This window comes from Mytilus edulis, chromosome 1, assembly GCF_963676685.1.
Source record: "Mytilus edulis chromosome 1, xbMytEdul2.2, whole genome shotgun sequence".
Classification (NCBI taxonomy): domain Eukaryota; kingdom Metazoa; phylum Mollusca; class Bivalvia; order Mytilida; family Mytilidae; genus Mytilus; species Mytilus edulis.
This window is the reverse complement of record NC_092344.1, coordinates 106932231-107076409: the sequence shown is the minus strand read 5'-3', so window position 1 is coordinate 107076409 and position 144179 is coordinate 106932231. Positions and strand designations below refer to the sequence as shown.

The window sequence follows — 144179 nt, the reverse complement described above, 5'->3', positions numbered from 1 at the left end:
TTGGTGTACTGTGAAGTGGTCCTGATAATAAATAACCAATTTTGGGATTAATTGCAGTTTTGAGCAAATCATTCGTGGTTGCCTGTGAATGCGAAATTGTGTCCGTTTCCTTCGCGTTGTGTTGAATGGTACTTACGTTTACACTATCTTCTTTATCTATTTGTGCATTATCCTTACATAAACTCGTGTGATGACGCTTATGACATTTTCTGCATGTTTTATTTGACTTACAATCAACCAAGTTATGATGTCCTAAACAGTTGAAGCATAGGCGGTCTCTTTTTACTATTGACATGCGGTCTTTATATTCAGTTACTTTGGTACATTTTACCGAGGCGTGTGATTCGTGACAATAATTGCACTGTTTAGATTTGAAGTTAGTGTTTTGGTGATTCTTATTTTGGTGGCTGTGACTTGATTGTCGATTTAGCGGTTTTGTGTTCGTCAAAAATGCTGCAGTAGCGGTAGGATTTTCATGACTGTCTGTTGAGTTACCGGCTTTCATGATATTTATTTCATTAAATATGCCTTTTCATAAGTCTGCTAAACGTATGTTTGTGGACCCAAATTCTCTTGCTAGGTTTTTTCGAATTTCCCCTGGTAGTTTTTTCAATATTATTGGCACTAACATCGCTCCGTATGAATCATCAGTTTGTCCTAGTGATTCTAAACCTCTTATTTAAATTTCAATGTTGTCATAAAAATGTGTACCTAGGCGACGTAATATCAATAAGTTCCTGCATATACCTCTGTGTAATTTTATGTTGCTGACCATATCTTTCTTGTAATAGGGAAATTGCCTTTTCATAGTTTGCATTAGTGAGTGCAAAACCTGTCCCTGATTTTAGAGCTTCATCGTGAAGTAACGACTTCAAATAATTGAATTTTTGGACGTTACTTAAGGTTGGGTTCGTATGCACGGCTGTCTCAAATGAGTCCCAAAATGACTGCCATTGAAGTATATCTCTATCGAAAGTAGGGAGATTCATCAACTTGGGTAGTTTGTTGTATTCACTAGTTGAGCTAAAGGATGGGCGAAAATCTGACAAACGGTAATTTGAGTTGTTCTGGTGTTCTGTATATGAAGAGTTTATAGTATGAACGGGTTGAGTAGTTTCTATGCGTGGAGTAAAAATTTCTGCGTGTGTATTCAACGATGTAGTTTTGACTAAGATAAATTTGTTGACTTGACGAATTTTACCTTATAAGTTAAATGCATACTCATCTGCTTCAACGATCTCTGTTTCAATATCTCCGTCGTCCAGTTCCTGTACTATGTCCTCATCTAACTTGCGTAATATTTCTTGCTTCCGTTTCAGACTATCCAATATGTTTGACAAATCCTCCGTGTCCACGGTGACATCTTCTTCTTGTTGAACGTCTTCAAATTTCTTTATCAGTCTGGAAACTGCACTTCTATGTCCTGCTCGTATCGAACGTAGCTTCAGATTCATCCTGGTCTCGGTACCAATATCGTAGAGTGGTTGTTTCGGACACAAATTAAGGCTTAGTAAATAAGAATCCAAAAGTTATGCACGAATTTAATGATGGCTGTGCTACGCAATACAAGAGCCGTCATTGTTTTGGTCTGTTAGCAACGACATTTTCTGATTTAGGATATGATTCAATCATACGAAATTTTTTTTGAAACTGCGCATGCAAAAGGTGCCCAAGACGCGGCTGGTGGTCATATAAAGAGAGAGGCCGATTTTTCCGTAATCCGTGGTCGGTCATCCATTCAGAATGGAAAAGATTTATTTAACTTTTGTAATGATAATTTACAGAAACCAAAATCAACCGGCTGCAAGCGCAGAATTTTTTAGATACGTAGAAACCATCCCCGAAATACAACACAACATTTTAAAAGCATTGCCGAAATCAGAAAAATTCATTGCGTTAGAACGACTAATAACTCCGAATTGATGGTGACTGATTTGTCTTGTCATTCTTCTGATCAATGTGTGTCAGCAAATTATGAATTATGCCGTAACTTTCGATTCCGCGGAAATTCTGGGCCAGTTAAAATTGTTCGCGAACAATCAACAAAAAAATCATGCAGTTGAAGAAAACAACAGTGGGGATTCTTTATTGGATTTGATAAGTAATGGCACAATCATAGCCGTTGTCGCGGATGATGATGATTCCGATTATTATTTAATGAAAACTTTAGGTGAGCCAGAAATATTACCATCAGCCGTCACAGATGACTGGGGTATTTCCTTTCCCAGAGGCGCTAATATTGTGAAAGGATATTACTATGATATTGTCAGTAAGCGGAATTTTTCATGCAAACTTTTACCAAAAAGACTTGCAATTAACTATTCCGTATCTGCCAGGTATATTTTAACTGAATCCGAAATAACAAAATCTGGAAATTGCATCAAGCTGAACGAAGAATTAATAACATATGAATGTTTTAGCAGCACTTGACGATATTTAATTATATATTATTTATCAAATCGCTAAATTTCTAAACGATATATTATTGGTGATATTAAACACATATGTATACGGTTTGTCCTTGTATGATTAAAAATAAATATAGTGGTGTATACCGATAGTGAAAATATTAAACCGTAGTCTTTCTTACTTTGTATGCAGTACCTCTGAAATATTTTAAAAGATTAAAAGTATCAAAATTAAAGCTTGTTATCTCTATTCTAAAAAAAATAAAGCCTGTTCAATTAGGAGTTAGAATGAAAAATTATATTGCCGGATTGGTCTCGCACGGCATTTATACTTTTTTGTAATACTATGCAACTACCCGACAAGAAAAACATGAAAATGGTGCGCGTTTTCAAAAAGACGTTCAAAAACGTCATTTTTCTGTTACACTTGATGGTAGCAATATCTAACGTTGCGTCATATGTTAATGAGTTATTTAATGGCATGAAGCCAACAGGTAACACTTGCAGTAGTATGATATAGTTTCTTGTGTACAATTTGGAAATTAGTATGGCGTTCATTATCACTGAACTAGTATATATTTGTTTAGGGGCCAGCTGAAGGACGCCTCCGGGTGATATATTTTTTTTTCTCTGGTTTTGATAAACTTTCAATACCTTTGGATGAAAACATTTGAGTTATTTTTCTTTGCACTTATCTGAAAATATTATGGTTTTTCAAGACTGTGAGGTTAAATAACATTTTGTGCAAATGTTTAATCAAAGGTTATATTTAGCAATTGTAGTACTTTTCCTATTATATCCTGTGAAATGTGGCAGACTCAATTTAAAAAAAAAGAAGAAAAAACAAGTGAAACTGCGAGCTACTGCTCAATGATGATACATCCTCCCAAAAACTTAACGGTGAACAGAAAGTTGTTGAGTGATGAATCTGAAAACGCACCACACGATATAGCTGAATAATATAGACTCGAAAACCGAATTTTAAAAATACTTTTAAAAAGTGAAATCACAAAAAAAATACTGAACTCCGAGGAATATTCAATGTAATATAGTTCCTGAGAAAAATAGTGACGAAAATGTTCAACTTGGATGTCATGTGTAAAATAATGCAAGTGTTCGGTAAACAGGAAGTTGTTGAGTGATGAATCTGAAAACGCATCACACGGTATAGCTGACTTATAGGTAACCGTAGCTTATATGATTCCGGAAACCAAATTTCTGAAATCCTTTTAAAATAGTTATCAAAGGTACCAGGATTATAATTTAATACGCCAGACGCGCGTTTCGTCTACATAAGACTCATCAGTGACGCTCAGATCAAAATAGTTGTAAAGCCAAACAAGTACAAAGTTGAAGAGCGTTGAGGACACAACATTCCAAAATGTTGTGCCAAATACGGCTAAGGACATCTATTCCTGGAATAAGAAAATCCTTAGTTCTTCGAAAAATTCAAAGTTTTGTAACAGGAAATTTATAAAAATGACCATATAATTGATATTCATGACAACACCGAAGTGCTGACTAATGAGCTGGTGATATCCTCGGGGCCGAAACGTCATATATTGTTATTTTAAAAATTAAGATCTATATTTGTGTATACTCAAAACAGATTGGAATGCTTTATTCCTGTGTAAAATATTATGTGATACTTGTTAAGTTTAGTTAATTTTACTCTTCCAGACACGCACTTGTTTTCTATCTATGACAATATCTACTATCCCTATATATTACGAGAAGTATGGCTAACATTATAATGACGTTACGCACGGTATTGAGTCGCAAGACGTAACATGCATAATTGACAAATGTGACGCCATATACTTACTTTGACATATTGTAAAGCGAAGAATCTACTCAATCGACTTTTATCAAATAAATACAATAAGCTGAAGAATTGTTTCAAAATTTATCATGTATAAGGCAATTAAGTAAGGATCGTTTTTATTTTCTGATCTATAATGAGATGAAAACAAATGCAAATTTTTCCAATTTTATTTTGGATAGGATACATAGCAACCTTTAAAAAAACACATGAAAACAAAAATATAGCTGAACATTTTTTTGACAAATTGAACAAACACTTATGGTATTTATTTCATAAAAATCGGTCATATAATAATTGAGCAATGTTTCTTTTTACTAGTAAGGATTTTAGTTGAAATGTTTTTTTTTAGATTGAACTCGACTTTTGTCCAATATTTATATGTGTCTGTGCGAGTTTTCATACTATTTCTCTATCTTTTTAGCACTGATGGTTTTATTTAACAAATACGTATTTATTTAATTCTTTAAAAATTATAAGACTATTGTACCTCGGATTCTAATCGGTTTCTAATCTATATTAAAGGTGTTTTAGATTTGCGTGAAAACTTTTTTCCATAAAAAAATTATCCCTCGGCCCATCCCCCCTTTTCCCCTATGTCTATAAAGGGTTTATTCCTTATGTTTGTGCGTTTTTCTAATCTGAGTGTTATGTTGATTCAGCAGACCAGTTTGGAATGAACATTTTCCGGTATCATTTTAACTGCCTAAACAGTTCGTAAATAGTGCATATTTGTATAAAAAGACGCCACTGTGCAGAAACGTCAAAATGACGCCCTTGGATATAATGGCTAAACATAGGGAATGCTTTCCGAAAAAAATTGTAAGGTCATCATGTTTGTGAAAACACCTGACTCATTTAGCCATTTGTATGAACTTATAGTTTGTATCTTATAAATATGTTAGTTTTATATTATAAATGCACATTTAGTATTTATACAAGTTTCACCTAAGGAATGGACAAAAATTACGTTTGGACATAGTGGCTAGACATTCGATTTTTTAAAATTCTGCTTCAAGAAAAAGTTTTTTTTTTACATTTGAAACTTTGGAAATATTTATCTTTTTCAGAACTTTCTATTAAGTATAGTTTTAATATGATTTTATTACTTTATAGGGATAATAATAAAACTGAAATGCTGATAAACTTTCCTCATAACACATTAAGACAGGTTCCTCTGCTGACTATTTCGTTGATGGCTTGCTTCAAATTTCAGCCAATACCAAAAAACGAGTATGATGTTATAATATAAATCTAGTAGGAAGCTTATATACTAAATTTCGCAGATTTTATGTGCAAAAGTACAACGGAACATAGAAAAATGCATTTTATTTAATTTGAAATGTTACGCCGGACATGCAATTTTTAACGTAAAAGTAAGATTTATGAGTTCAATAAAATAAATGTATGGTGCAAAAATTTATAGAATTAACTTAAAATAAGAAAAACATGTCCGGGCCTTTCTGTAGATATATGGATGTTGGTGATTTTATTTTGTATAGGCAAATGGTTGCTGTTCTTAAATCATATAATAACGTAATTTTAATCCGAACGCATTTCCGTGCGTAACGTCAATAGCTACTTCCACTTCAAACTTTATTACATAGTTACTCGTCTTTGTTTTGTCCTACCTTGCTCTGTTCACTTCATAATATGTTTATTTTTCGCACTGTACAAGTTAAAAAAAAAAACCGTTGTGACCCTCGTCACAGAAATTATGAATAATAGTTTTCCTCGACCTAGTAACACCGTGTATCATCAGTACACCGGATATAGGTACTAAGCAAGCGGAACATCATCATTTTTTACCTGACACGGTAAGAAAATCTTTGTTTTGTTTACATAATGTCAATGTGTACCTCACTCTTTATATAATTGTTGTTTTAAGAAATGATTTTGTCGTAAATTCGTGATAAGGAAAGTCTTATTATTTTCTCAAAACAAGAAAGCTTACTAAAACATGTGCAAATACTTGTCAAAGAAGTTAGTAAACCCTCACTATATCAACTTCTGGTTTTATCAGCAACACATTTAAGGTACTTTCTGATTGGCCATGAACTTTGGTCCGGATACCTGTTAATATATTTGTATACAAGTTACCAGTTAAACGAAAGATGTCAACATTGCTGCGTTTGACTCCACAAAATATGGTTTTGAGCAATCAACACTAAGATATATTGTCAAAGGCGTTAGAGGGCCATTCTTTGGTTAATTGTGTTAGGTCAAAGTGGGACTGGTAAAAGTTATTCAATCAAAGAAATAGCTAAAAGTTTGAAGAAAAACAATGAAAAATCTAGTGGGGTGCAAGTTACGGCCACGACTGGCATATACTCGGTTAATGTTGGTGGTAAAACAATCCTTCATGGTCTGGGAATGGTGACGGTCGGTATTCAAATGAGAAATTGCTCCATAAATAAGAAAACAGCGACCATTATGTAGTGTACAAACACAATATCAAGAGCACCCAATGTCTCATTATTGATGAGATATCAATGCTATCTAGCAAGTTGTTTGAACAATTAGAATGAATTTGTAGGCATATTTTAGATAAACCCCTCATAGTTGGTGGCATACAAGTAATTGTTGAAAGAGATTTTTTCCAATTACCCCCCGTCCCAGCTCAACTCTGTAGAGCATTGTTTTGGGTCACCAATATTTAAAAAAATGTTCAAACACAAATTAATTGGACAAATGTATTGAGACAATTTGAAACCAAGAGGACTTTGTCAAAGCAATCAATGATATTTCGAGAGGTGAGCTGCCAGAGAACACTCACAGTTTGATAAAAAGATTGAGCCGCAAATTACCCCTGGAGATGATCCCATAAGATTTTGTGCCAGAAATTTTGATTGTGAAATGTACAATTCTTGTAAACTTATTGATATTGAGGGTGAGGAATTGATATTTAACGCTGTTGATGTAGATAATAATTCAGAGACTCCAGAGACTTCCTGTTCCAAAACACCTTCATTTGAACTTGTAGTGTTGCTGAAAAATTTGAATCCTAATCTTGCCAATGGTCTCTGTTGGCATACAGGGTTAACATTTTTAAAAGTATGATATATTTAATTTTAAATAGACCGTGATGTAAAATTGTCCAGAAGTTCTGTAGAATTTCTAAAAATCCACAAAGGGTCAATACCACTACTCAATTAAAATAATTTTGTCGTTTGTCATTGAACGTATTTTCTAATATATAATAAACTATACCATAATGACAATTAATATAAGAATAACATAACAACGAAATCTTTTATAGTACAGAGTTACGTTATAAGAACCAAAGAAACACAAAAAGTCGAGTATACAAAACACAAGCAAAAATAAAAGCTAATACAAACACATTGACGGGATATATAAGTACCGAGCCGCGTCAAATGGATATCACAGAAAACAATCCATGCAGTAAAAGTAATATTAATAATAGAACAAAGGCAAATGAAAAAACAATATAACATGTTGTTAAGATGATAAACAACGTCAGTACGCATAATCTATACATCAAGACCATCATGTATTATTTGTGAAGTTGAATGATGCGGAATATTTATCAAAAGGTCTTGCATGGTACCTTCCGATGAACTTTTTTTTAGGAAAAGGACAAGACGTTCTTGACCAACCCTGGTTAATCAACTTTCTAGACACTGGTGACAAAGTCTGAGTATCCCATATGCAGGTGAAGTTGGTATATTGCTACTGAGGTAGGGGAAATTAAAATCAAAAGAGATATAATTAAAGAACCTTAGTGAGCACGCTCACATACCCCACGTCCCCACATTGTCATTGGAGAAATTAAATAAGTATAAGAAAAAAAAATTGTATAAGAAAAAATATTGAATAATAATTTCCTGTCAAAATACATAGTATGTCCTTATTATCTACAAAATTTCATGAAATTCTGTTGTGTGTTTTCAGGGGAGTTGAGATGACAAACTGTTGCAGAAGTACATTGAAGCAAATAAGTTCAAAGGGGCATAACTCCTAGAAAAAAAATTGAACCGTAATTTCCTGTTGATATGCACATCTACATAGTATGTCCTTATTATCAACAGTTTCATGAAATTCTGTTGTGTGGTTTGAGAGGAGTTGCGATGACAAACTGTTGCAGTAGTACATTAAAGTAAATAAGTTCAAAGGGGCGTAACTCCTAGAAAAAAATTGAATCGCAATTTCCCGTCGATATGCACAACTACATAGTATGTCCTTATTATCTGAAAAGGTTTCGTGAAATTCTGTTGTGTGGTTTGAGAGGAGTTGCGATGACAAACTGTTGCAGTAATACATTAAAGTAAATAAGTTCAAAGGGGCGTAACTCCTAGAAAAAAAATTGAATCGCAATTTCTCGTCGATATGCACAACTACATAGTATGTCCTTATTATCTGAAAAGGTTTTGTGAAATTCTGTTGTGTGGTTTGAGAGGAGTTGCGATGACAAACTGTTGCAGTAGTACATTAAAGTAAATAAATTCAAAGGGGCGTAACTCCTAGAAAAAAAAATTGAATCGCAATTTCCCGTCGATATGCACAACTACATAGTATGTCCTTATTATCTGAAAAGGTTTCGTGAAATTCTGTTGTGTGGTTATAGAGGAGTTGCGATGACAAGAAACAGGACTGACGGACGGACGGACTGACGGACGGATGGACTGACGGACGGAAGGACTGACGGACTGACGGGTCAAAAAACATTATACCCTCCGCAACTTCGTTGCGTGGGGTATAATTAAGACAATGATGCACAATACATTTCTTTTTTCCTTTTTTTTCAAAAAAGAAATGCTACTAAGCATTATACAAGAAAGGCATGAGAATAATGGAAGTTGTCGTACTATAGAAATTTTCTTTAAAAACAATATGTAAATGGCAATGATTGTTGTAATGACGCTATTTGAAAACGTAAGTCGCCGGGCCGATTCTTGGCGGTCAAAGGTAAAGCGGTTCCCGATATGTTGGCAGTTGGTTAAAGTAAAAGACATCAACTCTAAAACTAAAATCACAAAAATACTAAATATTATTTATTTGATATTGTGTTTGTACACTTCATAATGGTCGCTGTTTTCTTATTTATGGAGCAATGTCTGAAAAGATAAAACTGAGAGTGAGTTTTTTTTTAATAAGAGAACAGACTCGGGAACTTTTGACATTACTGAAACAACAGGAATTGTTTCCTATTGGAATAGACAAGGTAAAGAAGCGTAGCCAGATGTCACAACAGTTTCCGAGTTTGCTATTTCTTAAGATTCTCTTAACGCTTGATCGTTGTAAAATCACCATGACGTCATCAGATCGGCAACGACGTTTCGCGGAAGGGAATGCAACTTACGGTTTAAATTGGTTCAATCATATTATGTACTTTGTTTAACCTATTTTAAATTTACTTTACATTATGTTTGAAAATTTATTCTGTAATTATTCCGCTCATTTTGGGCGCCATATGATTGGCAAATAAAATATTTGTTTGTTGTTTGTTTGGTGTTGGAGAGTAGTACAAATTTTAAGAAAATATGTTGTTAATAATATGCAGTATAAATTTATTTTCTATTATTTTTTTACATCTCATTTATGGAAGAGCGGGATCTGCTAATACCCTTCCGGAGCATCTGAGATCACCCCAAGTATTTGGTGGGATTCGTATTGCTTAGTCTTTAGTTTTCTATGTTATGTCTTCTGTACTATTATTTGTCTGTTTGTCTTTTAATTTTTAGCCAAGGCGTTGTCAGTTTGTTTTCGATCAATGACTTCGACTGTTCCTCTGGTATCGTTCGTCCCTCTTTTATGACCAAATATAAACATAAGTGTGTTGTCCGAATCAGCAAATGTTTTGTTTGAAGATTCAAGTGCAGTCGTGCAGTCTTGAATTCTATACTTTTACAAAATCTCATAAAAAAAAAACTCATTTGATTAGAGAATTTTCCTCGGAGTTCAGTATTTTTATGATTTTAGTTTTGAATACAAAGGAGGGACGAAAGATACCAAAGGGACAGTCAAACTCAATAATCGAAAATAAACTGACAACGCAATGGCTAAAAAGAAAAACACAAACAATAGAGTACATACATCAGTGACCCTTAAATCTGAAAAGATAAAAGGTCAAATGGAGTTCAACATTGCAGACCACAGCTGAAAAAAAGTCAAATCTACGTAAAGATAAAATGATGTAAATAAATTATTCTCGGTTTATGATTGTAGAAATGACAGTCGCATTATGTTGACATCGATGTGTGAACAAAACAAACCGACATAATAGGTAAAAATGTCCAAAACAAAAAGGGTTCAAGATTTTGTTATAATCTTAATAAATATCTAAATAAACAAATATATAACAAAGTAGCACAAAATGGTATAGAGACCAGGCATATTAGCAAAACATTAAAGACAAGCATACAAATATATACCATATATAGTATAATAACGGGATGTACAAGTTCAGAGTCACGTCGTATATCAAAAAAATATAAAAAGCCCAGAATTATTGAAAGACAAGAATACCAAAAATGTTAATCAATATCACAACGGGATGTGTTAGTACAGAGCCACGTTAATGTATCAAGCACATTGTTGTATTTTTCTAAATGCAAGATTATCCGAAACGGATAGAATAGCATGGAACTTACGTGATAGATAACCAGAAGTATAAACAGTATAAAAACAATACCAAAGGAGACTGACAGATGTCTTGTTACTTCGGTTTTCTTCTGACCGATTGCAAAACCCTAACCATACTGTGCTGGATGTATAAGAAAGCAGACGCGTCTGGTCAAAATAGGTCATTAATTCCAATGATTGTGTAAAGACAGTGCTACGCTCTCTGCACGTAGACAACATATCCCACGGGGAAGAGGGGGGGGGGGGGGGGGGGTAACTTCCTACTATTGGGTATACGGGGATGTGCCAAAAATATGGGTCATAATTCATAATTTTGCGAGATTTTATATAAAAATGACCCTCCTTTTTAATGACATCCTAAATTAAAATGCATTTACGTTTGATAACTGTATATTGATTTGGGGTATGATCTACATATCATATATAAATATGCTATTGAGAATCTAAGATTAGGCAGCAACCATTTGATTTTCTGGGGGGCTATGGATTTTTAGCTGGTATATTTATGAATTATGAGTGATGATGAGTTAGTGCTTATATAAGCATGGGTCATATTTTAAATATTGTATATAAGTATAGGTCATTCTTTCTTAAATATTTATATAACTATAGGTTCTGAATTTCAGTGAATCTTATATTAAAATGGGTACGTTTTTTTAAGGCAAAAATGGCACACCCCTATCAAAAAAATATCCAAGTTACCCCCCCTCCCCCCCCGTGACATATCCAGCTACACTTACTTATCAAGCTAAGGGAGGATAAAGACACCATAAAGTACATTAACCTCGTAAGGCGTAAATAATCTGATAAGGCCATTTCTGAACTGAAGCCCGAGTATCACGAAACCCACCTGATAATGGGTGTTATGGGTGCTCCGGAAGGGTAAGCAGACCCAGCTCCACATGTGGCAACCGTCATGTTGCTTATGTTCAAAATTATTCTCAATCTTCATCATTATTGTTAATTTGTTTTCCTATATAGCATGATTAAAATTATTGCCACTTGACGTTAAGAAATCTATGAATCATACAGAAGCTATCTATGGTCTTGCATTGCATAATTCAATGTTTGTAAGGTATTGAACACAATTATACTGTCACATGCTAACTGTGTAGTTGTCTTTCAGTTCATATGCATAACACGACCGGTAATCCGGTCGTGGAACGCCAGGGCTCATCCCATAAAAAAGGTGATTTGCCCCTCCAAAAAAGATGCGCTGCTTCGTTGCTTCTGGTGCCAACTAACGGCCTTGGAATTATATAAATCAGGTATCAATTTGTTCATTTTTCATTTATCTCTTCATTTATGTAAGCTTCACCTACCTGCCACCCTTTATTTTTTTCCATATTTGAACAGTTTTCACAGTGACCCATCGATTCAGACATTTTTACTTTTATTTTCAAAAGGACGTCCAGATTATCACGTGACCACGAGAAAAAAGTGATGATTTATGCAAATGACCATAATCAAACACCTCGTTCATTTACGATGCAAGTAATTTAATTGTCCGAGATCTTCTGATTGTTATCGTGGTTGGCACCAAATCTTAAACATCGATCTCTCGAGGTTCCGAAATCTCTCGTGACATAACGTCCTTTTAAAAATAAAATAAAAATGTCTGAATCGATGGGTCACTGTGAAAACAAAAAGGTATATAGACGAATCAAATTAGCAAAAACTAAAGACAAGAATACAAAATTTACCATAACACATTGAAGGGATGTATAAGTACCGAGCCACGTCAAATAGATATTGTCTATTATAGACCAAACATTAACATTATAATTTTAAAAGACACACTTAAAGTAATACTACAACATGTTTCCAAGACGACAAACAACGTTAGTATCTATACTTCAAGGCTATCGTCTGTTATTTGTGGAGTTGATACGGAATATTAATCAGCATTTTTTCTGCGAAGGACATATTTCTGGACCATGAAAATGTGTCGATTAAAGCAGGATGTTGGATTACTCGGGTGTCGGATTAGGCAAGTTACACTGTATATATTTGATGTCTCTTGAACAAGAGCTGTTTATTGTCATGTATTAAGAGATATGCATCCTCTTTTCTAAAAATATGAAAAAAAAATATAGCGACTTGCACTTGATTTGTTATTGACTTTGAGCAACATAATAGTTTTAAAACAATTTTTGGGGCCTTAAAAAAATACCATTCTGGTTTGTTCTTTGGTCAAAGGCACTTAAGAGTTCACATTTGTCAACCTGTTTGCTAATCTGAAATTACTTATGATAATAGTTTGGTTGTTTTAAATTCTTGGTTGTTTTAAATTCCTAGAAGTCGACAGTCAATTCCATTTGAGTTGGAGTTCCTCCAAACATGTATCAAAAACAAGAATATTAAAGAGCCTAGATCATTTAATATCACATTCAGATGTATTGATGATGTTCTGTCCATTAAGAATTCAAACTTTTATGATTGGGTTACATTAATATATCATTCGGAACTGGAAATTAAAACAACAGACACGGCTTCCTCGGTCTGTAATAAGAACTTAACTTCGAATTTGTCATACACGGTCATCTCAGTGTAACAGGACGTTCAGTTCGTATATAAAAGTATATAATTCCAAGCGTTTCTTGTCGTGTTTCCTATTTTCTCTGGTTCTCAGATATAAGGCATATGATAATTAATCCTTTAGAAGTTCCGATGGTTGATTTATTTATTGTTTACATCGATAGTGTACATGCACTGAGTAATACAATTGAGTGATCGGCGTTTTTACCATAAATATTATTGTTTCCCCAACTATTTTTTAAGCAGCCGTCAATATGATATCAAATCCAGGCTGTCTCGGGACTACATACGGACTACGCACAGCTGTTAGTGTACTAACTAAAAGACCTGACCGGGCTCGGGACAACAGAAAGTGTCCCGACGAGAAGTACAACATAATTATACTTGGTGGTTAAGAACGTCATCTACTACACTCCCCCTTTCTTTTTACGTAATGGGCAACAGCAAATGCACATTAGTTCCCAAGAAAGTACAAAATATAATTTAAAAACATGCATTTAACAATTATAACAATTAAAAACAGGTAATTACTGTTCATCAATAAGAGAAATGTTTGCCCATGTGAAATTTTAAAATTTTTTGTATGAACATTGAACGACAAAAATATGTGACGTATACATTTTCTGACGTTAGACGCTCGAAATTGTTTCTTTTAAAAGTGTGACAGGATGATGACTGCTGTACCCATATTTTGACTATTTTATTATAATTTGTCTGTGTTAGTTCACGCAACATTGTAAATATAACGGAATTTGATGAGACTGTCGTACAAAGTGAGAGGTTTGGCGCAATAAAACCAGGTAGATATCCATCATTTTCTACATTTTAAAATGCTTGACCAAGTTAAAACAATGTCAGTTTTGTCCATTCGTTTGAGTTTTCGATTTTGCCATTTGATCAGGGAATTTGCTTTTTGAATTTTTCTCCCGAGTTCAGTATTTTTGTGATTGAACACTTTTGTATTGCTCTGACCATTATGGGTGTAATTTTGCAATTTAAGAGAATAATCGTGGAACAATAACGGGATGTGAATAAACTCATCATAGATACCAGGACTAAATTTTGCATATACGCCAGACGCGCGTTTCGTCTACAATAGACTCATCAGTGACGCTCGAATCCAAAAAAGTTAAAAAGGCCAAATAATGTACGAAGTTGAAGAGCATTGAGGACCAAAATTACTAAAAGTATTGCCAAAGTACCGAGCCACGTCAAAAACTGACTATATTGTAAAATTAATTTTATAAAGTCAAACAGGGAAAAGTAGAACACGTATGGTCCGTCGGACGTCAGCAGTTCAGTTTCCGAACAAGTCTTTGAGCATTATCAATTTATTACACAAGCTTTGAAACTGCCAAATGAAGAGAAGACGACCCTGTTGATTTTGAAATTGTGCATATGTTACTTTTACTGCTGCTAAACATTGATAACGACTGATATTTGAGCGTTAGTTTGATAATGGACCATAATGATCCATAGGGTATCACAAGCCCAGTAGTCAGCACTTTTTGTGCTGACATGAATTGTCATTGATTTACTGTTTACAAATTTTTGAATTTTTTGAAATACTAAGGCTTTTTTACCTCAGGCATAGATTACCTTAGCTGTATTTGGCAAAATTTTAGGAATTTTGGTTCTCAATGCTCTTCAACTTCGTACTTTATTTGGCCTTTTTAACTTTTTTGGTTTCGAGCGTCACTGATGAGTCTTTTGTAGATGAAACGCTCGTCTGGCGTATATACTAAATTTAGTCCTGGTATCTATAATGAGTTTATTTACTCAGTCAGTATGTCACAAAGGTGTGGTCACGTTTCTCCAACATTTGGTAATTAAACTAAAACAACATTAGGGATTATGGGGTCCTCCTAAGGACTGGATCTTGATATCTACCTGTAATTCACCTGTTCTTGACCAAAATATTGTTAAAAAGGTATATATTTTTTAAAGATATATATATTTTTTAATAGTCTCCCAAAATTGTAAAAGTCCATATAGTCTAACACAGTGATGTAATTTTTTATTTTATATAAAAAAAGATGTGCAAGGTATGATAGACAATGAGACAACTCTCTACAAGAGACAAAATGAAACAGAAGTTAACAATTATACATAAAAAAAAAGATGTGGTATGATTGCCAATGAGACAACTATTCACAAGAGACCAAATGACACAGACATTAACAAATATAGATCACCGTACAGCCTGCAATGAGCTAAGTCATACCGCATAGTCAGCTTTAAAAGGACCCGAGAAAACAAAATGTGTTCCCACAGTAAAACACTATAGATGTTACTTGTAATAAAAAAAAATCTTTTAAAAAAATAATTTCGAGATTATTTCAGATTAATATATGGTTTGTTAATGTTTTGATATAAATATTTTTTTTATAATACTTTAGTTAAGACCTGATATAGTTTAATTACAGGTAATTATCACGATGCCAGTCCTTATGAGGACCCCCTAATTCCTTATGTTGTTTTAGTCTAATTATCAAATGTTGGAGAAACGTGACTAAACCGTCACAAATCATGCGGCTTCCCTCGTAAGTAAAAGAAGGACGAAAGATACCAGAGGGACATTCAAACGCATAAATCGAAAATAAACTGACAACGCAATGGTTAAAAATGAAAAAGACAACCAGACAAACAATAGTACACATGATACAACATAGAAAACTTAGGAATAGGCAACACGAACCACACCAAAAGAAAAGAGTGATCTTAGGTGCTCCGGAAGTCGCAATCTATGACCTCTCAAAGATGTCGCTTGTAAATTGTACAAGAGGGACGAAAGAAACCAGAGGGACAGTCAAACTCATAAGTTGAAAATAAACTGACAAGGCTAAAAATGAAAAAGACAAACAGACAAACAATAGTACACATGAAACAACATAAAAAAAACTAAAGAATAAGCAACACGAACCCCACCAAAACAAGTAGTGATCTCAGGTGCTCCGGAAGGGTAAGTTGTAAGTTGAGCTCTGAGGTCCGTACAAATTGTAAATAGTCGATTTCAAACGCTCTTCTTCAAAGTTTTTTGGTTAGTTTTTTTGTAACGAGTACATACCTGTTAAAAATCTGCCAAAATAGGAGATTAAATTCACTAGGATACACGAGATATTACCATGCGCTTTGAAAAAGTGCAGTTATGATTGATAGGACATCATCAATATCTTAATTTAAATTGTTCATTACTCAAATCAAGCACTACTTAAAAGTGAAATTACTAAAATACCGAATTCCAAGGAAAGTCCATAATCGAACGGCAAAAATGATAAAGAAAAAAGAATGGATAATACCTGTTATAATCCTGAATTGGTACAGGAATTTTCTTGTGTAGAAAATAGTGGATTAAACCTGCTAGCTAAACCTCTCACTTTTCACTTTTATTAATTTAATTGAACGGCACTAATATTTTGGCAGTTGTGTTTTCTCGTTTGAATTTTTTTTTATCCCTTCTTTATTTAAAAAATTCCCATTATTTTGTTTTCTATTTATTACAGTATGAACATATACTTAGTATATATATTATGAATATTACATGTCATTTTGTGAGCTATAATGAAACTATGCGACATGAGTTTTATTCATTGTTGAAGGCCGTGCAATGACTTATTGTTAAGTGTTGTGTCTTTTTGGTCTCTTATGGAGAGTTGTGTTATTGGCATTCATACCACATGTTCTACTTTTATATCATACTAGACCACACCCACAAAATCGCGGGCATTCAGAGCGTGGTTGAAAGTATGTAAGGTGTTGTACTGAGGAAGAATTTTGTAAAAGATTTAATGACTTGAGAGTTTCAGGAAAAGTATCAAAAGTCATAGGTACTTGGGGACAGGAATTTTTTTTTATCCCTTCTTTATTTAAAAAATTCCCATTATTTTGTTTTCTATTAATTACAGTATGAACATATACTTAGTATATATATTATGAATATGCAAGTCAGGAGCCTGTAAATAGTGGTTGTCGTTTGTTTATGTGTTACATATTTGTTTTTTGTTCATATTTTGTACATAAATAAGGCTGTAAGTTTTCTCGTTTGAATTGTTTTACATTGTCATTTCGGGGCCTTTTATAGCTGACTATGCGGTATGGGGTTTGTTTATTATTGAAGGCCGTACGGTGACCTATAGTTGTTAATTTCTGTGTCATGTTTTTCTCTTGTGGAGAGCTAGCTGTCTCTTTGGCAATCATACCACAGTTTTTTTCTTTTATTGTAATCTATGATTTTTTGTAAAAGATTTAATGACTTGAGAATTTCAGAAAAGGGATCAAAAGTCAGCCTGGCTCATCCTTTAAATTCTCCCTTTTTCTTTTAATTTTAATTTTAATAACACATGGATAATTGTTGTATGGAAGGATTGTTTGATGTACATGTCTGTTTGGCAGGTAAAAATGTATCATCTGGCATTGACCTCATTTTTAATTGTCAATGTGAAGTTTTCATGGTTAATAGATATAGGAGTGCCAATGAGACAACTTGAAAATGATAGCAGATAGAATTAAAATACACTTTATTCGTAGTATATGTATGTTCAAAGTATACAGAAAAACTCAAACCGGAAGTCTAATCTGACTTAAAATTTCGTCCAATGACGGGACAATATCCGGATGCCTTATTTCTCGTTTTTCTCCCAAAATAACTCAATCTGAATAATCATATAAATGGATGACAAATGCGACTATGCACTGTACCTATAGGTCACAGAGACGTGTTGATTTATTGTGGAAAGAAGAGAAGCGACACCCAAAATGAGGTCTTCTCGTTTAATAGTATAGATGTGACCACCGTGGATAGTTAACTTGAAAATGGTATTAGATAGAAAATACACTTTATTCGTAGTATATGTATGGTCAAAGTATAAAGAAAAACGCAAACCGGAAGTCTAATCTGACTTAAAATTTCGTCCAATGACGGAAATAATATCCGGACGCCTTTTGGTGTCAGACCACCAATTAAAAATCCCTATCTGTTCAACCAAATTTTGCAATTTTCACAGCTTTCTAAATATTTTACCTTAAGTTTAACTTCAAGGAAACCAGGTATATCCTGAATTGTACATGTATCACCTTCCTACATGCCAATTTTCAACCAATGTTTAAAGTCGTGTAACAAATTTCTGATTTTGAAAAGATAGGTACTACCAAAATAACTCCCGGTTTCTGGAAATCTTAAATTAGTGTACTATGTAGCGCATTAATCCTGAATTTTTAATGCAAACTCATAGACAAGTGAATTTTGGCTCAAAATGGTCTAAATATATTTCCCTTTCACCAAAAGTTTCATTTCTGCAAATTTGTTGGTTAGTTTAAGTAAACAATGACATCAAAAGCACTATTTTGTGTCAAAGTAGGACTACTTTTACGTTCTAAATTGGAGGGAGTAATTGGTGGTCTGACACCTTTTTTCTCGTTTTTCTCACAAAATAACTCAATCTGAATAATCATATGAATGGATGACAAATGCGACTATGCCATGTACCTATAGGACATAGAGGCATGATGATTTATTTATTGTGGAAAGAAGAGAAGCGACACACAAAATGAGGTCTTCTCGTTTAATAGTATAGATAAGTAACTGTTTCGTTTACTTTTGACTCATTAGTGGCGCTGGAATATAACCATTTGAAAGCATGAATACAAAGTTGATGATCATTAAAAGTCGAATACTTTGTTTCAGTTATTTTAGTTAGAGACATATCTACAAAAGAAATCAGAGGGAAATTCAAACTCGAGAGTCGAATTTATAATTACAACGCAATAGTTAAAAAATAAAAAAAAATAACAGTATACAAAAAGCATCATAGAATACTAAAGACTGAGCCACACGACCCCCACCAAACTTGGAGGTGATTTTAGGTGCACCGGAAGTGTAAGCTTATCCTACCCCACATGTGCAAAATGTCACCTCTGCAAATGTACTCTTTTGAAAACAAATCTTTGTGTGAAATGAAGATAATTTTTCTTAAAGTTAAAAGTCCTCGCCGCATGCGTGATTATGTGTGTTATAATTGATACGGTCAGAGTACTGTTCTAAATACCGCTGCTTGTCAATGTTCCCAGACATTTTTGTTTTGTTTTAACCTTCTCATTAGAATTGAATAAAAATCTAAAAAAAAAACAGATTTGTGTTATTTGTATTGCTTCCTTCATGAAAGGTTTCAGGAGTACAAATCTTACAAAGATAAAAGTTCAAACATCTCTATGATTGCAAATAGTTATATTCATTACGTTGTTTTTTTTCTGTTATTCAGAATATAGTTAACATAGTACCATTAACAAAGCATTGTTATTGACATCTGAAGAAACAAATGTTTCATCTATATATATATTTATTTCATTTAAAACAACAAACATTACATGTGTGCAATAGAAAATTATTGAAAATAAAGGCCTGAAAACACATTATTTATTAAGTAAATGTATGTCTTTGTTATATTTGTGTATTATAAAAGAACATCTAAAACTAAAATTTATTATGAAAACATGTTAAGGCACAGATTTCACGTTTTTGATCTATTCTTTGAAAAAGAACAAAGTCGTACTGAATTTATTAGAATTTGCAGACTGGATATTAACTTACACCTTCTCAAGGTGAAAGCTCTCTATTACCAAACTTGCTCGCCTGGGGATACATGTTGAAAGGCACATTAGAAGAGTGAAGGAACTTCACCTTTTTGATAGACTTATACCTCTGAGCATGGTTGGTTCCATCAATCAAATTTGTACTGTTGCTAATATTCTGACACTTTCCCGAAGTCAACCTGTAAAGCAGTGGCAGTGAATTTTTAAATTTGTCGATAGAAAAAGTCATTGTATAGTATAAATATCACAGATATTTGTATCACCAATGTTAGATCGTCATATTTTTATGCCCACAAAGAAGGACAATATGTTTTCCAAACTGTGCAGTTAATCTTTTAACGGTCTCTGATCAAGTTTATTTTTAAGTCACGGTAGCTCATTGAAGGTAGTAAAATCAACTGGAAATTAAGTACACCTGTACTTTATGATGAGGTTTTTCTAAATTGTATGGTAAATTATTGTTTTCACCACATTTTATAGTTCATGTACATGTAATTGAATTGATTTATTATAAACAGGATTTCCATAGAAAAAAATCAGTTATTAATTTGGTAATGTACGGCCGGTGGCCAGTTAGTTCGTAAACAGTGTTCCTGTATTTGCTCATGAAACCTCCAACCAAATCTTTTAAAATGTTGGTATCTTGTTGTTGATGTAAATTTCAAAATTGACGATTTTCCCCATCACCTTTCAGGAGTTATTGTTCTTAAAAAATTATGTTTTCAAGTCGTGTCTGTTCATTTACAAGAAACCGTACAACCAATATTAAAAAAAAAGAAATGAATTTTAAACACTATCTTTTTCTGTAGGTAATAAATTTCTATGATACTGTACATTGAAGGTATGCCTATTGGTCACTATGAATATTCCAAGGAAGTTTAAGCCGGTATCATATCTTGACTTACATCTTTAAATTGACAATGAGGGTCGGTTGAAAACAAAATTGTACGACAAAAGTGATGATTTCAGCTTTCCAATCGTTAACTTTTCATTTCTAAGTAGCAACATTCCAGCAGCACCTGCATACGGTGTATATGTCTCCCAATTAAATACGATATTCCCGTGCTTGCATTTCCTATAATGATTTTATTGATAGAGGGTTGCTGCTCACAAGGAAGCTAATAAACCAAGAGTTCCAAATGGTGAAGTTAAAATCATCACTTCGTAAATTTGACGGACACCATCACGAGTTGGTTGACTTTTATGGAATAACCGTTTCACATAAGATATCGGATATGTTCCTTACGTCGTAACTACAATCTCGTTCCCTTTCATGAATTGACCTACCGAATAAGACTATTTACCGGATTTGTTATTACATAAGCAACACGACGGTTGCAACATGTGGAGCAGGATCTGCTTACCCTTCCGGAGCACATGAGATCACCTCGAGTATTGATGGGGTTCGTGTTGTTTATTCTTTAGTTTTCTATGTTGTGTCATAAACTCATCATAGATACCAGGACTAAATTTTGTATACACGCCAGACTTGCGTTTCGTCTACAAAAGACTCATCAGTGACGCTCGAATGTGTATTATTGTTTGTCTGTTTGTCTTTCTCATTTTTAACCATGGCGTTGTCAGTTTATTTTCGATTATAGAGTTTGACTGTCCCTCTGGTATCTTTCGTCCCTCTTTTAAGCAATATTCATAAGTCTGAGTTTTGTGTTACATTTTAACGTTGTTTTCTCTTATACTAAAAAAACAAAACCCGTGATATCGCGGGTCCGTGACTGAATTAAAGTATATAACTATGCTTAAGTCTTATTTTAGTATTGGTATTATCATCTGATAAAGTCATGCCGATTACACAGTTTTCTCTGCTTTCAAATCTTTCTGTTTGAACCTATCGACCTGGAACTTATCAATTATTGGTAATATTAATTATTTGGAAAATATAAGGTCCTGGAATGGAGTATTTTTTAATCAACAGCATTGACCTATATTACCCTTCCGTAGCAACTGAGATCATCCCTAGTTTTTGGTGGGGTTCGTGTTGTTTATTCTTTAGTTTTCTATGTTGTGTCATGTGTACTATTGTTTTTCTGTTCGTCTTTTTCATTTTTAGCCATGGCGTTGTCAGTTTGTTTTAGATTTATGAGTTTGACTGTCCCTTTGGTATCTTTCGTCCCTCTTTTAGTTATAAATAAAGTTGAATTATTTGATTCGATGTTTTACGTCATGTCCGCTAACAAATTGAAAACTGTACCTATACGCCTTAATTTAAGTCCAGATTTTTAGTATCTGTTAAATCTTTTAAAGTCATAATGATTAAAATACTACAATAGGAAACAATGTGACAATGATAGAATTTAGTAATGCCAACCCTGTGATTATGACCCGTGTATATAGCAAAATCCTAAATACACCGTTTGGTGGTGCGCCTGTCAGTTTCGGAACGTACAGATAAAGTAATTAGGTAAAAGGTGAATATACTATTGGTATCGATATCGGATTCGACACGGAACTTGTGAATTATTGGCAATATTTAATTATGTGGGAAAAAAGGGGTTTAAAGTGGTGTAATTTTTAATCTACATCATTGTCCTATATATAAAGTTGAATTCTTTGATTTGTCGGTTTTACCGCATGACGTCTGACAATTTGGACCTCGTTATTTTAGTATTATAGATCTGAGTGTGAATTCACATTACTATAAGACGTGTCACGGTACTTTTCTATCCCAAATTCATGTATTTGGGTTTGATGTTATATTTGTTATTCTCAAAGTCCGTTTCTGTGTGTGTTACATTTTAATGTTGTGTCGTTGTTCTCCTCTTATGTTTAATGCATTTCCCTCAGGTTTAGTTTGTTACCCCGATTTTGTTTTTTGTCCATCGATTTACGAGTTTGAAACAGTTGTATACTACTGTTGCCTCTATTTGTGTTCATTACCAACTCTTCATCATCAAAACAAATTGTCGTCAGATGCTGTTCATTAGCCCTCACAATATCGAATGCCAATTACGTCCAGTAACAGCACGTTGCATGTTGACTTGATAATGTGATAGTTATTGTAATTTTTTTTAAGGTTAGGTTTCCATCATCATTCTTTCTCAATTAACGACAATCTATCAGAGGCTTTACTGGACATTTTATTTCTAGCAATCAATATGGTGGCAACATGGTTTGGTTGTACACATTCCTATCAGAACTAGCTGCCAACCAAGGTAAGAATGGGCTGACAGTGATACCACTTGGAAACATTTTCACATTTTCTACATTCTGTAACTGGAAAAGTTTATATATTTAATTACAACAAACATTTGATGTAGTCTAGACTACAAACCAGCTCTTCTCTTGACTATATCTCCAGCAACTGATGCTGTCAACCTGTCTTGACGAACAGTGTGCCACCTTGGATCATCACTCTGGAGCCTTGTCGTCACGTCTATGTTCCTTGTTTCATACATACTGACTGGAATTGCATTAAAGCTGGTAGTTTCATTCTTGTCTAAATCATCTTGTCGTGTGTTTAGCACGAAGTTAGCAATTGGAAGTATGAGGCGTTCCTCGTCTAAGATATATAAGATGTAATGAGCTGAAAGCTTTTGTTGGTAACCTATTACAGAGCCTTTTGAATATTTAAGTTTGTGTCTGTGGTTTCCTAACTACTACTGCTGCAGACAAAGCTTTGAAATACTGTTGTCAACTTTAGAAACTGCTTCACATAACTCTCTGACATGAAAAATCTATTTTTGAAGGATCATAGAAAGTTGATCTTGGACCACGGACCTGCTTATGTGGAGATTTTGTATTTAAGCCATAAACAACATCATCAACTTGGCTGTCTTTAAGTTTCTCATCTCTAGGTTTATTCAGATCTAAGGCAAAAAGTCTTTTAAGATATTAGACGGTATTGAAATTAAATTTGACGCTTTCATGTGTGCTAATGTGTTTAGAGGCCCATTAACATAGCTACGTGTATCTGATTTTTCTATAGCACAGCAACAATTGCTGGATTCTAATACATGCCCTTCCATTAAGGATATTTACAAAACGACAATTAGACAAAAATAATAAGTGTAGCATTTTTTTCTAAACAGTTCTCTTCCACATAGGTAATACGAAATCTCTTTCTGCTGAATTATACGTGTATATTTGTTAATAATCCACTCTCGACAGTTACTTGGATAAATAATATATCACACTCGATGCAGCGGTAAAATCTCTTATTTCTCAATTTTTTTGTGTTATTTCAACTCTTGTTGATTGGTGTGAGAAAATATTATCTGTTCTCGGCAAATGATTGGTTGAAATTTAATTATCACGTCGAATTGTTTAAGTTTTCTTCTAAATTTTCCTCTTGTGACGTACACAAATTTTTTGCAAATCTATGAAAAGGAAGGATAAAAAAATCATTAGAGAAACATAGTCCACCACACTAACTCGTGTGTCACAATATTTTTCCATTCTCAACAGTTTAATTTTTATTATTTAAAACGCTCGGCAATCCTCTCGCTTTAATAGTTACCAATAGTCCAAACTTGCACATGCGAGCGAAGAAACGTATTTATACTAATTTAACTAGATATATTTACATTTGTAAAAATGTTAATATGTTGGGAAAATATAATTGTTAAATTCCAGTAAGCTCCAAAAAAAAAAAAATACTCAATATCGACAATGTCATACTAAGGCGTTTAAGTGTTAATGGAATTGCCTTACAAGTTTGTAAAAAAAAACCTGATAAATGTACTCGATTTAAAATCAAAATCTTAACTTTACAAGATACAAAACAGATAAATAAATAACAAAAGAGCTTTTCGTGGCTGTTCTTTATATCTTTACAGCCAGGAAATTTTAAAACAAGTCAAGTGACTTTTTTTCCGAAATGCAATTTGTTTGATGATAGAAAAATATTGAGGTTGAAATCTAAGACAAAAGTTATTGTTATGTTTTGATATGGTTCTTTATAATGTGTATTGAAAAGAGCAACTCAATGGTTATCAATAGCGATCAAGTGGATAAACGTGTCTTGTTCTTTTTGGCTTACTTCGATATTCTCAGCGTTATTTAATTGAAACTGTCAGATCAATTAAATTAACTGAACTTTATTAGTTGTCTCATTGGCACTCATATCACATCTTCATATATCTATTTAGTTACATGAAATTTTATCATCCATAAACAAACATCAGGTGAATAAATATAACGTTATTAAAAACTGCAGCACTTACGAATACTTAAAAGAGTTATGGCGATTTGAAGCTAAATATCTTACGAATTATGTCCTCGAAACCGTATTTTGGCCTCTAAATGTCTTATGGGTTAGTGCAGTTTGGGTTTTGTCTCATTGGCATATTACATATCTCCTTTTATTTTCTGTTCAGTCTTGCTGCTGACATCACTTTCTTTAGGTTCTTTGTTTTTCTCTGTGGCCAGAATGAATAATGAACGAGTTAAATCCTTTATGTGGTAATTAAAACACATCGAAAGAATTAAAATTGCATTGAAATATGACAAGTTAATTCAGTGATTTATGTATTAAGTAAGATGACGTCAAGCTGATGATAATGTCTACTTCCGTACTACTAACACCAAAAGTAATATTTAAATCTAACTGTGTACGTTGTTTTATTTTACTCCATTTAGTCCAAAACTACATCTTTTTATTCACTACCTGGCCTGTAACAAAATGTCTATGTTATACATCCAACTACATTTTATATTGTGTCATATATCAAACTTATTCGTTCAATGTATGTTTATTTGTATTTTTATGCCCCACCTACGATAGTAGACGGGCATAGTGTTTTCTGGTCTGGCTCCGTTCGTTCTTCTGTGTGTCTGTTCAGGTTAAAGTTTTTGGTCAAGGTAGTTTTTGATGAAGCTGAAGTCCAATCAACTTGAAACTTAGTACATTTGTTGCTTATGATATGATCTTTCTAATTTTAAATCCAAATTAAGACTTTTGACCGCAATTTCACTGTCTACTGAACATAAAAAATGAAAGTGGGAGTTTCAGGTTAAAGTTTTTGGTCAAGGTTGTTTTTGATGAAGCTGAAGTCCAACCAACTTGAAACTTAGTACACTTGTTGCTTATGATATGATCTTGGTAATTTTAAAGCCAAATTAGACTTTTGACCCCAATTTCACGGTCCATGGAACATGGAAAAGGGTAGTGCAAGTGGGGCATCCGTGTACTTTGGACACATTCTTGTTTAAAAGACTTTTTGCTGAGTTACCGTTAAGCTTTTCAATTGATATTTATAGTGTGTCTTTTTATGTTGTGATGTTACACTACTGTACCAGGTTGGTGCCTGTTAAAACGTTTAAACCCGCTGCATGTTTATGCACCTATCGTAAGTCATGAGCCTGTTGTTCAGTTGTTGTCGTTTAGTTTACAGGTGTTTCTCGTTCTTTTTGTATATTAGATCTATACCGTTGGTTTTCCTGTTTGATTTGTTTACACTAGTCACTTTGCGTCCTATATAGCTGACTTGTCGGTGTGAGCCAGGGATTTGCATTGACCTTTGGTTGTTTACTTTTTACTCGGTTTTTTCTGCATATACGTCAGATATATATTTGCGGTAGGTGCACCCCATTACCTGTGTGAGATCAACAGTTTAGTCTTTCATGTGCGAGAGAACTTTTACAGCCGGTATGCATCTTACTGCGTTTCAAAAGAGGTACTCTTATCGTGTCCTGTTTTTATACGCCCGTCAAAATTTTGACGGGACGTATTATGGTATACAAATGTCCGGTGTCCGTCTGTCTGTCTGTCCGGCGTAAACTTGTCGCACCATTACTTGAGAACGACTTATCTAAATTTCATGAAACTTAATATAGTTGTATTTTATGATGGTCAAATGATCTGTATACTTTTTGGTGAAAATAAGATTTAAACTTTTTGAGTTGCGGCACTTTGTAACTAAAACAGGGGTGTGGTTTTTTTTCACATGTCGCACCGTATCTCAAAAACGATTGTTGATTATTGCTTAAAACTTTACACACTTCTTAGTTATATTAATCTTAATATCTTTATACTTTTGGTGATGATTAAAAATTTCATTTTTGAGTTATTGAGTACTTTGTAAAAAAGGGGGAGGGTTTTTTACATGTCGCGCCGTATCTCAAAAACGATTTATGATTATTACTTAAAACTTTACACACTTCTTTGTTATATTAATCTTAATATCTGTATACTTTTTGGTGATGATTAAAAATTTCATTTTTGAGTTATTGAGTATTTTGTAAAAAAGGGGGAGGGTTTTTTACATGTCGCGCCGTATCTCAAAAACGATTTATGATTATTGCTTAAAACTTTACACACTTCTTTGTTATATTAATCTAGAGATCTGTATACATTTTGGTGATGATTCAAAATTTCATTTTTGAGTTATTGAGTATTTTGTAAAAAAGGGGGAGGGGTTTTTTACATGTCGTGCCGTATCTCAAAAACAATTTATGATTATTGCTTAAAACTTTACACACTTCTTTGTTATATTAATCTAAAGATCTGTATACTTTTTGGTGATGACTCAAAATTTTATTTTTAAGTTATTGAGTATTTGTAAAAAAGGGGAGTTTTTTTTTACATGTCGCGCCGTATCTCGAAAAAAATTTATGATTATTGCTTGAAACTGTACACACTTCTTTGTTATATTAATCTAAAGATCTGTATAATTTTTGGTTTGATTCAAAATTTTATTTTAAGTGATATTTTAAAAACAAAACAGGGTGGAGGGGTTTCACATGACCCGCCGTGTTTCAAAAGCAATAAATGGTAATTGCTTAAAACTTTCTCAGAAACTATTTATGATTATTGCATAAAACTTCCACACAAGACGTCGGGCGTTTCATGCGCTCATGGCGCAGCTGTTTATTACTATAGTCATGAACACTTGTCCACAATTACAATATTCGTTATTATTCAAGTATTTTAGTAAAATATATATATATAAGATATATATCGAACGTATTTGTTTGTTACCATACCAATAGTATAAAGAATATGTTGAATCATTGAAGCTTTGTGTTTTGGCTGAGTGCATGTTGCTCTCAATATTTGCAGTAGTAATTTTTGATGATTTAATTCAGTTTGATATACATGATGAAGTTCCCCAGTCATAACAATTAGTACAAGATTCGTCCATAAATAACTTTATAGAACAAGATTTCACTGTACATCTCCGTCTTATGTTTCATCTTTCTGAATACCTGAAGGAATCTTCATAAACGATGGTAAGTTTCCCCACTTTCAGAATCGATTTCTTGTACGAAATATCAAACATCATTAAATGACCAAACCTATTTGATAGCTGAACAATTTACTAATTGGTAAGTATTTGAAATTTTGATGAGTAGGAAGTTAATTTCAAAGTCGTGATAAAGGTTAATTATAGCACATATTTCATGTTTACAGGTAAATTATATATTACATGACTTTGTATATAGAATGAAATTCATAACAGTGTAGCTATGGCCATTCATTGACTGGGGAAAATTAGGTGAACGTTCGTCTGTAATGCCCACTGCTCACGACGTACTTATCATAGAAATTTAAACTGTGAGGTCACCAAAGGTTCTAAACGCCTAAATAAAATAATTAAAAATACTAATCAGGAATAACCTTTGTAATTTGAAAATAAATAAAAATGGCCTTCAACACGGAGTCTTGGCTCACACCGAACAGCAAGCTATAAAGGTTGAATACTTAAAATTCTTTACTTGATTTTTTGTTATGGTTTGACCATCAATTTTCCTAATATGATATCGCAAGTTCTTTCAGATTATTTTTTTTACTTAATTGGCTTTAAAAGTTACAATGCATGATGTCGTCTGTTTATGTAGTTCATATGTGTTTTTCGTTTCTCGTTGGTTTTCCCGTTTGAATGGTTTTACACTAGTAGTTTTGGGGCCCTCTATAACTTGTTGTTCGGTGTGAGCCAAGGCTCCGTGTTGCAGGTCGTACCTTGACCTATAATGGTTTACTGTTATGAATTATCAGTACTTGGGAGGAGAGTTGTCTCATTGGCACTCATACCACATCTTCCTATATCTATCTATATCTATACATTTTTTTTCAACAAAAGAATACATCACAAGAATATAAGTTTTGTAAGAAACGTGAGAAATTGTGTTGGACTTGAAGATAAGGCAAAGTGACAAATATCTGAAAGAATGAATCGTTTTATGGTATTAAACAAAGAAATCAAATGATTTTTTTATTATCCAGAACTCTTCACAAACAAAACCCACATGTATACGCATTGAATAAATAGTAGGCAATTCTTAAATGATCACACCGTAGAAGTAGTTGTGCTCTTAATCAATGAGATATTTTGTGAATTAACCCCATCAACTTAATAGTTTTTTTTACAATGGATAAACCTATTTTTTTATTATTATTAAATAATATCATCTCTGAACATTATTATTCTTATAAATGACACGGTTGTATGTGATGATTATAATAAATATTTCAAACAAATTCTATTCAAGCTTTGTAAAAAGAAAGTTTCATTTTATGTATCGGAATGTGTAACAAGTGAATATTTCAACCCCCAGTGGAAGGCCTCTGACAGACTGGGTGAGCATAAAATCATAGCCGTTGACAAACAAGTTACAACCTACAAACGTTTTACTGTCGACCACACTGTTATGCAATTAATTCTATAGTGCAATTGGATTCCATGACCGGTTGATTATGAATTATGTAGGAATAAATAATTAGGTCGGAACAGTATCAAGGATCTCATCCCCTCTTCTCGTTTAATATTAAACTTAAATATACAATAAAACTTAAATTAATGGATCTTTTATCTCTTGTTTGAATAAAGGTTTCGCAAATCATTCAATACATCTTAAATATAATATAACCAGTCGCTGACAGAAAAGTGAGGAATTATTGTCGTTTAAAAAGACAGTTTATAAACAAACAATATGTGTTCTACATTTTGTCAAGAAAATTTACACAAGTTTTTAATTTTGTTTTGATTTCTAATTTTAATTCAGTTCAATTATTGTCATATAAATCAAGTTTTATGCTTTGTTACACAGTTAAAAAACATACATAAATGACAAGAAGAAAGCATGTATAATTTAACAAACTTATAATTGTATATTATAGTATAGTTTGCCATTCAATTACGAGTCCGTTACCGTTTGTAATAACGAATGTTTTTAAAGTCATATGAAACAAGTGACCGGTAAAACATAATGTTAATCCAATGCATACATATATCATAAACTTAGTCTTCATATAATCGTCAAAAAAAATTCAATCGGTCAGTGTTGTGAACAAATAGCAGCTAATTAATGGTCGTGCTTTAAAGCCAAAGTTTAACGATGGTCATACGTTTGTAAACAATCAACAAAGAAGCATGGATATTCAGGTAAGCACGTGTATAAAAGTTACAATAATGCTGAGTTCACACGTAATTCGAATTCGATTCGCATTAATTAATTCGAATTAGTTTAATTCGCATTCGAAATGTTTTACGTCCTAACGTCAATTCTAATTCGAATTACAATGCGCATCAAATTCGCTTTACTGTCCAAACGACGAATCAATTCGAATTAAAAAAGAAGAGTGTGAGAACTCGATTTGTGAATTCGATTCGTATTCAATTCGAATTAAATTTTCGTGTGAACGAGGCATAAGATATAGTATATATTGATGACGGAGCGATTTTTACGTTTGGTTTTCCATTTGGACATGCGTATTGTGACCACCGGATTTTCCCGAGAAAGGTTACGCTGCATACGGTAAGCATTTCGGCAAATTGTTTGCTGGAAGTAAGCAATTAAAAAAAAGTTAACTTCTTCTAAATTTAGACAATTATAGAACTGTCTTAAGAAAAAAGTATATGTACATAAGTTTTATAATAAAAATTAGCCATTTAGTTATAAAAAACATATGCATATTTTTTTGTTAATTTGAAGCTTCATATGACTTTAAATGAACAATTACTCTATACATGTTTTCATGTTGATGGGTAGATAATATATTTCATTTTTTTTACGATGATTTTTTGGTAGAGTTTTTCCTGCAATACGAAAAACATGCGACATATATTTGCACAAAGATTTGGCATTACATTTGCGCGCATTTACCTGAGCATTTACCTGTGATATAACCTGAATTTTACGTTGTTGTGTTTTTTTTGGTTTTTTTTGGGGGGGGGGGGGGTATGAGTAAACTCGTTGGTTGATGCCTTTCATATTTGTTTTTTCATTCATTGTTTTGAACATTGTTTGCAAATATACTTATTTCGTTACATCTTGTATATTTTTTTAAAAATTGAAGCCGTAGATATTTTTATTTTGACCATGCATTGGGGTCTTGGATTTTGTTCTATTATATTTGATGAATTTATTTCAAACGAAAGCGAGGGGCGAAGAACCATGGTGATGGCTGTCCAAAGAATCTGACACATTGTTGGTATGTTTTTATTCTCCATTAGGCACAGCCGTCCACATTGCTGGTTGAATTTCAATTCACTGGTTACGTAATTTTCTACTAAGTAGTCGGCGAATGTGTTGCATTTTCATGTATATCGTATGAAAACCTGTTCTCAACCTCTACTGGACAAAATCATGTCAATCCAGAAATCTGTGTTTCTTATTCTTTATTAGCTAAGCCTATATATTTGTATTTTTCGTAACAAGGCCTGTCCAAGATGAAAACGACAACCTTTGATTGAAGTATTTGGATGCATTTGAATAATTCAATTCAAACTTGTTGCAATTTTTTATTTTTTTTTAATTAATAAGTTTTGAATTTCCTCCAGAAAAAATTTCGCACAAACGGAGTATTATGTTGCTCAAACGTAGGACGAATTCGCGCAAAATTTACTCGCCGTAAAAAGCAATGTCACCCTTCTTCCGTTGTATTGAAAGGGACTGACATAATCTAGGTTTCTTAAGTGTTTAAATTTCAGTTTTATTAATATCATTATGCACACTATGAAAGAAAGGACACGCATCGGCAGATAATATCGTCGACGCCAAATGTTCTTTAAGAAAAGATAATTTGTTGAAGTGGCTATACACAAACTTTAAACTTTGAGGCAGTATGAATAAACTATTATGTTAAAACAAATGAAACGTTCTTGGTTTTTTTCTCGAAAGTTTAGAATGTTTGGGCATCGAACCAGTGTGTATGTATTACGCATGCAGCATCTTATTCTAAATGTTTAATCCATCATATCATGCAAGCTGCTGTTGAAATATAATTATTAGTAAATCTATACATAGCAAGAATATTATCTGTAGTAATAAAAACCCTAGTTTCCTATTTCGGCATTATACCTCAAAATGGTAAACCATACCTGAATTCTTTTTCTCTTTTGTTAAATTTGATTCTTAAACATAGAAAAGGTTTAGTTTATACTAAATATTTGTCCTTTAGTAACAATGTACTAGTAAACAAAATGCCTCTTCATAAAATAAACAAATCTTACGATTTTATGTTAACTGCGACATTAACCAATTGTCCCCTATTTTCACCAATTAAAACGATTTTCTCTCTTGTTCGATAAATTAAGATATGTGTGGCAAAAATCTGTGGCATTTCTTTCTGCTCAAAATAGCCGAGCCAAGCGCTTATCCTTAAAATATTAATTTCTCATCTTCCCCTGACACTGGATCTGCAGATCCGGTAGCTTGTGTTTTCTTTTTAAGTGATTCCTAAGGCGTGTTTTCTCCTCATCACATTTTGGACATACTATGATTATATAACCATGTGAATCGCGGCGTACTGTGTCTTTGGTGGATTTACTTATTCCGTGTTTTTCGTACAGGTGAAGATTCAAATTCTGTAAATTTTTGCCGCATACATGACATTGATTTGTGATTTTGGGCGGGGTTATCTCTTGGAATTCTTGTTGCTTTAATCATTTCTGCCTTCTAATTTATCGGTCCTTTGGTGGAAACCTTTTCGTAGGTGTTCTTCCTGTTGGTATGGATAACCGAGTCAATGGCCTTCCCATTTCAGTCGGGTCATTCACTGGTTGTTCTTCACTTGCATGAATATACTGCAAGTAATGCTTTTACCCAATTTTTGTGTTCTTCATTTCTTAAAGATACTTGCCGATTCACTTCGGAGATCATCCGACTCTTCGCTTTTGCTTCTTTTTGGCTTATATTCTTCTCCTGAAGATCACTTCACATTCGGATGATTCACTAGATATGAAATGAAAGATAGAAGCACATGTACACATAAATATGTACATGTTACCTTAATTTAACCCTAAAATTAACCTATATGATTGTATATAATATGTACATATGTATGTATAATGTTATGCATGTTTGTACTATAAATCTCCAAGAGCATGTTTTGAATACAAAACATTTGCTAGAGAAAGGGGATGGGGCCCATCAAAATTAGTTAAATACATCGCCAAACCTTTCCAAAGTCAAGAACCTATATATAGCATTATCGCACCGCGGGTAAATTATCACGTTGTGCTTGGTTTAACGCCGTCACGTGGTGACCCCCTATGAGACCGTAGGGTGTTCATGACGCGTTAATGGTGACGTCATCTATTAATGTGGTTGTGTTTCATTGTTTATTTTTCAACAAAACGTAGCAGAAAAGGTCTAGCGTGCGATAAATTCGTTATACGGTTAACTACTGACCCCCTACGGATCCATAGAGGGTGAAAGATTCCTTTTTGTTTTTTGGAAAGTACCTAAACTGCCACTGACGATGGGTGGCATATCAAAGATAACTTAAAATGTTAACCTAATCTGTGTTTACAATTCTTGAGATCTGAAACAATTAACATGAATGAATCTGAGTTAAACTTTCATATTTATTTGTTCTTGGGCAGATGGAAGTACATCAACCTATCAATGTATTTACGTAAATAATCTTTAAGTTCCTTTGATGTAAATAATTAAGTTATATTTGAAGACAAATAACGACAGTATTCAGATTAAAGCAGACTCTTAATTAGATAGATTTAGTTTATAGTTTAACTGATAAAATCCTATCTTAACACCCACGAAACGAGAAACAAAGACAAAAAATAAAATAAGAACATAAAGATACGACATGAAATCCTTATTCTGTATCAACGCCTCATTAGGAAGGAACGGTACATCTAAATCAACATTACTTTTTAGATCAAATTCAATATTTGTCATCTCGAGAACTATGATAAACGACGCGAGGAACTGAAAACATCTCTCTAAATGGATTATGTAATATAGATTTAACAAGTAACAATTATTGCAGACAGATTTTACTCTCATAGATATTAATGCTTTTTGGTTTTACATCAATTAAGGTGTGAATAAAAGCTTTTATCTACAAGACAAAATACCAAGATAGCGCTATTAATGAAAACAATATGGAACCAAATAAAATAAAGTACATAGAAAGTATTAGGAAAACATGTGACAAACAAATGAAGCTCGATTTGTCTCCATTAAGTTTTAGAATTTACAGGCGTGTCAGCTTCGACATTTTTTAATTATTTTAAAGCGATACTCACATCATTTGCCTATCTGTACACTAGGACTGAAAGCAAGAACTTAAGGCTGACTTAAACTCCGAGTATTTACTTACGTTTACCGTAAACTACATTAAAATATTTATCAGATTTGCCAGGTATGACAATGAACAATGAAAATGAAACGTGATTTTTATTAATACAAACTTATAGGCACATGTTCAACAGCATTTGCCTATCCTCCCAGAAGACCTCAAATCAGTCACGGTTTTTGGTGACGTTCGTTTTGCTCAGTCTTTTTGGTCTTCTGTTTTATACGATGGCATTGTCAGTATTTTCGACATACATGAGTATGAACATATTTTTTTACATCTGTTTCCTCTCATTTAAAATTTGTTCATAATTTTCTGACTGAAATCGTTTTACATTTATTATTACGGGACCTTTATAGCTCTATATGCGCTATGAGTTTTCCTCATTATGAAGGCCGTACGGTCTCCCATATTCCCTAGTTCTTCTACGTCATTTGAAAGTGGCGAAGAGTTGTTTCGCATTACCTTATTTTTTAATTCGTTTTAATGAACTAAATATTAAATCGCAAAGCATTCCCGTTGTTTAAAACAAGACAAGAACTGCTGACTTACAACAAAATATTTGCATTTGAGTATTTTTCTTATACTTTGATTATTCTTTAATTATGAACTGCAATATAGTCATCAATGTACTTTAAATCAGATGTTCAATAAAAAAAATAGGTTCATACTTTTTATACAAATGAAAAGTGTCATGTATTAAAATGTATTTCACAGCAGCTTAGGCAAGCAACATACGGACAAAAATAAAGAATTTTTTATTATTGAATAAAGTAGATTTATGATATATTATCATTAATAAACCGACAGCAACCCAAAATCTTGACCATTTAATTTTACACGAGTTATATGGAAATTGGCGTTATTTCTGTGTTTAAAATCAAACGTGACACTTGTCCATCGATTCAATATTTTATACGATAATTAATAGGACTTTGATTGTAGCATTTTATAACTTTAAATATTCAATTCAATTCAGGTAATATAGAATTAATGGTGACATCTTGTTTTATCGATCGTCTATAATGAAAATGTAACAAAAACAACAAAATTAACCTTGTTTTTATCTTATTTTTTAGCAAGTAATCAATCCATGACAGATACAATTATACATTGGGGTATCGTGATTTCGGTCACAGCTGGTGGCAGGGATCAATGCTCGTTATTTGACTGGCCACGGCGAAACAGTAGGTAATAAAACTTTCTTCATTCATAAGTTTTGCATATTTTACTTGCTTCCGAATAGTTATCTTTATACATTTTCACATTTTCAGATACATATATTAATATATAAAAAAAAACATATTGGTCACTGGACACGTAAGCATTGGCTAAAATTCCATTGAAAGTTAATTGTATGTTTAAACTTCGTTGTTAATCTTGAAATCATTTTTCTCATTTTCGCATTGCGCACTAATAAACTCATTGTAAATTTTGACTGTCCCTCTGGTATCTTACGCCCCTCTTTTATGCCCGTTTTCACTTATAGAACCGGTCGTCTATTCACTACGTTAAACATTTAGATTCATTAAATTTTGAATTAGAATGAAATTCAAAACAGTGTGGCTGTGGCCATTGATTGACACATTAAATTCATCCATTGACTGGGACAATTTAGGTGAACGTTTGTATGTAGCGACCATTGCTCACTGTGTACTTTTTAAAGACACTTAAACTATGGGGTCACCAAAGGTCCTCAACACCTTAATAAAGTATTTCGAAAAATCAATCAGGAATATCACGATGTTTTGATTTATATCAATTGTATAAATCAAAACATAAAGGTTATTCCTGATTAATTTTTCGAATTATTTTATAATTAAAGGCGTTAAGAAACCTTTGGTGACCCCACAGTTTAAATGTCTATCGTAGGTACGTCGTGAACAGTGGTCGTTACAGACAAACGTTCGCGTAAATTGTCCCAGTCAATGGATGAATTTAATGTGTCAATCAATGGCCACAGCCACACTGTTTTGAATTTCATTCTATTTAATGCATAACTATATTTTTTCCGCTAGTAGAATCTGTGAACTCCCCTCCCCCTTTCTCCCAGTGATACAATATTTTTAATATTAATTAAGAAATAATTAACTTTTTTCCTCCTAAATTTTGTTCTACTAGTTAAACACATATATACATACATTTGTAATAACACAGCCTCAGAGATTGTCTATAAACTCTTTGTCACATTATTAGGGTTCACAAAGTTGGCGGAATAACCATTCAATGATTTTTAAATCTGTTTATTAATGTTTAAATTTGTTTTAATCTTAAAATGATGTCATTCGGATAATTTAAGGTTAAAAGGTTCGGTTCGGTTTTAGACTAGTTTTTTTGTAAGAAGGTTCTTTCAGATAAATCCGATAATTCATGCCATTAGGATACATACATTTTGTATGCTGAAGTCTGCTATTTCAAGCATTCACTCACGTCTTGGTATGGTCTGACCTATCAAAAGCACATTTGATATAATTGCCACTGAGTTTACTATTCACAAGTGTCCAAAGGACATGAATGTTTACAACTATTTGTCACTGTACGACCTTCAAAATGAGTAAAACCCAAACATCTGATTAAAATTGAATTCTCGAAATATTTTAAATTGTATTTAGGAAATAAAGGGTTGTCTGAATTTCAACGACGTTGGGTAAAGGCCTTCCGGTAGTTTCGATTTATAACAGAAATGATCTGTACAGCCCAGAATCTGTATTCCTATATTTAATTATTAAATAAATATGCACATGAAAAAAAATATGAATTAACATATAAAACGAGGTTTGATGACAAGTTTTTCGCGTTTTAAAACATATAAAAATGGATTTCCCATGTAAATTTTGTCTACTCGTGTATGTTCTCAATAATGACGACTTCAGTATGTATACTAAAGAAATTTATCCTGTTGAACTTACTTTAAATAAAACTAATACTAACAATGACCACTGCCCTTTCCTCGATCTTGATATCTATATCATTAACGGAAAGCTTAATACTAAAATTTATGATAAAAGAGATGATTTCTCATTTCCTATCGTTAATTATCCATTTTTAGATGGCGACGTTCCCTTGTCACCATCTTACGGTGTTTATATATCTCAACTTGTACGATTCGCTCGTGTATGTAACAATGTTTTAGATTTTAACGAGAGAAATTTATGTATTACTGAAAAATTATTACACCAGGGTTTTCGATATCACAAACTAGTCAAAACATTTACTAAATTTTATCATCGGTATAAGGACATCATTCGTAATTATCATATACTTAGACTAAATAACATATGATTTTTACCGTATGATAATAGCATTAAATTAACGTATATTTCATATTTTTCGAATTGGTGCTTAGCGGGCTGATATGAAAAGTTTATCACATGCTTCGATTGTTATCACATGCCTTTCCGGAACGTTATCGCATGGCATTCCGGTGATACTCGGCAAATTCCGGAAATTACACATCAATGCTACGTTTTCAGTGAAAAACATTACAAAGTAGTGTACTAAACAATTATTTGGATACTGGAAAGTATATTGTGTACAATAATAAAAAAAAAAATAAAAATAAAAAAAAATAAAAAAAAATAATTAAATAAATGCATTTTTTTAAAGTTTCAAACATAATTTAGAAAGTTTCTTTAAAAAAAGTTGACTTTTCCAAACAATGTTCATAATGTTGAATTATTTTTTTGTCGATTCGTCCATATTAAAATGTGTTTTTCTCTGTTGAGGCATATGATAGAAAGATTTTATATCAAATGCATAGATTTGGGATCCGACGTCCGTGAACTTTTCACTCTTTGAACTTCTTTTCGGGAACCACGTAAAAGGATCAATATACTGAATCTGTTATTTTTCTCTACTGTTGAAGCATATGATAAAAAGATCATAACATGTCATTTTTCATATCGCATGTATTATCAGCCCTCGGTCAATATCAGCCCTCGAGCCATGCGGCTCTTGGGCTGATATTGAACCTAGGGCTGATAATACATGCGATATGAAAAATGCCATGTAATAATCTGATAATATAGCTCTACATGCAGACTTTTTATACGTTCAGGTATTTTACATCCAATATTTAATGGAAATATTCTTTATAAAGCACAAAAATGTCAGTATTCACCTCAGAAGCTAACAAAACCTTTAAATAGACTTATTAAGAAGGGATATAGTTACGATACTGTTGTCAGATCATTAAAGATTGCATATTTTGGCGTTAATATTGATTCACTTATAGGGTCTTTGCATCGGAACTTAACACATTTATTTAAAAACCAGTTGTTGGCATGACACGGGTTATGTTCTTCTCATATATGCTATGATGGTATGATACTAAACCCCTCACGGGGAGGATTGTGCCTGATATTCATATGATGAAGACATAATCTTTCAATCAGTTTAATTGAAGTCTGGAGCTGGTATGTCAGTTAACTGCTAGTAGTCTGATATTATTTATATATTATTGTCATTTTGTTTATTTTCTTTTTTTTACAAACTTCTCTTGAACTGAATTTTAATGTGCGTATTGTTATGCGTTAACTTTTCTGCATTGGCGCTAGAGGTATAGCGGGAGGGTTGAGATCTCATAAACATGTTTTACCCCGCCAGGAGCCTCTGGCCTTTGCTAGTCTTGAATTATTTTTAATTTTAGGTTCTTGTGTACTATTTGGAGTTTAGTATGGCGTTCATTTTCACTGAACAAGTATATATATTTGTTTAGGGGCCAGCTGAAGGACACCTCCGGGTGAGGGAATTTCTCGCTGCATTGAAGACCTGTTGGTGACCTTCTGCTGTTGTCTTCTCTATGGTGGGGTTGTTGTCTCTTTGACACATTCCCCATTTCCATTTTCAATTTTAACTTTGGACCTTCTTATAAGTAACTCTACACGTTCTGGAAGTATAAATACATAATGGATACTTTTATTTTTTAATTATTTCATAGTAATCTTAACTAAATATTATAAGGATACCACTGTACATTATGACCGTTACCGAAAAGGGAAAGTTTCTTTGTAACATATGACGTGGCTCTGTATTTATACATCTCGTCATTTTGTTATCGTGCCATGGTAAATGTTTATATATATATATATATTTGGTTGGTTTTATGGTGATTAAGATAATTACACAAGCACGGTCGTCACTCTTCTAACCGAGAGATTGGTCGGTTAATCTATATTGAGTATGCGGCTATATCGGCGGTTGGTCTGTTAATCGGGTGTTATCGAGAAAATCATAGCAAGTTCAGTATGTTTCATTGTATAACTGTTTAAATATATTTTTATCATAAAAATTATTCATGTCTGACAAAACAATTCAATGTACTGAATCCAGTGATGCAATTTTGTATATGTAACAGACCATTTTAATTAATTAAAACTCAATAAAACCTTTATATTGCAATATGATTTCCTTGTCCCGTGTTCCACTTTTAGTTTTGTAAAATTCTGAATACAGTAAAAAAAATATAAATTTTATTACCAAACGATATAAAATATGTCTAGAACAAGCATTTCATAATTGGGCGATGACGTAATGTCGATTTTTTTCTCTCGAAAAGACGGAAATGTATATATAAAAAAAAGGGATCAAGATGATACAAAGTATGCACGAAAGGTTGCCGTAATTTTTGTTAAATTGTTCCAAAAAGGGGAATTCCAGAGCAATTCCCATGTCGAAAGTAAATAATTCTTGTACTAGTATTTTGTACAAAGATCACACTTTCGCCTCATGCAATAATCAGGAATATTTAAAATAAATTCTTATTATTCGAGTTGAATAGCAATGTCCGACATTTTGTCCCCTTCAAACCAAATTAAACGTAGGGTTACGTTTTCTGTTTTTTCATGATGTTTATTTAATACAGTGCCATTCGCTACATAAAAAAAATTATAATATATAAAAGTGCAAAAAATTATCTCTATTTTGATATTAAATTCCCATCAGTTAAATCTAATATACGAGATATCAGATAAAACTAAAATGTCCGATACAATGTCCCCGCATACGATTTTGACGTTATTTAATAAAATATACTTCTAACGTTCCGTCTAATTGTCATTAATGCGGTTTTCACAGACGATTTGGAATACGGCTATTTTATTTTGTTACTTAATAATAAAACTTTAAAATTAATGTTGTATGTTGAAGCTCTACTGATTCGTAGAGAAGTGGTTGGGAGAGATTTTCTCGCGGAACTGAAGTGTTTTCCGGACTATAATAGTCGGATCCGCTATAATACAAATTGATAGAAAAAAAAACAGCAATAATAATTGTTCCCGCTAGTTCCCTTGCATATATTTGTGCAGAACTGACATGCTAGATATGCCGTAGTCCTTTCGCCTTGACATTCTGGAGTGCAAAGACGAGTGCATTTGCAGTGCATAGTTTATCAATAAAAAAAAGTAATCGATTGCCTTTATAATTAAAATGTATATAAAACAAATGGTTTCAATTCAAGTTATTTTCATTTTTTATTTGTTTATAAAACTAAAGCTTTACATCTTTTATCTAAGAAAAAACAATTAATCCTTTCTTCGGAAAAAAAATCAATCCTTTAAAATTTATTGTAAAAAGCCATCTGAACAACATGCATTCCAACGTTTTTATTTTGGCTTACGTCTTTGAGTGTGTAACGTTAGGTGACACCAGTATATCGTGCGACGTTTCACACCATATTAATATCATAGTGTGAAAAATCTACACGAAAATTTGTATTTTGGTGACATTAATCAATTTTTATTAAAACCCTGGTCTGTTAATGGGTCGGATGAATAAAACCCGGTCTGTAAATTGGTCTGTTAAGAGTTATGAATGGCAATAAAAGTATAATTAGATTGCTATAAGGGGTGTTATGGGATCAAATGGGTAGGCTCAAGAAGAGTGGCTAAAATATACGGAAACAACATGAACAATGCATCATAAATTTAGACAATGGACATTGAAAATTGATAAAAATGATTTTAAAAAGTGTAATATTAAAGAAATATTAATTTCATCCAAGAATGGTCGCATATGTATATCATGTGGATTCTGTTTCGTTGTTGTGAATGACACCAATTTGTCATCTACATTCAATTGGTAACCAGTATATAAATCAGAGATTGACGTCGTAATGTAACTTAACATCAGTAAGTAAAATATATTGGGATGCTAAAATATAAAGACTAAGGAAACAATATTGAATAAACTAAATAAAATATAGAGAAAAGTGACATCACAATTTAAAGAAAACAGAAATAAACAACACCCTCAATCCGGACCCTCATGATAACACACGATAATCGGGATGGAAACGCAGAATATAGAATATTAGATAAGGAAAGTAGAGAGTGATGAATTGGTAAGAGAAAAATAATAATGGTTTAAGAATATAGACATGAAACACCCCTTTTCACTATTTAGACCCTCGTTGGGTCGGAATAGAATGAATTAAAACTTTAAATAACCAAATGCAGCTGCATTCGCTCCTATCCATTTACTTCTTTAGAATGATTAGTAAACAACATATGATCAATTAATAGAACAAAAGAACCAATTGGATGATGCTGACGAATTAGGGTTTAACAGTGGCAAATATCATCTACATTTGAGAACGACAACACGTTATATGTACCCTGTGTTGTATTAGACAGACACTTTCAATCGGATTTTAGAACGTGTTACTTTGAACAGACACAAAAATTAAGGCTGATTGAAAATGATTATAATGAATTCATGCATATTCCAGCGGCCAATACATATCACGCTACATTGAAGTGACACACCCTTCAATAAAATGCAAAGAAAGTCAAAATAAAAATACTCTTACTAGAAGGATACTATTGCACCGTATTGTCACTTTTGTTTTACTCAAGTACATCTTATTCTTAACTTTTTCAATAAGAAAATATAAAGGTAGCAAATCTATTGTCGTAGCTAAATAACTCTTAACTGACACAATTTTAACTGTCCAACCGATTAAGAGACTTTATTCCCCTAATATTTACTAAAACGTGGTATTACGTTATATTACAGTTATGAAATATTTACTAATGTCAATTTATTTTTTAGAACCAAAGTACTATTTTGTGTCCTTTAAATGAAATCTAAAATTATTTGTTTCGCCTTTTATTAAAAAAAAACTTGTGTGCGTATAGGTATAAATACCACATACTTGCGCGACGCCTTTCAGTTTTACTGAAAACTGCGAAGACTATGAAATGTTTTTACAGGTGGAAAATGTTCTATGATAGATATCATTTTGTCAGACGCTTTTCTTTTTTTGATTTGGTTCTTATAATATGCCAAAAATATGTATATTTAACAGAGTTTAACATTAAATTGTGCCATATACTCTTAACAGACGTATAATCGACCCGATTAACAGACCAACCGACCATATTATTAGTTACATAGTGTGTTAGTGCTTACCCTGTATATATCATATTAGGTCACTAGCACACTATCTAACGAATTTATCTTACCGACTATCTTTATTTGTTGAATTTAGACTAAAGTTGTCTTATTTGCTATCATAACACATTTTTTTATTTCTGTATTAAAGTGTTCAATTTTAAGAACCTTTTTCAATTGGTCTGCACTAAACAACTAATGTAAACGATAAATATTTATTATCAACAACCTTGATATTTACAATATTAAACAGAACTTTAATAGTTTTAAATAATCAAACAGTGTCCAAGTCGTAAATCCACAACTAACCGTGTATTGAAATAGGCCCCGCCTCCCTACTAACCTAATATTGAATATACACGGTCTCCAGGAGGTCGCTTTTAACCACTCATATTCCTAGAAATGTATAGGAGGCAAGATAAAGCCGCATACTCAATATAGATTAACTGACCAATATCTCGATTAGTTTTTGACATTTATACCTGTCATGTTTTTATGTTTCGTTAACACATTGTTGTCAATATAATGGAATTGTATGCTACTGACTTAAAAGAGAGAGGTTTGGCTAGCTATAAACCCAGGTTTAATCCACCATTTTCTACATGTGAAAAGGTCTGTACCAAGTCAGGAATATGACAGTTGTTATCCATATGGAATTTTCTTTTTGAATTTTCCTCGAAGTATTTTTGTGATCTTACTTTTCACTATGTCCTTAGATCAATATAAATGTAAAAAGAGAAACGACATCAAAAAGCCGAGTTAAAGATAGATTCAATTACACATATCAGTTAAGTTTCGGAGAATTTCATGTTCATCAGTATTTTGATTTGGTTATAAAATTAATGACATTTCATCATTTGGAAAAAAAATTATAGGTATCATGAAATGGTATTTGAAAGATGACATGTGTAATTTCTATAACAAGTTTGGTGTTATTTTACAAGAAGGCACATTTTTTAGATAATTGCTTTTGATCTTGGAAAAACAATCATTAACTAAGTCATCATAGAAGATTATTTATGAAATTTACAGTTTAAAGACAACTATTTCTTTTGAAATTATCTTTTAACTATATCTTTAAATAAAATGTACCGGTAGATGATATTAAAAAAATATTTACGGAGGCTTGACATCACACAGCTTATCCAAAATGCCACTAAAATAACAGAATACTCTGACTCTCTATTTAAAAAAAAAATGATAATAACAATAGATAATTAAAGTCTTATTTTGATGACTCCGAAGTGCTTTTCTAGATCTACTTTTATGAGCTTGTCTGTAATGCAATATTGTTTTTTCTTCTAAGTTTTGCATATTCTTCATAATGTGTGTTAAGTTTAAGATCGAGATTTAAGGGCGAAGGTTAAGTAACAAAACAAAAAAAATTATCATGATAATTAATAGTTATCCCATAAGGACGCGGTGTGTCAGTGTAAGATCATCTCGATGGCCGGAGGCCAGAGGGTGATCTTACACTGACACACCAAGTCCGAATGGGAGAACTATTTTACATCCCAGCTGTTTTATATTAGACGAAAAACCATTTACAATTCATAAAATCTAGTTTAGAACGCCACACAACCATTATAATATACTTTATATATTACTATATGATGTATACCCTTTATGAGCCCCTAACACGATGAGTTGATATCAAACAATGTCAACTCGCCACACTGGCCAATCGGCCCACACTATATCGCCACTTTATGAAATAATCGCCCAACTCTTGTAAACGACTCGACCAACTTTAAAAAAGTGTAAAATCAAATTACACAATCAGTCTGACAACTCATTTATTTAACGAAAAGGATTTAAACCCCACTGAGTAAAACTCATCCAACTCGACCCAGTTATAAAAATATCTTGCTTCCTTTAAGTATGTCAAATTTCTGATAGTTCGTATCCAGTCGTCCTGGAGTAGTGGTATGTGTCGTGGCTTAATATGCTAAAAGTCTTGAGTTCGAATCCCAGCATATACACTGGATTTCGTCTACGTGAATTTTGATAGATAGTCTTCTCCGTATAATTAATTATAAGTTTTATACTGGATTTGACATTCCCGCCAAAATGTTACAGAACAAAGGAAAGTATGTATAACAAAGAAACTTAAACTGGGGTGATCTGGTTGGGGTGATCCGGCTCAGATCACCCCTGTTAGAACAAAGGAGCTGGGATGTAATGGTTAACCCATCATATTTAAATATACATATGTTTCTAAAGTCAGTAACTCTTTGTTTATGTCCAAGGGCTTTTGTCCTTGCGGAATTTTATTTTTATGGCAGATCTTTGAACAATGAAGATTGCGTAAGTTGTTCACAATTTGTATAAAATCAGTACGGTCTGATCTAAATATATAGCATAGTCACTTCAATGCTGTCTAATGTTGAGGACTAGCTTTATTTAAAGAGATTTTCAAGGTTTTATTTTTTCTTATTGACGTAATTGCACATTTCTGTTGATGCTTTAACAAAGAAATGAAACAATAAAGGGGATCTACAAAATCCAGACCAAGAAACAGCAAGTGCATCAACACTAAATGCATATGCAGGTGTGCATGCATCAGGTGTCATGCGATTGGAAATACTGTTTTAGCAAGTTTCAAGACCAGGAACATGTCAAGGCTATAAACAAGAAAACGATAATGAACAAATCGCATCTATAAAACAGTAAAATATCTCCGAACTTTAAAAACAGACAACGCTTAAATTATGAACTGCGTCTAAATTAAAAACAACTAATTAATATAAAGAAACGGAAAAACTAAGCAACTACTAAAAAATATGAAAAGTGAGTAAAAGGTGGATTTGAAAAATGAAATAAAATATACTCACACTAGGAACCTAAAAATCAAATAGAACGTGTGGTGTCCTGTGTTTAAAAAATGACTTAGTACAAATCCCTGCCCTCCACGCGAGAATCTAATAGTCCTTTATTATATAGTTTGAGTCTTGCTCATAGTTGAAGGATGTATAGTGCCTTTTTCGTTATTAACATAATAGTCATTATGATATCTTGTAAATAGATGTCTCGTTGGCAATCAATCCACATCACGTGATTTATAATAATAAACAGTCCGAGGTGTACAATTATTGTTCGCAGTCTTAACAAGACAAACGGAAACGGATACAAGGTAGGAACAAGAATATTACCCTGATACATTTTAAACTGAATATTCTATTTCCATCTTACACACGAGCCTCTTCAGTAACATCATTAAAAAAAATGAAAATGTTAGAAATATTAATCAGCATTAGACAAAATGTACTGGAATGTTTTACTTGAACGCATTGCATCGTAATCTCCTTCTGAAGAACAGTTTGTTGGGTATCTTTTTCGCGTGCAGCTGTTTTAGATAAATGGAAGTCGGAATATAGTAATTTGTTGAATCAATAGATTTCAACCAAGGTTTCTGAAACTCAAAATCATGCATATACGAAAAATACTTTTAATGACTTTTTATTGACGGAACCCATTTCGTTTGCTGAAACAGCTAATGTCATTGACAAAGCAAAGAAAGGCAAATCTGCTGGTTTTGATAATTTACCAGTTGAAGTTTTGCAAAATAATTGCTCAACTTTGTTTTTGTACCATTTATTTGATTTTTGCTTTAGGTTCCAAAAAACGCCAGAATTATGGAACAAAATTATTATCAATCCTATACCTAAAGCAAACATGACAGATCCGCGCGACCCTTTGTCTTACAGAGGAATTGCATTAGCTTGTGTTTCCTATAAGCTTTATTGTAATATTTTAAACGAAAGGCTTGTGCAATTGATAGATGACAATAACATATTAGTTGACGAACAAAATGGTTTCCGTCAAAATCGAAGCACTATAGACCAATTGTCTTCTCTTACAAACATGATTGAAGTCAGGAAGAAGCTTCGTAAATCTACTTTTTGTGCGTTTGTTGATTTTAAAAAGGCATATGATACCATCAATAGAAATATACTATGGTCCAAGTTAAATGTAATGGGGGTGGCTGAAAATTTTTGTGCTGCTATACAGTCTATTTATTTAAATATATTATGTTCAGTACGATTAAACGGCCATTTATTAGAATGGTTTAATGTTAACAGTGGTCTTAAACAAGGATGCACATTATCTCCCTTGTTATTTAATTTATATATTAATGACCTAGTTTCATTCTTGAAATCATATGAGTGTGGTATTTATATTGATGATGAAAAAGTTTGTATTTTGCTTTATGCTGATGATGTGGTTTTACTTGCAAACGATGAAAAAGAATTACAAATTCTGTTAAATGCATTAGATATATGGTGTGGAGATAATTGTATGACCATTAATTTCAAAAAGTTTACATCCCAGCTCCTTTGTTCTAACAGGGGTGATCTGAGCCGGATCATCCCAACCAGATCACCCCAGTTTAAGTTTCTTTGTTATGCATGCTTTCCTTTGTTCTGTAACATTTTGGCGGGAATGTCAAATCCAGTATAAAACTTATAATTAATTATACGGCGAAGACTATCTATCAACATTCACGTAGAAAAAATCCAGTGTATATGCTGGGATTCGAACTCAAGACCTTTAGCATATCAAGCCACGACACATACCACTTCACCAGGATGACTGGATACGAACTATCAGAAATTCAACATACTTAAAGGAAGACAGATATTTTTATAACTGGGGCGAGTTCGCAGACTTTTACTCAGTGGGGTTTATTAAACCCTTTTCGTTAAATAAATGAGTTGTCAGACTGATTGTTCAATTTGATTTTACACTTTTTTAAAGTTAGGCGAGTCGGTTACAAGAGTGGGGCGATTTTTTCATAAAGTGGCGATATAGTGTGGGCCGATTGGCCAGTGGGGCGAGTTGACATTGTTTGATATCTACTCATCGTGTTAGGGGGTCATAAAGGGTATACATATTATCGTAATATATAAAGTATATTATAATGGTTGTGTGGCGTTCTAAACTAGATTTTATGAATTGTAAATGGTTTTTCGTCTAATATAAAACAGCTGGGATGTAAAATAGTTATCCCATTCGGACTTGGCGTGTCAGTGTAAGATCACCCTCTGGCCTCCGGCCATCGATATGATCTTACACTGACACACCGCGTCCTTATGGGATAACTATTAAGTAATATTGTGCATTTTAGAACACCTTCTGTTGATAAGTCACATGTTGAATTTAAATGTGGGAATGATATCATTTAATATTCTACTACTTATACATATTTAGGTTTAGTTTTAAGTGAATTTTTAGATTATAATGTAACTGCTAAAGCTGTTGCAGCTTCTGCAAATAGAGCACTTGGCCTTGTTATAGCCAAGTGCAAAATCTTAGGTGGTGTTACTCATAATGTCGTTTCAAAATTGTATGAGAGTTTGGTGCTTCCAATTGTTGAATATGGTGCTGGTATTTGGGGTTGCAAAAATTTTTCTTTTATAAATGCCATCCATAATAGAGCTTGCAGAATTTTTCTTGGCGCGGGTAAATATACTCCAAATGCTGCAGTTGCAGGGGATATGGGGTGTCTACCTATCTTTCAAAAACAATGGCAATGCTTAATTCGACTATGGTGCCGTTTGAACAATATGAGTTCTGATCGTTTAAACAGAAAAATGTTCATGTGGGCAGACATTATGAGTAAAAAACATAAGTGTATAAAAAATTGGAATTTTTATGTAAGGAAAACGTTTTCTGAGTATAATGCAGAACATTTGTGTATCATTACAGATTATGTTGATAGTACCTCAGTTGTCAATACTGTTATGTCTAAAATGTTTAGTAAATATGTCGAACAGTGGCAAGGCAATTTACAATCGGAGAAAGCTTTATCTGGTAAAGGTGGTAACAAACTCCGTACATATAATCTATTTAAGAACAGTTTTGAAACGGAAACTTATTGTAAAATTCCAATGCCATTTTCGCAAAGGAGTTCTTTTGCCAAATTTCGATGTGGTGTAGCACCACTAAGAATAGAAACGGGGAGATTTGAAAAATTAATTTTAAAAGATCGAGTCTGTGATAATTGTATGAATATTTTAGAAGATGAAGCCCATGTTATTTTATCGTGTCCTTTGTATGATGATTTTAGAAAAAAAATTATTTGATGAAGCAACACATTTTAATAGTGATTTTATGTCTTATGATGATAAACAGAAATTAGTGTTTTTATTTACAGATAATAATATGATTCGTAGCTGTGCCAAAGCCTGTAATCTTATTTTAAATAGACGTAGAAATGTTTTATACTGTAAATAATGTTAATGTCAATATGTTTTATAATAGATGCATTCTTTATATAATTTTTAATGTTATAGTCTCTTTTAATTCTGTACAGAATGGCTCTCTTTTTATATTTATATATTTTTACATTTAATGTAATGTTGTATTATATATTATTGAGAGATGAGACTTAAATAAAATAAAATATTGAATTGAATTGAATTGATTGCAGGAATTAGTTCAATCTGTTTATCTATGACGTGTTAAGCAGTTGTCAAAAAGAGACATTAAATAAACGTGACAAAGTTTAAACGAATTGAAAATTCCATCACACCATGATTACAATAAAATAGAAATGATAAAAATCCTTTCTAAAAATACAAATAACTGTATTATCCCTCGCCTTGTAATCACGTCGTCTAATACTTAAATGAGACATATACATATTAACATGAAAACGATTAAACTATAAAAAGATTAATCACACACAACCCATTAAATATTTTACATTCATGTATCATACCTAGACCAAGCATTCAATAGAAATAAAAAGCTGTAATCAGGTACTGCCAAATGCGGTAAGAACAGTACAGTAACTGATAGCGTTGGTAATACACATAATTTCAATACATATTCGAGGTGAAAATTAAAACTGAATTTTATCAGGTTCAGTTATCTACCTTTTTGCAGTGTATAAAATGAAACTAAAAATGGCTAATACTTGAGTTACAGGAGATTTCTTGTTTTCCATTTATATTTACACTGATAGTTTGGTCTTTTCTAATCAAAATGCTCTCCCATATAACTAATTCAAAAGGCTTTGAAAAATAACATCCGGAAATTGGGGTTCTCGATGGACTTCAGTTTCGTACTTTATTTGACAACTAAAACCTTTTATATTTAAGCATCACTGATCTGTCTTTTGTAGAATAAACGTGCGCACAGAGTGGGGTATCTAGGATTGGGTTTTATTCTACTTCTTTAGATTTACAATTGTACGCTCATTACGATTTTCACTATACCGTATCTGGCACGACGTTTTGAAATTTTTGGTTTTTAATGCTCTCTAAATTCGAATTTGAGTTTGATTTCTCGCTAATTTGATTCGAGCGTCACTTACAAATCTTATGTAGAAGAAACCCTTCGTCCGACTATTATATGCTTTGTGTCTATAATTAGCTTTGGAATCAAAGCAAATCTAGTCGCATCTCTTTTCCATTGCGATCCGTTCTTAACATAGTAATTTTCTGTGACAAATGACACGATGAAGCTAAGGCGTCTTAAGTATGACCACTCCAACCAGCAGCTTGCATTTAGCGATAATGTTTAGTTGACATATTAATCGGAAATTATTACCAGAACAAAAACACTTCAACTACATTGCTTACATATATTTTTATAAGTATTTGGTAAATCAATTTACTGCACAACTGTTATTTATATGGCAGTGGCTATTTGACCGGCACCGGCAAAATAGCAAATTTGTTATTTAGCCGGCTCTGATAAAAACTATAGCTCACTGGAATTAAAATGTAAGAACAATAATTAAATATCAAAATCTTATATTTAAAAACTTTTGTTACTGTTACTCATATTAACACTTAAACTTTTAACTATCAAATTCAATATATTCTAAAAATTAAACTCTCCTTTAGAAAAAAACATTATGTACCTGTATATGACATAGGGCAAATCTTATATATTTGAAAATTCACGAAAACTAGTTTCGCAAGAAGAAGAACGAGATACAGCTCAACAAGAAGAACACCTACTGGATTCCAATTGTTGAGGGTGGCATGTTTCGCACATGTTTTTTCCACCAAATATCAAGAAACCTGGAAGGCCAAAAGGTTTGACCCAAACTGTCATGGGCGAACTGTCATCGATCGTTCTTCCTAAAAAGTGTACCCGTAAAATCCATATGGTAAAAACAGCAGTTGTGTACAATTTCATGAGAAAAGTTCCAAAGAAATGGGATTTTTTTTTTTATATTAGACTGGTTTGTTTAAAGCGATTTAGCAAAAAATGCTGTAAATAACAACATTTTAATAACAGAGGAACAAGTTGATTCAGCAAGACCTGAACTTTTAACTGCCTCTTGTTTGGACTCAATTGTAAATATTGATTTAATCAAAAAGTATTGTCAAAAAGATGCGTGGGAAGCTATTAAGAGTGTATTTAAAGAGAAGAAAAATTCTATCTTCATATATAACATATTTTTATGCACACATAATGCAGATTCAAAAGAAGCCAGTGTAATTTGTAGTGTCTGTTTGGAGTGGCAACATTTGGGCTTGACTAAAACAACTTCCAAAGGCAAAGAATTGGTTTTGTAACAATTGCAAATGTTAAATCATGAGTCCATTTGAAATTTATAGCAAACAAATTTTAATACTGTGACGTCTGTTTTTAGCTGCGGAACCGTAGCTCTTAGGTCCTTATGTTATTTTTTGACTATTTGCGGACCATGCGGAACCGTAGCTCTTAGGTCCTTATGTTATTTTTTGACTATTTGCGGACCATACTATTGCGGACCATAGTATGGTCCGCAAATAGTCAAAAAATAACATAAGGACCTAAGAGCTACGGTTCCGCAGCTATGATCCGCAAATTGTCAAAAAATAACATAAGGACCTAAGAGCTACGGTTCCGCAGCTAAGATCCGCAAATAGTCAAAAAATAACATAAGGACCTAAGAGCTACGGTTCCGCAGCTAGTCTGTTTTATGATGTAGGTTTACATAATACTATTTTTATCACACGGCAGGATATTTAACCATAGATTTCACACAGATTTGAAAATCAACTTTTTTATAAATATTTAAAACAAAATATATTTAGTAATGTATATACAAATGTGTTTTCATGCTTTTAATTTATATCATAAAGTTATAAATTATCTACTTATGAACATCTTCAATATTTTATTTTTGAATTGTACTGTAATTTTAATGCTTGATATTGTCATGATTGTGATCCGAGACTTATAGTAGTCTCAGTTGTGATAAAATGATTTTAAATTATTATTAAGATTTTTTATTCTCTACTAATCATGTCAATGAACAATTTATTCAGTGCCGGTCAAATAGCCACTGCCTATTTATATACATGTATGCCCCACATTTTCATTGATAAAAGTAGACGGCCTCAACATTACAACAGGTTAACCTTTTTTACATTGAATACTAGTAGTCTCATCCACTTCAAAACTGCGTTCAATCCAACGGAGTCTAAAAATATTAAGGCTTAATATATTATCAGAATCCTAAATGCTAACACAATGAATTATCAAAGAGATCATAATTAATGGACAATTAAGTAAATTAATTGGCCATTTTGGTTTTCGACATCTTTACTAACTAGATATTTTTGCTTAGATGGTTCTATTGAACATGTTTTCTTATATAACATTATATCGTACAAATGACGCAGATCACAACCTAATGATACACTGGCGTAATGTAATTGTAGTGTTTCCCTCCAAAAAAAATCTTATGATGGTTGATATTTAAAGAACATAAAAAGATTTGACGTTTTTATTGATTTCTTAAATTGTTTCCTACTTAAAAGTAATGCTTATTTTCGTGATGTTTTCATTCTTAACATCCTTTGACTTATACAGCATTTCTTTAGAGTATTTTTTTATGTCCTTGTAAAAGTAAGATTTATTTGCCTTATCAAATTGCACTTCAGTGTCTGAATAATAACTTGCAGGAACAGTGACACTTCGGATGATTTCATCCTCTTCAATACAAAATTAAACCATTCGAATGATTTCACATCATTATAATACCAAGGACATTAACCATTCGGATGATTTCACCCTCGTAGCACCGGACATTACGGATTTTAGAGACATTTACTGTGTCAAAACTAGGAAACACTCAGAAGAAGGCTTCTTATTCATCTTCCCCATTTCCATTCTCAATTTTATTCTTATCAACTTTAAAAAGGACCCTTATAAGGGTGTCTCCAAGGAGTTACACAATGTATGCATAATCATTGTACTACATTTTTGTATATATAGATAAAACACGTTTTGCAAGTCTATTTTATATTCAAATATGTATTTTATTATATGCTTGCGTCCGTCTTTCCCGATTCAGGTTTTAAAAAAAATTGGTCAAGGTAGTTTTTGATGACGTTGAAGTCCAATCAACTTGAAACTTAGTTCACTTGCTTCCTATAATATGATCTTTCTAATTTTAATGTTAAATTAGAGTTTGATCCTAATTTCACCGTCCACTGAACATAGACAAGATGTAGAAGTACTGAAACACGCGAAGGACTATACGACCAAAAGTTGGGATAAAACATACATGTAATAGCAAACTTCGTCTACGGTGAACTTTTTAAATGTTTTTGAAACATCTATCTTAACATGCATATAGTTATGACTAATCTAAACTAATAAAACAGTGACACGGTTTTCTGGAAAGCAGATCACGAGACATGTGCCTAAACACCTTGCAGTATTTTTGTAGAACTTAGCTTAAATCACGACGCGTCCACTGATATCTGAATTATTTTAGTTTCAGGTTTGATTTTGCCTAAAGCTTCTACTGCTGAATGATAAAAAAAAAACATCAGCAAAGCCATTCTTTTTGCAAATATTTATTTTATGAAAAAAAGCATGTATCAATGAATTGCTCACAAAATAATGGTAACTTTACGCATGACACTGAAGCCACACGACAGGAAATCTGATCTGTGCAGTGTCGTTAACCAAGACAATCGACGATTAAAGTCACTCTTAAATGTTACCCTGAGAAATGTGCAAGCATTCATTTGCATTCGGAGTGTGTACTCCTTGAAAAGGAGATTATTCTAGAGGATTGTAACCTGTGAGTTTAGTGCAAAAATAATCTTTGTTGTTACAAATAGTTAGAACGAAAGTAAGACGGTCAATTCTAAATTACAAAGATTCCCATGTGTATGCTTGTTCTTGACAAGTAAACCTGAATTCGTCAAACACAATAATGACTTATCAATTTAGTCACAAAATTAATTCAACATTGAATGGTAATAATTCGGCCAAATATTAAGAAATTTCTGATAGGCTAATGGGCAAAAATTCCATCAATGGTTCATTTTACATCAAATTTTGTTGCATATGGAATGACCTGTTATTGAACCCACACTTGATATAAATTTCTTGGTTTGTTTCATATATATTCCGTCATTATATTTTTCAAATTTTAAATCTCTCATCCGCAACAAAAGCTACACGAACAAATCATTTCCGTGTCTGTATGTTTAAGTTTGTAGATTCAATAGACAAGATAACATTTAAATATCCTCATGCTGTTGTGGTTAAAAATATCAAACTCCTTGGAGAATGTTTCTGAAGAATTCAGTAAAGCTTGCAATCAGATTGAAAACCGATGAAAACATTCAATATTTTAAATTGAATAGAGTAGACGGATAGGCAGACTGATGCCATGAGTTAAAATTTTCTAATTATAAAGCAAGGCACTAAAATTTTGAATTCCAAAATACTAATAGTAGTAGAAAAAGGAAACAATAAGCGTTATTGCTAAGGACGATACTGACATGCGCGGTAAATACAAAGTAAAAGGCAACCAAACGATACATGTTACTTTTTATATATCAAACAGTAAATCCTCGACAAATCTTATCATAAAGAACAAAATAAAATAAAAAGTTTAAATGCAGACATACTAATTTCACAGTGAAAAATAACTATCTAAAACCCAAGGATTCTAGTATGAAATATGAAGCATGGCAGAAATACTTAAAAGACAACATGAAAATACATATTTCGCTGGTGTTTGAATCAGAATATTTATTACATTTCAAACAGCAATCCTTAAATAAATATATTTACAAATTGGTTTCGACTCTGAAAATAACATGCCTTTATCTGTTTTATCTTCCACATTTTCGTTGCACCAGAAAACTAGTAACATGTCAAGCTAAATGCATTGACTACTTGGCTGTTTGAGTGATACAGACATGGAACTCAATCATTATAACTGGAGACTGGTACATAGCATAACGTGCTGTGGCAGAACCCGTCTTCTGTACTGAAAACTATCTATTTAATTAAGTAATCACTGTAACTGAAAAATTTGAAATCAGATTAGATCACAAAAGATTAAGATCACAAGTAACAAACTAGTACAGACGTTATTACATTATAAAAATCTTAATTTAATTCTCTTCCTACTTTCTATCTCTCACAATTATATTTTAAATAGATTTACAAGTAATATTAAAGACAATCTTTATATTTGATTAATATTACAGTAGCAGAGTTGAATCGATTCCACCTAACGATTACCAATCAGTGTTATAGAATGACCGATACATGTCCAACCCTCTCTCCCACGGGTAAATATACAATATATACCAAACACCAATCAGCATCTTCGTGTACAATAGGATGTAATTGTTAATATCTTATTTTGTTTTTACCTTAGCTACTTAACTAATGGAATTGTTACAATCCATACCAATTAAAATAAAAATAACTTTGATGATTTTCAGGTATTTTAGTGTTGTGATAGAAAGCTGCTTCCTCATTTAACTTAAGCAATTGAACTGTACACATCTCAATATATCATTGATGATCATATCTGAGGAGGATTACAAAGGAAAGACATGTGTTACTATCGCATTAACTATTATCATTTTGTTCTGCTTAATTTGTACTCACTAAAGAAGAAAGTGTTTTAACAGAAAAATGATCTTCAAGACGAAAGATTTTCGGTATTTGAATATATAACAGATCTGAATTAGTCTCAACAGCTTTTAAAATGTCAAATAATATATCTACTGCCGGAAACTTTTCGTCCGGTATCACCGAGATTATGTCTCAAAATACTGTACAAAATGGAACAATATGTTATCTAAATTACTGTGGTGAACAATTGGACGGCATCAGAGAAGAAATGGAGAATTATATTAAACCAGCTTGGTATGAATGGATTGTAATTATCATTTATATAATAACATTTCTAGTCGGGCTGACCGGAAACGTTTTAGTATGTTTTGCAGTATGGAGAAACCGACAAATGCGGACTGTTACTAATATGTTTATTGTGAACCTTTCCGTCGCCGATTTGGGTATTATAATTATATGTTTACCTCCGACGTTACTGGTGGACGTTACTGAAACCTGGTTTATGGGTCTAGTTATGTGTAAACTAGTTTATTTCCTCATGGTGAGTATTAATTTAGTTTAAATTATTTCTGTTCTTAAGTTTCCAAACATTAAAGCATTAAGACTGCCGCATGTTTGCGCCTGTCCCAAGTCGACAGGCTCTAGCCTTTGATAGTCTTGTATGATTTTTACTTTTTTATTTATATGTTTCGGAGTTTAATTTGACGTCCATTATCACTGACCTAGTACACATTTTTGGTAAGAAGGAAGCTGAAGCAAGATTCTGGGTATGGGATCTCTTGGTGGCCTTCGGCTTTTTCTTTTCTTTGGTCGGGTTGTTGTCTCTTTGACATATTCTCCATTTCCATTGTCAATTTTATTATATCATCCGATTTAGATTTTGTAAATGCTATTTCAAATAAACCTTAATTCTTGCAGGAACAATTCTGTTTACTTCTAATGTCATTTTATACAGGAAATAAGGAAAATTCCAATGCATATTTTGCTGTTAATGGATTGCGTTTTAAACATAATAAGAATCAATTAGAATATAGAATACCTTTAAATGACTAACAACAGAGTAAACAGAAATATAATGAAGTTTAATATCATAACCTTCGCGTGTTAATATTGCCGTTCCATTGAAATACCAATAACATACCACATATAAAAACACGATTGTTGGAGACAATATAGGCTATCGTATAGGTTTTAGAAAGTCATTTTATATACACGGCCTGGAATTGTTGAATAATAGCTATGTTTTCTTATATATTAGTTCTACTAGTCTAGTGTTATTGTTGGCAAGTCATTCCTTAGTGTACTATGCATCAGTACTTTCTTTTACATGTATCAAATTGTCACTCATCATATAACGTTCCCTCGTTAACGAAAACCAGTATATCGTGAAACGTGCACGGTTACAATATTCTAGCAAACATACCTTCAGTTATTTTGAATGTTTCACCTAACACAGAAAGATATATTTTTCTTTAAGCATTTTAAAATTCTGAATAAAAGGGCTAGTTTTCAGCTCCATGCTCGTTATTTGTCTCTATCTTTTCGAGTAGCTGAACGATTTAAGTTCAAATATAAGAATATCAAATTACTATTTTCTTCTTTAAAGTAAAAGTTACCAATGAAAAAATTTTCGATTCAGATCGCAAATGTCATTCCAAAGATTTTTCAAAAATAAAAGTCTTATTAGCTGGTAACTCATTTATTACAATGTGCTACTTTTATGTTAGTAAACTATGTAGAATAAAATGATATAAATTTAAAAAACAAAAACACAAGCACAGCACGATTATTTTCATTTTGGTCATAAGTATATATTAGTATGGCGTTCATTATCACTGAACTAGTATATATTTGTTTAGGGGCCAGCTGAAGGACGCCTCCGGGTGCGGGAATTTCTCGCTACATTGAAGACCTGTTGGTGACCTTCTGCTGTTGTTTTCTTCTATGGTCGGGCAGTTGTCTCTTTGGCACATTCCCCATTTCCATTCTCAATTTTATGCTTAGTAGTAATTATGATAAGAATGTACTGGTAATGTTGTGTAATGTGTTCAGAACTAAAGAGGTTTTACACATATAACAGTGCTTTCCTTATTCGTTATTAGGTTAAAAAGTTCATGAAATGTAGTTCAAAGGTTACGGATCCACTTTAAACATATTTTTGATCTTCATTCCTCACAAAATTCAAAAAGTTTGCTATACTGTCACATTTTTAGGATATAACTAAAATATTAACTGCTCTCCGAAGACGGATAACACACTAAATTTAGATTATGAACGTGTTACATCACTATTTATCGAATGTGTGTCAGAGTAGCTCGTTTAAAACTCATGCGTCTTGACGCTGTGCAACTAGGCTGATATGTATCCGGAGTAGCTGTTAAAAACACAAGAGCTCTGACCCTTTGCAACTGGACTGGTATCTATTTGATTAGCTCGTCTCAAACTCTTGAGATCTGTTAATGCGATATATAAATGTTATGCATCAGAGAAGCTCGTGTCAAACTCGGATTTCTTACGCTGCCCAATACACGAATGAAATTTTTCAGAAAAAACTCATAGGCCTGCCCGTGCGCTACATGACAAGTATATGTCAGAGTAAATCCTATCAGCTTCTGCGCGCTACAATAATGGTGCAAACGTATGTTCCATGTAAGCTCTAGTCAGAATCACAATCTCTGCCCCTGTGCGACAGATATGGTATATATTATACTTGCTCTTGTAACGTATTAATCCAGACAATAGTTCGTTCTTTGTTGTACTATTACGACACTTTCCCAGGTTTGGAAGAGGGTTGGGATTCCGGCTAACATGTTTAACCCTGCCAAATTCTGTATGTATGTGCCTGTCCCAAGTCAGGAACCTGTAATCGAGTGGTTGTTGTTTTTTGCTGTGTTACATATTTGTTTTTCGTTCATTTCTTTGTACATAGATTTTTCGTTTGAATTGTTTTACATTTGTGATTTCGGGGCCTTTAAATTTTATAGCTGACTGTGGTATTAGTTTTGCTCATTTTTGAAGGCCGTACGGTGACATTTTCTTTAGTACATAGATTAGGCCGTTAGATTTTTTCCGTTTGAATTGTTTACATTTCCGATTTTGGGTCCTTATTTTTAGCTGACTATACGGTATCATACTATTAGCTTTCCTCATTGTTGAGGCCGTACGTTGACATGTACTTGTAGGTTTGTGTGTCATTGTTTTTTTGCTGTGTCACATATTTGTTTTTCGTTCATTTCTTTGTACATAGATTTTTCGTTTGAATTGTTTTACATTTGTGATTTCGGGGCCTTTAAATTTTATAGCTGACTGTGGTATTAGTTTTGTTCATTATTGAAGGCCGTACGGTGACATTTTCTTTAGTACATAGATTAGACCGTTAGATTTTTTCCGTTTGAATTGTTTACATTTGCGATTTTGGGTCCTTTTTTTTAGCTGACTATACGGTATAATACTATTAGCTTTCCTCATTGTTGAGGCCGTACGTTGACATGTACTTGTAAGTTTATGTGTCATTTGTCTCTTGTAAATATTTGTTTCATTGGCAATCGCTACATATCTTTTTTTATATTTAGCTTGTGTTACGCTTTCTAGTTGTGAATGGCAAAAACAAACTAACTCCCATCAGGCTCATGTCAGCTAAGTGATTATGCTAAACCCAAACTGATGAGTTTATACTTTCAAAGTCAAGTTTCACATCATACTTCATTGTTTTAGTCTTTTTCTTTTCATCAGTTAAAGTCTTCGTTATAATTAATCATGCTTTCAGTTACTAATTCTTCATAACAAAAAAAATGATGAGGCAACCCATCAAAATTGTAATTGAGGTGGCTATATATATGAATAACATGAATTAACTTTTCGATGTTTGTCTTGCTATTAATATTAAAATTGTAGAAAACAATCTCATCTACGTTATAAAAGATTTATTCAGAGAAAAATTGTCTGGTTTGTTTGGAAAGACATTTATTGTACCCACGGAACACGTGTGCAAAACTAATACAATAGCTGTAATCACTGTCTGTTTTATATTAATCTGTCAATACTCGTAATGTGTATATACGTTTGTAACTTTAAAGGGAGATTTGTAGAACGTACGATGGTGTCTACGAAACTAACTTTCGGCTTGTACTTTGTAACAATCGTAGAATAACTTTACAATGTTTAAAAACGTAAACTTGATTGTTATAATATAATGTGAAGTTCTGGTACTGTCCAGTGAAGGCTTGGTTGTAATTTTGCACTGATTTAACACTCGGGCTACAATCGCTGTTTCTACTGTGGAATTTAATCGCATTTACGTTGTTTGTATTTTCAAGATGAAGATGAAAATTTAAACATAGTTAAAACATGCTGTTAGCTTTCAATTAAATACGTAATGAAATTTTGCTATTCAACAAATTGTAGCCATACATTGGACAAATTAGTGCATTCTCAAACTATTTCTTAACAAGTAAATTGATTTGGGCATATAATGCCATTAATTGGTTAGGCTTAGAACATTACAATTATAATACAGTAATTAGTTATATAGGAACAAGGATTACTTCGTTAAGTGTATGGCGAGTTACTAGTACAAGAGTTGACATAAAGAAAGTGCTCTGTTTAAATATTCAACAGACAGAACGATTGTGTACCTCGTGACTTATAAATTGTATGATGCATACTTTCGTGTTTAAATATCTTTTTTGCAAAGTGTTCATAATATGTATGTCACCGTTTAAGAGTATTCAACTCTTCCTTCAATTTTCTTATCAGATTCTTCAAAATTCCAGGAAAGATTGTATACGTATATACATTGTGCGCCTGCTATTTAAAACTGTTACAAGAGTTTTTAAATAGTCCTGATTTGAAATTTAATCATTTCGAAGCACCATTTTCAAACAGCAATGTTTTTAGCAATCAGCTTCTGCAGTCATGGTCCTGATTTGAAACTTAATAATTTGGCAACACCATTTTCAAAGAGCAATATTTTTAGAAATAAACTTCTGCAGTCTTTAACCAAATCAATGAAACTTTATATCCAACTTTTTTTGCATTTTATATTTTTATTAATTTCTTAATGCTCTTAAGGACCATTTTCCAATTTTGTAAGAAAAACATGTGAAACCAGACCATTTTGATCTTTGGTCTATTATTCATGTCTAATGTTTAAAGATAACATCTGAACGCCTCTGGTTGTCATAGTTCTACAACCTATTGTCTACTCTTGTCTTATAACCGAAACCATTATTATTTTAGATTAGTTTAATTACAATGTTGTAATTTTTGCTCTTTAGCTTTGTAAAATATTTAATGACATACTTTACTGTTATTACATAATGCACTTATGTATAGTGTTACAATGTGTCTACGTCACTGTATGTTTATGTCTTGGAATTTTCCTTTGTTCTCTAAAATAAATATCAATATTTTTGTGATTTTATAATCCTTCCTGAAAATGCATTTAAAGCTATATATGGCTATAAATAAGAAAAGTTAATTGAAATAAACAAAAGGGAACTTTTCGAAGCATATTCTGATTCAAAGGCAGTAGAAACTATTAAAATAGACCTGTGACATTATATTTCAATTAGCAAAGTAAAGACAATAATCAGGTGTTTTTTTTTACTTTAATGTGCACAGTATTTAAAAACTTTTTTCTATGGGTTCCTACAATGGTTCTTTAACTTTTAAGTGTTTTTGAGGCTTAATCATAACTTGTTACGTGTGTGTCATAACATTTCCCTGAATACGACAGTATGATTGAAATATTGTTTTTGTCTCTTCATCTAGATTTTAGATTTTTGATTTGGATGCAGATTTGGTAAATTGCCACAAATGCAAGTCGCATCGCTTATTGCAAGCATGGATCTTTTTTTGTGATTCGTATAGATGTCCAGTATCACAAAAATTTATGTAATGTAGGCATTATTTTAATATATTGTTCATGTTGTAAAAAATTCTTTTCGTCTATTACATCATGTTGTGTCAATCTTTTTTGTATTCTTGCACATGGAAAATTGTAACAATGTGGCGCAGGATCTGCTTATCCTTCCGGAGCACCTGAGATCACCCCTAGTTTTTGGTGGGGTTCGTGTTGTTTATTCTTTAGTTTTCTATGTTGTGTCATGTGTACTGTTGTCTTTTTCATTTTTAGCCATGGCGTTGTCAGTTTATTTTCGATTTATGAGTTTGACTGTCCCTCTGGTATCTTTCGTCCCTCTTTTACAAGTTTTGAACAGTTTGAATAAAAAGTAAAATACAAAAAATACTGAACTCAGAGGAAAATCAAATCGGAAAGTCCCCAATCACATGACAAAATCAAATGACAAACACATCAAAAACGAAAGGACAACAACTGTCATATTTCTGACTTGGTACAGGCATTTTCAAATGTAGAAAATGGTGGATTAAACCTGGTTTTAAAGCGCTAAACCTCTCACTTTACACGACAGTCTAATCAAATTCCGTTATATTTACAATGATGTGTGACTAAACAGACATAGTAAATAAAATAGTCAAAATATGGGTACAGCAGTCATCATCGTGTACAAATTTTAAAAGAAAAAATTTAGCGTGTCTGACGTCAGAAAATTTATACGTCACATATTTTTGTCGCTCAATGTTTATACAAACAATTTTAAAATTTCACATGGGCATGTTAGCATAAAGGGTTAAAAATTCAAAAGTATGTAAGAATTTTTTTCAGAAATAGACCGAGATTTGAAATAGTCCAAAAATTCTAAAGAATTTATAAGAATCCTCAAATGGTTCATTTTACTACGTGTTTAAATAATTTTGACGTGTGTGGTTCCACATATTTTCTAATTTATAATAGAACGTAAATGACGTATCCATACGAGGAGTTTAATAGCCCTTTTCAACTGATTTTTATATTTTACTTTGAAAATATTTTGCATACAAATATAACCGCATTGAACCAACTGAGATTAAATTACAAGTTTTGTTTTTCAAGACAGATGCCATATCAATAGTTGTAAAAAGAAAGATATGTATAAATAAATCAGCTGATGTGAAGCTGGTAAATAAATGAAAACAGATCATGTTGAACTTCATAGTTTTATTATTTCCTTTGCTCAATATTGTTATAACCGTCAGTTATCTTCAAATATCCATATGACAAATTTTAAAATCTCAATATTTTCTCAAATTTATGCGACAAAAACGTAATGATTCCTCCGGGGATTTATTTGGTTTTTAATCTAGTATAAATTGGCAGTAATGTCCAGTTTTGAAAATGCAAAATTTCAAATCGTATTACAATTGAGATGTGCTGTTTTTTGTTTTTCTCTACAGAATGCCAAATATTGTGAAATTCAGTCATTAAAAAACTTTGCACAATTGAAAATCAATGTAAGTTATGACTACATTTATTTTGCAATTGACATCACCTATATATGTATTGTGAATAACAGTTGATGGCCAAACTCTGTAATATTGTCTGAATATTTTATGATTAATTATCTCTAAATATGCTGCAAAAATTTATCATTATGAACTTACTTTAAATAAACCAAATATAAACAGTAATAACTGTCCTAGAATTTGATATTTAAGTTTCACACGCGAACCTCTATATATAAATCTAAGACAAAAGATACAATTTTGTTTTGTTTTATTGTTCAAACATTGATTTCGTTATCAATATATTAAATCAAAAACTGAATAGTATGTTATAAAGCTACGGACATCAATTGACCGGCTTTCGGTCTAACACTTATAAAGTGGGGCGCTCATATTCGCCGGGGACACAATTTCGCCGTTTTATGATTTTGAGGTGTAAAAACTTCATAGCATGGCTGAAATGGAAGAAATATTCCGGTAAAATCTTTAATATAACAAATATGTTATTTTTTAAACTGAGACAAAATTTCGGCACTTGCTGCAAAAGACCGAAAAACGGACTACGATTTTCGGCCAATCTCCTTTATGAAAAACACGATTTCAAAGTATTTCTTGGTAATTCTTTTGACTGATTGCCCTAACTTTCATTTCTTTACACCTTTGAAATGTCTGCTGTTCATCTATAATGAAATTGATTTGATGAATATTGTTTAAAGCTGCAGTTATCCGATTTTAAATAGATGTGTAAATACGGCGAATATGTGTCCCCCTTTGACAAAACAGCAGGAAATTTCAAACACCCTTTAATCTAACTTTTCAGATGATTTTTTTTCAAACGCACACGTTTTCAAACTAAGAATATTTTGCATTTGAAGTTATCTTCATATAGAAATATCACTATACTTCAAAAAAATAAAAACCTGAACATAAACTGCAGAAAACATGGAAACAGTTATCAAAGGTACCAGGATTATAATTTAGTACGCCAGACGTGCGTTTCGTCTATATAAGACTCATCAATGACGCTCATATCAAAATATTTATAAAGCCAAACAAGTACAAAGTTGAAGGCCATTGAGGCTCCAAAATTCCAAAAAGTTGTGCCAAATACGGCTAAGGTAATCTATGCCTGGGATAAGAAAATGCTTAAAGTTTTGTAATATGGCGAAAATGAGCACCCCACTCTATATATAAAATTAAGGAGATGTGATCTGATTGCCAATGAAACAACTATCAACCAATTTTCAAATGAAGTAGATATTAGTAATGATATGCAACAGTGCTGGTTTCAACAATAAGAAAAACCAATACCATAAAGTTGGTTAAAAAAGGTTTCTACATGAAAATTATGAATCAAATCAATTTATAAAATTAACGGCCTAATTTATGACAGACGTGAACCAACGACAACCACTAAACTATATGGTTCTTGCTTGGGACAGGGCATACAGAATTTAGCAGGATTAAATATGTTTGTGAGCGCTCAACCCTCCCCTTATCTGGGACAATGGCGTTACAGCACAACAATAATAAACCATTAAAAATCAGTTAAAAGCATATCTATCTGTTGGTGTGATGGGTACTTATACATCCCAAATCCACAAAACAAAATGACATTAAGTACAGATCTGAGAGTACTAGTAGGTAATGACAGCAGGCTCAAAGCTAATTACAATTAATAAAAAAAAATCATGTATCTATGACTAAAATGTCAATCTCTACAGAGCCAACATCCAATTGATTTAGCGTACATGATCTTGCGTAATGCCAAACTATAGGTATCGATCGATTGTAGTACCGATAAAGTACATATGTATAATACTTAGTATGGTTTTAATATTTACTGATAACAAAATCAATATGTATACAAATAAAAACAAAAAGTTTTGTACATATATTTCTATACTCATCATCGGTTTTGGTCGTTGTTGAAGGCCGTACGGTGACCTGTAATTGCTAATTTCTACGTCATTTGGTCTCTGATATTGCAAAGCTGGACCATCCTACAACATCACCTGATATTAACTACTAATGTATGAAGGATAAATAGATTCTGTCATTTCACTTTCTTTTCGATTTTGATATTAGTACAAAAACAGGATTACAAGGTACTCATTAAATTTTGAATAATCATGGTTTAAATTGTGGGGGTGGGGGGGGGGTCTTAAAAAAAGAATATCCAATTGTTATTTGCTTATTTGCAGAGATATATAATCGTTGCTAAATATATTAATATATATTACACTTATGACCATTATATAGTGCCACATGTGGAGCAGGACCTGCATACCCTTCCGGAGCACCTGGGATCCCCCCAGTTTTTGGTGGGGTTCGTGTTGCTTAGTCATTAGTTTTCTATGTTGTGTCATGTGTACTATTCTTTGGCTGTTTGTCTTTTTCATTTTTAGCCATGGCGTTCTCAGTTTATTTTCGATTTATGAGTTTGACTGTCCCTCTGGTATATTTCGCCACTCTGCTATACATACTAAATAAAAAGAAATAGCTGCACATTTAAAAATACAAATGTTTTATTTAAAATGGTATGGGGTCTAAAATCAAAATGAAAGAATTTGTTCATACTTTGCCAAAACGTAGTATCTATTAGTATATATGGTCAAAATATAATAAAAATGATAGGTCACCGAGCATTTTCTCAAGCTACAGGTTGTGACAGATTGACACATATTGTATGGATTATACAGGAATAAACACCATTTTGTGATTAGAAACTAAACAAAATGATAGAAATTTGGAAAAGATAGTTTTCAAACAATGCTTTGAGAATATCAAAAGAAAAGATAGGGTCACCGTACGTTTTCCCGGCTAAAATACAAAATAGGAAAATTCCATGCAGATTCCTTCTGGAAATGCAGTTGTAGAGTTACCTCCCCTTAAAATGCCAATTTAAAAACAACCAAAAAATTATCTACACTTGTAAAAATATTAATATTTATAAGTTATATTCTTATACATTTGTTCTTTTAAATGAAAATTCACATTATAAATCTGCATCCCTGCATCACATTTTGCTAACTTGATAGAAAATCTGAACCTTAGGTTCTGTATTTTTTACAATCCAAAATGGCGAAGGACACCCATACCACCTGATAACAATATATAAAAATGGACTTACATTTGGAAGTGAAGACGTATGCCTCTTTTTCTGTTCAGAGCATATTCAGGGTGTGACGAATATAGCAGGTACTTCTTGCCCTTCCCAGGTATCTGAAATTATTCCTGTGAAATGCGATTCGTGTTTCACAATCTGTGTTATTTTGAATAGCGATAAACTACTGTCGCCTTTATTTATTGTGTAGTTTCTGTATAATGACTTGTTATTAAAACGAGTCTTATGCAGAGGGGACGCGCATCTAGTATATGGGCCTGGTATAATTGATCTTTTTCAGTACATTGGTTTTAATGAAATGTTTATGCAATTCATATTTAAAACACTTTATGTTTCATGCGTCTGATGCTCATATCTGGATTAACCCCCTTCACAAACAATTAAAGCGGAATATTTAAAAAAACAAAACTAAAACAGTTGAAGAGCTATATGACCAAAAATGTCTTACCAAACATGATAGCCAATACATCTTAGGTCAACTTTGTCTAAAGGGTTTGAAAACTTAGTAAAGTAATAACAATCAAATGGACACTATATGTTTTTCTGTATAAAAGCATATTTCAGGGAAAGAACAAAGTATTAAGCCGACTCAACCCCATCACATTACACCCTAAGGAAATGAATACATCGTATACTATATATAGCTAAACTGTCGATCTTAATTGCTATTTTAGGAGATAAAAGAATTGCAGGTATAATTTAATGTTGCTTTGTCATCAGTGTGAATTGTATCATTACATTATATAGGTATTTTATTCTAGATTTTATGGACATCAGTTGGGAAAAGTATTTTATTATAGTTTTTATGACATCATTGATAATAGTGTTTCATTTTAGTTTTAAGGACATCAGTGGAGTATAATAGATTTTAAACTGGGTGTATTGAAAATGTGTTAATAAATGATCTACTTTGGGAACGCTTTAATAATTGTAACGAAAGATTCCCTGAGTGATATTTACTAGTAATGCTTCATCAATGCATGCCTATCGACAAACCAATACCATTCTACACAAGGAATCCCTATGTGTATAATTTGATTTTTTTCCTGAAGAACTGATCATGTAATTGAAACCAAATATAACGGAATTAGTTCTTGTTTGGTACATATCGAGTATAGCTGCACGCCGACCAACTAAGCACCTTTTTTGCAGCGTCAAAAAATGAAATATGGAGAAACATCGTTTTCTCAAATGCTGATCAACCTGTTGAAACCAATTACTTCAAAATTGTTTCGTGTGAGATACCTTTTGAAAATTTTGTTATTTCTACCGATTGGAAAATAATATTAAAGGAGAAATCTAAAGAAAAGTCTTTGCGAAACGTCCAAATAAGTTACAATAAAAGTGAATTGAATGAGTTTTTGATTATTGTAAACAAACTTATTTTCGCGGATACTTTTTTTCGCGGCTATTGAGTTTCCGGTTTCCAAATTGTTTTATGTAGTTTAATACGGAAAGATTCAAGTTGTACATATTCGCGTTATTTTTCTACTTGGGAAAGTCACGAAAGTAAATCGCTCGCGAAAATTAGTTGGTTTACAATATCGAGTTTTGTGGAAATATGCTGTCGACTGTTCATCCAATATGGTCGACATAGAAGGGTTTGGGTTTAAATACGAATCTATAGCAAATGTGTACAATAAGGTTCATAGAGTACTGACATGACTTTGAATATCCTTGGCCGGCATGCAAAATTTGTCTGGTATTTTATGAGCAGTTCAATATTTCAACAGTTTGATCTTTTATTTTTTTTAGTCATCTTAATTTTGCTTTACATTTCGATTATTTTTTGTCTGAATATTATATATTTAATACTGACATTTTCCGAAGATACAGTTAATGCCGCCAATTATGCACCACTAAATATTTTCTCTTTAGTACATGCACTTTAATATAGAAAACTACTTAGTAACATAATGGACTAGTTATTGTAGCCAGTTATTACACGTTGTAATCATTGTCGATCTCTTTAGATCAATGTAGTTTTCTAAGACTAATTTCGTGCACTTTTCACCAATAAAACTATTTGTTTGCGGATAACGTCGTCTATGGACAGGTCATTCATTTGATCGTCTCTTTCCCCACTGTTCTTTAATAATTTAGATCAGTATGACGGTACATGTGCACGCAAGAGTTTAATTAATTAGCTATTTTGCAGAAGGTGACGAACAGCAGTGACAGCTTTGTTCAATAATGTCTTAGTTATACCTGCTAAGGGTGTAATGAGAATTCTGTTTCCTATACATCCACTTTATGTCTTTTCGTAGGTGTATAATACATTGTTAAGTAGTTTACTACCTACTTCTATTTACAAACTCAGACGACGACCGCCAAAAGACCCGAACATGGTTGTAAGCCAGACAACTTTGAATTTAATAAATATTTTAAGTATTTAACGCAATTGTATGTGACAATAACAGTTACTGCTTATTTAAATTTTGTATTTTGAAATAACGTATTATTTTCTTGAATATAAGCAGTGTTCACTATCATCAGTTTTAAAATTGAAGTACTTAAATTAAATGCTTCATGATATTTCCATAGACGTCATACGGTTTTATTGTTTATTTCTTTCAATTAGCAGTTTTAACCAATCATAAAATTTTAAGAAGCAAATATGGGCTTAAATAGAATTTTTTTTTCTGTCGAAACAGCCATATCAATATCTTTAGATGTCTTACTAAATAGAGAGATATATTATTACGTTACGTTATAACCAATTAACCAATGTTTCCGCTTTGTCTACAGATACCGAAGTCTGTCACAGTCAAAATAAGCAACACTTTGAAAAGAGAAATTCGATTATTCGTATTAGGTTGTATAATCTTACAATTAACTTCAAATCAAATATATTTTAATCTTTGATTCTACGAAGTTTCCGTTTTGTGATGTTAAACTTCAAAATATGACTTGAACATCCGAGTTTATGTACTTTGTTTCTGAGCAATTTAAAGGATTACAAAGGAACAGAAAACTTACCCTCCTATCGTGACTTGCAATTCTCGCAGTTAAAGTTGACCTCAGGGAATGTTGCTCAAGTTTCGCTTAAGTGCATTTTTGTCGCGGAAGGGACTTTCCGCTTGATTTTTTCTTTTGAGTTCAGTACTTTTTATTGTTTTTAATTGGTTAAACAAGAAACATTACCAATACCCATTTGTGCGGTTACTAATCAGCAGATATGAGTTATCAACATATTTCTTATCGAGATAACTAGGTAGGCCACTACTGTTCCAGTTACTCACGACTCTCGAGATGAAAGAGATTTGAGTTACAATGACCACGGTTTTTGATTTGATCTTATTGCTAAATCTTTAGTCTTTCATGAAGTGTAATGCTGGCTGCGTAACAAACTATAATTCTCTACACTCGTTTCAAGAGAGTACACAAATCAAATGAACTATGCTTGTGATGTTACGTTTAGTCTGTACGCTTCAGCATTTCTAATTTTTCATAGATTTTCTGGGGTTTTTTTTTGTGCTTTGAAATAACTACTTCAAAAAAATATCTTTACATAATGTCATTAAACTAGATACGGGAAAGTATTGTGTTCGCTCTTGTATCAAAATAAACAAACATCAGTACAATACAAAACAAAATAGCACACTTCAAACAATCTTAATTGTTATGTTTATTTGTTAATAAAATTTGGCACTGGTAAACTATTTTTATATTTTTGCTGTCATAGGTTAGCCGTTCATTGTTAAATATAGGGCACACATGCATATGTCGGAAATAAACGTATACAATAATTTGAGAAATTCCTGTAAAGAAGAAAAAGACCTAATGTCAATGCTGAAATAAACTAAATTAACCTTAATTGTCTTTTAAAAAAGTTGACATTTACATTAGCATTATTTTTGTTTTTATTTCAAAAGGATATCATTCCCCGATCTGTAAAAAAGCAGGGATATTCTCAGGAAGTAAAAGCAAATGTGAAAATCCTTTTATAGTTGAATCTGATAATATTGTGTTTATTCCCTTGTTGCGTGTCTCTCACCTAGGAGACATGTCATTATATTATTATCAAACACCAGAACACAAAAATGATGTTAATTTAGTTTGATGAGTTGTATTCTCACGAAAGCTAAGTAAATATCAAACATTTTTATAATTACTAATTCCACTGACTGAAGCTAATTTCTTACTAGTCCAACTTATTCCTATTCAATACATTAAATCTTTGTTTAACCCCTTTTATATTCACTTTTCATAAAAATGCCTATCTCAATTGACTTTGTCAATGAACACTTTTGCAATTGTTATTTTGACTAACACATATTCTGTATTCGATAAACCAAAATATTTCATATTCATATATATATATTCCTATTTAAAATGCTTTACTTACAAAATCAGATATATATATTTTTTTTTATCTGCATAACGTTTTTGTCCAAATATAATAAGGAATTAGACTTGTTTAAAATTAAACATTGCACAGAGGTAACAATTGAGCTAACAGGTGTTGTTCTATTTATCCATGTCAATAAAGGTAACGGTAGTATACCGCTGTTTAAAAGTCAATCAAAATCGATAGTTCTTCAAATCATGAACAAAATACTAAATAATCTCAAAAAGGAATGAAAGTTACAATTTCGAAAGAAAAAAATAATATTATCGCCATGTAAAATACTGCATACTTCGGACGCATGCAATTTATAATGTCTTTTTTTTTCATTTTACGTCTGCTGGGCGACTGTCAGTCCCCGTGGGTATCATCACCTCAGAAGTCAGTACTTTGGCACTGACATGTTTAATAACAAATTAAACCTTTCTTAAATTGTCCGTAAATATTTTGAAATTATTATTAGTAACTATGGTTTCAACTTCCTCAGAAAATGTTGAACCTTGATGGATTTGGCTACTTTTAGGTCTTTTTGGTAACATATCTCTTCAACTGTTTGGCTGTCAAATATTCGGATTTGCGCGTTCCTTATGGAGATAAATAAAAAAAAAAGCTTTGGAGCATAACGTTTGTAACGTGTTAATTGAATTTGAGTTCCTTCTCCACCAAGCTCATTCTTAATCAGAGTGTCTTGTTAATTCAATGAGCGAATTTCAAGGAGGGTGCTGATATCAGGACATTACAATTATAGATGGGAAAAGAATCCTATGTTTTGTAAACAAAACAACATAGTAACGATACATGCTTTCAACAACTTTTAAGTCTGTATCGTTATCTCAACGCTGATATTTTTCAAATTGGCTTCATTTACAAAACATTGATTGAACATAATTGTAAATTTAACAATAATTTATCATTGCATAATGTTATGCTTTTTAACAGCAAATCATGAACTGTTTTTGTTGAGCAAACGGATGTTAAAGGTTATCTTGAACTATGTTACTGTAACTCATTTTCATTTACGTTGTCTTAATGCAGGAGAGACATTTGTAGAAAATATTTCTCCTGATAATAGGTTCACAACCATTTAAATTTTTTAATGCGTTCTACTACAAATCAAATGTGATATATTTTCTCAGTTAATGATCAAACTTGCTATCATAGTCAAGTAGGAGGAAAACACTTAGAAGAATTGTAAAAAGAGTGTATGTACCACAGAGGTATCTGTGGAAATGCTACATTGAAAATAAGTTGGAATTATCATCAATTTCAAGGCGATGAAAATTATCTATTTCAATCAAGAAACATTTTCGTCGAAATAGTAGTAATGTATCATTTTTGAAAGTGTTATTTGTCGAAAAGTTGAATATGAAGCACAACTGAAGACTATCATAGGATGCCTATGTGATGCTTAATAGAGTTGTATAAAACTATGGTGTTTTCCACGGCCCTGTTATATACTAGTCAACAAAAGAAACGATACAAGACTTTTTTTCAAATTAAAGATAAAGTTTTCCGTTTATAGGACCAATATTGAAGGTAGTAATACTTAATCATTATGGAAATGAAAATCCGTTTAAAAAAATATGTTTTTGCTTTCGTGACGTTTTTTGGCGATTTTATTTTTTTTACAAAATTTACATAAAACGACAATTTGAAAAACAGAAGTTCCAACTAATGATGCCAACCTCTCATTTAAAGGTAAAGACAATGTTTGCCATCAAATTGTTTTTAAAAATCATACAGTTTCTTCGTTTATTTGTTAAGCAAAGTTCGGCCCCACGAGAAATCGTTAAAATGTATACATTATCAACTGATTTATCATAGACAGCATGTGTAAAGTGATATTCAAAAAGCGGTCACAATCTTAAAACTAATCCGAAAGGTTCCAAATTTACTGTGTGTTGTTTTCATATCTAAAGCATTGATTCGAGACAAAAATAAAAAAAAAAAATTTGCATTTTTTGAGATTAAAAAAAACCCTTTTTTCCCCAAAAATTTGGAAAACAATATTTTAACCCATTAGTTACAACATGAAATACAACTTGATAAGCATATTGAATAGTTTTAAACAAATTTGAAATTTTATTTAGTACTTAGAAAATTACGTGTCGATTTTTCTTCAACTTTCCGCAAAACTAATTGGCACCCTATAATCGTTCACACGGAATTTAGATACTTTCCAACAAGTTTTGATTTTGATTAACACATGCGCATACATTGCAAATGAAAACTTTTTAAAATTGTGTATCTCATTTTGTTTTATATTTAACACTTTTTGATAAATTTTATTTTAAAGTCGTGTATCGTTTCTTTTGTTGACTAGTATATAACGAAACTACCGTTTTAGTTCCTCTTCCAACATTTGCTTCTTTAAACTCGATATTCGCGTATGAAAGCTGTAACTTTAAACGAATCACTGGAAGTGCTTAAATGTCATCGACAGAAAAAGTTCAGATGTCTAAATCCGTTATTTAGTATGAGACGAAATTTTACCCTTACAAAGTAAAATAAAACAAATACCGAAATCTAAGGTAATTCAAAATGTTAGTCCTTTATAAAATGGCAAAATCAAAAGCCCAACGATTATTTCACGTATCAGAACAAGTAAATAGTCAAAGTTTCTAAATTGCATTATTTTATCATATGGTTCATAGTATTAAAACAAGAAAACAGTATCTAGTATTAATGCAGCTAAGTTTAAAGCGATGTCTTGAATCTAATACATAAAAACAACGATGTCTTAAATCTAAAATAAATTTTAAAAAAATGCAAAGCCAAAAGCGAATTTTTTTAATAACATTTTTAGCACCAAAAGTGCAAATGTCACGCTTAAATGATGGCGTAAAATGATTACTTGCTAACTTGTTAAATTACTTGTCTTTTTTGTAAGTTTCTTTTGTTATGTTACCATTTTGCTCGTAATAATGGCGTGCTTTATCAGTTCATGTAATGTACAGGACTAACAACTACACCTCACACTTCAATCAAACACAGGGTTAATCAAATGAAAATATAAAACGATGTATCAATTTTGGGAGTCCAAAATCCTATCCTTCTTTTTCTTGGATCCTCGGCAGGAAAAGCTCAAACCCAAATATTGATAGCCAAAGATGTCTACATTAATAATCGTCAATACTACAAGAACTGCATGTTAAAAATATCAACGTTACTTGTCAGAGTTGGGACCTTATTTATACTGTTGTGCTATCTATAATGCGTTTTGTATACTGTTGTGTTATTTATGATGTGTTTAATATACTGTTGTGATATCTATGCTGTCTTTTGTATACTGTTGTGTTATCTATGATGTGTTTTGTATAATGTTGTGTTATCTATGATGTGTTGTGTATACTTTTGTGGTATCTATGATGTGTTGTGTATACTGTTGTGTTATCTATGATGTGTTTTGTATACTGTTGTGTTATCTATGATGTGTTTTGTATTACTGTTGTGTTATCTATAATGTGTTTTGTATATTGTTGTGTTATCTATGCTGTCTTTTGTATACTGTTGTGTTATCTATGATGTGTTTTGTATACTGTTGTGTTATCTATGATGTGTTTTGTATTACTGATGTGTTATCTATAATGTGTTTTGTATATTGTTGTGTTATCTATGCTGTCTTTTGTATACTGCTGTGATATCTATGATGTGTTTTATATGCTGTTGTGATATCTATGATGTGTTTTGTATACTGTTGTGTTATCTATGATGTGTTTTGTATACTGTTGTGTTATCTATGCTGTCTTTTGTATACTGTTGTGATATCTATGATGTGTTATGTATACTGTTGTGATATCTATTATGTGTTTTGTATACTGTTGTGTTATCTATGATGTGTTTTGTATATTGTTGTGTTATCTATGCTGTCTTTTGTATACTGTTGTGATATTTATGATGTGTTTTATATGCTGTTGTGATATCTATGATGTGTTTTGTATACTGTTGTGTTATCTATGATGTGTTTTGTATACTGTTGTGTTATCTATGCTGTCTTTTGTATACTGTTGTGATATATATGATGTGTTATGTATACTGTTGTGATATCTATTATGTGTTTTGTATACTGTTGTGTTATCTATGATGTGTTTTGTTTACTGTTGTGTTATCTATGATGTGTTTTGTATACTACTGTGCTATCTATGATGTGTTTTGTATGCTGTTGTGATATCTATGATGTGTTTTGTATACTGTTGTGTTACCTATGATGTGTTTTGTATACTGTTGTGTTATCTATGATTTGTTTTGTATACTACTGTGCTATATATGATGTTTTTTGTATATTGTTGTTAGTCTTTTGGTCCTTTTGTTTTGCCATGGTATTGTCAGGTGTTTTATTCACCTTATCAGTTTAAATATCCTTTTGATATCTTTCTCCTCTCTTTTAGTTAAAAATTCGAGAAGGAAAGATCTTCTAAATGATACATTTTTCATTCATAAAATGTATCCGCTGATACTTACACATTTCAGCAAAAACTATCCAAATAATACATGTATTTAAGGATGGATGCTTAACTTTTAAGGGCGCCTAATTTTATTTCCTGTTAAAATGATAGGTGGTTACGCAATTTTTGTTCGAATCTGTCTTTGAGTTTAGAGGTGTACATTGGAACGAAAAAATGTTGATAACATAATTGCAATATTCGTCACAATACAGGCTTAATTTACAATATTATCTAGAGAATTAAGTCTGATTTTTATTCATGCTATTCTTATAAATAGAACAATATATTGGTTTGTGATGAATGAAACCAAAGAATAACTCATGAAAATGAATATTGAGTTCAAAAGAGCAAGCTCTCTATTGCCAAACTATCAACGAATATGGATATGTATGTTAAATGTGGATAAAAATAAAACGACTATATATATTCTGGGACAAGTATATGTGTTTAGTACATTTATAACGTCAAATATAGCAGTTGAGATTTCTGTGTAACGATTCGTTTGTCACTTTATTGGATATTTGAAGATAGTATGTAAATGTCAACATTAATATTTGTAAAATAAAACTACGACACTTTTTTCTCGTTCCTCTATTTTAGGAACCATATATTACTAATAATAAAACGAAATTGAAAATAAAATGTACATGATCATGTCTGTTAGAAGATCATCATTGCTAAAAGTCGTGTTCTATGCGTCAACATTTATAATAGAACAAAGTTAATGTGCAGACATATAAACTTGCGTAATGGTACGTTCAGTATTTACCGAATGTGTTTGGAATTAATCGCTATTACAGGTTAAATCTAAAATAAAGTATGTAAAATTAAAATGTGGGAAGCTTCAAAAACCAATGTGGTTTCACTAAGAGACATTACAAATGACATTTCTTCACTAAAATTACCTTAAATTTATCATAACTTCAATGTTTCATTTGAAACTAGCATAATATGGCAGGCAGAAATTAAACTTCAATTCGTCATCATCATAAATTATCAAATAACTGATAAAAACCAAGGTTAAATTATGTATTTTGAAATAAATTCATGACGAATCGACTGAATTACATGTAGGGCGCACAATTTTGGACAATTAATCGTAGAATACTTGTGCATGTTTTCGCTTTACGGCAATACAAATGTGACTATTAACGTACCCCTTCTTGAAGCATCTTGACTCATATAGTTCAATGACTGGCAGATCAATATAAGTTGTTTTAGAACGATTGAACGGCAGGAAAGACGTATAGTTTTTCACGCTACCATTTTTACCATATGTTCGTAGTTTTCTGTCAACAAATTAACAATAGATCTAATTATCGGATGTTTGTATAATTATTTAGCGTTGAACAAGGAAAAGCTTTAACTGCTTTTGGTTTTAAGTTACTTAATTTATGTCAATCTGTTTGTACTTTTTTTCTTAAAAACCCGATAGTTACGTTACAACATGGTACAAAATGTATTAAGCTGTTATCGGTAGAATATTATTGGTTCATTAATCTGAAAAAATAATTGTATGATGCTATAATAGTGTTAATAATTAACTTAGATTTAGTTGCAATCGTGTAGAAGTGGTTATTGTATTACAAGTGTCGTTGGAAATTAAATACAAATACTATTTTACAATTATAACACTAAGTAGACAAGTCGGTATTTTAACTGAATGAAATTGCAACAAATAAGACAAATAATAGAGCAATACAATGATATACTTTTCAACGATTTCACTTAGCTTTGTGTAGATGACTTTACTTGTCTTTTTTAATGTATTTTCGACTGCAATGACGGATAGTATGTATCAACTAAATATTATAGGGCCAAAGTTTTTCTTGTGAGTAAGAAACTTTAAAAATCACTGATGGGATCATTGGTACAATGTGAACAACAGAAAGTTAAACACAAAGTTCTTTTAATTATGAGTTGAACAAAAATTAATTAAACTGTAGATTTAAATAATTCGCTGAACTTGTTTCTTTTTATATCTTATTTGTTCAACTTCCTGTGCAAGTTTCATCGTAAGTACAACTTGCAACTGATGAAGTTGTTATCTGCACAGTATCCCACATTGGAATTGTAATCCTGGTATCGATCATGAGTTAAATTCAATTATGATTAAGTGATACCGCAGTGGCTTACTGAAATAAATCTAAGAAAACACAGAGTTTCTCTAACGACTAATTCTATTGTCTGCACGTGTGTACAGCTCGTGTTAAAATTCTTAGATATATTTACCTGGCTTGAAGTTTTCAATAACTCATATATATAAAGTTTATCAAGTCTTTTCTTTGCAACAAAGTGACATATACACTCTCTACCTATTCACTTTCAGATATGTAAGACTGGTTAAACAGCTTTTAAGAATGCCTTGAAATTTCAGTTGCTTGCGAAGAATGCAAATAATTCTTTCTTTGTTTTTATCATCTATTTGATTTAGGTTGAACATTGGTAAATATCATGTGCACCTGTTTAAAATAATATAAATGGTGAATTTCTTTTTAGAAAAAAGCAATTAATTATGATCATTAAAAAAATGCCATAAATTTACCAAAAAATAATTTACTATTTAAACTCAAAGGATATATTCCAAACCTGATAAGTCATAGTGTGCATCATTTTGAAAATTTATTATTTTTCTTTGCATTTGGTCTCTTGTGTAATATACAGAATTATAACAAGTAATAAAATGTCCTGCAACTCAAAATTAATGTATTATGTTATTATCATTCCATTAACAGAAACGGATATGTTTTGGCTTGAATCGTTTATCATTTTCTTTGACAGCTGGTTAAGTAACTCAAACAGATGCTGAGAAAGTTTGTAATACATGTTTGTGGCTTTTATATGGCTTTAATACAAATGAAACAAGTTTAATATAAAATAAGAAGATGTGGTATAACTACCAATTAGACAGCTTTCCAACAGAGAATAAATGACGTAGATATTATCAACGCGGTAGGTACGCCGGTATGCCAATGGAAATGTAAGCTATTGTTAATTCAGGATTCATTTTACAGTCTCTTGTAAATATTTAGAGTTTTAAATGTTTTGTTTTTATCACTATATTATGTTGTCGTGCAACAAAGCGCTGTCTTTAAAATAAGTGAGGAAGGTTTTGACAGCAATTAACTAAGGTAATTTACATACCCTTCCAAAATAGGTTGACACACAAATAAAGGTATTGTTTATTGCATATATAGAAGAGCATTGATCATTCATTTCAGCGTGTTCATTTGTTTTTTGCTGAAAAACTTTCAATTGTTTTTTTAAGATTAAGAACAGCAAATGGTGTATTTGTTCCTTGTCTAGTATTTTGAACGATTGCTACAAAGTGTATATCTTAGTTCTCTCCTTGTACGATTGCTGTAAAATGCATATCTAATTTACACTATTTAATATTGCTCTTAAGTGTATATCTTACTTACTCAATGTACGATTGCTGTAAAATCTATATCTTAACTATTATAGTTTTTTCCACCCAAATCATAGAGTTGATTACTAAGAATCTTATCGTTAATGTGTTTGAGGATGACAATACCTTTGATTGAATTAAACATGATTTTGACAGTAATCCGGTTATATAGTCAGTTATAGACTCGTAATACTCATGATTTAGCGATAGTAAACTCTGAAAAAAAAACTGATTAAATATTCGATATTTCACTTGCTGATAAATAAGAAATTAGTTTACATGTTGTCTGATATAAGCTTGAAACAATTGAAGTGTGTAAGATAATCTTTAGTGTTGATAGCATACTATCTTCAAAACAAAATGTAATATACAAAATGTGTTTAAGTTAATCTCTGCTGTTTAAAGAATTCATGCTTGACATCTTACGTTATAGAGGAAACAGATAATACAGTCTCCTTTCATAATTTAGCATATGAATGGACCTGTGCATTGATCCTTTGTCTTGAAACGAAAATATATCTATTTTGACTATAATGCAGAAACTATATTTACATTTGTTAATTTATAGATTATGAATAAATCAAATGTAGCGTTAAATTGTTTTGAGCAAAAACAAAATTCAAAGGTGGTCTTCCATCTTGATATTCCAGTTATCTTATAAGCAAACGCTTAAATTTGAAGATGTTTTAGTGAGGAAATATCTGTGCTTTTTAATACTTTAAAATTTTGTAACCAGTGTAATTTTGCCATTTGATTAGGGACTTTCCGTTTTGAATTTTTTTCGGAGTTCAGTATTTTTGTGATTTTACTTTTTGACAAAGGTTTATCAGAAAAAATATATATTCACAAAGGAATCGCTTAAAATGAGGTGATTAGTTGTAGTCAGTACGAGTATGTGATTTGGCTGTAACTTCTAGTTTTCTATAAATAATACTTCGTTGATACTTAGATCTCACATAAAAATATAAAGATATTGATCCAAGTTTTATATTTTAAGTAACCAGAGGCATTGTACAAGTTCGTCTACTGTCGTTAAATTTTTAATATTTTAATTTCTGCGCAATTAAATATTAAATTTAATTATTGCCAACAGCAACCCAACACAAACGTGTTTTTTCATAAAAAGAAAAAATTCAAACCGACAGATTTTTATGAAGGGTAATTAATTTTATATCCTAGTTATTAATATAATTTGATACTGATGCAAGAAATGTATAATAGGCATGACAAGTTCAAAGAGGTTTTAAGTCATTTAACCCAGAAAATCCAAATTACATAAGACATTTTACTCTTCTTGAATGTTTCCTTGGAAATTAAAAAAAAGCGTAAATGTTTATAAAAAAAATTAAGAAAGTATTTAAAAAAAACGAGCTTCAAGGTGAGTCTAAAAATGAGACAGTCAATATAAACTTAATTAATCAACGAAATGATTGAAAAAAACAACTGTTAATATTCCTGACTTGGAACAGGCATTTCCGATGGAAATCATGGGTTAAACCCGGTTTTGTAGCAGGCAAACAGACATAAAAGGTAAATGTGACAATAATTGGTATCCAGCAGCTAAAATTTTGTTAAAATTCATTACAACTGACTACAAATTGAGACAAACAATCAAATGCAAGGGAGGCAACCAAAATGTGTTGTAGTTAATTGTAATTATGTCAAAGACGCCTACAAAAATGTGTTGTAGTTAATTGTAATAATGTCAAAGACGCCTACAAAAATGTTCTTATAGTTTATATTATATTCACAAAAAAAGAGGCGAAATATACCATAGGGACATTTATACTCATAAGTCGAAAATAAACTGAAAGCGTCATGTCTATAAAAGTAAAGGACAACTAGACAAGCATCAGCTAGTACAAAAAACGTAACGTAGAAAACCAAAGACTGAGCAACACAAATCCATCCAGCCAAAGACGCCGATAAAAACCCTACTTTTTGCTGATAGTACATACCGTATATAACCTTCTCGATAAAGGAAAATTTAAGTAAAATATAAATTCAAGAATAAACAACCCTGTGAATAAACTCTTGCCTCTTAATTGCACCTCAGTACTAAATGGTTTGAGTAAAAACATAATCGCGATGCTCTCAATTCACAATCACTAACGAAATATAAGGTGAGACTTAACCTACCGACAACAAAACCTATAATGGTAAACCAGTTGTAAATTCTTTAAAATTATTTAATATATTTTCAATCATCCATAGATATTATTAAATTAAATTAATCCATGCATTGTTACTGAATTATTTTGCTATGTTTACATTTGTAATGACAAAAAACACTTATTAAGTTCAACAACTCTCAAAAATAACGAAGTTTAATTTGATATTTAGAAATGACGTAATTTATATAAGGTTACATATTGTTACGCAATATAAAGGCATTTTAATATTTGATTTTAGAGCACATCTTGTATTTCATTTACTAATTATTGCTATCCATGCCAAGGTTATTTGATAACGACAAACCAAACGAACGATTTTTTGTTCAAATATATTAAATCATTACTTTCGTGGTGATATGAGGGATATATGGATCCGTACAATACAAAGCTAATTAAGCCAGTTTAATCAAGCATTCTCTAACTGTGTAATGATATTTATAAAAAGTGTTAGATATAGTCCTCTGAGACAGAAATCTATAGGATACTTTATTACTGTACATTACGATTTACAAGAAAATGGATAAAACCGTTTTGGAGAATCGATTGAAGCATCTTGTTTATACTCATATTTCGGACTATTTCAAATAATGGCATTAATAATTTACTTTTTTTAATTTCAGCAGTTGATTTTGCGTTTGCTTGTTTGTTTTCAATCTTGTGTCTGTCGTTTTGAAGACATTGTGGTGACCTCTGTTAGTCGTATGTGGTTGATAGGTTTCTCAAGTTGTTCCCCAATAATTATTTTTACTTTTGCTGTTGTTTTCAACGAAAATGATGATGTTAAGATAATGACTCATAAAAGTTTGTCGAAAATATAAATTTACCGATTTTATACTAAAATAAATGTATCAACATGGTAACTATCTGTTTAAAACGGTCAGAATTGATAATTAATTATCAAGAGTAATTAAAGTTTATTCACTACGCGTCCGTTGAATCACTAATTAAGGTAGCTTGTATTCGACTTTTATACGGGAGCTACGTTATCCATTCAGATGGGTTTTTTTAGCGAAACAAGTGAAACTAATTATTTTTCGTAGTCTTACAATCATCTCCCCGTTTTTAAAATATTTTTTTTTTGAAATACAGACTCCAATTATTAGTTTTCCATCTTTCAGACTATATAAGTTTCAACTCCGATGATATTTAAAATTAGTTTTACAAATAAAACTCAATGCAGCAAACGTAAAACAAAAACACAAATACAAATAGTAGTATGATGACATGAAAGCTTATGAATATCTTTAACAGCAGTTTGAGCACTTTTAAATAGTAGAAATTTACCACGGTGTTGTCTAGTGATTTACATGATAAAAGGAAACGTAGCAATATTACTACTGCTGTCTTATTTCACGAACTGTTGACTTTTGATTCCTTTCGTACTACGATATTATATTAGTCTAAAAGCATTGCATTTTACATAGAATTATTACATGTATAGGAAATTATGACCAACACATAATCAATTGAAAAAAAAAATGTCATCTGGAAAATAAATTGTATAGATCACAAACGTTTTAGCGGTGTAATACAAGAAATGTGTTACGTGTATAAGTAATGTTATTTTCTCATAACAAATTAATTTACCATAAAAATATGGTAGAAATCAATTCAAGGTTTGATTCTGTTGTTAATTAGTTGACAATGCGTGGTCAAGTAGTAATTTGAAGCTGTAGGGAAATCGACTATGCTCTAATGTGACATTATAACGTGTATTTAAAACAGATTGTCCCTGTAACTGCATAGGTTTTGTTGAATTATATGTATTCGGTCGACAAGTTCATATTTTATTCTTATTTAAAACATTAAGTATACAAAATATTCATATTCTGATAAAAAAAAATTTACTAGCAACAATGATTAGATAAGCAATGAACTAAAACACAGATTTTTTTTGTGGTAGTGAGATATTCTGTTTGGTGTGTATTCTAGCGTTTAATAGTTCGTTCTTTCTTTCCTTTTTTAGTCAATAATTTAAATGTTAGACTATGTTTTTATCGAAAAATGACACACCCAATGACATAATTTTGAATGTACATAGGGTCACCGACTAATAATTATACTGTTTAAGAAGTAAGATAAACAAAAATATACGTAACAATACAAGAACAAGTTACTCTTGAAGGGGTACATCTTGTCCCCATATGAATACCAACAACCGGTCAATTAACTGTATTGCATCTTTAAATCTTATTTGTTTTGTGTTTTAAAACAATTTATTTGTTTACTTCTTTTAAATTGTCTTTATGACCAACGTACATAGTATGTATTACGTTAATGGTGTCCACTTGTACATATAGAAGTGTCAGAGGTCAATAAAGTTGTTTTTACAAAGTGTAATATCATTGGATATATACAGTTGAATAAGATTGTGTTTAAGTGTACTGTAGAGGATCAGAAAGTCATGTTGTCAACAGAATCTTAAAGGCCATTAAAATTTATCATCAAAACTTGAGAAGATTTTTTCACCAACAAAAAATATTTTCATTGTTTTACTTGTTTTTTATTTGATGAAATCAATAAGAGAATGGTCAAACACTTTAAAAGAACTGTAATATGTGGGGGGAAACACTTACAATCAATAAGTATCATTAAATAGGTTATGTTTTAATTATAAATAAAGAACTCAAATTTTATAACAAAAACATTGCAGTGTCAAATTTACTACAAATAAACACCTGTCAAAACTTTTCACTAGAATGCAATGAAAACAATAGCAATTCAGATGTTAGACATTAAAGCAAAGCAGATGATCTTCATCACTGGTGTAAATAAAGGCAACAGTAGTATGCTGATATTCCAAAGTCATAAATCGATTGAGAGAAAACACATATTGTCTATTCTGAATTGAAAGTGAAAATATCAAATAGGTTCGGAATTTTGTTCTCATCAGTGGCACTCTGTTCATTTTAAGACGAAATAGAACCCTTTATGCTAACACTCCATCTTCAAGAGGATGGTTTTTGTATATATTTGTATTAATTTTTTCACGAAAAAACTCATTGAAGCTTTTATAAAATCATAATCCATATTGAATATTATTTTATAATTAAATTTGGGATGTAACGCGTCTTCTGATTAGCTGTCGTCGTTTTTTTTATCAGGCCATAGACATAGTTTTGCGATGTGACTGTGACGTCATCAACGGTTTTTCATTATTTACACCGGTTTAAAATGAAATTAAGAATTAAATTATAAATAATGACTGTAATATTTTTTTCTGACTATTCGAAATAACTTTAAAAATGTGGTGCACACTTTAAAGTAATCTGCTACCCGGGTTATTCAGTGTGAACGACATTTTGTATGTTATTTCTTTATAGACTGAAAAAATATTACAGTCATTCCTTAAATAAATCATGAGCATATTGTAGACAATACACATTTCTTATCTCCTAAATTAAAACAAACAAACAAAATAATTCGACCTTGAAAGCAAGTTATGACGCTATTCAATGTGTATTTGCTACTGTTATTGTAGTTCTAAGAATAAATTACAATTTATTAAAGTAAAAATGAAGATACCAAGTAGCATGATATATGATAAATCGAAACAAAAAATTACCTTCCATGGCTAAATAGAAAAATAATGAAAAGACATTTTAGTCAGTATGCTATATAAAAAAACAATAACGATTGGGCACCTTAAACCCCATAAAAGTCAAGTGTTGCAGAAGTTAGCAGTTTCTGATATAGTCTTTTTGCTCGTGGCATTACAAACTTTGGTTATGAGTCAAATTTAGTGGGGTCACAATCCAGGGCAACAAATATGATTCCGAATGATGTGTCCTCTATCCCATATGTGGTTCTTTGTGTGAGTTGGATCGCATTGTATTGCCTCAAACGAAACACTAAAACAAACCTGAAAGTATATAACATATAAATATGTTTTCTCTTTACCAATCCTCACTTCGCAAAACATGACAGTATCTAAAAGAAACGACTGTCTATTGCTTTTAATGCAGGACAATTTAACTATTACTGAAGTCATCCTCCCCAGATGGTCTATATCAAACATGATGACCCTTTCTTTCGTTGTTATCCTCAACGTGTCGTTGGCGTCTAATTGTGGAGAATATCAACTTTTTTCACACAGAAGAGAGTTAAATAGAAACTGTTTTTGTAGTGTCAGTACTTTGTATAGTTGTACACTCATGACTTGATAGGTCTTGAATTGGTTTACTTTCATTTTTGTTATTGTGTTGGTAATAATTGATTCGAATGAAAATAATATAATTTGACAACCAAAGGTCATGCTCCTTCACTGTCATATACTTCCGATCAAAATTCCTTGAGAAATAAAAATATATATAACCTAAGAACACCACTCACGGATTCCTGGTGGGGACAAATCAAGATAATTTAGTTAAAAAACACAAATGTTGCGGAGTCAGAACTTCAACTACTATACAGTCAGCAAAACATACTGTCTACAAAATTATATAAACAAAAAACAGTTAAAAAAGATTGCTATACCCGAGGGGAGTATTAAACAAAAAATGATAAACTATCTATGTGTGTTTCGTTCGAAATTAAAATCTTACATGGAATATAACTCAATATAGATACTATAATCAGTTATTTATGGGGTTTATCTCGACTTAAAGGTAATCATTTTAATAAAAATCGACAAAAACAGAAAGCGATCAATCGGTAAAGCGCTGAAAGTTGTTTTTATTAACTGATAACATTGTTAATATCATATCATCTATTTGGGTTTTCGTACATTGTCATTGTAAATCCACTGATCTATATATAAGTGACTTAAAGCGCTAAAACTGTAAATAAGTTTGGCAAAACTTTTAGGAATTTTGGTCCTCAATGTTCTTCAACTTCGTACTTTATTTGGCCTTTTTAACTTTTTTGGATTCGAGCGTCACTGATGAGTCTTTTGCAGACGAAACGCGCGTCTGGCGTATATATACAAAATTTAGTCCAGGTATCTATGATGAGTTTATTTACAACCACTGGGTCGATGTCACTGCTGGTGGAGATTTATTTCGACGTGGGTATCACCAGCCCACTAGTCAGCACTTTTTGTGCTGACATGAATTATCATTGATATGGTTATATTTAAAAATTAACTGTTTACAAAATTTAGAATTTTTGAAATACTAAGGCTTTCTACCTCAGGCATAGATTACCTTAGCTGGATTTGACAAAACTTTTAGGAATTTTGGTCCTAAATGCTCTTCAACTTCGTACTTTATTAGGCCTTTTTAACTTTTTTGGATTCGAGCGTCACTGATAAGTCTTGCGTATATACAAAATTTAGTCCTGGTATCTATGATGAGTTATTTGTCCTTATCACGTATTGACGATTTATGTGGCTTTCCCGACACTCTCTGATACTTTCCATATGTATTCGTGTCTTTTTGTTCAGGAAAGTTTTTTTATTAACTCCGGTCACTAAATTAGTTATTTATCAGAGCTGTTTCAAGTGAACGATACCAAAATACTGCATTTCTGATATTACCGAAAGCCGTTTCCGACTAAATTTACCTCCAATATGTCTGAATATATTGATTAAACATCGGTATACTTCCAATAAATTTTCACTTAAATACGTGACTAACGTCAGATGTTCTGGAGTGTAATGTGCAACTGTATTGTATATAAGTTTGACTTTCGTAAAATGTAGATTTTACGGTCACAATTAATATTACCTAGCGACGCGTATTTGATATATATGTTGACTACTGTTATAAATATTGAATGTCATGATGTAAACTTATTGTAGACTTTCGATTATTTCAGTTTCTCTTTTTTTTTAAGGTTTGTGAAATATACATAGCAAGTTTATTTTTGTATGTACAATACATTGATTATTGCTATATCAATGTAAATTAGCAGTAGTGTTACTTGTCGCCAATCTAATGTGCAATGAATAGTTTCAATCAGTTTGTAGTTGTGTGCCTGAATGTCATACTGATGTGTACATTGACAATTATTCTATGTCTGTGTTCAGATATGTGGGATTACCATAATAAAATTAATCGATTCTCATGATAAGATACCTTTGAACGTCTCATCATATTTTTTCTTTCTTTGCAAATTACTTTTTTAAAGCAGTTCGTCGATTAATTCTTTGTTGTGTTACATAATTTGTCTTTAATTATCCTTTAAGATGTTTTTTTCCCCGATCAAAGACTATTAATGGGCAAAATAAGAAAGTAAATGATTTGTGGATTATTACACCTGCTTAGAACTAAGAATTTATAGTTACTTCCTGGTTCGATTGTTATTTAATTACAGATTATTGCCCTTGTTGTGTTTTGAAATCTTCTCCAGATTAAACAGTTAAATGACTAAAAGCTTATTACACTATAAAGTAAACTCTAATGTAACAAAGATGAAAAGATACCATTAACGAATTTAGTGTTTTAAGTATCTGCTCTTGTCTGCGTCGAATTTATTCACAATTGTGTTAAAACTTATAGCAGTTGTCTGTCTTTATTCTGACAATTATTTTGAATTATAAACCTAATACAATTGAGAAAGGAAATGGGGAATGTTTCAAAGCGACAACAACCCGACCATAGAGTAGACAACAGTCGAAGGCCACCAATGGGTCTTCAAAGTAGCGATAAACTCTCGCACCCGGAGGCGTCCTTCAGCTGGCCCCTTAAAAATATGTATACTAGTACAATGATAAAGAATGTCATACTAAACTCCGAATTATACACAAGAAACTGGAATTAAAAATCATACAAGACTAACACATGCCAGGTATCAATATTAACGGTTGTTTTAAAACTAATATACCTCTTCTCATTTACATTTCTGCTAAATAAAATTTTCATCTTTCAAACAGACTTAAAATTAATCACTTTTACAATGACATCATGAGTTTAATAACAAATAATTGTACTTATAATAGTTGTTCGTCCAGTACTCCAAGTTGGCCGAAAACTTGATTGATTCACCATCTGACACTAAATAACAATTTACTTACTTGCAGTTGAAAAGTATAGAAAAAAACTAACCAAAGCCCTATCCTCCCTCAAACAAACAAAAACCAATAATACAAAAAAAAAGAAAAATGAGAAGAATCACATCAAGTAAATGAACACATGAAACTGAAAAACATATGGGACCTGAACAGGAAAATAACCATATCATGAAGGCAACTATATGATCATATAATGCAATAGTGGTTTTTATCTTTTGCCTTAGAGTTGGTCGAAGAATTTATTGTTTCTATAATAGTTCAGTACATGCTCTTCATTATAACATGCATTCGTAGTCCGTTTGTTTCCCAATAGCTTTTCATGTAAAACATAAATAAACCATTCTTGGATACAAAGTCGGAATCATAAACAACAAATTTAATAACCACGATATTAGGTTTTAATTATTTTTGTGTTTTTCGTTTATTGTCTATAAATAACATGCCATCATCTTTAAGATGGACTTCAAATATTTAGTACACATGATAATTAAATACAAAATAGACAATAAATCTAGTTTTATTCCTGATTGTGTACATTCTGAGTAGTTTTGACGTATCTTTAATTCTATTAATGTCTAACAAACATGTTTTTTTCTATTAAGAATCTTTGTCTTTTGATGTGTTTGAGTTTTTGATTTTGTCATTTGATTAGGGACTTTTCTTATTAAATTTTGCTCGGAGTTCAGTATTTTTGTGATTTTACTTTTTAATGATAATAAGGAGATATGAATGGACAACTGTACTTACATTATTCTGTTCGTTAAAACGAATCGCTTAAGAAGACATTTTTGTATGTAATGAATTAGGAAGCAACTATGACAACAATGAATTCATAGACAGACAATCCAAACGACCGTAGGACAATACATGACAGACAAATAAAATGTTTGATATGGTGATCTAGATACTGCCAAGTTAAATATATACTGATAATGCTTACTTATGCAGCATATTTGTCGATTTACTGCTATTTATCTCGTAGCCTAACTTCATAAGAAGCAAACTAACCATCATTTTATATATATAATTTTTAACAATACATTTAGACATTTATCCGATCATTTGCTTTGAAATAGTAATCTCGATATTTCCAGATAGTACTGACATTTATTAACCTGAAAGTGCTTTTAATAAATATAAAAGCTCTCTTCTAAATTTTAATCTCTTACACGTTGAAACTTAATTTACTCCGGCCAGTTGTCATTGGATGTGCTATATAAGGAATTAAATTGCTGTGGCCTAACCGATCATTATATCGTATACAAAATTACTATCCTTTATTATTACCATAGAAATGGTCGGGCTTTTTAAGGGTTAATAATATTGTTAATATGAATAATATTAAGGGGCAACGGAACAAAAACAATCAGTCTTTGCTATCTTACAATTTAATTTAGTTTTCGCTTCAAATTATAATAATGCAGTATATGAACAGATGATTCTTGGAACTGATATAATATGTTTTCCTCTTTACCATTATCCACAGAAAATAGTATTTAAGAAATTGAAAGTTACACAATAAGTTAAAGATGTTTCTTATATATATTCTGAAGGTACACAATGTCATTTGAAATTGAAAACAATATTGTTATTAAAACCTTACCGATTTCAATATTTTATTATTTTCTGTAAGACTTGAACACACAGTGATAATACAACAGTACAAAACGGACACCAATGGAGAAAGGTTTTGCAGTTCAATTACTGTTGTAAACACATTATATTATTCGAACGAGAACAGGTGTGCGTTTTTATTGAGCATTTGCATCAAATATCACAAAATAACACACAAGACAAAAAGCTAATAACTACTGATTTAAATGCATAGTAGGAAGTTAGAGCAAAGAGAAAAAAAGTAATGAACTCCTTTATGTTTTCAAAGTTAACTTCCTACCAGCATGAGAAAGGACAATAAAACCTATTACAGCGAATATCGTTTACTAAGGCAATTTTATACAGTAAAGTAGTCATTGGTTAATGAACAATAATAAACTATCTTTCCATTATAGTTAATCTAAAAGTATACTTTGGTCTTAACTTAATATTAGGAATATTATGAGTTGAGCATAACTTGTAATGAAAGTACTATGTTTGTTTCAAAATGATGCCAATTATGGAGGCATTAATGTTGACTAGTTTCTTCCTGTACTTACAATTATGAGCAGTTTACAATAAAGAAACGCACTCGATATAAGAATTTTTGCATATACAAAATGGTGAAAATGGAAAAATAATTGTTCGGCGTTTAAAAAGACAACACATTACCCCTTTTATCAGGAAACAAAAAGAACACACAAGTGAAAATTAACTATATATGATTTAAAGAAGATATTCAAATTGTTTTATTTTAAACATGGATTTTAATTTACTCAGACCTGCAAAAAATGCCTACTACGTATTTTATTTTATTCACTTAATGTTTAAATTGTTTAGACTTGTCCTTCGAAAATGAGACTAATTAATTCATCGTAGGAGAAATATAAGCATTTAAATTAAGCTAAAATAAGAAATGGTTAAAAAAAATTACCATAGCTTACTTTTGTTCTGTACAGCATTTTATTCTAACCATTTTGTGTGTTTATATTTTATCCAAATGACAAAATGTGAATTATCTATCTACTACACACCGGTAATGCGAATAATTTTCACGAGTGTTATTCAGTACAAAATACGAATATTTCAGAAGACCATAGTTTGCACTTGATAACAAGATAAACAACATATGTTATATTATATTTACCAACATTTTAATATTGTTTTCTCTTTTTCTTCTTTCTTCTTTACTTTTAATGAACATATTGCAGTATTGTTTTCTCTTTCTCTTTTCAGACTGTATCAATATCTGTCTCAGTATTGACTTTGGCCGCCATTGCCGTAGAACGATGGTATGCCATCTGCCGTCCATTGGCGTTTAAAAGTACACGAAAGAGGGCAAGGATTATGATCATTGTGATATGGTTGGTTTCAGGTTGTGTGGCACTTCCAGACATTTTATTCATGCAACTGGATAGTTTGGTACCTGATTTTGTGTCTTCATTGTTGATATCGTGTCGTCCAGGATGGGACCAAGACAAGCAAACATTTTATCAGGTTGCCTTAATTGTCTTATTGTATTTCCTACCAATGATTTTTATTGGATTTGCCTATATACAGATTGCCTTTGTTCTTTGGAAAGGTGATATACCCGGTGAAAGTAAAACGAGAACAGGTAATATACTTATTTTGTTATTCAAAGAATATCAAATATGACAAAATAACAGTGCTGCTATAAGTCTGATATTATCTCATTTGTTTATTGTATACCATGAAGACCAACAGATAGATTAAAATATCAGGAGACAAAGGGACGGTTTTGTTTAAAACAATAACATGGGTTTTGTATCATTTTAAAAGTAGTTAGTTAAATAAAAGGTTGTTGAACTATTGAATAAAATGGGTAATTAGAAAATGCCGATGTACTGCAGATCTAAGAAATGTATTTGATATCTTAAGACAGAAAAAGTTTATTCTCGAAAGCTTACATCACTATAAACGCACGAAATGCTGGTCCATATTTCCAAGTTTATGTGTCGTAAAATGTTTATTTTAGACTTTTCTTTTTATTAGTATATACATTTATGTATTTTATAAGTCGAATGTCACAACTTGGGTCAAATAGGTTACCATGAATTGAAAAGCTAGTTCCCCTTCAAACATGATGTAAACGCAAAAGCTGAATATAAAACAAATTCAACTTTGATACAAATGTAGTTTATTACCAAAAAGCATAAAAAAGAAACAAGTTACAAGTATGACACAATGATGAACAACAGAAAAGAAACACCCATTTGACAATGTTAATTAATAATTGTTTTGTAATTGTTAGCTAATGACGTAACGTAATTAGTAGCTTAGTTTGCAACAGTGCAATTGTTCTACTCCAATTCGATTACCTTTTGTTCAGTGAAAAGACTGAAATTCATACATGTACGAGAAACAAATAAACCGAAAGTTAAAATGAAGTAAATGTAAGCAATTATAAGCACCAGTACGGCTTTCAACAATAAGAAAAACCCATACCGTATAGTCGTCTTAAAAGTCCCCGATTTGACAATTAGAAAATAATTCAATTAAGAAAACTAACGGTCTTATTTATAACAAAATAATTTTCGAGAATAACATGACAGACATGAACCAATGACAACTACTGACTTCATGCTCCTGATTCGTGACAGGCACATCAAGAATGTGTTTGTGAACACTCAACCCTTCCCCAAACATTGCGGGAAGTAGCGTAACAACACAAAATAAGAACAACCTTTAAAAATCAGTTAAAAAAGGCTTCTGTTCTTATGTTGTACTTTAAAACCACTGCCCCAGTTTAGGGGAGGGTTAATATCCCGCTTACATGTTCAACCCCGCCGCCACATTCTGTATGCATGTTCTAATTTTCAATAAATTTAACATGGGAATGTTAGTGTAGAGTAAGTAACAATCGAACGGTAAGGTCTTGTTGATGAACAATCCTAAACAATAACTGTAGTAAGGAACAATCGAACGTTATGGTCTTGTTGATGAACAATCCTAAACAATAACTGTAGTAAGGAACAATCGAACGTTATGGTCTTGTTGATGAACAATCCTAAACAATAACTGTAGTAAGGAACAATCGAACGTTATGGTCTTGTTGATGAACAATCCTAAACAATAACAGTAGGGCCTACGGTTAAAGATCCCTTGGTTCACAATATGTGTTAGCTTCTTAAATTAAACAAGACATCTTACGAAAGTATACTTATTTCAAATGATATGGAGGCAATGAATGTTTTATTCATGTAAAGAGAGTTCTGTTCTAATCCATTACAATCGTTAAGGAACTCGCTTTCAAATTGTGATACCAAATTTATGTGTTTAGCTATTTCTGGAGTGTTACAATTTTTTGATAGTTAAAAATTTCTACGTTTTGTGAGAATCAGTTGACAATTTGGTTTCACTTGAATATTAACGAGAACATATCATGCACCTTCTTTATTACGAACACGATTATGTGCACTTTCTCTATTAACGACTTTGTACTTTGTCTATTAACGACACAATCCCATGCATTTGTATATAAATCAGAATGCTTCAGGTTTTAAATTTAGTGTAGCTGTATCTATTGTATCCGTTTCATATTTCTTAAGCCTATAAAATATACACTTATATGTCATGCAAAGAACAGATTAAAACCATTAGTTTTTGTGCTTGATAATATTAATGTTCGCATCTGAGGTAAAGCGAATGTCAGATGATTCGTATTTTATTGTCATGTGACCATAATTTGATAGAGATTCATTATGCTGAGTTTTCATACTGTGAGGAACATTTCTGACTTAATTTCATTTGAAAAAGTTTGCAACATTTTGTGCTACGTATTATTCCTGATCAACGACACTGTTAATGCTGGGATACATATCTTCTTTTTTTTTATCAATTGTAATATATTTTAACAATTATTTATGGGAAGTTTTTATTTTTAGATTTATTTCAATTCTGCTTTTTGTGATACGTTAAAGAGTACATATTTATCAAACTTTGTTCTTCAAATCTTATTTTTTTGTATTTTTTTCTAATAGATGTATTGCATAAGATTATACATGTGTTGGGAAATTAGGGTTTAGATATTAATTCGTTTCTTTGCACGATAAAATTCTTCTTTAGTTGTTTTATTAATTCTAAGAAACTTACTTGGAGCATACTAGTTTTTTGTTGGTTTTTTTTTTTGCAGTCTTTCAAGACAACTGTCAGGATTGCTATTTAACTTTTTTTTTAAATTATTTTTACAATTTATGGGATAGTTTACTATAAAAACTGTTCGAGTTTAATAGGGACGACTAAGTTCTCTATTAAAGAATTAAAACCCATCACATATATGGAAAAAATAAAGAGATATAGTATGATTGGTAATGATAGAACCATCCACCAGAGATCAATTGCAAAGAATGGGAGTAAAAAACAAATGTTTAGCACTAAATGACTTTAAAAAAAGCTTTAAAAGAAATGTTCAACAAATCTAAAGAGAAAAATAATTGTTTGGTGTTTACAAAATCAAACACTGAATAAAATTAAGTTTTTAGATTGTTGTGGACGCTCATTCTTCATGCATCTAATAGTATAAAATTACAGATGTAAGATCATGAATTTTAAAATATAGTAGTGATTTGGGTTAGAAAGTCACAAATTAATATGCATGAATGAATCTGTCTAACTGGTTTCATGACCTCTTTAGTATAAAGTTGTCCACCTTGATTATAAAGTTTCAATTACTGATTGTTCTAAGAAATAACGTTCCCTGGCCTAAGGAAAAACGGATTTTGAGAATATTTTTGTGATTTGTTTTTAAATACAAAGGATTTTCTTGTCCCAGGCATAGATAACCTTAGCCGTGTTTGGCACAACGTTTTTGAATTAAAGGTCCTCAATGCCCTTCATTTTTGTACTTGTTTGGCTTTATAACGATTTTGATTTGAGCGTCACTGATGAGTTTTATGTAGACAAAACGCGCGTTTGGCGTATTAAATTATAATCCTGGTACCTTTGATAACTATTTGTTTATCGAACACAATTATGCATAATTTTATTCTTCAAGTGATATAAGTAAAAACAAATAGAATTCCATTTGGGTTATGATAATAGTCAAAATTACTGGAAGATGTTCTCTGCGTATGTAACAGATTAACAAGCCAGTGGTTATCATTATAACTAATTACTTATGATAACGAAATGGGATATTTTCTTGATCACCCCTGATTATTACACAATAAACATAATGTGCTTATCTTGTAATAGACACAACAAGCGCTGAACAGCACTGAAATACCGAAAGGGTTTTGTGATAACATCCTGCTTTTTACTGATCTGTGTAAATAAATACAATAAAATACGTGACCATTATAATGAAAATGTCATATTTTTCAGGATTAAGAAGGTTTTTTCTTCACAATAACAGTAATTTTCATATATATAGATATATGACTGTTGATAGACATAAACAATTGCAACTGTAGATTATTCATGTATTTACAAGTTTTCTTCTCGTTTTCTTCGATCATTTAGATTTTTATTGACAATTGTTTTGAAAGTGTGTTCTAACTTCTAATATAATTTTTTTCCTCACTCAAAGATAAAGACGAAATATCCCCTTTACCATTTATGTCGTGTCCGTTTAAAATTTTCTGGTATTCATAGTTTCAAAGGGAAACTTTTAAGAGTTTGATAGTTTTATAAAAGACAACAGTAGTATAGCGCTGTTCAAAAGTAATACATCTATTCAGATTAAAAAAAGCTGTATAATCGAGTATATTTTTATATGAAATTACAATCTCTTTAAAATTTCACGATCTCAATACAGATCGATGTTTAATAGTCCAGGGAAAAGAGTAGGCGTGTAAACTCTTAAGTTCTCAGTACAATATTTTTGGACATTGCATTTTCTATAGATAAGGAACATGGTAATATTGAGTCGATAATTTGATTCGTCATTTAAAACCAATTTGAAAATGCATCACCTTAGAAGTCACCTTATATATATTTGATCAGTCTCGTTGGCTAGATAGCTGCAAATTTGATATGATCAACATTAAAGTTTAACTCTTTCTTATTGTTATCATTGCTGTTATTCAAATCTTCTTGTCAATAGTTACAGCATCCTCTAGACCAATGATGGAGAGTAAGAAGATGAATATAGCTAATGACCAGCTTGCAGCAAGACGTAAAGCGGCACAAATGTTGATATCGGTTGTTGTGGCTTTTGCTGTATGTTACTTTCCAGTTCATTTGTTAAATATACTCAGGTGAGTAATGCTTGAGCCTACAAAGTGTCAGATAGCAATAGCTTTCAATCTTTTTGCTGCAATATTGTACACATTAGTTTTTTGTACTCGATTAAGAAAATATCCGATAAAATTCTCCATATATATAGGATTGAAGTTAGTTGATATAGACTGACATTTAATATTCTATTTACCATCTTACACGATAAATACCAAGACCTACTAATCATTGAAAGAACACGAATGTTATTCGATGTTTGTAACTTTAAAATAAATCTTACAGAATTATTTGGATATCATTTCATTTAAAACAACATCGTTTTATTTCAGTGTAGTCTTACCATTTATATAGTCATCAATACCAGATGTAATTACTGTTTATAGCAAACATTAGTACAAATTAAAGGCTCGTGTTAAAAGCTTTCGCTAGCCATGGGATAAGTTTCTGACTTCTTCCAACAAACAAGCTTTTTAGTAAACAATAAATTTATAAAAGTAAATGTTTTCCACAGTATCGACAAGATCCTTATTGGAAAGGTCTCAAATTGTGACAGCAATGAGTGCAACATATTCAACCATCAGTTAGCTATAAACAACTGTTCTTGTTGTTTCTAATAAGTCTCTGGTCTGGTCTACGCAACATACTAGTAACCTCTTTATTAGTAAATATAAATCACAAAAATAATATTTTACTTCAAATAAAAGCAGTATTAATTGGGAATAAAATTGAGAATGGAAATGGGGAATGTGTCAAAGAGACAACAACCCGACCATAGAAAAAAAACAACAGCAGAAGGTCACCAACAGGTCTTCAATGTAGCGAGAAATTCCCGCACCCGGAGGCGTCCTTCAGCTAGCCCCTAAACAAATATATACTAGTTCAGTGATATTGAACGCCATACTAATTTCCAAATTGTACACAAGAAACTAAAATTAAAATAATACAAGACTAACAAAGGCCAGATGCTCCTGACTTGGGACAGGCGCAAAAATGCGGCGGGGTTAAACATGTTTATGAGATCTCAACCCTCCTCCTATACCTCTAGCCAATGTAGAAAAGTAAACGCATAACAATACGCACATTTAAAATTCAGTTCAAGAGAAGTCCGAGTCTGATGTCAGAAGATGTAACCAAAGAAAATAAAGAAAATGACAATAATACATATATAACAACAGACTACTAGCAGTTAACTGACATGCCAGCTCCAGACTTCAATTCAACTGTATATAGCCATTACATCATTTCTCCATTTTCGTTGATTAAAAAAAGGCTCAATTTTAAAAGAATGGTTCAGTGGTAAAATAAATGCATTTTGCAGGAGAAACCTGATACTGTGAATATAGACTCTCCTTTGTCTTATATTAACACGACGAATCGGATTTTTAACAAATCAAAAATAGCTTTTTTCAAGTCATTGGTTTGACCCGGACGAGGATTGAACCCATAATATCCGATCTCTGAAGAAATCCACATGAACTGTAGCAAAGGTCGCTATATTTATAATTCCAAATATTTTGTTGTTTATTTTGAATCGAGATTATAAATGAAATGTATATATATTCAACTGATAAGTTATATATATATATATATATATTAATTTTATAGTGATTAATTTGGTATTGTCCATTGTCAATACTAAGTTTGTGTTTGGTTCATTAAACCTACATAGACTGCAAATGTATTAACAAGTTTTATAATCAGACATTTCCAATATGAACAAGTATATATTTTATACACTTGGCTCAGACGGAAAATAATCAACCGACACAAGAAGTACATTGTGTGCTATTTTTTCCGAGGGGAAAATTCACTTGTTAATAAGGTGAAGTCCGGCAGTTAGTGACCGGCTGCCAAAACAGTTTCTGTGAAATAAATTATGAACCGTTCAACAAGTCTTTTTTTTTATTTTAATATGTTTCTGCTGATCACAAAATAGAGCCCAAGTCAAATATTGACTGATAGATTGCAAAATGGGCACATAACGTGACATGTCAAACTTTCCTAAAGGCGCCATACATTCAACTACATCAATTTCATGTGTTTTAGACGCCTCTTTAGTTCATATGTGATAAGCTCTAGAATACAGTAAATCTGTTTTTCTGTCAACATTGGTAGCGGATTGTAATGCAATTTTATATATACCTACACATCTTTGTAATTTACTTTGTTTCTTTTATTGAGAAAACACCTGAACGATTAATCATGTTTAGTTTTTGTCTTTGCTGTTTTATATATTAAGAATGGATTGACTATGTTACGCCTGTTTTCAAATTCGCGCACCTGTTAGAATTGATGTTCCGACAAAACGATTGGCATGATGAGTTTTAAATATGGGAAACTGCATCTGTAATGATAACACCATTTTGTCTTATATTAAGGCGCTGCAATCGTTGAATAATTGAGACAGATCTTTTACGATGATCAGATAGCTTTTAAATGATTGCGTTTTTTTCATTTCATGGTAGGTAATCGAAACTAATTAAAGGAAGTAGAGAAGCCAAAATGGTTATAATTATAAATTTACATGTTTAATTACTTTAAATAAGATATCTTTTTATGACATTGGGTCATCATAGAATTAATTCATACAAAAACTGCCTTTTATTCCCTCCTTTTGACGTATATAAAGCACATAAAACAGCGAAGAATATGAAATTGTATTCAGATAGGATTCCCTTTCGTTATTGCAGATAAAAAATCTCAATCTTGTAAAGAAGTATCTGTTTCAGTCGTAATTACCAACAAATAAGATGGTCTTAAAAGTATATTAAACATGAACACCTCTTGTCAAATATATTCCTATTACAATCGATCGTCTTATCTTCTCATCTGCATTTTGGAACTGTTCATCGCCATTTATGCCAGATGCTTCAAGCATTACAGATACAAGCGGACAACATTTTGTCAAATGCCCGTAACAAAAGTTTATTGAATATTTTCGAATAGTCAGTCAGTCCTCTTCTCTGTGTTCATTACATTGCTATGGTATTTTAAAAAACGATAAATAAATACGTTTATTGTTTGTTAGGTAATATTTGCAATTTAATTATAAAAAGTGCTTCCCAATTCAACGCAAGAAAATCAGATGGTGAAGAAATACTATACAACAATATTTGATTTTGTTTCAGCGTCTTAACCTTGATGAAACAATTATCATAACACTGCACATGTAATACTTGAAACATATTCAATCGGTTATTTATAAATTAACGGTTTACCAAATTTTGAATTTTTGAAATTCTAAGGCTTTTCTACCATTGTCTACCTCAGGCATGGATTACCTTAGCTGTATTTGGCAAAACTTTTAGGAATTTTGATCGTCAATGCTCTTCAACTTCGGCCTTATTTGGCCTTTTTAACTTTTTTTTGGATTCGAGCGTCACTGATGAGTCTTATGTAGACGAAACGCGCGTTTGGCGTATATACAAAATTTTGTCCTGAAATCTATGATGAGTTTATTTATATAATGAATTGACAGTATATTTAACCTCCACCTCTTGTACCAGTTAGCCGAATGATTTGAAGCTTGGCAAATGGTGTGTCAGGCAAATTATTCTCATTTCGTTTTGATAGGAGTGAAAATAGAACACAGAATTAACACTGCAGTTTTAGCTTATATCTTTGGTTGTAAAAATATATCTGAAAAATGAAACAGTAAGAACAAAACGTACATATGATAAAAGTTATTAAGGTGAAATTATATATCAACCGATATTTTCAGAAAAATCAGATATATAATGCCTCTGAAATGTCTCCTTGAGGCCAATTATGCATATTTTTGTTAAAACGGTATATGAGGAGAAACCTTAACAGTTTAACATTGCAATGAGCTTTTTACCTGGTTTAAGTATTTTTGGCGGTAAATTGAGAATATTAATAGAAACTGTAAATAACCATTATGGTCAGTACGATAGGATCTACAAATAATCAACTTCTTAATAATGTAGAAGTCAATGCCCAAAAACAACACTATTTGATCAATTTAAGACTTCTTTTACAGTTATCTCCAAAATACAGTAACTGTAAAGTGCAAAAATGAACAGCATGACTAATTCTAAATTTAAAATAAAGTTAAGGCAATAAGCCATTGAATTATATCAAGATGGTTTTTACTATTGAATCTTTTCTAAGATGAGCATTTCGAGTTTCTGCGACTTTTTTATTGTTAATTTGCATATGCAATAGTTGTTTACGTCAAATTGTAATACACTGTGATTTTCATGTCTCTTTCGAAGTACCAATACATTGGGTTTTGTTTTAAAAAACCATTTTATTTTAAGTATCAGGAAATATTTTCTTCCGAGTTAAAATGATCGAATCCAAATAGTTAAGATATTGGTCTTTTGAATATTTTTGTGAATGTATGTGTAGAGGCATTCTATATGTTGTAGGTATGCAGGGGTTCACAAGTCCATACCAGAGAATACTTTTAGAGCTTACAATTATATTGCACATTGGTTGCCTTATCTGAACAGTTCCACAAATCCAATCATTTATAACTTTATGAGTGGTAAGTACAGTTCTAATATTTTATTATTTCGTTGCTACGTCATAATGCGTTTTTTAATTGCATCAAAATTATTATAAAATGTCTATCTTTAATTTTCAGAAAAATGCATCATTACTTTTCATAATGTCATGCATATTTGACAGGTTGTTGAACTACGTCATAAAATGTCAATCAAAAAGAAATTATATTTCAACTGATAAATACTTTAACACAATTAGATCTTCGGGTTTTAAGAAAAAAGTTTGATTATTCTTCCTTTCTAAATAAAGACAAGAAAACACAATAACTAGTCGAATATATGACATAATTTCATTATTTTATTATTCCTAATGTAAATGAAATAACTAAAAACAAAATAAAATGACGAATGTCCATTAATTTAAAGTGTATTGTAGTTTATCATTGATAAACAAAGTTGTTATGCGACGGCAGACATATCTTGTTCAATATTGTATCATTGCACAAAGACCTTTGTTGTCATCCGACTGATAATAACGTTTTCCATTAAATCCATTGCATGTTGGATGTGTACTATTTAAATTTTAGTTTCAGATACATGATTTTCCATACGTTGTTATTTAATAGTTATCCCATAAGGATGCGGTGTGTCAGTGTAAGATCACCCCCATTGTCGGAGGCCAGAGGGTGATCTAACACTGACACACCAAGTTCGAGTGGGATAACTATTTTACATCCCAGCTGTTTTAGATTACACGAAAAAATATTTACAATTCATAAAATCTAGTTGAGAACGCCACACAACCATTACAAAATACACTATATATTACTTTATGATGTATACCCTTTATGACCCCCAAACAAGATGAGTAGATATCAAACAATATCAACTCGCCCCACTTGCCAATCGGCGCACACTGTATCGCCACTTTATATAAAAAAAAATCGCCCCACTCTTGTTTACCGACTCACCCCACTTTTGAAAAAGTGTAAAATCAAATTGAACAATCAGTCTTTAAACTCACTTATTAACGAAAAAGGCTAAGACAACACTGAATAAAGGTATGACAACTCGCCCCACTCATAAAAAGATCTTGCTTCCTTTAAGTATGTCAAATTACTATCAGTTCGTAGCCAGTAGTCCTGGTGTAGTGGTATGTGGCATGGCTTGATATGCTTAAGGTCTTGGGTTCGAATCCCAGCATATACACTGGATTTTTTCTACGTGAATTTTGATAGATAGTCGTTTTCGTAGAATTAATTAAGTTTTATAGTGGATTTGACATTCCCGCCAAAATGTTACAGAACAAAGGAAAGCATGCATAACAAAGAAACTCAAATTAGGGTGATCTGGTAGGGACGATCCGGCTCAGATCACCCCTGTTAGAACAAAGGAGCTGGAATGTAATACCTTGGAATTAGCTTTCAGTAACTGCGAGTAATCTCCCATCTGATTTTATAATCTTATGTCAAATATAAGTAGACAATATATGCTATGGGGGTTAAAAAAACATAAAAAACACACATGTTTTCATTCTCATTATCACTATTTAATATTTAAATGATTTCCTTGATTAAATATATCGTAAGATTGGTAGGTGAACAAAAGAAGTAGAAGATACGAAAAGAAAAATCAAATCCATACGGTTATGTTTTTAGTTCGGAGCTCCTTATTTTTGTTATACTTTTTAAAATTAAATAGCTAAAGCATTTTGTGATCCTGATAAACACAGTATTATATTTTTTGGATATTTAAAATATGCATTTTCAAATTCCACAATTATATGTTTGTTATGAAAAGTGTTTTGCATAAACTTTAGGGGTTGTCAGAAACATGTCAACAAACAGGTCACGTTAGAGCAACAATAGATATCAAAATCACATTTGTTGTGAATACTGGTTTGCTTCATTGAGTTTCTCGCCTCCAAATTAATGACCTTGCATGCATTCAGATACTAAAATGTGAAAAAAATGAAAGATTTTGTTAGAGTATCTCCTTTAAAATCCATCCAGGACATTTGTTCTAATTACACTGCTTTGAATAAACGGATTTTTTTTTTTACAACATACACTTCTCTTGAAGCGGAACGGTTAAAACATGCATTTAAAATTATTTCTAAGTATCATTGGAAGAAAAAACTTTATATTGCTCCATCACACGAAAGTTTTATCATGATAAATATGTAAATATTCAATGATGTTGAATGTTAGATAAAAGTACTAAAAAGGTTCTATGGATAAAAGTTAATTTCAAACACATTAAAAGTGCAAATGAGACGAATCCGTGGCGGCTTTTTTATGTGGAACATTGTACATTTGTCTGAAGAGGCGACGAGAAACAGACATCTGTATTACTGAGTAGGCGCTTCAATATCTTATTTCATGTTTGCGAAGAATCCTGACATTTAACTGTTGGTTATTGTTCATTTATAACTTTCACGAGTATTTTAATCTGACAGTTAATTTCTTCGTTAAAACAATAATATGTCACGACATTGCAAATGATTTCAAGTAGATAAATAAAAATTCCATTTTATCATGATTTTTTTTTTAAATCATTCCATATTTCTGCGCAGTCATTTGGTTTGAACATTTGTTTTTGTCATCATATACAATTTAAAAAATATTATATGTACCAAACCGAACTACAGGAATTTAGTGTTTCTAAGATAACAGCTTTAGTTTTAAATACCACCAGAATCAAAAGACAAAAAAGCTTACAACAAACTACCACATCACCCCGAACAAAAAACCCTCTCAAAATAGACATACACAATTAAAAAAACACAAAAGAAAAATAACATCCAACATAACAAACGCACTAAAAATCAATGAGAAAATACAATCAGCATCACACAACAAAATGTAAGCGAATATATTTATGATGTGGTAGGGTAGATCAGTTCTATCTACGGCATTCGTCATAGATACGTCATATCAAAACTGATAAAAGGAAGCAGCATGTGCTTTCCTTGTTACAACATTGTGAATGCTCTTTAATTGGTTTAGGATTTATACTTTATAGGTGAATGGTGTTTTGAATGATCAAGAAATTTCTGCCTTAGTGTTTTTGAATAGGATATATTAATCCATTGTGTTTTAAAATTGTTTTTTTAAAGGAGGGGGCATATTTGTTTACTCTTGTCTCTCGGTGCATCCGTCTGTCCGCTTATATATTTCTTCAGCAAGTGTCTATGTTTTTCATCCTTTTGGTCGAAGACTGTCAAGTATTGTTGTCGTTATATCGGACTTTTCCCTCGAATTGACACTGAACGTCCCGAATGACACTTATCATCGAATGTGTTCTTGTCATGTCTAATCTATCAAAGCCAGAACAAGTTATTTGTTATAAGTAAATGACGCCAAGTTTTATTTGATTTCTTGGAAATTCCTAAAATGTTTTACTCCTTAAATGCTCTACTACTTTCTTGCCGATTATTTTCTACATAAAAACGTCGTGTTCAAATGTGAAATATTTTTGGGGTTGTCATTTTTTTACGATTACACGAAGTCATATCTTGTTTATTATATGGAGGGTTAGAATAAGTGTGCAATTATTACTGACATTTAATTTCATCTTGATTTTCATTATAGCGCAAAATGTCTTGGCAAGATAAATTTGAACCATAATAATTTAAAAAGACCGTGACAAAAGGTGAAATTCTACAGTAAAACATGCTCCAAGATAGTACAATAAAACACGAAATAACCAACACACAAGCAAATCATTACAAAGCATATTGTTTTTACATGGTGAATGGTCACGTCTGGCTATGATTCACATCAAGCAAATATGTCTTTAAGCAACTACCAAAGGTCAACCATTTGCATTATGAAGTCGTTAAAACATTATATTTTTTAAAGCTTTTCTTTAAACGAATTTTTGCTGTTGGTTATAAAATATGAACTTGATGACTTGTTTTCAATTGTCAGCTCTTCGGAACATGTTTTATAACCATTAAGAAACTATGGTTTCAAGTCCCTAAGGCAAATTTGACCTTGAACTGACATTTATAAGTGTTTTTGTTTGATTACTTTAGAAATGGACAACCCGATTTTGTTATGTATTAAGATTATTTTTTAGTTATATATCTGCTTATTGTTTTTCTTGGGTTTTTTATTTTTTAGCTAAATTCAGGAAAGAGTTCTTTCTAGCATGTCGGTGTTCATACAGAATAACAGAGAGAAGTTCAAGCAGACCAGGAATGACCTTCTCAAGTACACATTACAGTAACCATGAAGGTCAAAGACACAGTTGTCATACTGAGCAGATTTCCTTGACAACAGTCAGATAAAACAATTTATATATAATGATGCACTGTTGTCATTGTTATTCAGCATATCATACTAAAGAGGTGTAATAACACAAATGTGTTTGTCCTTACCTCGAAACTTTTTGGCGAAATATTTCTCTATAATATCAACCCAAGTTTCACTAGTTTAACGATGATATGTTTCGCAATAGTCGAGTGATCAAAGATTAAACAGTAATATTTAGTGACAAGTGATAATAAAACATACGCAACCGATCGTGCACTGATAACTGTCATCTCTCACTCCCAACACCTCCAAACGTATGAAGAAAAAAATCGAGGAACATTTTGTTCATATTTTATACTAAGATTAGTTCCTATCCACGTTTTTCCAAGACAGATTTAAAATTAATGATTATGATCAGAGATGTTTTCTCTAGAGATAGATTCAAGTAAGACAACACTACTACAAATGATTTGTAAAGTTTGATCTTAATGGTTCACCTATAAATATTTTAGGGGAAACATCGGATATCCCGCGTCCCAGATCCCGGAGTAGTTCCACGACATATACATTCCAAACAAAAGGCCAAATCTGCGATTTGAAGTTATGTCAATATCAAATATATAGTGCTTTGAAAGATTATATATCACATCTGATCAATTTCCGGTGATACATTACCTTTTAATGAAAATGATGGTGTATTCATTTTGTGTCTGTGCAATTACCATTGTATGATACAAACCTGTTATGTTTTCTGTAATCATATACAATTCTTTTCAAATGATTTTGGTAACTGAATCATTTATGTTGAACGAAAGTTTTATTTATTATTTCAGACTGTAAAGATCACATGGTTAATTTCTTAAAGTTTTGTTTGTAAAATATCCTGCACTCAGTTATTCAGAATTATTGTGTTGATATATCATACCTAAATGATCGCCATTGTTGATAGTTGTCTCATTAGCATTTCATACAAAAGGCTATTGAGAAATCAACACAAGTATCGAAGATTATATAACCATTTTGAATTCCTTTTGTGTTCTTCCGTTATTTTCAACATCTCTTCATTCCCAGTGTACAAAATCAACAGACGTTTTCCTAAATATTATTAGATTTTAGAAATCCCGTGTAAATTTAAGGAAGCCTACAACAGCTATGATCACAATTTATAGTTATTTTAATATTCCTTAAAGTACGTAACTGAGACAATAGTACTTCAACAATATAGAATAGTAAGACATCAAGATGTCAACATAAGATATTCGACAAAAAAACGAGTATCTAAACCATATGCAAATTTCGTACTCCCCTTTTCCTTGTAATTTAGTTTCTGTCACATTCAAATTCAACACGGTTTCATCATTTGGATATCTATGAAATCAGTTACTTCTAAGTGCAATTTGAAATGTTCATACTTCCATCTCGAAATAAGTGTTTTAACTTCAAATATACGGTTAACGTATTATAGTATTATATGATGCCAATTAAGGAAGTATCGAACAAAGGTATCGCATAGCTTGAACGACGGTAATTGTATATTTTGTTTTAATATATGTTTGGTGGCTGTCTACAATAATATGAAAAAATATATTTAAGTTGTAAATACTTCTTTTGGTAACCGTTTGATAGATTCATTATTAACGTATTTGGAAATTTAGCCACAAAATGTCCAATACTTTATGCCATTTGCTGATCTACGTTTCAATAACAGTGATGACTGGACTTCATAACATCAAGGTTAAATAATTCCCCTTTTCCCAGTTGGATTCTAATTGTGATATACATGTATTAAGTGTTGTAAATGTGACAATATTACAATAAAGTAGTTGTTATTTTGTGACTTAATGTGTTTAAAAAAAGGTATAAGTAACATGAAATAGAGATATTTAATGTACAATAAATCTGACTAAAACGAGAAGGTGGTTAAACCATCTTATTGTTTACACCGGAGGGAAACACGACGAAATGGTATGGTCAAATAGATATATGAAGATTGTGGTGTGAGTGCCAATGAGACAACTCTCCATTCAGATAACAATTTATAAAAGTAAACCATTGATATAACAGCCAACAATTTTCAACTTTCAAGTAGAACGAACTACCGTACTACGAATGCCGTTCGTGTGGAGCAAATAATCTAAAAAGCTATTCCCCGAAAAGTATTTATTGACATCCGATAACAAGCATGTAATTTATTTAAATATTTAATACATGCCATTGAATGCGCATTTATGAATAAATACTGTAAATAGTTTGTTAATAACACATGTATCTACATGCATTTCATCCTGTTACAGGCTAATAGTTTCGTTAATTAAACTGGTCTAAGAACAAAATCTGCTCTTGAAAATTCCAGTCTATTAAAATATGGGAAATCAGATCAACCTGAGACAAAAACTTGCTGCACACGATAGCAAAACAATTGTGTTGTATATCGTTCACTAACACAGCTTTTCTTGTACGGTATATGATGTAGCAATTATTACACTCACAGTCTTTGAATATTAAAAAAACATAGCATACAATCACGATTCTTCACATGTAAACAACATGAATATCAATGAAAGTTTGTACCCGGGGGGCATTTAAAATTACTTGTAAACAAGTAAACCTCCTAAATGACAGATCTACATACACGAAGTCACTATAAAGACATTGGGGATTAAATGAAGTAAAAAAAAATATAATTTATTCTCGGGTGAATGCAGTTTTATTTGTATCAGAAAAAGAAGTCATAGTAAAATGGTTCGTCGAATGTGATCAACCTAAGGCTATTAGTATTGCATCATGGCAGAGATGATATTCACATGCAGGAATACAAAACTCAAATAAAATAGATAAGTTCTTAAAATTTAACTACTATATACCGTAAATAAAACACTCTTCCAATTGGTTATCTATTTGATATTGATCGAAAGATCTACCAATTATTGACAATTAACTCCAACCTAAATATTTAATAATGAATAAGTGGGTCATAAAATTTCGATAAATAGCATCTGCTTTTGATGAGGGGTCAGTACTATATATATGGCTTTATATCTATGGCCAAACCATCGACATAAATACTTTCGGGGTCAACTAAATAAATACTCAATATTGGTTTATTGTATGAATATGTGTGGCTATTATCCCCGAGTAGATGTTATAAAATGCACGAGCTTGCGAGACCAATGTATTTCTATACCAGGGGTACTATTCAACATTATCTTACCTCCAATACCTTTCTACGAATATGATTGATTGCTCTTACTTCTTATACATTTCTAGGAATATGATTGGTTAAATGTTTAAAAGGTAGGACTTATTGCAATACACGGTTAGTAATGGAGTTTCGTCCCTATTAAAAAAACATGGCGTCGAGGGAAAATCTGAAGGGTTTCAATAGACTGATGATGAACGATTGAAGTAGATTCATAAAATACATTTAAAGGTAACAAGTTGTTATTTTTGTCTTTAGTTCTTGTATGGACAATTGGAAGTAGGTTCTTAATGTCAATATACTAATATACTAGTCAACAAAAGAAACGATACACGACTTTGAAATAAAATTTATCAAAAAGTATTAAATATAAAACAAAATGAGATACACCATTTTAAAAAGCTTTCATTTGCAATGTATGCACATGTGATAATGAAAATCAAAACTTGTCGGAAAGTATCTAAATTCCGTGTGAACGATTATAGGGTGCAAATTAGTTTTGCGGAAAGTTGAAGAAAAATCGACACGTAATTTTCTAAGTACTAAATAAAATTTCAAATTTGTTTAAAACTATTCAATATGCTAATCAAGTTGTATTTCATGTTGTAACTAATGGGTTAAAATATTTTTTTTTTTTCAAATTTTTGGAGAAAAAAGTTTTTTTTTGAAATCTCAAAAAATGCAATAAAAAGAAATTATTTTTGTTTCAAATCAATGTTTTAGATATGAAAACAACACACAGTAAATTTGGAACCTTTCGGATTAGTTTTAAGATTGTGACCGCTTTTTGAATATCACTTTACACATACTGTCTATGGTAAATCAGTTGATAATGTATACATTTTAACGATTTCTCGTGGGGCCGAACTTTGCTTAACAAATAAACAAAGAAACTGTATGATTTTTAAAAACAATTTGAGTCAAACATTGTCTTTACCTTTAAATGAGAGGTTGGCATCATTAGTTGGAACTTCTGTTTTTCAAATTGTCGTTTTATGTAAATTGTGTAAAAAAAAAAATCGTCAAAAAACGTCACGATAGCAAAAACATATTTTTTTTAAACGGATTTATATTTCCATAATGATTAAGTATTAATACCTTCAATATTGGTCCTAAAAACGGAAAACTTTATCTTTAATTTGAAAAAAAGTCTTGTATCGTTTCTTTTGTTGACTAGTATAGAAGTCGGTAAGATAAATTCGTTACAAAGTGGGTTAGTGACTCAATACGATATATATGGGGACATTAAATTCCATATGGGATTCGCTAATTTACTGACACCCATATATATCGTATTTGGTCACTAGCTTTGCTCTAACCCCATATGGAATTTACTGACCCCATATTTATCGTATTAGGTCACTAGCACACTATGTAACTAATATTATTCCATTTGTTATTTTCTAGTAGTTTTTCGCCTGAAGAAAAGTGCTCGTCAACGCACTAACGTCACGTGCTTTTACAGGTATAATGATGGTCACATGTTTGGTGTACAATTAATTTCGTTGAATAATTGTTATGTAGTAAATAAATCCTTCGGAAGATGTAATAAAACAATGACTGTATTTTGTTTCTGTAAATAAGTGGCGGAATTGACTTTTGGAAAACTGATATTCACTTCAACGAAATATGTCGTTTAACTGACTTTTGAAAATTTGATATTCACTTCGGCTGGTAGTCACATTAAATATCAGTTTTTAATTAGTCAATTAAATCACATATTTACCTCATCAAATAACAGGAATTGTATAATATTCATGCAATAATCGTTTTATTGTATAGCAAAGTTTAAAAAGGCTGTCATGCTCAGTAAATTTCATTTTTTTAAAGTCAATTAAACCACATACTCACCTCATCAAATACAGGAATTGTATTATATTTAAGCAATAACCCTTTTCTTGTAAAGCAGATAAAACATATGTTTGTCATTGATGACGTCGATAATTTTAAGCTATCTTCAATAAGATAGAACTTTTTCCGTGAATCCAATCTAATTTAGTTACGTACTGTGGTAAATATGACAATGTTCTACAATAAACAAATTAAACATTGTCCTCGTAACTGCGAAAGACAAATCCAAATATAATGTTTAAGCTAATATTTATAATTGACAAACCGGTTTATGATCAATTATTGAGTGAGTAATTTGCGGGTTATTGTCTTTTCGTGTAATTTATGATGGCATGATACTAAACCCTAAACTGGTGGGGTTGCGCTTGATTTTTATATGATGGGGCACACTCTTTCGATTAGTTAAATTGGTGTTTGGAGCTGGTATGTGAATAACTGATGATGTTCTACACGAGGGAATGATTGTGTCAAGTTGGGAATATGACAATCGTTTTTTATTTGTTTGCTGTGTTTTAGCGTTTTATTTTGCCATTTGTTCAATGATTTTCCGTCTAATTTTTTATTGGAGTTCGGTATTTTTGTTATTTCACTATCAAGTAGTCCTTTGTTATCATACGGCATATTCTATTAATATCCAAAAAAAGGTATTACATGCTTCACAGAGGAATAAGATATCAATATCCTTTTTTTCTAATTTTCAACATATTTGTTACATTGGAGGTAGACTTTTTGATAAATTGACGGCATTCCTATGGTAACGAACTTTGCGCCTCTCCTAGTCGACCTCGTCTTTTTTTCAAACAAGTCGGATTTCCTTCAGACACTTGTCAAAAACAAGATCAAAGAAGCCAGGTCATTTAATGTTATGTCAGATATATATAGATGATGTTCCATTAACAATCCAAATTGTATATCCCCTAGAATTAGAAATTAAAGAAACAACAAACACGACTTCCTCCGCCTCATTTCTAGACTTATATCTCGAATTTGACATACACGTTCCGTTTTAAATATTCCCCAGAGAAAGGTATTTATGTGATTTTACTTTATGTTAAATTTAAGTTGACAATTTCCATTTTGCTTAGTTTCTTCCTTTTCTAACATCGAAATCTTTTTTGGTTCATGCTTATCTGTTCGGAGTTCGTAGTGGCGTTTACTAAACTAGTATACATTATTGTAAAGGGTCATCTGAGTTCCGACTCCAGGAGCGGGATTTTATCGGTGCGTTGAAGACATATAGGTGGTTTTAAGCTGTGTTTCTGGTATCTTATCGGATTGTAGTCTTTTTACACATTCCCTGTTTCAATTGTCAATTCTATAAATATGATATCTAATTACACGGATTCCGCTTAATATTATTAATAAAACATTTGAGATAAAGTATATGTTTATATGTGAAATGAAAATGACTATTTATACGTTATTAAACTTAAAAACATGACAAGACCAAATCTTGAATTGGGAATAATCCTTTCTGTCGCAAAATTTAGGACCAAACCAAAACTCAAGACAAGACAAGACAAGTTTATTAATACACTCAGGCACATATTGTGTGCAACAAGAGCAGCATTATGTAGTATACAAAATAATAAATTGCTCAATAAATATAAAAAATAAAAAATAACGCAAACCTTTTATCACTACGGGTGAAAAAGAAGTTTTCAGTATCTGTGAAATAAGTTTAGGATAGAACTAGCATAGAAATAATTTTTCAAGATAGATTATTGATAGAGTTCATGCACTTCGCACTAATTTGTATAGGCCAGGCTTTAAATTACGTATTAGGTTCGTCAGAATTAATTCTATTCCGCTTCAGCATTTCCCGCAGATTTGGTATCGGACAATTCCATGAGTTAAAATCACTGGGTCGGGTCGAATTAATTAATGGACATTTATCCGATAATTCATCGGCTTCAAAAATTTGGCTGTTTCTGTTCGGTATTTCCTTGCGATCCATGTATTTTGATACTCTGTCATCGTTTGTTTTGTACAATTCTCCTTCTATGAAAAGTTTATCTCTTATCAAAACAGCTTTCTTTCGGTCTTTTTTTGCCTGCTTTAAAACAGGATATAGGCTTTTCCTCTTCTTTTCAATTTTTACAGGAAATTGTGCGCGGACAGAAATGTTTGTCCCCTTTAATTTGTGACAGTTCCTCATGACTAACTGTTTATCTTTCAAAGATACAAACTTAATCATTATATATTGTCTTTGCTTTCCGAAACGATGTAGAGAAACGAAATTCATATTTTCAACGATTCCGAGTTTTTTGCGGATAAAATCCCTTACAATGTTCTCTGTATCCCCATTTGGCTCGTGCTTTAATCCGGATATAATGATATTGTTAGTCATTGATCTCCATTGTAACTCTTCGACATTGCTCTCCATATTTGACAATCGGTCATTGACGCATTTTATATCGAATGTGTTTTCTTTGTTATCTTTTGCTTCTTCTAGCAATGATATTTTCGACATATTTTCTTTGCAGCGATCTATAATTTTATGCACAACCGTACTCATTTGTTCTCCTTTTTCTTCGATCATTTTATTTCGGTTCAACACAATTTCGCACTTCTGTTCCACGTGTTCAATTCTTGTTATCATTGCGTCTAATTTCCCCTCAAATTGCGATATCCTTGAAACTTCCCGCTCAAGCTTTCCACATTTTGTCTGGAGATCTGCCACGACAGCAAGTACAGAGTTTAATATAGAGATAGTTTTGGTATCAAGTGCTTTGTATTCCGACATTATTATTCAAAATATATATAATAAAGTTATTGTTGTTGCAATTGAACGCCGAGAGAACAATGGAGAACTATCAATCTCCACTAACAACCCGACGACGTTAGCAACATTAGCATTAGCTACAAATCTCTTGTAGTAAACGAAATATTCAGAATATTTTTCATTATTGTCGTGAAATCTGTAAAGTTGTTGAAAAATTAATTTTACCGTTCGAATAAAATCCTCAAAATCTATGACTCCATTCCATTTGTTAAGTTTATAAGCTGGCCTAGATCTTACTAGTTAGAGTTTTTGCAGGAGCAAAAAAAGCATGACTGTCCTTACCAGTACTTCCGCCAATGTCAATTCTAGATGAAATACAAGATACAAAGCTGGACAATTATGTAAATGGGTATCCACTAAAAATTAGGAAGAACATCTTCTACCTTATAGGGGCAATATTAAACTTGGTGCAAAGTGTAATGATTTTTTTCTAAACTTGTATATATAAATATGATTTCATGCTCTAAGTAAAACTGTAAATAACTTATTTTATTATCAAACACTAAATATATTTTGATTTTGGCACTAACAAAAAGAATATTGCATGGGGCTTTTTCTGGAGTGACAACAACATAACAAGTATGATAACATGTTCGTAATATGATAACAAACTATTTAGCAATTCATGAGAAGAGATAAAAGAAGTCCCAAAGAAAACAGAGTACAACAGAGCTATTTTTAATCAACAACACTCGATTATTCAACATACATTTTTTTTTTTTATTATAAATGATTTTATTTAGTACATATGTAATTATTATTTCCGGTATGTTGTTTTACAAATATTTAGCAACTCTGGATACGTTTATTTTAATTTATGTACGAATTTTGCAATTTGTCAGTACCATCATCTCTTTTTCTTTCAAAAGCTTAGCCTATATCTACGACCCCTTGCACATATTGAGTATTACTACATTGATGTCATCTGTACAGTGCATGTCAAGAAGATAACAACGCAATTAGTGAGACTGTCAGGGCTTTTATCACATATTCTTCATATTTCCAATATATAGAATGGCTGTCAATCAGATTAAATTTAATTCTTCGCTTAACTCATTACTTTCACTTTATCACATAATTTCGGTCGACAAGCAGAAATTAAAAATCGGATATATTTGCACATATTCTTTTGGACTTGACAGATAGTTTACATTAATTAAACGCTTTGTCTCTATGTGTAAACATCGTTAACACGTCGAGTATAAAAGTACTCGTCACTGTAAAGAAGATACAACTTGTTCGTATCTTATTTATACAGAGATTACCATAATGAGGCTTCAAAATTCATTCCATTCTTCAACCACTATAAATGTTTGTTCACGAATAGTTGTGAAGGATGTCTGAAAATCATTGTGTCTACAAGGTGGATTTAGTGCCCTGCTGCTCGGTAAATATAATAAAATGACATCGTTCCTACCTTCAGATTTGTAATTCTGTGATTGCATATGGTTATTTCACGAATGTAGGTGCATAGATGGGTACATATGTAAACTCAACTAAACTTTAAGTAAACGTGGAGTAAGATTATTCACAATAATAATTCTGCGCATCTAAGTGAAAAAGTATGAGGTCAAGGGGTAAAACAACACCGAAAATGGATATATATATTTCGCATTGTCAATATTAGTACTTTGCTCCTCGGACTGTCTGTCCGCCCAAATATCTGGTGTCCGCAACTTTGTACTAGGTAAATCCTGACATTGATTCGTGTTGTTTATCGCTAGTCTATTACTGAAATGACTTGAACTGATCTTTTATAAGTAAGAAAAATTGCAATATTATAAAACACATTTGCCAGTTTGAAAATATAGTTTAATTCTCCTGCTGTATCATCAAATTTGTTTTGACTTCATTATTGCTTCCGTTCTTGTACTAAGATTTTATCAGTTCCAAACATTCGTGTCTTTTAAACATCCTGATGATATTCAAACCCCACCTTAAATGTTGTATTGTACTTAAAATCCTCTGTAAGCTGTTGTTAATCTATTCCACATAAAATGTTTCCTTCATGTGTCTAACTAATGGCGGTAATAACTTCTACATATGTTGTTTGACTGATGGAATTTAATGCTTTTTAAAATTTTTAATTGTTTCACCTTTATACGCTCAGGAAATATAACGTTAAAAACAAGCCTTAATGTCAGGAAGACTTGATCGGGATGGCCGAGCACCTGTTTATGTACAGTTGCGCTAAAACTATTATAAGTCCAAATAAATAAAAATAGAAATAAAAAGTACAAAGATTTATTTTGGTGTGGTAAAACAAACAAGAAAATATACATTTTTTTGAAATGCAAATGCAGAAAATACTCGTCTGGTTAACATCTTTCAAGTTTTTACATATAATTATAATGTTAAACCCGCCTGTATACTATCTAACCAGCACGTATAATGTTAAATCTGACAGTAACTAACATATCGAAACTTAATAGAAAGATTTATTTACTGCATGATTTGTACAAAACACACAAAATCAGCAATTTGATGAACTTTGTCAAACTTTGAGGTTTTGTTTACAAAATTCAAACGTTTACGACTTAAAACCAAAAATTTGGCAGAAGAAAAGTATCGAGAAACATATCAATTATTGTTCCTCGTGTCTTTTAATTTATACATGTAGTTTTCTTGTTTTTCTTGGGTAAAAACATTTTGGTCTTGGGAATATAAGTGAACATGTCAAAAATATTCTTTAATGTATACTTAAAAATCTATTATTCCGACTCTTTAAAGTGCAAATGTATTCGTGTGTTACCATGTATTATACTTCTATTGTTTTACCAAAACAACCAAATGCATGCTATTTTAAATTATATAATGAATAATCTTGTTCATTCTTTTTAAGTTCTGTTTTAAATCTATTTAAAGTGCATCAATTAATATGCATATTTTCAGATAGCGAAAGACAATTTTGTAATAACAATGCATTAAGAGATATTGAGGTTATAACTTCATTTCAGTGTAACCACGTGTAATTAAAATTCGAAGCCAACAAAACACTGCACTCTTTTAACTGACATATTGGTACTTAATAGGTCCCTGCGGCGACCTCTTGTCAAATACATTTTCATTAAAATTAAATCGAATCATATTTAGTAGAACCATGTTTTAACACTACGACGATATTTAAAATTGAATAACTATTTTAGACTAGTTGCTCTACTGAACTTAGAAACATAAAGACATAATCAAACTTGAGTACATGATTAGCAATAAGACCCCGGATGAAAACCAAATGTAGTTGCAATACGGAAAACGATTTCCGAAGTTTTGGTACTGGTTCCGATCCTTCCTAGTTGAAAAGTTAAAGTACTACAGGCGTTATATCAAAAACGGAATATATGTATTTCTGTTTAGAGATTACATGCATTTTGGTAGTGGACAGCGTTAATCAATTCGATCGTCAGAGCTCGTAGAGTCAAGACACACGAAAAAGTAACTATAACTATTTCTCAAAAAGATGTAGCTTACCAAGGCCCTGTAATTTGGTCAAGCTTACATAATCAAGAGTCAATTGTACTATCTCTATAAAATTGTGACATATTGTCCTGTGGTATATAATTGAGGTGACTATATAATACTGTCACTTTGGACCTCTGATACTTTGACCCGGCACAGGGACCAGGGACACACCATATTTTCAAATAGTACCTTTGAATCAAAGAACTTAAGTACTGCAAAGCAAAAAGGCGAACAGTCATATATCTACTTTTGAAGTAAGGTTAGGTCACAATTCCAATAAAGCGTCCCTTGTGTTGTTATGTTAAGGGTTGCATTCAGTATACCTACCGGAAGCAATATTTTGTTTATTATCGTTTGACTTTTATATCTAAATTTCAGTTAAGTTAAGGATACACATAGTACCTCAGTTGGTTAACATTATACAGGTGTTGGCTCAAGACGAAAGTTCTTCCGAGATAAAGGAGCCTCAAATCAGTTGAAACCTTATGATATTCAAATTGTTTACGAAACCCCCCGTCAATTTCTGCGATAAAAAGTCAACGGGGAAGGCACCAGGGACAAGCATGAGTAAGCGTAGAGATATTAAGGTTAAAACGTACTAAGGGTTAGATGCTTGAATGACTACAAGTTATATTTTGAGGCATGTTCCTCTATTAACGGTTAGGATAGCCTAGAGAATTGTTATACTTAGCGGTTTCCCTAACATATCAGGCTCAAGGGGATCTATCAGATTCCAATAGAATTAAGGCGTACCCCACTGCCTCAGGAGAAGTTATGGAAACATTGGTTAAAGAACACTTCTTGGATGAATTGATTAATACTGAAATGCGTATAAAAATTTAAAAAATCACGGACCTCTGATACTTTGACCCGGCACAGGGACCAGGGACGCACCATACAAGGCCAATAAATCAGCCGCCATGGGAAGAAGAAGATCGACATATTAACGATATGATGTAAACAAAATATTGAGCCTTCGGAAGGACCATGGTTCTTTGGGATAGTTTTGGTTAGAAAGGGATGGGACCACTATGTTTTGTGTAGACTATAGAGAGTTAAACACATGCACTATCAAAAATGCACTCGTTGCACCAAATTGATGATTCGCTTGAACAGTTGTTAGGAAACAAGTGGTTTTCTACTTTGGATTTATGATTTGGATATTGGCAAGTCAGATCGTCCTAAAACGACCTTTGCCACACGGATGGGGTTCTATCAGTTTCGCTGTATGCCATTTAGTCTGGCAAACGCCCATGCCACCTTTGAGCGGCTAATGGAGAATGTTATAGCAGGGCTCCCATGGGACATTTGTCTCGTATATCTAGATGATATCATAATTATGGCTTAGACTTTTGATGAAATGATGCATAATTTACGCAAGGTTTTTGTAAAGTTACAAGGTGCAGGGCTTAAACTCAAATATATATTGTTTATGGAAGATTCGGAAACAAATTTGAAACAAGTTGTCATAATAATAAAAGAAAGACTTGAAAATCTTGAGTTTTCTCATGGTAATAGGACAGCAATTACCTCAGAATCAGTAGGCATGGGTATACTAAGAACATATGGAATAGGAACATCAGTTTGTTCAGAGACATGGCAAACAAAAAACCATAAAAAAATGTCAGTTGGGCTAAATTTGAACCTGGCAACATGGCTTATGTATATTTTCCCGTTAGAACCCCGGGTTTATCGCCAAAGTTCACAAATCAGTGGCGTGGTCCATATAAAGAGCTTAAGATAAACTCAAGTGTCACATACATCGTCGGTAGTGGAGTAAGGGAGTGGGTCAAGTCATACATGTAGATAGGAGGCGCCCTTGTCTCCAAAATATACTAAGGGGTCAAACCTTCTTGACGAACAAAGTCCTGAGAAAACAGGCGAGTTAGAACCAAAGATTCGTGAATTTCTCATTTACTTTTTGTCTTTAGTGTATCTAAATGATCATAAGGATATAGATAATGATAGGCCAATGAGGTTAAGTAAACCTTCATCGTGGATGAAAGACTACGATCGTTCACTTGTTTAGTTTTTTAGTTGTAAGTAGACAGTGTAAATATCTATTTTAATAATGTTTTATTATTTTAGATCTAAATATGGTTAAAACTAAGACAACTCCAGCAAAGTGCTCGCAGGAGGCTCACAGATGTCCTGTCCGTGGGGATAGGTTTTCAACATCAAAAGAGTGTGGTGACCACATAGTAAATTGTTGTAAGGAGAAGCGGGTGTCCACCTGTTTCGTTGGCAAAGATCCGGCGTGTATATGCGCAGCCCATCTTGAAAGAAACATCAAAAGACACAACAAGAGGAAATACCAGAAATATGCCATAGATGTGCCGGAAAATGATTCCGATTCTGAAGAAATCTAGTTTAGTCAGAGACCGACTATATCATCCTGCATGGAAATCACGTCGGTCAATTTAGAGGTACAATCAAGCCCGGAGATAGCATCAGTAAGAAAACCAACCAAACCTCTGCCAATTTTATGTTCGGCCAAAAAGAAGCAGCTGATGGAACGCCTGCCAGATAGTGTGAGACCAGATAAAGTCCCGAAGACTACTCCCAACGCAGTAAGAAGTGATTAAGTAGTGGCTTCCTCTATCACGTCTCCATTTCAATTTACAAATTCAGTGGCACATACTCATGTAATTCGCCAAGAAGGTGGTGTCTTTCGTCAGCCGACTTGTGATTCGTTTGTTATTGGCAGTTGTTATACTTTTTCCGACGTTTTGGTATTGGTTCCGATCCTTCCTAGTTGGGAATTAAGTGCTTAATATTAAAACGTTAAAGTAATATGAAATAAATTTATTTCTGTTCAAAGATTATATGCATTTTGGTATATCTACTTTTTGTTGTGCTGCTATGGACCTCCGTTAGTTCAATATTTCGATAGAAATTGCCTGTGGAAAATTGTTGAAACTGACATTGAAAATATCCTTATCATTATGCCCCTAAATTCTTATCCTATTTTTGATGAAAGAATTTACCTTATTGCACAAAATCATGATGGAGTGTCTATACATGTACTCAAATGGGAACTGAGAAAAGGGGGGGGGGGTGAAAGACTGGTAAAAAGTATGAATTAATTTTTTTTTGTTAAAAGGGTACAAAAACCTGTACTAGTAAATGTTGACTTCATTTTTTTTTCTAACTGGGGGTATATCTTCTTATCACATACAAATGAATATAATTTTTTTTAAGTGCTGAAAAACATGCATTTAGCTTTATCATATGTTTTTGTCTCTCGTAAGTTCAAATATAAGTAAAAAATATTATATCATGATGGAATTTTGGCAGTTGAAAATGTTGGTCGTAGGGCGGCAATTCATCGTAATATATTTTATCAACGGAATGACGGATTGAAGATTATTATCTGTTGTTTAGAGGAGCAATGATTAACCTACAATAATTCAGACAGTTAAGTCAGTATTAACAAGAAAATTGATAGTTTGTACGAAACTTAAGAAATTATGAAAATTAGGACAAATCACCAAAAAGAATGTGCTAGATAAAAGTGAAAATTGATTAGTATAACATCTGAGGTAATGCCAGTGCTTTATCGCCAGATGAAAGGTTAGTTTTAATCAATTTTAATAAACATTGTTATTTTGACAACTCTATGGCTTAAATGATGCTATCATATTTCATGACAAACAAGAATGTGTCCAAAGTACACGGATGCCCCACTCGCACTATCCTTTTCCATGTTCCATGGACCGTGAAATTGGGTAAAAATCGCGTTTGGTATTCAAATTAGAAAGATTATACTATAGGGAACATATGTACTAAGTTTCAAGTTGATTGGACTTCAATTTTATCAAAAACTACCTTGACCAAAATCTTTAACCTGAAACTTCCACTTTCATTTTCTATGTTTAGTGGACCGTGAAATTGGGGTCAAAAGTATAATTTGGCTTCAAAATTAAAAAGATTATATCATAAGCAACAAGTTTACTAAGTTTCAAGTTGATTGGACTTCAGCTTCACCAAAAACTACCTTGACCAAAAACCTTTACCTGAAACTTCCACTTTCATTTTCTATGTTCAGTGGACCGTGAAATTGGGGTTAAAAGTCTAATTTGGCTTTAAAATTAGAAAGATCATATCATAAGCAACAAGTCTACTAAGTTTCAAGTTGATTGGACTTCAGCTTCATCAAAAACTACCTTGACCAAAAACTTTACCTGAACGGACGCACAGACGAACGGAGCCACAGACCAGAAAACATAATGCCCCTCTACTATCGTAGGTGGGGCTTAAAAAACTCAATGCACAATATGCATCTGATTACGTTTGGTTAGCTTTCAAAAATAGTTTTATCAATATAGAAAACCGAAGCAATTTAACTCGCGTCTTGCGTATTAAAATATAATCCTGGGACCTTTGATAACTATTTATTCGAAATCAGATAAAAACTGAAAAGTTTCGTTTTCGGACACTGTATAACATAATGAGCAATTTATTTTTTCTTTAAAAATCATTACTAGTTAATACCTTGGGTTGGAAAAGATTCGTATTGGTAAACTGAATGTTCAAAGCAGAAAAGGCAAAATTTGTTTAATTACCTTTCGATATTAATTGTCAGCACATCTGACGGTTTTCCTCACGCCTCACAAAAACGACAGGACCCATCACGAGAAAGTGTTAAATATTGTATATAGAAATAAAGAATCAACAAATGCAAAGTTTTACTCTTTGATTATATTATTTGTTTCAGACGAGATGGTAACAGAATGTTCCCCTCGAATAAACCAATTTCATAACAATTTTTTATTTCATTTTTCCTGTATTTGTGTTTGTTTGATATTTTGTAATTGTGTGTTATATTTCATTGTATTTCATGAGGACCTCAGGGGAGATTAGCTTTATAGCTAACTGTGTAACCCTCTTTAAATAAAAAATTATTATTATTATTATTATTATTATTATTATTATTATTATTATTATTATTATTATTATTATTATTATTATTATTAATGAAAATCGGCATTTTAACATGAAGTAGAATAAATTCAAAGATTGATTGACTATTATTATTATTATTATTATTATTATTATTATTATTATTATTATTATTATTATTATTATTATTATTATTAATGAAAATCGACATTTTAACATGAAGTAGAATAAATTCAAAGATTGATTGACAAATGAATATTTTAATTCCTTCAGGTGACACTCCAAATGTAATCTGGTCCAATTGTTATTTATCAAATGAAATAAATTTTAAATCGCATGAAACTCTCATTGAAAAGAAATGTTCATTATCGTTGATTGCCATTTCATCCGATGGAATGAAATAGCAATAGAACTTTAAGATACATTTGTTCTAAAAGGACAACATGCTTGTTGCTAATAGGAATGCTCAGAAAATAACTTTTAACCGAAACAGAGCTGGAGCGTTGAATAGTGTGAAAACTGATATTAATAAAAAAAAAAAAAAAAAATAAGAAAAGTATAACCACCGATTGCTTTTTTTTTTAATTCCATTTTTTGTTTATAATTTATTACTTGTCAAACAAAATATTGTTCATTACTGCATTCAATACATCGCTTAACTGCATGAAACAACTTTACTGTAAATTTATCTAATTGTTTACATTTTCTTTTTATGTTTTTCTTTGACTGTTTGTGTACGGATTGATAATTTAGTCTTAGATGCATGATTTTTTTATAACTTGTTAGTGGCTTTGAACTAGCTGTCGGTTAACTGTGAGTACTCTCAGATTGTTCCGTGTCTTTTTGTTCTTGGGATGTACAAGTACCCGGCCACGTCCACTTGTATTTTTGTCCATCTGATGAGTTAAGCCTTTTTCAACTGATTTTATAGTACGTTCTTATGTTGTACTGCACCATCTGACCCCCTCTTTCTCAACAGTACTAGGGCAGAGCACCATTCAGGAACTGAATGCTGAATGACCCCTGCCTCCAACATTTTCTTTATGTGGGTCTCCTCCTCCTGAGCAAACCCAATAGGGGTTCTTCCTATTCGTTGCTTTATCGGAGAGTGTCCCGCAGTGTCAATTTGATGCTCAATGGCTGAAAAGTTCCCTAAATCAAACTCACTTGCTGCGAAGACATCCCCATACTCCCTTAACAGAAATGCCAAGGCTTCTTGCTCTTGGCTTCCAAGCAGTGCCTTGGAGCGATCAAAGAGATCCCTGAGGTGCTCTGGGACTCCCTGGTCAGACTCTGTTGGGCCAGTACCAACCCCTGTACCTACTACTCGTACATTTGATGGAACTTCTATTGTCTCCACTTCTACTGCCTGGGCAATTAATTCCCCTTGACACACGTGAACATGCTTGTCTGAAGTATTTATCAGACACACTACTGGTTGGCTTCCCCTGCATGTAAGGTGCGGGGGACCAAAACACCAGAGTGGATGCCTGCCTCAACAATATAACTTGGTAGGGAGAACCTTGACTCCCCATTTACTGGCACTCAGGCGCTAGGTTATTTACAGACTCTGCGTCCTGAGTGTCCTCCCCTTTAGACTCTGATGGTAACGCCCCTTCTGCCTCTTGTAGTTTTTTTGGGCATTACCTCCTTCCCCGGACATACTGATTCTGGACAATGATATCCCAATGTCACTGCCCCCACATTTTGTTCCCTAAACTGTACATCTGCCAACAGACCAAACTCTAGTTTCGGGGGCTTGCTCTGGCCTCTGGAGCTTCCCCGTTGGAGTTTAACGGATTTGGTGTTGTACGAGTTTGGTCAGCAAAAGAGACAGATCTCTCTTTAGACCGCAGGTCTGGGCACTCATTTTGAAGATGTCCAGGCTTATAGCAGTGATAACATACACTTTCCCACCCAGACCCTCGATATGGGGATGGGCTTCTTGATTGGGACCTTCCCCTAAATTTTGGGCAGTACCGTTTGAAATGTCCCCTCTCCCTACAGTGGAAGCATTCTCTTGTAGCTTGCCGTAGGGCGAGTGAGGAGTTTCCTAGATTGGTCCATCATGTCGTCCAATATTTCATGGATTTGACCAAGTTTATTTTCAAACTTCTTATTAGTCTTTTCTAATTCACTTTTCCATGTACTCCCTGGGGCCCTCTCGGGGGCCATAGTAGCCATTACCTTTGGTACCTGATACTCGTGGAAAACCTCTGGGTGGTCTTCATACCACCCACCCATTACCTGCCTACCTCACGCCTATTTAGCTTACCATATATTGCCTGGGTGTTATGTTGGAACAGCCGTATTTTATCTACGGCCTCCTCTATGCTTTGGGCTGAAGGTTAGAGACTTGCACCCCCAACTTCTTGTTTTCGATGCCCTGGAACAGCCGCATTACGGCTTCCTCGTACATGTAATAGTCAGAGAGGTTTCTAAATGCCCTCATGGCCAATGACAACTCCCGATCAGCCCAGTCCTCAAGAGACTCCTCGTGGGCTTGCCGTGCATTGTTCAACTGTACCCGGGCAGTCTCAGGAAACCAAAAACGCTTCTGTAGCTTCTCCACAAGCTCCCTATAACTGACCTCCCTGTCTCTTTCTGTTATGAGAGCATAATATTCACTGGCTTTTTCCTCAAGACACAGCAAAGTTGGTCCTTGCATTCCTGAGGACCCCATTCACAAACCTCTGCGTACCTTGCAATTTTGTGAAAAAGGCCTGCCAGTTGCCCTTCCCGTCATACTTTATATACTTTGGGGCATTGCTAACCTTAGAGACTCCACCTAAATTTCCTCGTGCCCAACCTCTGCTGTCAGGTCCCCTTGTGTTTTCCCTGGACCTATCCTCATTGGGTAGGCCTGTTGTCTATATCTTCCCCCTGTGGTGACCCCTTGTGGGGAAACTGGAGTATACCCTTGGTTGTACGGATTCTGGGGTTGCCTATCCCCATAGGCACGGGCAGGGGTCTGCCTTGTGTCCTCATCCCTATTGTCTTGTCTTTCTCCATACATTTAGGCTGGGGTCGACCTTGTGTCTTCGTCCCTATTGTCTTGCACTTGCCATATCTACTGTGGGGTGTCTCATACTGTCCCCCACAAGTGTGACCTGGTTGAATACAGGGTGCTGACCCCTGACCACGCATAGTTGCTTGTGTGACCCATGGGGTATGAAGGTGCGCCCCTTTTGGTTGGATTATTCTTGTCCCCATGCACTGGCTTCACCCGGCCAGTGCAGCTCGGTCTTGATACTACTCCATTCGTGTTGGGGATTACCTTGGTTTGGGTCACCCATACTTGGGTGACTCCACTCGTTCTTTTTTATTTGTTCCCTGTATCCCACATCCGAATTTTCCGGGGTCTTAGGTCTAGGTCCAGCATCCCCTGGATATGGACTACACTCAAGAAAGGCGGAGTCCATCTGGCTAGGCCCTACCCAGGGCCCGGGACTTTCCCCCTGATGCCATGCTTCTGGCTTAAATGCTGATTGGACATGGACCCGTGATGGTGTGCTTTGTGAGGCAACGTGTTCCCCATCTATTAGTGTGTTGACCCTGTTCAACATGTCATTTTGGCCACCCCCATTTTGGTTGAAGTCCAGCCTGGACAAGAGGGCCATTGTCACCCGTAGATGGGAAATTGTGGCTAGGTCTGACTCAGTCACAAAGCCCTTGCCCTCCCTTATGTTCATTATTTGCTCCCAAGTTTTAATTCCTATACCTGGGAGCTGGAGTAACTCTTGAAAGCAACAAGTGTTTATGTTTATAATGGACATTGTAACAGTAAATAACTAACACTGATATTCAACAAAGTTTATTTATGTGAACAATAAACAACAACAACCAACACTTTTAATGCTACAGATGTTTTTCTTATTATTTGTTTATTCAATAACAAATACTTCTGCTTTGGGAAACCCGTCTTTCCGGTCTGCGGTTAGTAGCGGAAGCGAACAGAACAATAATGCGACTGGTAACCCGTCCTTCTGGTCTGCAGTTATCAGAGGTAAACAAAACAATAACACGACAGGTACCCTGTCCCTTCTGGGTCACGTGATCCAAGTCGTCTTGAAAATACGAAAAACAACAAATAATCAAATACTACGCAAAAAACAGGGGTTCTACCGCGCTGCAAAACCCCTGTAATGTTATGTAATGTTCTCTATCCTGAGTACTACACAACAAAAAACGATCGGCAAAGGTTTCCCCCGAATCAACTTCCACGGGAAACTTAAAGTTAAATGTAAAAGAAATGTAATTTATATGCATTCTTAACTTAAAGGCAAAAAGATAACAATCGACAGAAAAAAATCCCACTTTTGAAGACGACTCTGAGCAATCGTTGGCCAGTTAAGTCATCGTTTATTGAAAGGACGATTGTTTTTAAAAGGAAACTGTTTGTACTAAAAGAGGGACGAAAGATACCAAAGGGACAGTCAAACTCATCAATCTAAAACAAACTGACAACTAATTCGTACCAAAGATTGATCTGTTATGTTACAACGTAAGTTCAAACTCACTACCGTTTCATTTCCTGTTTGTCGATAAATCTACGATATAACTGCTGAGAAGTCTTCCGGATCTCTTATGGTAAATGATACATACATTACTGGATAGGAAAGTGTGATTACTTTTAAGCTCTTTGTTCGGTAAATGACCCGTCTTTTATCACATAAACCATTATATATTATATGTAAACATATATTATTCATAATATTCTTTTTAAGTATGGTATTATTTTGATACTTTGATATTAAGCGTTCTCTTTAAAGTGATATATAATGATTGCACATGTAAAGACAAGGTTTCATTTCCGTTCAAAATATGTTTGATGTGTACAGTAACACGTAAAGAGGAGGCGTGTTTTTCCCTTAATAGATATATTTCCGATTTTATCATTTCCCTTATTTTGAAAATAACACAGAGAATTAAGTTCGAAAAAAAATAAAAAAATAATACAAAGGCGAATACAGCCTAAAGAGAGGTGATAATCCAAACATACAAAATTCCTTTGTCTTAACTTGAATAAAACTTTCAAAGATTGTTATTAATATAAAAGATCTTTAAAGCAGTGCGGAGTATAACACAATAATAATGATTTCTTTTTGGTTGGAATAAATGATAAATGTAGGTGCATCTTGAAAATAAAAATTGGTTGGAATAAATGATAAATGTAGGTGCATCTTGAAAATAAAAATGATGTAAGGAAAAAAAATCGAAATAAATATTTGTAAAAATTGTCATAGTTTGTAAAAAAAAAAACAATAGAGAGGGAGAAGCACTTTTATTCGACACACTAAATGATGTAAGGAAATTTGGTGTTGATCACTTGTCGTTGATCGTTTCTATAAAATGTATTAATGATTTTCTTAAACTCCTAGATTGATTGATTGGTGCGGTTAACATCCAGTTGCATATTTGCTTTGAGTATGCATATTTTATCCTCTTAAACTTTAAACAGGCTGAAAAGGATCCGTACTTAAGGAGTTGTTGGTATTCTCCTAACACGAGCCATCGGATTCAACGTCCCTGTTCCGACAAGACGTGTCTGTGTATTTATACATCCCTCACAACCTTACAGATACCCCAAAATATGTTTTATAATAATGTACATTATATATGCTGTCTTACTTTTGACGTATTGATTTATTAGCAATGAATTAACTGTCGAGTTAGGAGAAGTTCGGAATTACCATACACAATACACAATTTTAGTCTATAATGTTTAGCTCTTGTAAGACTGGATATTGCATAGCGAAAAAAACTAAGCAATAAGCAATCATGTGGTGATAACATTTGAATATTCTTATATCTTTGATAATTTCAAAACTATAAGTTGAACGTAAAAAGATGAATTCACAACATGCGAATTTTCTAAAATTTCGAACCTTTTTATCACTTTAGGAAATAGCATCAGACATATCATATCGATCTAGTAAAATATAATGTTTTTCTGGGGTCCATATGCATTAATATTCATGCAATTACCCAACATGGCAAGTTGCATCAGAAAACCTAGCCTGGCATCCCAGCCCATTCTAACTTCGCGTCGCAAGGGCCAGGTGGGGAACAAATACTATGTGATCGATTCAGTGCCAGTTGACTCTGAATCTAAAGTGAGGCTGAATAAATATTTGCATAAATTTTTATGTGTAAATTAGGTCGTAAAAGTGAAATCCAATTCACACCTTGGTCATGTGAAATCTTAAACTTTTAACTTTCTCACCAGGTTACTGCTGATAAGAGTTAACCCTTTTCTGCTTACTAATTATCATCATACTAATAATTAGATATGATAACACTGAATTCATAAATAAAAATAAATACAGTCTAATTTTTGCTAATTGATGTTAAACTAAAATTGATTGGATACAGATGAAAAACAAACATTGTGCGACAAAATTAGTAGCCAATCATTAACAGGCAGGACATTGATACACGCCTGGCTATACTGACAAGATTAGCCAGGACCCCAGGCAACAGAAAACCCGACAAACGGTATCAGTCTATGGAAGAAGCGAATCGATAAAACTTTTCTTATATCATATAGCAATATTGTCTAATATCAATTGTAAATATGCAGACATTCCATGCGGAAAATGTTGTTTTCGGCAACGAAAAAATAAGAAAATACTAACTTTAAAACTTATTGTTCAAATCAAGGAATTGTATATTTGTACAATTCCTTGTTCAAATACAAACAACAATTGAGTCTAAATATACATTCAGAAGTTAGTTAGAAGCAAACGTTTATGTCCGTGTAAAATTTGAAGTGCTGTGTTTTTCTTATATACATAAATATACAAATGCTATTATTTCTAATATCATTGCGATACTTTTAAAATATCAAAACGGTGTTTTTATTATATCAATATTAGTACTTGTTAGTATTAATATTTGACTGATGTACCTATATTTTGACAATTTTACCTATTATGTCTGTTTTGTTTACGTATCGTTGTAAATATGACAGAATTAGATGAGACTGTCATACACGTGAGAGGTTTAGCACTATAAAACCAGGTTCAATCCACCATTTTAAAAATTGAAAATGCCACTACCGTTTGGGTTTAGTAAACAATGTCGTAATCAAATAGCTAAGTATCAAAATTATTTTTCACATATATAACATTTAGCAAATTTTATAATGAACGCACCAAAATGATATATATCTGATATGCTCGCAACGCACGCATGGAAGACTTTCTTTATTGATAACAATGAAACTAACTTGTGACAAAGATGAATCATATTGTCTTCGTTCAGATTGATTCGACAAAATTGACCTGTACTTTTGAATCTCCTTTTTTATACAAATTAGACCGTTGGTTTTCCTGTTTGAATGGTTTAACACTAGTATTTTGTTCTTTTATAGTGTGGTGTTCGCTGTGAGCCAAGGCTCCGTGTTTAAGGCCCTAACTTGATCTATAATGGTTTACCAGAAACAAAGTATTACTGTGATGGAAAGTTGTCACATTCGAACTCATGCACCATCTTCTTATATCTATAAATCTTTAAAATTTCCCCTTATGAATAACTGCTTTCCAGTTCTCCAAAAACGTCATTTGGGTGCTGAATCTTTTGTAAAGTACAATATAGACTAGCACACTTCTAAAGCAGTTATGATGGTACAAGAACGATTACGTCAATAAAATTACCAAATAAACAGCACTGAACGATCTAAGTTTATAAATATAGAATAGATACGGATTGTTATTTTGCTCTAAGAAATGTTCGCGTATTTATACAATCGGTTACTAGTCAAAAACGAAAGTCAAATCTCTGTGGCAACAATACATTGGAATGCCCTCACGGTTATCGCGATGTAAAAGAGCGTCCATGCGGCGAGCTGATTATGTTCATAGAGATATCGATTTACCAACGGGAAAATCTTTGATATCCAAAAAGAACTGTTTTCCTTGTCAATATTTTTTTCTATGTTAATAATAAACACATTTTCTGTTTGACAAGATTTTTGATTTTCGTTGTATCTGAAGTCGTTCAATTTATAGTCTGAGGATACTCAGTTGGTATCTTCAAAGTTCGGGACATCAGCATTTGTACATTTTGATTGTTTGGAATATTTATTTTACCATTTGAATATTCATTGTTATTTGGAGCTGTATTGGATTGGATTGTTTGAATGAATGTTTTTTTTTCATTTAAGTAATGATATTTTTTGTCTATTTCGATATTACCCATGTGGATAGGCTATAGCAGTGTATCCAGCCGTTTTCAAAAAGGGGGTTCAAAACCCAGGATAAAGGGGGGTCCAAGAATATGTCCCCATTCAAATGCATTGATCGGCCAAAAAGGCGGTTTCCAACCCTTGGATCCACCACTGGACCTATATTAGAATTTAATAGGTCGGTAGATTATTTACAACCGCATTTAAATTCCGCCATTGCATCATCACTTCAAATAGAATTAGTCGGTTAAACCATGTGATTGAAAACAATAGACTGAACAGGTTGTTAACACTTTCAACTATCAATAGGGTCAGGCAACATTTTCTAAATGATAAGTTCATGTAAGCGTTAATTTTGTTACAGATACGAAATTTTAGTGATATTGATCCTCAGACATTAAGCCGGTCTGTACTCATGAACTAAGTTTGTGAATTATGTTTGCGGTTTTCTTGACATGCATTGTGACGTGTCATCGTATAATTATTCATTTTATATTAGAAAACTATAGCAGTTATATTAGAAAAGTATCGCATTCATAATTTTTTGATATTTATAAAGCATCGCTATGATATAAGACAAACATCGCATTGATATAATAAAATATAGCACTATCTTTGACTTATAGGTGATTTTGGCTTAGCAGACAATTGAATTCATCTCAATTGCATTCCACTGAATTTGCTACGTGATATTTATTCAATGTGTACATCTACAAATGATAAATCGTGCATTTATGTTTCATTTATTCAACAATTCAATTTTCTCGTTTAAATCGTCTGAAATTTCCCATAATGCAACTCGTTGATATAAGACAATATCGCTCGTTGATATCAGAAAAGTTTTTATCGATTCTCTTCTTCCATAGACTGGGTATGTATTCTGAAACCAGAACTACTATGTTCCATGATGACTTAGAATTCCTTTACCTAGCAGACAATTAACAGGTATTTCTATCACTGAGTAACGGATGTTGTCGTGTCGTTACACATTCTAATGGCTACCTACAGGATCACATTCGCTTTGCTATCGTTCAACCAGAAAATATTATCGATGTAGGCGTGAATGTTCACTAGGACTTCCGGATTAAAAAGATCTTCAGTCAATACTGGTAAATTGTACCGTTGGTTGGTCGCTTTGTTATATATCACAGTACTTGTAAAAAAAACCAGGAAAACTCGATTTGTACATGTGTGTCGTTGTAAATGTTCAAATACGAGATTAATTAATCCGTTAAACATTTCACTATTTAAAAACTTGTTGATACAAAATCGTGATTTCTTGGAAGATCACAATGATTCAGTGGACAAACATATGGTTATATTTAGTTCTACTTAACGTGATGACAAAAAAGAATCATTGAAAATTGAATGTTATTCTAGAATCTCAAAAACACACTTTGTTCTATCCTAGATTCTTCAGGTGTACAACTGTATCATGTAATTAAAGTATCTATTCAGAATTTAAGATCTGTGATATAAACACCAGTCTTGATTTCTTCAAGAAATCATGATAGTATTGTACACGAAATTAAATAAGATAAAAAAATCTTGAAGATAAGACAAAAACTAAATATGCCAGTCAAGAAATGCTGTTTGGATTAAATCAACAGAGAATATGACATATATCTGCCATACCTGCCTTCAAAATAATATACAATTATTTCTTTGATGATTTTTTTTTGCTATAGATCAGAAATTTAAGATATGGATAAATAAAATCACTGATAAAGTGTCGGTGAAAAAGTTTCTGACTTGGAACAAAGAACACATATGACGGAAAGTAACTAGTTTTAAGAACAAAGCCAAAAATTGGTTCCAAACAACTGTTCTTTGTTATACCGATATCTTAGACAAGAAACACAAAAAGATACAAGTACATGTGTAACAAATTCTACCGTATGACAGAATGATTACATACATTTATAAGCAAGCTGAAATTGCCCAAACCTGCAGATATAGATATCGTGTCGCTCTGTTCTACACTATCTGCGATTTCATAAAGCAACATAAATAACAACACAGGAAGACAAAATATTGCACAATGTCTTTATTAATCTTGTACTAAATTTCAATACACTCAAAAGCATAAAAAAAGATACAAAGAACAAAATATACACTTGTTTTCCTTTTAAAAAAGTACCAAATAAGTTGGAAGTGAGAAATACTAGCTGAAGGACACCTACGGGTGCGGGAATTCTCGCTACATTGAAGACCCATTGGTTGCCTTCGGCTGTTGTTTGCTCTATGGTCGGGTGGTTGTCGCTTTGACATATTCACCATTTCCTTTCTCAATTTTACTTTTATTAAGTTTTAGGTTGAGACAATATCTCGATACTTTAGCATTGTACATGGTCATGTTTTATCTGACTGTAACTGACGAATGCACACTCAATCCGTTGGACGTTGGATGTCTACTGATTGATATCTAAGTCTTAAGATGCACGCTAATTATATTAGTTGTAATTGGATTTGAACTAGCCGTCAGCTACTGCAATTACTTTCATATTTGTACTTAATGTTTTTTTTGGTTGTGGGGTCCATGTTAGGTATGTGTTTTTGTTAGTTATACATTTAGTATTTCTAAAAAGGTAAAAGATGATTGTATAAATAAATATTATGTCCCAATAATAACAGGAATTATACACGGTGATAATTTCTCCAAAGAGTTATTGAAAATAACTTTGCTGTGTCATGAAAGTAATGGTCAAAGTTGGAAATGGTGACAATCATTACATACATGAACAAGGTAGTTGGCTTTCTCGATTTACTTGCTTTACAGATTTTTTTCCATGTTGGAGCTTTGCCATTACAGCGGGGTTTTTCATGATGGCCATAACGGCGTGGTTTTTTTCCCTCTCGCGGAAGGCCATGTGGTAAATTCTCATATTTGTACTTAATGTTTTGTTGGTGAAGGGGTCCATGTTAGGTATGTGTTTTTGTTAGTTTGTTTATCTGCATTGTATCGAACCAATGAGTTAAGCCCTTTTCAGCATATTTTTATAGTTTGTTCTTAGAGACCAAAATGACACCTAAATTAACAACGATAGGTCACCGCACGGCCTTCAACAATGAGCAAAGCACCATACCACATAATCAGCTATAAACTATAGTCCTATAATATAAGACGTTGCAGGTTCATATCATTTACATTCAACGTTTTTAATCGGATATTTTTTTTACTATCAATGTTGAACCTCAACGTCTTATAACATCCATCCATTTTCTCGTAGCGTATTCCCAACGAATTTTTGTGGGAACTTTGAACGACAAATTGACAATGTTTTCGACAGTTTTAAGTTTACTTATGTCATTATCCTTACAAATGAACATCTCAAATAATGAATAAAATGTCGTACCTTATCATTTGATGGATTTATATCCTTTTTTGAACCCCTTTTCAAACTGTCCCCCCCCCTCATTTCAAATTGTCAAGCGGGTCAAGTACGAGAACTTCCACAGGTCTTTTCGAATGTTAATCAGTTGTACATATTTCAGAATATTTCTTGGAAAACGAATTTTGTTTTGACTTTCAGATGATAATAAATGATGAAATTATGTAAATTAATTCTAATTTCTTCACCAATAGAAAAGAAAGCTTATCATCAAATGTTTCTTAACCCTTAAGAGGCAACTATTTAGTATTTCTAAAAAGGTAAAGGATGATTGTATAAATGAATATTATGTCGGAATGTACACGGTGATAATTTCTCCAAAGAGTTATTGAAAATAACTCTGCTGTGTCATGAAAGTAATGGTCAAAGTTGGAAATGTGACAATCATTACATACATGAACAAGGTAGTTGGCTTTCTCAAATTACTTGCTTTACAGATTTTTTTCCATGTTGGGGCTTTGCCATTACAGCGGGGATTTTCATGATGGCCATTACGGCGTGTTTTTTTTTCCTCTCGCGGAAGGCCATGTGGTATAAACTGCTTATGTAACATTATTTTGTCTCGTTGGCTTCCATACCACATCTCCTTACAATTTTGATTAGGGCTAATTTCATAATGCTTTTAGAGTAAAGTTTTGGTCGGCTCGCTTGCTTTGTTTGTATAAACTTCTACCCAAGCTTTGTAAAAAAGATTATCTTAATATAATATATATATATATATATAGTTATACAGTTAATGCATAGCTCACCGGTCATATGCAGAGTCTGGGGTCAAATGTAAATCAATAAACGGTTAAATATGATTCTGTAAGTATTTTGTAATTAAAAAGTGATTCAAATGTTATGAATATTACACGAATTACGCAAACCAATATAAATTGCATTTATGCATTACAATATATTTCATGTTTCTTGTGCTGTTAAGCTGGCGGCCACTTTTCCCTTTCTTTTTTCTTATTTTAAACGACTTCGTGTACTTTTTTCAAAAAACTTATTTTCTTCCTGTCATATTTAGAAAATATTAATATTTTAAGCCCTTCAATAAGCTATTGCAGAACACACAACAAAACAATGGTAAAATTGCGAGAAAAAATGCATGAAAAGTTTAATAATCAAATGTCCAAAATCAGTGTTGTCCTATTGGCAAGAAGCTGACAGATGTGCTAGGAATTGCAGAGATGGATTCAGTTTTATCTTATTATGATGGCTTTACTTTGTCGCTCAAAACCATCGGCAAATATATACGCGATATCATAAAAAGCACCAGCACTTGTATCAGACGTCAAATTGTATATTCTTTGTCCGTAGACAACTTCAAAGAAGATACATCAGATACAAAGAAATGCGAAGAGATGCGATTTGCAGCACTGTCGGTGTCTTTCCTGTAAATGTTGTGCAGAGTGTTTAAAACCCCGTACTTGTAAAGAAAGGAGCAAATTTAGTGTTGAAGAATTTCTACAAACACCGAGAGATTAAAATTGCATTATTTCTTGAACTGTCTTCTCTAACAACTTGCTATTATTCTTTGTAACAACTAGATTTTTGCAACACAAATATTGCCTCGCCAGGTACTATTTATTTCTATATATACATACAAGAAAACGTTTGGTGAATGAGAATTAGCTCGCTCATCCCCATTGTAGGAAATCGTATTTTGAAAGATATTTATCTACTCATCCGCTCTCACAACTAGAACTTCATTACTGCTGATGCTTAACAATTTGGACAAGAGAACTTTTGGTGAATGAGAATTGGCTCGCTCACTGTTGTATGAACTCGTATTTTGAATCATCGCCTCGCCCACTCTCACAACTCGGAATTGATTTATGTTCATTCTTAAAAGCTTGGACAAGATAACTGGCTTGCTCACTCCGTTGTATGAACTCGTATTTTGAAGGACATGTATCGCCCGCTCACAACTGGAAATTGATATCTTGTTATGCTTAAAACAACTTATAAAAGAGCATTCGGTGAATGAAAATAGATCACCTCTGTTTTATGAACCTGTTCTTGGAATATCATGTATTGCCACGCTCGCTCTCACATTGATTCACTCTCATGGAACATTACAACTTCATTACCCTTTCATGAATGTGACCTACCTAATTAGACTATTTACCGGATTTGTTATAACATAAGCAACACGACGGGTGCCACATGTGGAGCAGGCGACTATTTATCGGATTTGTTATAACACAAGCAACACGACGGGTGCCACATGTGGAGCAGAATCTGCTTACTCTTCCAGTGCACCTGAGAGCATCCATAGTTTTTGTTGGGGTTCGTGTTGCTTATTCTTCAGTTTTCTATGTTGTGTCGTGTGTTCTATTGTTTGTCTGTTTGTCTTCTTTCATTTTTAGCCAGGCGTTGTCAGTTTAATTTCGATTTATGAGTTTGACTGTTCCTCTGGTATCTTTCGTCCCTCTTTCATACCGTTAGCAGCTAGCAGATTTCATGAATGTTCGAATTCGTATTTCGAAAGACGTTCATCGCATCGCCCGTTCTATTGACTAGAGAACATTCATTTGGTGAATTTGGCTCGCACGCCCCCGTTACATGAACTCATATTTCCAAAATCATTTATAACCTCGCCTGCTCTTAGAACTCGCCCATGATTTCTGTTGATCAATTAACAACTTGGAGTAGAGACCTTTTTGTGAAGGATAATTAGTTTGTCCCCCCCCCCTAGCGCGTTATGTGAAGTCGAGAAATCGCATTTGAAAATCAAAATTTGACAGTACTGTTATGGAATTGTAACGACATGCTAGATTTCACCGAAGATCGATTAACTAGCCCACAAGAATTATTGGGTAGGAACTGACTCGCTTAATGAATAAGTTATACCTATAATTTATGGTTAAGAAAATATACTAAGGAAATGGGGAATGTGTCAAAGCGACAACAATCCGACCATAGAGCAGACAACAGCCTATTGGACAAACATATTTTTTAATAATCTGTTGATACATTATAACTGTATTTTGGACATTGTTCTTTTCAACTGTAAACAGGAGGGGGGCGTTCAAATTTAAAAAAAAAATAGAACCCATATTTTTCTATTCTTTATGTTTTTGCCGATTGTTCTCTATTCTGTAAACCTGTAAACCCCATTCGTATTCTTTCACCACCTTTGATATATCAGTTATTGCATGACACTATTACAGTAATTGGTCGTGTTTTCGTACGTTGTACAATACTGATTGTAAATATTATCGTCAAATTCGTTTCGTTCACGCAATCCTTAAAACAAAGAATCTGCACATATATTTGAAATAAAATGGCGTGAAAAAAATTGTTTGTCAACTGAGGATAAAAGTGGTAGATTAGGAACATTATTTTAAACTATTAATGCGGTAAGAAGTTACTTTCATTCTTATCTATGTTGTTCCTAATAGTTTTATTTGTTTTGGCAGTGGATTATTAATTTAATTTTTTGCTACGAGAAAATGGATGGATGTTATAAGACGTTGAGGTTCAACATTGATAGTAAAAAAAAATATCCGATAAAAAACGTTGAATGTAAATGATATGAACCTGCAACGTCTAATATCATAGGACTACTATAAACTAGCGAGAAAACTAGGTCCCAGGTCAGGAACTTGAAAATAAGTATATTGCTGTGTATAAATTTTTTTTTTTTTATTGTTTTATCAATAAATCAGGCCGTTAGTTCTTCTCGTTTGAATTGTTTTACATTTGTCATATCGGGGCCTTTAATAGATGACTATGCGATATGGGGGCATTGTTGAAGGCCGTACGTTGACCTATTTTGTTAACTTCTCTGTCATTTGGTCTCTGGTAGAAAGTTGTCTCAATGCCTACCACATTTTCATATTGACAACTGCGACAGGAATCCAAGAAGGAAACAACGTAACACCATATAGGCAACAGGGGAGGTTATTTGTCCATTAAGATATAAGATGTGGTGTGATTGCTAAAGAGAAAGTATCCATCAGAGTTCAAATTAAGTAGAATTAACCAGACGTAGACCACTGAACGGTTATTTAGTACAGATTGCCATACATTCGTGTATGGACATAACCGTGAGAAATTCAAATATCAGCGTTTTAAGTAAAAGAAATAACCAGTCACTTTTAACGAGGCTTCATGTAGGGTTTCAGTTGAAAAAGGTTATTCTATTTTCAGAACTGGATAATTTATAGAGCAAATGTCGTCTGAAGGTATTGTTTAAATATTTACTTCCTTTCCGTATTGCCGGTATTTATTTATTGGTAAGAGTTCAGTTTAAAAAAAAAATCATTGGTATATTTTGAAATAGGGACAATTGTCGTCTGCATGTATTGTTAAATTAGTAGCTTCATTTCAAAGTTGTCAGTAATCTATACCAAATAAAGATATATACACAAAACGCAAATTGTTCTTTTAAAATGAGGTAAGTGTTGACGAGTACAAATCTCTCATTATATAACAGATCGTCCCTGAATGATCTTGTACTGTGTAAATAAATAGCATAATGAGGTTTGTCTGTTTATCATAGGGTTTTGGCAAATGTCAATTACACTAGAATGAAGTAAGTGTTATACATGGAGACAATAAAAACCTTAAGTAAAGGAAACATAGATAAATGTCCAGTTCATTCAGTCCAATTCCTTTAAAACAAAGGTTCATAGATCAGTTTATCCCAAAAAATGTATGGCCCAATAGACCATTCTTCAAGAGGAAAATGGTATGGTCAATTTAGATTAGAATTGTCATATAGCAATTGGCACTGAATTGCATTACCTGTTTATTAGAAAACTGAAAAACATTTTCTAAATAGATTGTACTATAATGAATTCTAATTCTTCCTTCTTTTTCATACCCACCATTGTTTGTATTGTTTGCATATATTTAAACATTGTATTCCTCTTGCTACACGTATGTAATGTGTCTGAGTGATCTAGGACAGTTTGAAAGGTCAGCAGTAACTGTTTCTGTTTTTCAGGCTAGTGATAACCGTCGTACGAACGTGTTTTTAGTAAAACCTTTATACACAGATTATGTTGCCTATCATCAGAAACAGTTTATAATTGCTTACATCCACTTAATATTTAACTCTGGTGGACAGTTGCCTCATTGGCAATCATACCAGATCTCCTTATTATTTTTGAAGAAACGATAATAGATGATGCCTCGCATTTTTCTCATTTATATAAAATGCTTACAATTGTTTTTCTTCTGGTTACGTGGCTATTACCATGTAGCATGTTGAAATACATATCAAGTAAGATCTATTTATCTTTCCTCAGAATAACGTGATTTTACATATTGGTCACTTGAGATCAAAATGGCGCGTTAAAAGATAAATTAACGTTTATTTACGCTGATAATGTAGAGATAAAATGGGTTGTATGATGTAACGTATGAGTTATCTACGTTCATTAATCAAACGGTTTGGCAACCACTTTCATTTCAACCGAAACGATTTCAAGGAAATAGGTTTAGTGTCATGTATCGGCTGTGATGTTTCACTATGGCTATCCGAGAACTGACTCTTGGGACATACATTGTATCGGCGGTAATAAATGTATGATATTGTCCACGATGAAAAGTGATCAATTGTAGCATAATTTCTCTTTACTTTGACAGAAAACGTTTATGTTTTGGTTTTTGAAGGAATTATAATGTCATTTCGAAGAACATTGTAAGGCATATTCATCATTTTTGTTATAAATGACATTGATTAACCTTTCTGTTCCGCCATTTACAGTCGTGTAATGAATTCTAAGAATCGGTATAAATCATACTGTCCTATTTTATGTATACGGGCACCTGTTATCTTTTTCTATTACGGAAACGGGCACCTGTTCGTCCCGGTCAGAATTGCATGATGAAAACGTGGCCTAAGCGTTAAGAAATTATTTTTCATTAGACCAAATTAATCCCTGTGGGAACATTTTCTTCAGTTAATTTCTCTAATTGTATTTCTGTGTTTATGGTGAATGTAAATCTTTCAAGTATGCCAGAATCTTAAAACAAGAACCATTGAAACAAGTTACATGTGAAATTTATTCCTTTCTTATATTGATTACAGGAAACAAGCAGCGTCAAATTGTAATTATAAAGTCTATTGCCTCATAGTCAGGCATTACATAAAATGTGTAAACATTTGAAGTCTGTAGGGAAATTGAAAGTATTTGCATACAGACTATTTATTTGGCATTTGCAAGAAATAGTAAATGGTGACTAAAAAAGGATGTATATAGCTGACAACAAATAAGATTGCATGCAATAAACCGGAACATAGTCAGTGTGTCGTACAATTTTTATCACGGTTCGTGGCTTTTAATTACAAACGGTGCACAGACATATATTTCTTCTTACAAAAACACACAAAAAAAATAAAATCAACTTAAGTTGACAACATACCAGCAACAATTTGATACATGTAGCGGGAAAATATTTACGTTTACAGTAAATTTAAAGAAAGATGGTAATTCATCAAAAATGATACGTAAAAATTGAAAGATCGTACACCAATGGTCCGTTTATCGTAAAAAATTTAAAATAAATACCGAATCCCAAGCATAACGTCACAGTACCCAAATTGAACCTATTTAGCAAAATAGCAGTAGAAGTATTTTTTTATGATTTGACATTATTTATGTGCGTCTTCCAACATAGCTAATTATATGTTACAGTAGACATGCAAAGACTTTCAAAGTATATATCAACAGTTGAAGTATTCCCTTAAAAAGAGCAAAAAATAAAACATAACATCTGTTAAACGATTTTTAAGGAAGTGAATTTAAGCATTGATGCAATTTGGGTACCTCTCATTACAGAACCATGAATAGTTTGGAGGTCGGTCCAAACCCATTTTTCTATTCTTCATTATGAATTTAAAATCAAATTGGTTGAACCATGTAGTAGATAATGATATCTTTACAGTATAAAAAGAGAATGGAAACTAGTGTCTAGATAATAAATAGGCAGTGGTTATTCGTCCGGCTAGCCGGACAAATAGTCAAAAATGTCTATTCATCCGGCAAGCCGGATATATAACATTTTTACGGTTTTTCGCTATTTGTCCGGCCAAAAATATAATGATGAAGATATAACATCGTGTTTTGAAGGAGATAAATAGAGCATGAGTAGTTGTAAAATATATTGTCTAACTTCGTTTTATGAAAAAGAACTCATTCTAATAAAAATATAAACTAAACATTTGATTCAGATTTTTTTTATTCTAAAGGAATTTGGGGAGGGGGGCAAAAATGATTCTCTCTTTTGTTGTTCTGCCTATGAATTTCCTGTGAGGTAAATAGTCGGGCCTATTCATGATTATTGGCTTCATTAGATATCTATATATATATGATTCCAAAAGATCCTAAATTTATTGTTTCTGTGAAGTTTGGTTAAAGTAAGGTCCTCAAATGATATATGCACGATTCTTTATTTAAATTTTTCGGCGATATTTAACTCATAGGAAATTAGAGAAAAGGGTAGGCACGTGTAATCTTTCCCCAAAAGTAGGATTGTATATTCGAAAGATTTTTTTTTAGAAAAAAATGTATATTAGATACAATAGAAAAAAGGGGGGATACCCCACCCCTGGTGTCATATTGAATTCCCAGTATTGTTTTCGAATGCGTTTTACCTCCATATGGTAAATGGGGTAAATCATCAATTTCACTTTAATTTCAGGCTTATTCCTCACAGTCAACATGTATACTCTTGTTCTGGAATAGAAATTTGTTTAAAGCAATGACATTCTTTCTTGTTTTCTTTATACCATCTTTAATTATAAATCACGATCTCCGAGTCCCAAAACGTCCATTTCATACGCACGTTTGCTATCCGACACCTCATCCGGGACACTTTCCGCGTCACATGACACTTTTATTGATATTGAAGATTTGCGCATTCGCAGAAGGAAGGCCGGACGAATAGAGATTTTAAATTATTCGTCCGGCTAGCCGGACGAATAGACACTCCGTAATAAATAAACGTACGTTAAAAAGTCTGTCAAAATACGTGCAATTTTGGTACCCACATCTAAATAAACTCATCATAGATACCAGGACTAAATTTTATATATACGCCCGACGCGCGTTTCGTCTACAAAAGACTCATCAGTGACGCTCGGATCCAACAAAGTTTAAAAAAAAGAGAAGCCAAATAAAGTACGAAGTTGAAGAGCATTGAGATCCAAAATTCCTAAAAGTGTTGCCAAATACAGCTAAGGTAATCTATGCCTGAGGTAGAAAAACCTTAGTATTTCAAAAAAATTCAAAATTTTGTAAACAGTTAATTTATACATATAACAATAAGTGCTGACTACTGGGCTTGTGATACCTTCGGGGAAATAAATCTCCACCAGCAGAAGCATCGACCTAATGAAGGAAAATGTCTGCATTTTTTTTTCTTGCGTTTAAAGTATACTAGATTGTATTTTCGTTAGTATAACATAATTACTTTAATGTTGTCATCATTTTGGCTACAGAAACTACATTAGTTATATCGATTTCTCACATGTGAATATTTTATTTCTCGGAGTAACGAGTGAGATTTTTTCACAGGGTCTAAACACTTATAGGATTACCATAAACATGACATTACGACAGGTGCAGTATGCGGCGTTGAACATGATTAGACTTCAGGATAACCTATTTGTTCTTTTATATTCACATGATACCATCTACATTTATTTGTGTATTTCTTTTTGGGCAAGGTCTTGGCCCGTATCGATTTCAAAAAACTATGTGTAAAATTGCCATATAAATGTCATTTTCAACATCGACTGAACATGCGTGAAATATTTGCCACTGAAGGTTAAATAAACAGGAATCAATCAATCAAATTTGACAAGCGTATGATGCCATAACCTCTTTTTTATTAAGAAGTTCAATCGGTATAGCAAAACACATCAGCTTGTTGAAATAGGAATATCAGTTTATTTTCACTGGATAAAATAGACCAAGCCGTTACATATGATGAGAAATTTATCTATTTTTCAATGTTTCCTAGGTTAAAAATGTCATTGACACATATTAAAAATGAATTTGCATACATCGTTTTCAAGTATAGAAATTGTTTGCATTTCATTAATGAGTTTTATTTGATTCAAATCAATATGTGTCATTTTTTCCAATAAAAAAAAAAATTTTTTTGTTTTCATCCTTTAACGTTCATGTAACTTGCGAAAATATAGAAGTCATTCGGTAGGTTATATTGTGTGACGTTATAGTACACCAGATATTGTATGTATCGTTATATACACGTAAATATATTGCATTTGTAGAATTATGTTGTCCGATAAATTTCGCGTCCTAATTTCATAACCTAATTTCTTTCTCTATTCAGTAATATCCATGATTGTGTCTATAGACTTGTGTGATATTGACTTACTTAAAACTTGAGCTGGCAACTTATTGGTAGTGTCCAATTAATGGAATTTGTCTGGTGTGTGCCTTTCTGTTAATGTATTAGTTAGGATGTCTTTTCATGCTTCGTTGTATTAAGTATAATAGGTCTTTAGGATCTATGTTTCTATTTGTTAAGATTTGTCTTTCTTATTTATTTAAAAGACAACATTGCAATCCTTTTAATACAACTCAGATTCTATGAATATTTCTGTTATGGAAGTTTTCTCGTCGTGTTATTCACAAATCCAAATCAATCCCAACGATGTGAAAATGTAAGAATGTCTTATATTATGTATACTCTCACAAGATTGAAAAAAAGAAGATATCGAAGAGTGTCTGCTTTTTAAACGTACACAAATGTATCATTACATGCATTTGTTAATTTCACATTTGTGCTCTTTTCTTTTCAGTTTGTGTTGGAAGTACAGTTATCATCAACATATATATTTGTAAAAATAAAGAGATAATATATATATTTGCCAATTATCCACCAGACACCAATGGAACTGGTTGTTTGAAACAATTCTGAGAGGATACCAACAGCTCGAATACCCGCATCGTCTGACCATAAGCTCTAGAGAGGGTATGTGGCCGCTTATTTTTATAAAACATAAGTTACTTTTCTTTTAATCCTACCGCCACGAAATAGCCCAAAAGTGGCGTTAAAACACCAACAATCAATCCTTTAATCCTAGTTCAGTTTCACAAGCTTCATGCAATACTTTTGGCCAGAATGGATTTTTTCTTTTACTGTGAGCTTTTATGATTTGTGTTCTATCTTCATTGTCCTATATCAAATTGGTTTAACATGTGTGTGTCCCGTACCTCTGAAGATTGATTCAACCTCAGTAATTTCCTTTACTCATTGCTTTTCGACACCATCTATTTTTGTTTCTTGAAATCTAACCCATTTATCAAAGGGTAAAAAGTAAAATAACAAAAATACCGAACTCCGAGGAAAATTATTTAACTGAAAGTCCCGTAACAACTTTAACGCAACTTTATTTGATCACTCAGACACAAAACATACGTGTAGCAAATGGCTAAATAGCTAAACCTCTCACTTGTATGCCAGTCGCATAAGATTCCATTATATTGAATATTCCCAATTTTCTTTACTATGCATTGTGTTGGTGTGCGCATCACGTTGATATTTTGGTTGTATGTTTTCTTAATGACCATTTTATATTAATATCTTTAATCCTGACAATTGCTATCAAGATATGACTTTTGATAAGAACAATCGGTTAAGAATGCATCTTGCAATGTTCAAAAATGACCTTCGCTCTGGATTAATATTTTTTTCAATTTCGATTATCTTGCTTATTACCTTTGTGGAGTGTTTTTCGAGAAGTGTCTTTTATTAAAAACGGAGGAGAGCACACTTTACTGAGTATAATTAATATACATATAAACCTCATAACTGATTTTTTATTTATAAATACATTAATAATTCAGAAATCAATCTTGAGTATATATTTTAACAGATGTATTTAGATGTGTATAATGCCGGCGTCACACATTGGCGTATAGACCGACGTGCGCCAAACGTACAGAGAAAATTAACAAAGTCGGTGTACGTTAGTTCCAAGCCAAAGGAACGTTTAAGCAATCGTTAAACGCGCGTTGCATAAGTTTGAAGTACGTCAAAATACAAAGGTATACGCTTGGTAAACGCTACAACTCGAGAAAAATTTTAAGCAGCATACACATTTTCCTTCAGTTCAAGCGTGTGTCTAGCGTATACCTGTACGCTACACGCACGTAATACATACGCTACAAGCGCGTTGAAAACGCTACAGATAAGTTTGAGGCAAGTTTAGGACACGTTGTATACGCTTCAAGGTCGTTCGACTTTAACTAAAACGTATGCGGGTACAACCCATAATAGAACGTCCAAGATACGACCGGGGCGCGTCTCAAATACGTTCAAGAAACTTTTTCCCTTCGTAGCGTGCATTCCATCTACGTTAGACAAACGCCAGGCATACGCCAACATACGTTTCTTGAAAGCCCGATAAACGTTTAGGTACGCTTCATGTACGTCCACTACATGCTTAAAACTCGTGCACACGTTACAGATATGATTGACAGGTTGAATGCATCCAAAATTACTAGCGTGTTGGCAGCGTACATGATTTTTTAACAGGTCCGGCTTACGTCGCAGCTATACGCTGATGTGTGACGCCGGTATAATTAATTAAGTTTCACAGATATAGTTTCGCAAACTGACTTGCCGTAAATCAAGAATTATGTGTTGTGCTAGAATTAATCAAAAGGAAGAGAACAGGAATAATTAATACGCCATTTAAATAAACAAATTTGCCTTGATGCAGTCTGAGGATGCAGTGAATAATTAGACACTTGATGCAATCACTTTTATTAGGAACAGCATGTTAGAAAGACTGCGTGTATTAATAACACCAGGAAATTACAATATCCATAGTTCATACTTTGAAAACAATAATATTGTGTTATTGTTATAATTATGGTGTAGGAATGTCAAATGTACCAAACAAACTTATGATAAACTGTAAACTCTTAGAATACTTCAAAATTCACCAAAGCATTATATAATGTAGACTGATTCGATACTTTGATACTATTGGACATATCAAAAAAAATTAACCATGTAGTACCGGAAAGAGGTAAACAGCACCCTTACAGAATGATATATTACAATTTTATTTAGGTCAAGAGTTTGCAATCTGGTTTAAATATCAATATAACTTATTGAGAGGTAACAAAAAGAAAACATCTCTAACAAACTTCCATGTTAAATATGACAGTGAGGACATAATGTTTAGACACTCCAGCTTAATCTTAGAATGAAAAAAATATAGTTTGTTATAGATAGTTTCAACAGGTTGATCATCGGAACTGATTGTGCTATAGTGATTTTAATCCAGTTGTGCAGATGTTGTTAGTTTTGTCAAATATTGACATTGAGTTATTGTCCTGTCTCAGTTTTTATATTTTCCCTCTCTTTTATTTTTTACCGACCAGCAAATCAAATCT

At 32.4% G+C, this 144179-nt stretch overlaps 1 protein-coding gene across 1 annotated transcript; it reads left to right on the top strand.

Annotated features, from left to right (window-relative positions):
- The first annotated feature begins 35540 nt into the window (after positions 1-35540).
- Positions 35541-105854, top strand: LOC139499146 (orexin receptor type 2-like). The gene is made up of 6 exons (XM_071287830.1): positions 35541-35653; positions 55564-56240; positions 90328-90706; positions 95156-95309; positions 99681-99799; positions 103886-105854. The coding sequence occupies exons 2-6, from the start codon at positions 55833-55835 to the stop codon at positions 104050-104052; spliced, it is 1227 nt and encodes a 408-aa protein (XP_071143931.1). The 5' UTR covers positions 35541-35653; positions 55564-55832; the 3' UTR covers positions 104053-105854.
- The last annotated feature ends 38325 nt before the right edge of the window (positions 105855-144179 follow it).

Excerpts from the sequence above, each read along its gene's own strand:
- LOC139499146 (XM_071287830.1), top strand. The coding sequence starts at position 55,833 with ATGTCAAATAATATATCTACTGCCGGAAACTTTTCGTCCGGTATCACC. Across the intron at positions 56,241-90,327 it reads AACTAGTTTATTTCCTCATG|ACTGTATCAATATCTGTCTC; the intron begins GTGAGTATTAAT and ends TTCTCTTTTCAG. Across the intron at positions 99,800-103,885 it reads CATTTATAACTTTATGAGTG|CTAAATTCAGGAAAGAGTTC; the intron begins GTAAGTACAGTT and ends TTTATTTTTTAG.